The sequence below is a fragment of the Urocitellus parryii genome, chromosome 1 (assembly GCF_045843805.1).
Source record: "Urocitellus parryii isolate mUroPar1 chromosome 1, mUroPar1.hap1, whole genome shotgun sequence".
Classification (NCBI taxonomy): Eukaryota; Metazoa; Chordata; class Mammalia; order Rodentia; family Sciuridae; genus Urocitellus; species Urocitellus parryii.
This window is the reverse complement of record NC_135531.1, coordinates 59,610,110-59,754,288: the sequence shown is the minus strand read 5'-3', so window position 1 is coordinate 59,754,288 and position 144,179 is coordinate 59,610,110. Positions and strand designations below refer to the sequence as shown.

Here is a 144,179-nt window from a genome sequence, read left to right as displayed (position 1 = left end):
CACTCAGCTCATGACTATAGTTAATGTCTTCATCTGAGTTCCTTTAAAAAAAAAAAAGACTCTGAGGCAAGACTTTATTGACAAGTGCAATCCCAGGGCAACAAGAATAAAGGCAAAGGTAGCTTTGAAGCAGAGGAGGCTAGGAAGTAAATGTAAGATAATGCATCAACCATGCTGGTTTTACTCCACAACAAGCTTTGACTTGATTGGTGCTCCCACCTGACCATGCAGAATGTGCCTGGACAGGCTATACTGAAAAAAAAAAAAAAAAAAAAACGACTTAGAACAATTGGAGGGAGATATAGAAAAGGAGTGTATCTCCTAGCTCCATCTGGAATCCCATTTATCACTGATCAAATTTTGCTCTATGAGTTTTTTCCCCTGAAAGCCCAGGCTGGGTCCCCTTCAGCAACCACTAGGAAATCAATATCCCTTAGGGCATTGCACTGCATACACATCTGGAAATGGAAAGAGGGGCCTGAGACTGAGCATTAGCCCCAGGTAAGAGAAGTGCATGGGCCCACAGAGTCCTTTACTGCAGCAGCCTTGGCAAGGTCATAAACCCCACGGCTTCCCAAGTCAAGTGAGGCTAGAAGAATGCATTCCATAGAGCCACTTTTGGCAGATACCTGCAGAAAGAAACTTCGGACAGTCTGAATAGCAAACATGAAAATAACAAGTACCAGTATAGCTTCAAAGTCCTGTCTCACCCAACTTCATACAATCTCACTCATTCAGCCAGCTTTCCCACACACACACACCAGCGAGGTAGTGTTGTCTCAGAAAAGGGCTGAGAGACAAAGGGTTTTGGTTGTCGGTGCTCTTTCAAGACTGGATGTTTAAGAAACAATGGCCAGATTTGGGTCAAATTGCTATTCTCACACCTTTCCAATGATTCAGGCAGGCCTCAGAATCCCCCAAACACAGTCCTTCTCCTGAATAGCTGCCTAAGTCTGTTCATTTGCTTCTATTTCATGCAAATTTTGAGTGCAAGAATTTGTAACATGAGTAAGGGCATATTTTTGTGTATAAAATTTTAAATAATTCTGATTCCCTTGCAGAGCATGGTGGTGCAGACCTATAATCTCAAAAGCTCAGGAGGCAGGAGAATCAAAAATTCAAAGCCAGCCTCAGAGAATTTAGCAAGACTCTAAGTGACTTAGCAAGGCCCTGTCTCAAAATTAAAAATAAAAAGGGCTGGGGGGTGGAGTATCTCAGTGGTTAAGCACTCTGAGCTCAATCCCTGGTATCAAAAAATAAATTCTAGTTTTTATAGGAATTGTCAATAGTTGCACAAATTTGTTGAGCAATTGTTGAGCAATGCTTATATTATCACTGCTTACTGGGATGCTTCATGTTGAGAGCTATGGCCCAGTCAGAATGACGCCTGGCATTTGCCAGAGTGCATGGTTGAAAGATGATGTCAACGAACCATTGAGATGATGATTTGAGTTAAGCTATATATATAATTGCTGTGATGCTGGATTGATTGAATTGTATATTTGACCTTTACTGTCACTGTCAGGCAATAGGGCGGCTCTTGCTGCCTCAGCCCCCACTACTTTGGAGTTCCCTTGGAGGGGGGGGATCGGAGAAATTGGAAGGAGCCCAGTGGAGGAAGTGTGGCCCCGTGTGGTGTGTGCAGTGCCGGTGAGAGTTGGGGAATAAAGAGTTGCTGTTTGAATATACAAGGCTTTGTGGCGGCTCTGTTATTTGTGCCCAGCCAGACTGCGGCAGCTTCAGATGGCAAAGAAGCAAGCCCAACACTGCATTGCAGAATCAGACAGGAGTTATGTGAGATCTTTGAAAACACATATGTAGTATCTACCCAGCATTTTGCTAATGTTATTATCATTTTGCAGATGGTAAGACTGAATGATGGTGAGGTTGAGTTTGGGGCTCAAAGCTCATTCTTGAGTCCTCTCACCCCAGGACATTTCTACTACATGGCTCTATTCTCCCCAACTCTGTGGTATCATCAAATGTCATCAGCAAACTGTGTCTTCATGCACAGCCCTTTGACCTTGGCTGAGCCCATGCTGTTCTACCCAATGTGTTCCTTTACATTAATGTCAAACTAGTAATGGATATTCTTTTTGAAAGAGTTCCCCATGCAAAGACACTTCGCCGGGAGAATTCCAATTTTATTGCAAAAAGCTGTGTGCTTATATAGAACTAAAGGGGAGATGGTAGGGCTTAGATAAATGGCAGGCCACCCGTTTATTGGCAAGTTCTTCCAGATATCAGCTCCGGAGCCCAGGAATTAGTTCTCATTGGGTCTAAGGTTCCCAGCCAGCGAGATTTGAAATTGGCGCAGGAACTTTTCGCGCCACTGCAGGAAAGAAGAAGGTAGGAAGAAGACGTCCTTAGGCACCATGTTAGGGTTTTTTCTCTGGGGTACGGCTGCTGTTTATACTTTTCCCAACACTTTTTTATTATTATTAATAATATATTTTAGTTGTTGATGGACCTGTATTTTATTTATTTATATGTGGTGGTGAGAATCGAACCCAGTGGCTCACACATGCTAGGCAAGTGCTCTACCATTAAGCCACGACCCCAGCTCTGGATATTCTTTTAATAATATGGTTCTACTACCCTTCCTCTTATCTACCTTAAATGGCAGCAAGTCACCACTGATTTTTGAAAAAGTAATAATTACAGTCACAGCATAATAATCTAATATTTTCATTTTCAAATATATTCTTAGTTGTAGATGGATACAACACCTTTTATTTATTTATTTATTTAAATAAGGTGTCAATCAGAAGCTGATTTATTATTTAATAAATAATAAAATTTATTTTAATAGGGCAAGGTGCTGAAAATCAAACCCAGTGCTTCACACAAGCTAGGCAAGCACTCTACCATTGAGCCACAGCCTCAGCCCCTTATATTTTTCATTTATTGAGCATGAGGTACTGTCTTGGAGTCTTAACATACATCACTTCATTTGTATTCTCACAAGAACGTATTGTTATTCTCAATTTACAGGTAAGAAAACTGAGGCTCAGCAACATTAAATCTGGATCCAGATTTTTACATATTGACCAAAACTACCCATATTTGCAAAGGACCTTAGAATTAAAAACAAATACATGTTGAAAAACCAGCCTCTATCTCAGAGCAAAGCCTATCCAAGGAAGGGACATGGCCTTTGTCCTTGGAAAAACCCACAGAGCACTCCTAGGCACATTCCCACCCTGCTAAGTTGTTTATCTACAAATAACAGGAGAGATCTGCTGCGCCAGGTGTCCCTGACTCAGTCAGGCTAGATGGGGATCCAAGCAGCCCCCTAGCAACCACCAATCAGCATGAGACAGGGAAATACCTGGGATGCCAGATGACCCTCCCAGTATTTTATGGTGGTTGATAACAAGTTGGGAAAACATGTAGTTCAGCACCTACACCCCTCTTGGCTCAAATCAATCAATTCAAATGAATACCCCTTTTGTACTGACCAATCACCCCTACCCAACTTGTTCCCTCCAGTGAATGTGCTAATCATGTTTTAGAGTTGTTATTTGATTTTCCCGTGGTGTGTGATGATTTGCTATGATGTATGTGAAGTCCCTGCCCTCTCCAAAGAATGTATAAAAATGCTGCAAACCCTGGGCTTGGGGCCTCTCAGCGTCACCTGTTGCTGTGTGTGCGCGCAGAGGACTGAGCTAGCTCGCAATAAACACCTCTTTGCTGCTTACATCGATCTTGGGTCTCTGGTGGTCTTTTGGGGGTCCCGAATTCGAGCATAACAATGTTTGCCTGGTTCTTTCAACTTGTGCATTTGTTTGTTCATCTTACTCACAACTTATTTTACAAAAAAAGGAAAGTGAGAATCGAGGATCTCTGATACCATTTCTAAGTCTTATAACTTCACGTGTCTGAGTCGAGAGTGAGATCTCCAGACTCCTTGGCTGAAGTTCTTTGTATTCACTTCTTCTCATCAGAAACTATCAAATGCTTAGGTGAAGTCAGGACTGCCTGGTTCTGCTGTTTGCTAATCTATTATCACAGACACATGTAAAGCAGAAAGGGCATGAGATCAGGAACCACAGAAAGAATGAGGCACCCAAAGAAGGTTTACTGGGGGGCACTCCAGGTTTATTGGTTTATCGGTCCTCAAAAGGATGAGGGTCAGGGAAGTCACAGGCAGGAAAGGCAAGAACAATGCTAATAAGAGAAGCTGGAGGTAGGAGGGCCTAGGCCAGCATCACACATCAGGTTGACGGAGCTGAGTTTAGGGGCATCCTGTCTGTCGCGGGTTGGTCAGGGCTGATGTGAGATGACAGGGTGATTGCTTCAGCCAGCGGGAACCCGTGGTGGTTGGGGTCTTTGCCATGTCAGCTTCTGATTGGCCATTTTGGGACTCTTTCGCCAGGTGGAAAGTCCCCAGCCACCAGAGCCACCATGAAAGGGGAGGGGGAAGGGAAGGCTGTTGACCAAAGGATACACTCTCTAGGAGGGGAGAGGGGGGTCCTGAACTGAAATCGATTTCTAAGTATGATGAGTCCGTAAGGATGAACCCGACTACTCTGTTTAACCAGAAAGCTCTAATAAAAGGAAAAAAAAAAAGATGATTGTGACAACCCCAAAAAGAAAAGAAACACTATCTAAAAATGAATCCCTACAAATCATATGAAATTTTTTTAAAAATCACTTAGCCCAGTTGTGTCCACAAATTTCTGCCCACTGTATTAATGAGAAACATCTGTGTCTGCTGATGTCACAGTGATTTTTATGCTGGGCTCTCCTGGACTTCAGAAATGAGACAGAGAACTGAGAAACATATAAGATCCTTACAGAGGTACTGAAAAGAGGAATATAGCAATAAGCCTTATGAAAATAGCTAAGAGCTTCAAGGGAAGCTGAAGGATTATTGAAGGAGAAAAGCTAGAGAAGGAAGCTAAACGTGAACAGTTATAAAGCACCATACAATGATATTACCTTCATACGCTGATAGAAATATAAAGTTTTCTTGAAGAGTTTCTGTTCTTTTTTTTAGAATAATGATTTATTTATGAGGATTGGATTTTGCTGCATATAATAATAAAACCCAATATAACCGTGGAAATAAGATCAAAGTTTATACTTACTTTACAGAACAAGAGGCCAGATATTGCTAATGTGAAGGCTCCATAATATTAGAGATTCAGGATCTTTCTACATTGATGTTTTGCCATCCATGGCTGCCTTCCCCAAAGTGGCCTCATGGCCCAAAATGGCTGTGAGAGTTCCAGCAATTATATATACATTTCAGGCAACAGGAAGGACAGAAGAAGGGTCTAGTCCCTGTCTTAAGAGGACTTTCCAGAAATAACTCACAACACTTCCATGTTTGAGCAGAATTGTAACATAGAATCATATCTATACCAAGATATGGGTGTACTTAGTTGGGTGTACTGTCTGCACATAAATGTAAGACTCTGTTCTTAGGGAGGAAAGAGAATGGTTATGGAATGTGTAGCTGGCTGGCTCTGCCTCTAGTGGGTAAAGGGTAAATATAACAACTATAATAATATAACAATAATTTACTTGATTTATCTCCTCAAAGACATCCAGAGCAGGATATCTCAACACCATAAATGAGTACATTTTATATTTACAAAAATTTTTATGTGAAATCAATTTAGATACTTTTGTAACAAGCATAATGGAAATAGATTGGCTAAGAAGCAATAAACGAGAAAACTGATTTTGTATTATACTAAAATCACAATACTCCTCTAATCTGGGGATTGCATTTTGTCCTCAGGCTGTGGTGGCTGGATGTATTTGATAAGAAACCCTTTTACATTTAGTGGCATCTGTATTCTCATATTGTTACAATGCCGCTTGCTTCAATTGAACTTTTAGCAGCCTAATTTTTACTTACTATATTCATATTTCAAGCAAGTGCAGCTCAAATTGCAAGGGAAAACTTCATCGAAAATGATATTTAACTACTACACAATCAAAATATTACACGGAAATGAAATGCTTACCTCTTTCTAAAATCATATGAAAATACATATAAAGGAATCTGGGGGGAGGGGATAAGGTATTTTATGCATGCCTGTGCAAGAATAAATGTTCTTCTAAATAAATATACTTCCATCTTCAATGATGATAATAATGGCTAACATTTATTGAGTGGTTATTATGTACCAAGAGCAGAGTTGATTATTTTATATTATTCATTAAAAAATATTCTTTGGTGTGTTGTGCAACGTTTTTCCTTTCAGTTCTTATCTTTCATTCATCTTTCCGTACATATTTGCCAAAGGCTGTGTGCCTAAGGATGTACAAAATCATGACAATACAAGGACAGAAGATGGAGACTCCTAAGGAGGATCCTAGGGTGAACGATAAGATGAGGTCATTCTAATTCCTGCACACTTGGCTCTGGGCCAGACACCTGGATTCAAATCCTGGTTCTATGATTGCTTTGTTGTAGGACTTGAGGAAAACCACATGATTTCTGTTGAAAAACCAGCCTCTACCTCAGAGCAAAGCCTGTCCAAGGAAGGGGGCGTGACCCTTGACCTTAGAAAGACCCACAGAGCACTCCTAGGCACATACCCACCTTGCTGAGTTGTTTATCTACAAATAACAGGAGAGATCTGGTGTCCCTGACACAGTCAGGCTAGGTGAGATCCCATAGCAACCCCCTAGCAACCACCAATCAGCATGAGACAGGGAAAATATCCGGGATGCCAGATGACCCCCCAGTAGGTTATGATGGTTGATAACATGTTGGGAAACCATGTAGTTCAGCACATACTCCCCTCGTGACTTAAACCAATCGTTCAAAGGAATCCCCCTCTTGTACTAACCAATCACCCTTACCCAACTTGTTCCCTCCAGTGAATGTGCTAATCATGTTTTAGAGTTGTTTTATGATTTTCCCACGGTGTGTGATGATTTGCTAAGAGATGCTATGATGTATGTGAAGTCCCTGCCTTCCCCAAAGAGTGTATAAAACTGCTGCAAACCCTGGGCTCGGGGCCTCTCAGCATCTCCAGTTGCTGTGTGCGCGTGGAGGACCGAGCTAGCTCGCAATAAACACTTCTTTGCAGCTTACATCAATCTTCGTCTCTGGTGGTCTTCTGGGGGTCCCGAATTCGCGCATAATACTGTAAGTGTCAGTGTCCTCAATCAGATGATTATCTCAATCCGTGTAAAGCACTTAATTCACTGTTTGGCACAAAATAAGTGCTCAATGAATGTTAGTTGTTGTTATTATTTAATTATATGAACAATAGCACCCAGGGGGGCTCAAGGAGCACTAAGAAAGACAAATGAACTCAGACGTGAGGCTGAGAAGGTATTAAGAAGAAATTATTTCTAAACTGGGTATTGAAGGGTTCAAACCTGGCTATTCCCCCAAGTCTCCAACTTCCAAAGGGCAAGTTCCTCTCTCTTTTCTTTTAACTTTCCACATTTTCATTGATGAATTATAGTTGTACGTTATGAGAGGATTTGTTATTTTATGCTCATACATGTACCCAATATAACTATCATTTAGCCAATATCAGTCCCCAGTATTTGCACATTTCTCTTTAATGACAAGAACCTGATCCACATCCCTGTAAAAGCAGAAAGTTATCCTCTCATATACAACGGTGGAAATTTGAGTGTATTAGTCAACTTTCCATCACTGTTGACAAAATTCCTGAGATATCAACTTATAAAGAAGAAAGGTTTATTTTGGCTCATAGTTTCAGATCATGGTTGGTTGGTTACACTGCCTTTGGGTCCATGATGAGGCAGTACATCTTAGTAGGCAGCTTGCGGTGAAGAAAAGCTGCTCACTTGTGGCAGCTCTTTGTACCATTAGCCAGGATACAAGAAACGGAGGAAAGGATCTTGCCGTCACAGGATCCCCTTCAAGGGCAGGCTCTCCCGGTGACCCAGGTTCCTCCCACTCAGCCCCACCTCTCAAAGTGCCACCCCCCCCAACAGTGCCATGGGCTGGACACCACACCTTGCCCACACATGGCTTTGGGGCACATTTAAGATCCAAACTGCAGCTCTGAAGGATGATAACAGAGTCCCTGGGTCAGAAGGCTCTTTCTGGATTACTGCTCTGCTCCATTCGTAGCATCTCTGCTCACACAAACTACCTATCCCAGACTCTTTCTGCTTTCCCCATTTCACCTTGGCCTTCAACATGGACAGATGCTCCACACCATCAACACCACCACCACTGCCCCCGCCGCATTAATGCCTCAAGGTCCATCTAAGAAAATATAGTCCCTCTAAATAGACTTTGCTAAAGAAAATAGAGCCCACCCAGAAGGCCGCCCATACAAGGACTAGCAGTGATGACTCACAGTCCAAACACAAGGTGACTTCCCTGCTCCCCGCAGGTCTTTTCCTGATAAGAGTGACTCCAAAGGAGGAAGGAAGACCTTCTATTGCTAGCCTAAGGCCCATCTCTTTCCTTCCTCTGGAAGGAAGATGCATGACAACCATTTCCTTCAAGATGAGGCTACTCTCATCCCAAAGATGCCTGGAACACCCTCTCAAGTCCTTAAACGTTTCCACAAGCCAGGGTTGTTCCTCTTAAGTCTCTCAACTCCTGTGGAGTGACCCAACGGTCCCGCCCACCAGTGCCGCTCCAAGCTGACCTGTCTCCTTATGACAAATATCCACTTGCCTTGATGGAAGTTAGGCCTGCCTCACCTTCCTGCCCTGGTTCCCAATCTTCAATGGATGCTGCTTGGACTAAAAGACACATAGCCCTACTAAGGCAATCATTTTTAGGCAAAAGATAACCAGTTTTTTCATTAACTTGCTAATTTAAAGAGACATCGAGTATTTTACTCTGAAGCCTTCCCATATGAGTTACTACCCTACTTCTGGGTTTCCCTGAGAAAAAAATGCACCTATTCTCTGATTCAAATAGGCAAGTTTAGATTTTTTCATCAATATGACAAGTTTCTCCTTGCCTCTATGCAATGGGGAATTTTAGGAAAAATGTTTTTAATTCATGTCTAATGTTATTAAATACCAATAGAATTTTTAAAAGATTTTTTTAACCCTATAATCATTTCAATATATTGTTGAGAGAAAAAAAATCAGCTGAGGTAATGGAGTATGCCTAGAACACCTTTCTGGAAGCTACAGAGCACATATAAATTATTACCATTATAGCTTTGTTGGGGTGGGAAGAGAGGAGATAAGCTTTAATGATACAAAGAGCCTTTAACGCCTGGTGTAGGAGGGGTGGGAGGAGAGGAACCAACTTGCATTGAGCCCAACTTGCAATCACTTAGTCTTACTTGATCCTCACAAGCAATCTATGAATTTGACAGTATTTCCATTTTACTCTAAAGGAAACTGAGGCTAACAGAGAATAAGTGACTTTTGCTAGACCACACAACTAACAAGAGCTTGAATAGAATCTCAACTCCCAAGGGAGGGCTCAGAATGCATACACAGAAAAATAGAGGGAAAGGGTTGTCTGGCATGAATCGTGGCCTTCTGAGTGAGGACTGTGAGGCCTTCCCTCCCTAGCCCTGCAGGTTAGCTCAGTCCAAGACCACCTGGACAGGTTGGGCCCAGCAACTCAACAGTGAGCAAGGCCCCAGCCTCTACCCCCAGGAGTGCTGTCTGTGCCAATGCAGGTCCCAGGTCTGGTAGACCTACCCTCAACTGTTAAACTCCCACAAACCCACAGAGCTCTATCCCCCTCCTGCCTCCACCATCCTGTCCCTGTTGTAAAACTGAGGTTTGGCGGGACTTTCCTGCCTTCAATTTCCTTGATGGAGTTTGAGGCCTGACCAGAGCCTCAGCTCACTAACTTCCCTTGGGTGGTTGGACCAGTTCCTTGGATTCCAAAACAAGATGCACCCTCTTGAAACCATAGATGGCCTCTTATCACCCTTTCAGTATTGTCACCAGTTGGACACACCTGCTGTGCTGTCTCATCCCTCAGGGGTCCCTTTGGGCAAGGATTCCTAACTGTCACTTCTGAATGATTTGCATTGGCCTTTTGGATGTCGCATGTCCATTAAGTGCTAACTCCTCTGGATCTAGGGCCACCCTGCCCTTCTTCTTTTACCCTCTCCCAAGCCAGCAAACTCTGGATGTCCCTCAGAGCCAACCCCATCTGAGTTAGGGCATAATAAGGATTTGCCTTACCACAGAGACCCTGTAAGGGTTTGCCCTTGCTGAAACATGTGGCTGCAAAGTAGGTGACTATGAAGACTCTAGAATATCATAATTCGTGGCCACATGATTGTTTATAGCAGTTCAATTTACAATAGCCAATTTACATAGCCAGGCTGTGGAACCAACCTAGGTGCCCTTCAACAGATGAATGGATCAAGAAAATGTGGTCTATATACACAATGAAATATTACTCAGCCACAAAGAAAAATGAAATTATGGCATTTGCTGGTAAATGGGTGGAATTGGAGACTATCATACTAAGCCAAATAAGCCAATCGCAAAAAAACAAAGGCCGAATGTTCTCTCTGATACATGGATGCTAACACACAATAAGGTGAGGGATGAATAGAAATTCATTGGCTGAGACAAAGGGAAATGAGAGAAGGGGGGATAGGAATAGGAAAGACAGTAGAATGTATCACTTTCCTATGTTCATGTATGAATACACCACCAGAGTGTATTCATAATAGTAATCCACATTATATACATAATAATCCACATTATATACAACCATAAGAATGGACAGTTATATTCCATGTATATATGGTATGTCAAAATATACTCTACTGTTATGCATAACTAAAAAGAACAAATTTAAAAATAAAAAAAAACAGTATCACAATTTATCAAGACAAAACTTGACTGGATAGTCACAGAAAAGAACAGGAGTTCATAGGGCAGGAACCCATGTCTTTCAAGGACAGATCATAAACAGTATAACATATTCTACCTTGGTCCCTTTGAACACTCATTCTAGGGGAATCAATCACCCTGCATGAAGATACTAAAGTGGTCTAAGGAGTTACCTCACTAGTGTAATAGGTAGCATGTCTGTGTCACAAAAAGAAAACAAAACTCATCAGTCACTCTTGTAGGAGAAACAATTCATTATTTTGAAAACTGGTAAATAAAGAGAAAGCATCAATAAGTTTTTTTTAATTATTTTTATGTGTGCTATTGTAAGGGTCCCGCGAAAAGTCAGAGGAAGAGACTGACTCATGCAATTGCAGAAGGGGATTTATTGAGGATCCAATTCAGCACGCTGAGGCTTTAGGCTCACTCAAGAAGCAAGAGCAGCCCAGAGCCCAGAGCAGAGGCTAAGCGGTGCTTAAGTACACTTTTTGGGGAGGGCGGGGGCTTTGCATACATCAGAACAAATCAGCATGAGGCACGGGAAAATTGAACAACTCTCATACATGATTAGCACATTCATTGGCGGGAACAGGTCGGGCGGGGGTGATTGGTTACTCTTAAGCGGGGTACATATTCAAACTGATTGGTTCGGGGCCCTGTATGCTTACGTGACAAACTGCACAGGGCCCTAGGCTAAATGGCCAATAGGGCGTTGTCTTAACTATCTCAGGAATTTCAGGTTCTGGGTGTAGCAGAGGAACTTAACAATACCTGGTCTTTCACTTTTTAATTCAGGCTTTGCAGCTTAGAAACTTTACAATGCCCGGGTCTTTTACATTTTAATTCAGGCTTTGCAGCTTAGAAACTTTACCCTTTCACTATACCTCAGACCACAACAAACCATCTTTTATACAGAGAAACTTCTCTTTATACAAGTAGTCCAACTAATTATGATACGACTTAAATATAATAATTTTGTAAACATTTGAAATGATGAATTGTAGAAAATGTTTAATGGTTGCTAATATTAAGAAAGGAACATTAGGGGTTGGTGTTGTAGCTCAGTGGTAGAGCACTTGCCTAGCATGTGTGAGGCACTGGGCTCGATTCTCAGCACCACATATATAAATAAACAAAATAAAGGTCCATTGACAACTAAAAATATTTTTTTTAAAAGAAAGGGACGTTATTATGGTAGAATAATACATAGAAGTATACAAGACCACATTTGAAGTAACCACATGCCAAATAATCAAATATAAATCTCTCAAGCCTACAGAAATACAAGGAACAGCAGTACTTATTAAATAATACCTAAGTGGTACTTAGTCCATTTGCACTGCTATAACAAAATGCAATAACCTGAACAGCTTCTGATCAAAAGAAATGTATTTCTCCAAGTTCTGGAGGCTGGAAGATCTGAGATCAAGGCATTGGCAAATGTGATGTCAGCTGAGGGCCTGTTACTGATTCATGTACAACATTTTGTCTTTGTCCTTACATGTGAGAAGGGACAAGGGGTCTCTGTTGAGCCTCTTATAAGGGCATTAATTCCATTTGTAACAGTTCTGCTGTTATGCTCAAATTCGGGACCCCCAAAGACCACCAGAGACCCAAGATCGATGCAAGCAGCAAAGAGGTGTTTATTGCGAGCTAGCTCGGTCCTCCACGTGCACATACAGCAACTGGTGACGCTGAGAGGCCCCAAGCCCAGGGTTTGCAGCATTTTTATACATTTTTTGGAGAGGGCAGGGACTTCACTTACATCATAGCCTCTTTTAGCAAATCATCACACACCCCGGGAAAATCAAATAACAACTCTAAAACATGATTAGCACATTCACTGGAGGGAACAAGTTGGGTAGGGGTGATTGGTCAGTACAAAAGGGGTATTCATTTGAATTGATTGGTTTAAGCCAAGAGGGGTGTATGTGCTGAACTACATGGTTTCCCAACTTGTTATCAACCACCATAAACTGCTGGGAGGGTTATCTGGCATCCCAGGTATTTCCCTGTCTCATGCTGATTGGTGGCTGCTAGGGGGCTGCTATGGATCCCCACCTAGCCTGACTGAGTCAGGGACACCTGGGCAGCAGATCTCTCCTGTAGATAAACAACTTAGCAGGGTGGGAATGTGCCTAGGAGTGCTCTGTGGGTTTTTCCAAGGACAAAGGCATGTCCCTTCCTTGGACAGGCTTTGCTCTGAGATAGAGGCTGGTTTTTCACTGCCTCTATGATCTATTTACATTTCAAAGGCCTCACTTCCTAACTCCTTTGCTTATGGGGTTAGAAGTTGTGCATTTGAAGGGGTACAAACATCCAAACATTCATATTTCAGGATGCAAGAAACATTCTGATCACGCAAATGACCCTCTTTCTTCAAAAAATAAATTGTAAAGGAAAACAAAGGAAGATGGGTCAATTATATATTAAAAAAGTCTTGAGAGGCAAAGCAGTATGTGGGCCTTATTTATATTGTGATTCAAACAAACTAGAAAAAAAGACAGAAGTCTAAATGATAACTATTATGTTAAGAATTATTGTTCAATTTTTAGGTGAAATAATGCTACCTACTCTTTTGAAGACACATATTGAAACATTTGCAACTAAAATGAAAGGATGTTTGGGAATTACTCCAAAATAATCTATGATTGAAGGAAGTAGATGGGATTTCTAAGAAAAGCCATGAAATGATTGAAGCTGAGTTAATGGATACCTGAGAGGGTTCATTATACTATTCTCTCTACTTTTGAATATGTTTGAAATTTTCCGTAACAAAAAGGGTTTAAAATATACCACCGCAAAGAAATAGTACAGTGTACTTCACACCAACAGTAAATGAATCATGTAGAATCTTCAAAAAGTAAAGATAGCATGCATGCATATAAGTAAATTCTTCAAATTTCCGCAAGGTGCTCAGATATTTGGAGATAAAGACAGCATGGCCTGGAAGAAAAAAAATACATATTTAGGTCAGCGCATAATTACTCATCTTTATATTCTATACAAAAATTCATCTTTGGATAGTTTGCTCCAAGCACACTAATCTTCATGTAACACCACTTCTGGAAGATTTGCAGTTGCTTATAATACCAATTACAACTTTGAATATCTTGGAACCAATCTGCTTATTCCCAGGGGTATCCCTGGCAATGATAAGGGTTTTTTTTCCAGGCATCTGTAGCTCTGTCTGGGCCCCTGATTTTTTACTTACCAATACTAGAAAGTCTCAGTTACCAAGGCCCCTCACATCTGAGACTGTAAAGATTTCTTACATGATTTTACAAAGAAGATAAACACCCTGGCTTCTCTTCTGCATTTATGCTCATCCTTCAAGGTCTTAGGTACACAAAAAAGATTATATTTATCTGACCAAGGCTGCTGGGCTTGGACCTGGGCCCAGATAGGAAACAGTGATGGTAAAAAAAATAAAAAATAAAAAAATAAACCAGTGGTGACAGCAGCAGTGGCCACAGCCACAAGAAAAAGGAGATGCTCTGTATGTAGGCATCTCTGGATTCATGGTGGAAGCTGGCTTGTCCATCAGTCCCTGGAACCTAATACTGTGGGGTTGGCACAAATATTAACTCTGACCTGAGTCCAGAACTGGAACTGCTGGAACACAGGCAACAAGCTTTGTTGATAAACTATGACAAAACAAAAGTCCAAACATAGTCATTGCAAGAAAGCATATCAGAGAGTCATCAAAGAACTCACAAGGTGGGGGGGGTGGTGGCGGCTGGGGTTGTGGCTCAGTGGTAGAACACTTGCCTAGCACGTATGAGGCACTGGGTTTGATCCTCAGTGCCACATAAAAATAAATAAGATAAAATTCTATCCACAACTAAATAATTTTTTTTTAAAAAAGAGTTTATGATCATAGGTTCTAAAAACTGCTTCAACATTGCCAAGCACATATCTACAGATTTAAAATAGAAAGTAAATGTAAAAAATCATGACATTTGATGGAAAAGTACACTATTTCCATATGAAACTTGAGGTGAACAAATTATTAATAAGGAAGATAATTTTAAAATTAATTTTTTCTTATAATTAAAGATGCATTGGTAGAATGCATAAACCAGCATTTTGAATTTTATACAACGATGAAGTCACATTTAGTTTCTTTTTAAAAAAATTTTTTTTCATAGTTGTAGGTAGATAGAATGCCTTTATTTATTTTTATGTGGTGCTAAGGATCGAACCCAGTGCCTCACACATGCTAGGCAAGCACTCTACCACTGAGCCCCAGCCCACATTTAGTTTCTTGTACAATCTCCACAAGTTACAGAAAATGTCAAAAGAAATTTCATTGTATAAATTGGCATTTAAAATTAAATTTAAATTTATACAAACTTATTGATATGAAAAGTAAATATTTTTAGAAAAACTATTCCACAAGAATCATCAGCTTTACATGCACTAAATTTTTTATTTCAAAATAAATTATCAGAAATGTATCCCAAATGTCATCACAGGTTATAAAATACTTAAAACAGTTCCAATAACAATTCTATCAGTAGAAAGATCCTTGCCAAAATTTGAATTCTCAAAAATTATTTGCAATCTGTCATTTTCCAAGAGCAACTATGTCACTTTCAATTGTATCATTTGAAAATAAAATTGCTAAAAATTAAAATTTTATGACATATAAAATAAGTTTGTGGAAAAGCAAGACTGAAAAATCTTATGATTAACCAAGATATCACATTAATAATGTATATTATATATTTATTGCATTACATAAAATTATGACCCCCCAACTTTTTTTTACTTTGTAAGTTATGTTGTTACTCATATATCACTATTACCTCTATTGTTTTTATAAGTAATTAAACATTTTTAAAGAAAAACTTAATGACAATTTTTTCCTATTTTTTGAAAAAGGATCCTGCACTTCCCCCCGCCAAGGGGTTCTCAACTACTGAGCTACATCCCCAACTCTTTTTTATTCTGACACAGGGTCTCCCTAAGTTGTTAAGGTTAGCTTCATACTTATGATCCTCCTGCCTTAGCTTCCTGAGTAGCTGGGATTGCAGGCATGTATTACTAGGCCTGGCTGCACTTTTATCTTTTAAAGCAATTTTAAACTATGTGAGAGAAGGGGAAACTTATAACCCTTATAAATGTGAACCATTTCTTACAAGGCTGGCTTTATAGAAAGTTCTGCTTAGGCAGGGTGGTGGGGGACCTTTAAAGACCAAAAATTCCACTCTATACACAGCAAGACTGAGGCATCAAACTGTGCTTGTTTCTAGGTCACAAGAGACTTAAGAGGCAGATTTAGAATGAAATCTCAAGTCTTTCGGTTCTACCTGTACACTTTCTACCATCCGTTCTTGCTGATTATTATCAGTGATCCAGGAAGTTGGAAAGCACTCTGTTTTGAAAAGAAGGAATCTAATACAACTATAAAAGCTGAGATTCCAAATAGGTTTTTGAGACAGCCTCAGTAGCTACAGCACCACATCTCTACCACCAAGACAAAAGCATGTCCAGAGGGCTGGAGTGATAGACAGAAGCACAGCTATTGTCCAGGCCATCTCCGGAAGCAAAAAGGAGATACCCTGCCTTCTCCCTTCCTCTCTCCCTGCTTCCATCTTTCACCACAGATTCTCATCAGCAGAACTGAGCCAAAACCAAATGATAGAAGAGCCTGGAAAACACGTGGAAGAGTCAGCCCTTTGTGACATAGAGCAGAGCAAGGAGGAACAAGGAGTGGATCTGAAGACAAACAAGCAAATGACTAGGGTGCGTGAACCACGGCTGATAACTTGGGGTTTGAGCATTACCTGAAAATCTAAGAAGTTCTAGTAGCCAAATATTATTGGACATCCTCAATTATTGAAATAATGCATTTAAAGCCCTTACCCTAGACCATGGCATATAGTGGAGGTTTTGAAATCATCACCACCATCATCATCATAACTATTACTATTAGTACTAATAATAAGAAGGAAATTTTAAAATAATAAGAGAATCGAGGGAGTTTGCCTAAGGATAACGAAACCACCACTCAGTATTTGAAATAAAAAAAGACAAAGCTGATTTTTTTTGCTTACTATAAGGGAGGGCTATGATGGTCAGTCTCTCCAAGCACAGCCAACCAATGATCTCATATAGGGGTTTTGTTTGGGGAAGGCATGACAAGCCAGGAATAGTCAAACTTTCAAGGTGTAAGTGGACTGACATGTGGAGAAGCACGGTTACTTGGATAAGGCTACAGTTGATTAGTTGGCACTCTGAGATGTGTTGATTGTTTTGAGACTGTCCCTGATGGGCTGATTCTCATGAGCGAGGGGCTTGCTGAGGCAAGTTGTTCTTTATTGATTGAATGGGTTTAAAACTGGATCTTGTGGCTACTTGTTTCCACTGGTACAGAAAAAGAAATCAGTTGTTTCCTATATTTATGGGAACTTCCTTATTTTCTTTTCATCCTCTTGTTCTTCAGTCAATCAAAGCTGCATGAGAGAATTTTGAGTGTTGTGAAAATCTTTACTGTTGTTGATTTCTTTGAAGGTGAGGTTTTGTTGGTGAAGATGCAATGTTCAGTTTTCATATCTGTCCGTGTGATTTTACTCTGGTTTCTGTCTTTGAATCAGTTGCTGAATCATCTGTCACAACAGTGGCTGCACAAAAAAAGCATGTGAGACTCTACACAATAGACATTGAACAACAGTGAGGCAAGTAGGTATAACTGCAAGGGCCTGGAACACATTCAGAACCCTGGCCCCAAGTCCCCAGGTCTGATGATGAAAACAAACAAATCCCCAAGATTTTCCAAGACATTTTAGACAACCAAATTTACTTTTCTTATAGCTTACATATAGACTTCTCCAATTCACCTATAGTGATTAGACATGACACACAATATTAGCAATGCTGAAGACTCTTCCCTCGTTGACCAAAAGAAAATGCGTGGCCATTCTGTTACCTATAACTACACACTTGGTTGAAGCTAGTTTGTCTTCCTTCAGGGGTTGAAGTTGTATTATGCACTACGCCAGTCAAAATATAGAACGAATTTTTGATGAGTACCTCTAGTAATTTCTTTTCTATAGATATGATCATTACTCTCAGAATTCTCTTTCCATAAAAAATTATATATTTTTTACTGTTTCTGAGAGATATAATCCTTTGGGGATATTGGGGAATGGTATTAGTTATGTATTGCTCTATAACAAACCATTCTAAATTTGAAAATAAGAATATTAACACAGTTTCCAAGGGTCATGAATCTGGGAGGAGCTCAGCTGGGTGGTTCTGAATCAGTATCTCTTATGAAGTCGCACCAGGGTATCAGGGAAGGTGAAGCTCTCTGAAGGCTTGAATGCTGGTGTGGGGTCTACTTCTGAGAGGGTTCGCTCAGCTGGCTGTTGACTGGAGACCTCAGTCCCTTACTGATTATTGACAGATGTTTCAGTTCCTTGCCTCATGGATCACTCTGTGGGGCAGTTAACTTCCCCTACAATGAATGGTATGAGAAAGAGCAGGGCAGAAAATACAATGTTTTTAATAATTGAATCCTGGAATTGACATACCATCACTATTGCCATTTCTATTAGTCATAAAGGTCAATCCTGACACAATGAGAGAGGGGTACAGAGTTCACTGACCTGGATACCAAAAAGTGAGAATCCTTAGAAGACAAACCATAAAGCATACCCTAGGAATGACCTAACTAATAATTCAATTGAAAAATTAACTTTGGTTCTACATGGTGATGTAGTCTGATTTCTTTATAAGAAAAGGAGTGAAAAACTGTATGAGATAACTCAACTTTGGTGGAGCTATAATATATTATACTTCAGTATTGTGTGACAAACACTTATTGCTTGCATTTTGTCATTTCCCTGGTACAAGGACATTTTACTTCATCTATGCATTATATGCCAAAAGTATCATTAATAAAGTTAGAGCAACATAGCATATATCATTTATCAAAATGCCAAAATAAAAGTAGCTTGAAAGACCTGAATTATAGAAATTCATATGATAATTGTCCAAACAAAGGGTTGAAGAACCTTTTCTGTAAAAATTTAGATATTAAATTTTTGGCTTCATGGATCATATATTCTTTCTCAGTTCTGTTGTCATAGCATAAAAGCAGCTGTGGATAATATGCTTTTGAAAAACTGGCTGTGGATGTGTTCCAATAGAATTTTATTTACAAAAACAGGCGGCAGGCCACACTTATTATGCAGGCCATGGTTCGACAACCACTGGCCTTAGGCAAGTCATTAATCCTTATATGGGGAATATGATAGGCTAAGTCAAAAGTAGACCCCCTTCAAGCTTTAATAAAGGAGAAAAGTGTTGCCAAGAAGATAACAAATGAAAATGTGCAGTGGAGTGTATGATATTTAGAAGAATCTTCTTCAGTAGTCTTGGGCCCAAACTATCTTCTCCCTCTACTCATCACCTTCCTCTGAGGATCTTGGGTAAAACAACTTCTCTAACCATCAACTTCTTGAGGCCCTCTAAAGAACCTCAATCTATAATATCTAACTGGTGTAACTTTTCAGTTGGGTCCTTAATGAGAGGACCCTTTTTTTTCCCCCTAAGATTGAGAAGGGGGAAAAGGACATTAAAGTTTATGAGTGATGGGAAAAGCCTTACATAACTTAAATTTTTGAATAGGCATTCTATTTGAATGTGTCTCTGTTTCATTGGATAGATAATTGGAATATTCTAAGCAACACAAAATCCAATTGTGGGGTTTTTTTTATTTCCACCACTGTGAATGCTGTGGATTTTTGATAAGGAAATAATTTATTCCATCCAGAAAATAAATGTACTAATATTAGCACAAATTCATCAACCACAAAGGAATATATGGTGTAAAATTCATTTGCAGATGTTCAAAGGATCACTTAGAATGTGGTTCTAGTCCATTCCCAACATCCACAATATTTTAGCTTAATTTAGTTATAGACAAGATGTAAATTGGCCATGTCTTCTGTTAATACCAGAAAAAAATCCAATTAGTGTTACATATTGTGGCAAATTTGTCCCCACTGTGGTGGGATGTTTCATGGAGAATCTGGGCAGGTGTCAACTTAAGGTTTCATTTGGTGCTATAAAATCTGTTTTGCCAGATCTACCTCCATAGATCTCAAAACTAGATGATTCCCAGTGTTTCTTTTAAAAAACTGTGCTTCCAGATTCTGTATATCTGCTATGGAATTTTGTAAACTTCCCCACAGATTTATAATCATCTTAAAAGAAAGAGAAGATCTTCCAGAAAGAGGATATAAGATGTAAGCATGAGCAAACCTGTAACATAAGAATGAGTAATTGGGATCCCTAATCAAATAGGGATTATGAAGAAGCCATACAGTCGGAAATGTGACAATTCTTAATTAGAGCATGGACAAAAAAAAAATGAGCTTCTTTCAGAAATTAACAAATAAAAAGAAGACTCCATGAAGGTTTTATGGTTGACTCCTAGACCAATCATTTTTACACCAAAAGATTGCAAGTGTAGTGGACTTCCAGCTATTAGTCCTCAAAAATGACTTCACCAGGTTGGAAACTGACCAAGTCTACGCTTCCACATGTTCTATATGGAATACTCCCTATACACTCCATGGAAACAAGAAATTAGGGACAAAACAAAAACACATGAAACAAGACTGTGTTTATATAGACAAACAGCAGCAAAAGCAAGGCAATAAATAGGAGAATAAATAGGTTAACGGTTAAAAAGTTATCAAATGGCTTACCTCCAAAACAAAAGGTCTTGTTATCTTGAATTAACACCTAGATCCAATTATTTACTCTATGGTGCATCTTTAAACCAAAAGGTCTAATTGTTTTATACGAAGGCCTAAACAAAGACCTATTTGGCCTCAAATCCTAGAATAACAAAATAAATTCGGCAAGAAGAACTCAGTGAAAATTGTCAGAGATCAGATTATTATTGAAGCCTAATTTACTTGAGAGAATATTTGAAGAATAAATGGAATTTTGATACAAGATGCCCTGTGAGTACACCTATTGGTCTAATGGCCCCCTGGAATGCTGCCAAACTGAGACTTCAAAACACTTCAGTGGAACCTTGATAAATGTCAAGAAACAAAGAGATCATTATTCAATAGCTAAAATAAAAAGATAAAGCTAACCTTGCTTGTTATAATAAGAGGTGCAGGTCAGGCCCAGTCTTTTCAAACAGAACAAATGGCTGCTCCTATCTAGTGTATGGAAGCATGGAGTTCAGAACTGGTTGACTCTGAGAAAAGTAAGTAGGTTGACATCATCTGTACAAGTCTGGTTACTCATTGTGAGACTCTTATTGATTGGGCAGCACTCATACACATGCTTATTGGCGTGAGTCTGTCCCTGATTGGCTGATGTTCAGAAGTGAGAGACTGACACTGAGTTGTTGCCTTGTAAAATTGTGTTAACTGAGGCAAGTTGTTGTTTGATTGAACAGGTTTAAAACCAGTTATGGTGGTTACTTGTTACCATGGTTTCAGAATAATCACTCTTTTCCTATGTTTGTAAGACATTTTTAAAAATGTATTTGTTTATTCTAATTTGTTATTCACAACAGCAGAATGCATTTCAATTTATATTACACATATAGAGCACAATTTTTCACATCTCTGTACACAAAGTAGAGTCACACCATTTGTGTCTTCATATATGTATTTAGAGAAACGATATCCATCTCATTCCACTGTCTTTCTTACCCCCATGTCCCTTCCCTTCTCCTTCCCCACTGCCCAATCTAAATTTCCTCCATTCCTCCCATGCTCCCCCTCAAATCCCCATTATGAATCATCATCCATATACCAGAGAAAACATTTGGCATTTGGATTTTGGGGATTGGCTTAGTTCACTTAGCATTATGTTTTCCAACTCCATTCATTTACCTGCAAATGCCATGATTTTATTCTCTTTTATTGCTGAGTAGTATTTTATTGTGTATACATACCACAGTTTCTTTATCCATTCATCTACTGAAGGGCATCTAGGTTCGTTCCACATTTAGCTATTGTGAATTGTGCTGCTATAAACATTGATGTGGCTGTGTCACTATAGTATGCTTTTTAAAAATCCTTTGGGTTTAAACAAAGAAGTAGGATAGCTAGGTCAAAGTGGTTCCATTCTAAGTTATCCAAGGATTCTCCATACTGCTTTCCATATTCGTTGCACCAATTTGCAGTCCCACCAGCAATGTATGAGTGTGACTTTTTCCCCACATACTCATCAACACTTATTGTTTATATTCTTAATAGCTTGCCATTCTGGCTGGAGTGAGATGAAATCTTAGAGTAGTTTTGATTTTGTTTCTCTAATTGCTAGAGATGCTGAACATTTTTTCATACATTTGTTGATTCATTGTATATCATCTTCTGAAAAGTGTCTGTTCAGTTCCTTGGCCAATTGGGTTTTTCTGTTTTGTTTTTTGTTTTTGTTTTTGTTTTGTTTTGTTTGGTGTTAAGATTTGTGAATTCTTTATATATCCTAGAGATTAGTGTTTTATCTGATGTGCATGTGATAAAAATTTTCTCCCATTCTATAGGCTCTCTGTTCACCTCACTGTTTATTTCTTTTGCTGAGAAGAAGCTTTTTAGTTTGAATCCATTCCATTTATTGATTCTTGATTTTCATTTCTTATTCTATAGGAGTCTTATTAAGGAAGTCAGGGCCTTGATTAAGATTTGGGCCTACTTTTTTTTTCTATTAGGCACAGGTTCTCTGGTTTAATTTCTAGGTCCTTGATCCACTTTGAGTTGAGTTTTGTACGTGGTGAGAGATAGGGGCTTACTTTCATTTTATTGCATATGGATTTTCAGTTTTCCAAGCACCATTTGTTGAAGAGGCTATCTTTTCTTCAATATATGTTTTTGGTGCCTTTGTCTAATATGAGATAACTGTATTTATGTGGGTTTGTCTCTGTGTCCTCTATTCTCTACCATTGGTCTCCAAGTCTATTTTAGGTCTGGAATAGTGATGCCACCTGCTTCATTCTTCTTGCTAAGGACTGCTTTAGCTATTCTGTGTCTCTTATTTTTCCAGATGAATTTCATGACTGCTTTTTCTATTTGTATGAGGAATGTCATTGGGATTTTGATTGGAATTGCAATAAATCTGTATAGTGCTCTTGATAGTATGGTCATTTTGACAATAATAATTTTGCCTATCCAAGAACAAAGAAGATATTTCCATTGACTAAGGTCTTTTATAATTTATTTCTTTAGCATTCTATAGTTTTTATTGCAGAGATCTTTCACCACTTTCATTAGGTTGATTCCCAAGTATTTTTTTTTGAGGCTATTATAAATGGGGTAGTATTCCTAGTTTCTCTTTCAAAGGATTAGTCACTGAAGTACATAAATGCCTCTGATTTGTGGGTATTGGTTTTATATCCTGCTACTTTGCTGAATTCATTTATTAGTTCTGGAAGTTTTCTGGTGAAATTTTTCGGGTCTTCCAGGTATAGAATTATATCATCTGCAAATAGTGATAGTTTGAGTTCTTCTTTTCCTATTCGTATCCCTTTAATTTCTTTCATCTGTCTAATTTGATCTGGCTAGAGTTTCAAGAACTATGTTAAGGGATTGGGATTGTAGCTCAGTGGTTAAAGTGCTTGCCTAACATGTTTGAAGCACTGGGTTTGATCTTCAGCACCACATAAAAATAAATAAATAAAATAAAGGTATTGTGTTCATCTACAACCAAAAATAAAAAAAGAACTATGTTAAATAGAAGTGGTGAAAGAGAGCATCCCTGTCTTGTTCCAGTTTTTATTGGGAATGCTTTCAGTTTTTCTCCATTTAGAATGATGTTGGCCTGGGGCTTAGCATAGATAGCTTTTACAATGCTAAAATATGTTCCTGTTATCCTTAGTCTTTCTAGTGTTTTGAACATGAAGGGGTGTTGTATTTTGTTGAATGCTTTTTCTGCATCTATTGAGATGATCATATGACTCTTATCTTTGAGTCTATTGATGTGATGAATTACATTTATTGATTTCCAAGTGTTGAACCAACCTTGCATTCTTAGGATGAACCCCGTTTGATCATGGTGCACTATCTTTTTGATATGTTTTTGTATTCCTTTCTCCAGAATTTTATTGAGAATTTTTGCATCTATGTTCATTAAAGATATTGGTCTGAAGTTTTCTTTCTTTGATGTGTCTTTGGTTTTTGAATCAGGGTGATATTGACCACATAGAATGAGTTTGGAAGTGTTCCCTTTTTTTCTAATTCATAAAATAATTTGAGGCGTATTGGTATTAGTTCTTCTTTGAAGGTCTTGTTGAACTCAGCTGTGAATCCATTTGGTTCTGGGCATTTTTGGTTAGTAGGCTTCGGATGGCATCTTCTATTTCATTACTTGAAATTGATCTATTTAACTTGTGTATACCATCCTGATTCAGTTTGGGCAAATCATATGACTCTAGAAATTTGTTGATGTTTTCGATATTTTCTATTTTATTGGAGTACAAATTTTCTAATTATCTAATTATGTATTTCTGTAGTGTCCATTGTGATATTTCCTTTTTCATCACAGTTATTAGTAATTTGAGTTTTCTCCTTCTCTTTGTTAGCATGGTAAAGGGTTATAAATTTTATTTATTTTTTCAAATAACCAACTTTTTGTTTTGTCAGTTTTTTAATTGTTTCTTTTGTTTCAATTTCATTGATTTTAGCTCTGATTTTAATTATTTTCTGTCTTCTACTGCTTTTGGTGTTGATTTGTTCTTTGTCTAGGGCTTTGAGATATAATGTTAGGTCATTTATTTGTTGACATTTTCTTCTTTTAATGAATGAACTCAATGCAATGAACTTTCCTCTTAGTGGTCTCTTTATAGTGTCCCAGAGATTTCAATATATTGTATCAGTGTTCTCATTTACCTCTAAGAATTTTTTAATTTCCTGTCTGATGTCTTTTGCAACACATTGTTCATCCAATAGCATACTATTTAATCTCCAAGTGTTGGAGTAGCTTCTATTTTTTATTTTATCATTGATTTCTAATTTCATTCCATTATGATTTCATAGAATGCAGGGTAGTATCTCTACTTTTTTGTATTTGCCCAGAGTTGCTTTGTGGCATAATATATGGCCTATTTTAGAGAAAGATCCACATGCTGCTGAAAAGAAAGTGTATTCACTGGTTGAAGGATGAAATATTCTATATATGTCTGTTAAGTCTAAGTTATTGATTATATTATTGTGTTCTATAGTTTTTTTGTTTAGCTTTTGTTTGGAAGATCTATCCAGTGGTGAAAGAGGTGTGTTAAAGTCACCCAGAATTATTGTGTTTTGGTCTATTTGACTCTTGAACTTGAGAAGAGTTTGTTTGATGAACGTAGATGCTCCATTGTTTGGGACATATGTATTTATAATTGTTATATCTTGTTGATGTATGGTTCCCTTTAAGCAGTATGAAATGTCCTTCTTTATCCCTTTTGATCAACTTTGGCTTGAAGTCTACTTTATTTGATATGAGGATGGAAACCCCTGCTTGTTTCCACAGTCCATGTGAGTGGTATGTTTTTTACCAACCTTTCACCTTCAGTCTTTGTCTTTTCCTATGAAATGAGTCTCTTGAAGGCAGCATATTGTTGGGTCTTTTTTTTTTAATCCAGTCTGCCAATCTATGTCTTTTGATTGGTGAGTTTAGGCCATTAACATTCAGGGTTATTATTAAGACATGATTTGTTCTCCTGGTCATTTTTGTTTATTTTTGGTATTTAACTTGACTTCGTTTCCTCCTTTGATTGATTGGTTTTTCCTTTAGTGTAATACCTCCCTTTGCTGATTTTCATTTTCTCCTCATGGAGTATTTTGCCAAGGATGTTCGGTAGTGCAGGCTTTCTAGTTGTAAATTCTTTTAACTTTTGTTTATCATGGAAGGTCTTTATTTCATAATCAAATCTAAAAGTTAATTTTATTGGATGTAAGATTCTTGTTGGCATCCATTTTCTTTCAGAGCCTGGTATATGTTGTTCCAGGATCTTCTGGCTTTAAGGTTCTGGGTTGAAAAAGCTGCAGATATCCTAATAGAGACCTGTAATCTGATTTCTTTCTCTTGTGGCTTTTTAAAATTCCCTCCTTATTCTGTATGCTAGACATTTTCATTATAATGTGTCTTGGTGTGGATCTCTTGTGAGTTTGTACGTTTTGTGTCCTATAAGCCTCTTGTATTTGATTTTCCAATTCATTCTTCATGTTTGGAAATTCTTCTGATATTATTTCATTGTTCATTCCTTTGGTTTGGAACTCTGTCTTCCTCTATCCCAATAATTTTTTAAGTTTTGTCTTTTTATGTTATACCATAATTCTTGAATATTCTGCTCATGGTTTTTTACCATCTTCATTATATGATTAATATTCTTTTCAAGATTATATATTTTGTCTTCATTGTCTGAGGTCCTGTCTTTCAAGTGATCTAAACTGTTAGTGGTGTTTCCTATTGAGTTTTTAATTTGATTTAGTGTTTCTTTCATTTCGAGGATTTCTGGGGTTTTTTTCCCCAGAACCTCTATCCCCTTATTAAAGTAAACTTTTGCTTTCTGTATTTGCTTATGTAGCTCTTTACCAAAATGATCTTTTGCTGCCTGTATTTGCTCTCTTATATCATCCTTTAATTCATAGAACATTTTAATTATGTACTGCCTGAACTCCTTGTCTGTAGTTTCTTCTGTTGTGTTGCCCATGGATTCTAATAATGTAGTATCTTGGTTTGTTTGGGGCACTTTCTTCCCTTGTTTTTTTTTTTCATGTTATTCATTTGTTTTCCCTTCTAGCCCTTGATATTGCTTCTAAGCCCCAGCCAGTGTTCCAAGCTGGGGATTACCTCAACTAAAGATGGCAACAAGGTAGCCCAAGATAGAGGCTGCTGCTTTCAGTGATGGGGTGTCAGATCTGGTGGGGCCAAGCGGTGGCAGTGGGCAGTGTTCAGAGATGCAGCTCTGTTGTGCGCAGTATTGTGGCTGGCGGCTGTCTCCAGACCTTGTGCAGTGTCCCCAGGTGCCGGCTACTGAATGTAGGGGGCTGTGGCAGTGGTTGCAGTGTTCCAAAATGGAGGCAACCAGGGGAGCCCCACATTGGTAGATGAGGATCCACACTCTAGAGTGGCAGCCAGAGTTCCTGTGCATGGGCAGCAGCCAGAATTCCTGTGTGGGGAAGTGGCCAAGAGTCCTGTGCTGATGCTGGGGCCTAGAGACCTGCCCAGCTTCAGGGGGCAGCCGTGATTCCTGCATGGGAACAGCTGTTGGGTGTCTTCTAATCAATCACAGAGAAACAGTATTCCCTCTATTTGAATCCTAGGTCACAGAGCAACATAGAATGCAGCCTCCCTCTAGCCTGCCATTATTGATCACCCTGTAAGACATTTTTTATTCTCAAGTTCAAGAAGAAGATAAAGAAGGCTAGAGCGGAGTATGAGAAAGATTGGAAGTTACTCATGGCAAAGCATGAAAAAGCTCTATCAATTCACCACTGTGAAATCAGTGCCAGCCCTTGGTGAATTTTTCAGTGTGAGTCAGATTTCTTTGTGTAAAGCTGTATTTTGTAAGATTGGGTCAGTGGAAAAAGGGGAAAGGGGGATTCTTCTGGAAGAGCTACTGTTGAACTTGGTACATATTCAGGTAATTTCAAATTTTATTCCCTACAGGCATTAATATTTATTGTACACTCTATTAATTTTTAGGAAATGTATTTGTAAAACATATAAATTTGTTGAAAGGGTATTCTGTATTCTGTTTCTATATTCCTTTTTTCCCTTTTTTTAATTTGATTGTCATGGCAGATTTATCTTCAAAGAACTCTATATTCAATACTGTAAGCCATGTCCAGTTTTAATTTATTATATTCTCCTCTTCATTTCCAAGGCAACTGGTCATATTATTATAAAGTTAGAGCTTCATAATAGAACTAAACATTAGAAAAAGTAACTCTAAATTTATTTTTGAGAAAGAAGAAGGAAAAGTATGATTAACAGCTTGATCTCTAGATTCAGAAAAGATCTGGGTTTAAGTCCTGGCTCTTCCATGTAAAAATTGCATGATTTGAGACAAAATGTTCAACTTCTCCAAGCTTGTGTGTTCTCAGATGTAAAATAATAATAATTAAGAATACTTAGTTTATATGGCTATATAGAGGACTAAAAGCAATAAATTATGTTGAGAAGTTAAGATAGTTCCTGGCATATGGTAGACATCTTATAAATGGGATGTATATTTTATCATTTATAGGAAAAAAGTATGAGGGGCTTCATGATAAAATTCATAATGTATGTATCTTTCCTTCCTTGTTTTAATTTGTTTCTGTAGAAATAAAAATTATTTTTAATTTTCTGAAACTCTTTTCGAACATTTATAATGCAAAAATCTACTTGGTCTTCACAGCCCTCTGTAAAGGAATGTATTGATAACTATGTTAATATATTGATGGCATTAAAATTCTTTACTTGTATAAGGTAAAAGGATGGAAATATGAGGTCAAAGAAATGTTATATGTTCATTATATGTGGGCAAAGTATCTAGGAAAGATGGTAATTTATCCTTAAAGAACTTTTACTCTAGCAACACCCAGTCCTTTTAATAGGATAATAATATATGAAGTCACAGACCACTGCAGCAAAACACCATGAAGTATCCATTTGGGACAAGGTCTCTTGATGCTTATGAATGGCTCAATATGTAGAGACATAGGGAGGACTGTAAAAGGCTAAGCAACACTTGGTAAGTGTATGGCCCATCCCATTGCACCCTGGAAATAAAAGTTGTGATTAACTCGTTGAATAATCATCTACTGAGTGAATAAGCCATGATTTATTTAACCATTATCCTACTGTGGGAACATGAAGTTTTCCCTCATATTTTTCTTTTTACATTATAAATGGCAGTGACATCAGCATTTTTGTACAGAGCAATTTTTTTCTTCCATTGAAACCATGTAGTGAAATGATAATGAATCTAGACCCTGGAGCCAAGCAATCTAGCTTCAAATTCCAGCTGTGTCACTGACCAACCATGTGGTTTTAAGCAACTTATTTAATCTTTGTGTCCCTCAGTTTATGCATGTATAAAATGGCATTGATAAAAGTTCCGACTTTATCTGCCATCCGTGAAGATTAAATCATCTCATATATGTAAAGCACTTCATAAAGTATCTGGCTCAAAGTAGACATTGTAGGTGGTAACTACCAAACTATTAACACTGAAATTTCAACTTAGGATAAGTCCTCACTTGAAAAGGGCTCTTAATATTCAAAGCTAAGTCACTTTTTTAAACTACTAGATTGGATCACTTTATACTGAGAGAAACAGTGCCTGAGTGTTTATCTTTTCACAATTTTATTCACAGTTTATGATTTTCTTATACTTTCAGATTTATTGAGTATGAGACATTACCTTATTGTTTCTTGTTTAGTTTTGTTTTAGGGGGTACCAGGGATTGAACTCAGGGACACTCAACCACTGAGCCACATCCCCAGCCATTTTTTATATTTTATTTAGAGACGGGGTCTCACAGAGTTGCTTAGGGCCTTGTTTTTGCTGAGGCTGGCTTTGAACTCATGATCCTCCTGCCTCAGCCTCCTGAGCTGCTGGGATTACATACATGCACCACCGCACACACCTGGTCTTATTGTTGTTTTGATGTGAATTTTTTAAAATTGCTACTGAAGGTACTCTTATAAAGTCAATGCATATTGATTTATTTAAATGTTATTAGTGTTTCGACTGATCACAGCTCATTCAGCTATAGAACAGGTAATTTCAGGCTGCCATTCACCTGCGTCTCGAAGACAAATTACTCAGGCTCAGTCTAAAGAACCCGCGGAAACTGCTTCTTAGAGCCTGCTCCTATCAGAAAATACACGGAGCCCGGAGCGGCCAAATTCTGGCTCCCAGAACTGCTCTGGCCCAGGGCTAAAGAACCCGCGGAAACTGCTTCTCGGTCTGGGTCCTGCTGAATACTGTGGAGGTAAATACCAACCGAGCCTTCATAGGCAGTGGCAACAGGATTGAGACGGGGCTTGTGAGGGCCGGTCAGGACTCACCCGTTGCTTTGGTCACCCGGCAAAGGGAACGAAATGCTGCCATTTGCATGGGATACCACCATGGCAGAGATCTGATGTCATCAGAAAGCGGCGGAGGAGATAACTTCATCGATACCAGTGGCGACAGAAACAGTTGGTCTCCTGGTAAAAAAAGTGAGTCACATACACCCGTGTCTCTCTCACTTTGTCATCAGGCCAGAGGGGCAGAGCAGAGCTGCCACCCGTGCCCGGAAAAGGCCCAGCAACCCGCTGGCGTGGTATCACATCACCCCAATTGGAGTACGGGCAGAGCAGAGCCTTCACCTGCGCCCGGAACAGGCCCAGCGGCCCACCGGCGTGGTAGTCACGTCACCCCAATTGGAGTAGGAGCAGAGCAGAGCCGCTGCCCTCGCCCGGAACAGGCCCAGTGACCCGCAGGCGTGGTAGGCATGTCACCCCAATTGGAGTAGGGGCAGAGCAGAGCCACCACCCGTGCCTGCAAGGTAGGTAGACCTGCGACCGACTGGCAGAACAGGCCCAGGGGTCTGCGGGCGTGGTAGACACAACACACCAATTGGAGGAGGGGCAGAGCAGAGCCGCCGCCCGCTCCTGCAAGGTAGGCAGACCTGTGACCGACCGGCAGAACAGACCCAGCGCCCACCAGCATGGTAGACAGATCACCCCAATTGGAGTAGGAGCACAGCCACCACCAGCCCCTGCAAGGGAGACTTTTCAACTATACAAGAGCAATATAAATATATAGGGGGAAAATTTCAAAAACACAACAGTTTCACCAAGCAGAAAGAAACGCGAGCAGTATGAAAAGACAAGGAAAGAAAGGACCACAAGCAATGCAGGTCAACTCAACTTTAGAAGAGGTAATAGCTGCAGTAGATGGAATGTCAGATAAAGAATTCAGGATACACATGCTTCAGATGATCTGGAGTCTCAAGGAAGACATTAGACAGCAAAATCAGACAATAAAAGACAACTTCGACAATGAATTACATAAACAAATCCAAGAAGCAAAAGATCAACTATATGGAGAGATAGAGGTAATAAAAAACAAATAAACAGAAATCATAGAAATGCAGGAAGGAATAAACCAACTTAAAAACTCAATTGAGAATACTACCAGCAGAGTAGAACACTTAGAAGATAGAACATCAGACAATGAAGACAAAGTATTTCAACTTGAAAAGAACATAGACAGCTCAGCAAGACTGTTAAGAAACCATGAGCACAACATCCAAGAAATATGGGATAACATAAAGAGACCAAACTTAAGAGTCATTGGGATACAGGAAGGTACAGAGGTCCAAACCAAAGGAATGAGTAATCTATTCAATGAAATAATATGAGAAAACTTCCCAGACTTGAAGAATGAGACAGAATCCCAAATCCTAGAAGCCTACAGGACGCCGAATGTGCACAATCAAAAGAGATCCACACCTAGACAAATTGTAATGAAGATGCCCAACATACAGAATAAGGAGAGAATTTTAAAAGCTACAAGAGAAAGGAAGCAGATTACATTTAGGGGTAAACCAATCAGGATAACAGCTGATCTTTCAACACAGACTCTGAAAGCTAGAATATCCTGGAATAACATATTGCAAACACTGAAAGAAAATGGGTTCCAACCAAGAATCGTGTATCCAGCAAAATTAAGCTTCAGGATAGAAGATGAAATTAAAACCTTCCACGATAAACAAAAGTTAAAAGAATTTGCAGCTAGAAAACCATCTCTTCAAAACATCCTCAGCAAAACATTACAGGAAGAGGAAATGGAAAATAACAATGAAAACCAACAGTGGGAGGTAGGACAGTAAAGGGGGGAAAATAATCAAAGAATGAAAACACACCATGTTTAGTAACATAAATAAACAAATATGGCTGGAAGAACAACCCATATCTCAATAATAACCCTAAATGTTAATGGCTTAAACTCACCAATTAAGAGACACAGGCTAGTAGAATGGATCACAAAACAAGACCCAACAATATGCTGCCTACAGGAGACGCATTTGATAGGAAAAGATATACATAGACTGAAGGTGAAAGGTTGGGAAAAATCATATCACTCATATGGACTTCGGAAACAAGCAGGAGTGTCCATAATCATATCAAATAAAATAGATTTCAAGCCAAAGTTAATCAAAAGGGATAAAGAGGGACACTACATACTGCTCAAGGGAACCATACACCAACAAGACATAACAATCATAAATATATATGCCCCAAACAATGGTGCAGCTATGTTCATCAAGCAAACTCTTTTCAAGTTCAAGAGTCTAATAGACCACCATACAATAATCATGGGAGACTTCAACACACCTCTCTCACCACTGGACAGATCTTCCAAACAAAAGTTGAATAAGGAAACTATAGAACTCAGTAACACAATTAATAACCTAGACTTAATTGACATATATAGAATATACCACCCAACATCAAGCAGTTACACTTTTTTCTCAGCAGCGTATGGATCCTTCTCAAAAATAGATCATATATTATGTCACAGGGCAACTCTTAGACAATATAAAGGAGTAGAGATAATACCATGCATCTTATCTGATCATAATGAAATGAAACTGAAAATCAACGATAAACGAAGGAAGGAAAAATCATGCATCACTTGGAGAATGAACAATAGGTTACTGAATGATCAATGGGTTATAGGAGACATCAAGGAGGAAATTAAAAAATTCTTAGAGATAAATGAAAACACACACACAACATATCAGAATCTATGGGACACACTGAAAGCAGTTCTAAGAGGAAAATTCATTGCTTGGAGTTCATTCCTTAAAAAAAGAAAAAAAACAACAAATAAATGATCTCATACTTCATCTCAAAATCCTAGAAAAAGAAGAGCAAAACAACAGCAAAAGAAGTAGAAGGCAAGAAATAATTAAAATCAGAGCTGAAATTAATGAAATCAAAACAAAAGAAACAACTGAAAAAATTGACAAAACTAAAAGTTGGTTCTTTGAAAAAATAAATAAAATCAACAGACCCTTAGCCATGCTAACGAAGAGAAGAAGAGAGAGAACTCAAATTACTAGCATACGGGATGAAAAAGGCAATATCACAACAGACACTTCAGAAATACAGAAGATAATCAGAAATTATTTTGAATCCTTATACTCCAATAAAATAGAAGATAGTGAAGGCATCGATAAATTTCTTAAGTCATATGATCTGCCCAGATTGAGTCAGGAGGATATAGACAACCTAAACAGACCAATATCAACTGAGGAAATAGAAGAAACCATCAAAAGACTACCAACTAAGAAAAGCCCAGGACCGGATGGGTATACAGCAGAGTTTTTACAAAACCTTTAAAGAGGAACTAATACCAATACTTTTCAAGCTATTTCAGGAAATAGAAAAAGAGGGAGAACTTCCAAATTCATTCTATGAGGCCAACATCACCCTGATTCCTAAACCAGACAAAGACACTTCAAAGAAAGAAAACTACAGACCAATATCTCTAATGAACCTAGATGCAAAAATCCTCAATAAAATTCTGGAGAATCGGATTCAAAAACATATCAAAAAAATTGTGCACCATGATCAAGTAGGATTCATCCCTGGGATGCAAGGCTGGTTCAATATACGGAAATCAATAAATGTTATTCACCACATCAATAGACTTAAAAATAAGAACCATATGATCATCTCGATAGATGCAGAAAAAGCATTTGACAAAGTACAGCATCCCTTTATGTTCAAAACTCTAGAAAAACTAGGGATAACAAGAACATACCTCAACATTGTAAAAGCAATCTATGCTAAGCCTCAGGCTAGCATCATTCTGAATGGAGAAAAATTGAAGGCATTCCCTCTAAAATCTAGAACAAGACAGGGATGCCCTCTCTCACCACTTCTGTTCAACATAGTTCTCGAAACAGTGGCCAGAGCAATTAGACAGACGAAAGAAATTAAAGGCATAAAAATAGGAAAAGAAGAACTTAAATTATCACTATTTGCAGATGGCATGATTCTATACCTAGCAGACCCAAAAGGGTCTACAAAGAAACTATTAGAGCTAATAAATGAATTCAGCAAAGTGGCAGGATATAAAATCAACTCGCATCAAAGGCATTCCTGTATATTAGCGACAAATCCTCTGAAATGGAAATGAGGACAACCACTCCATTCACAATATCCTCAAAAAAAAAAAAAAAACTTGGGAATCAACCTAACAAAAGAGGTGAAAGACTTATACAATGAAAACTACAGAACCCTAAAGAGAGAAATAGAAGAAGATCTTAGAAGATGGAAAAATATACCCTGTTCATGGATAGGCAGAACTAACATCATCAAAATGGCGATATTACCAAAAGCTCTCTATAGGTTTAATGCAATGCCAATCAAAATCCCAATGGCATTTCTTGTAGAAATAGAGAAAGCAATCATGAAATTCATATGGAAAAATAAAAGACCCAGAATAGCAAAAACAATGCTAAGCAGGAAGTGTGAATCAGGCAGTATAGCAATACCAGACTTCAAACTATACTACAGAGCAATAGTAACAAAAACAGCATGGTACTGGTACCAAAACAGGCGGGTGGACCAATGGTACAGAATAGAGGACACAGAAACCAATCCACAAAACTACAACTATCTTATATTTGATAAAGGGGCTAAAAGCATGCAATGGAGGAAGGATAGCATCTTCAACAAATGGTGCTAGGAAAACTGGAAATCCATATGCAACAAAATGAAACTGAATCCCTTTCTCTCACCATACACAAAAGTTAACTCAAAATGGATCAAGGAGCTTGATATAAAATCAGAGTCACGGCGTCTGATAGAAGAAAAAGTTGGCTACGATCTACATACTGTGGGGTCGGGCTCCAAATTCCTCAATAGGACACCCATAGCGCAAGAGTTAATAACTAGAATCAACAAATGGGACTTACTCAAACTAAAAAGTTTTTTCTCAGCAAAAGAAACAATAAGAGAGGTAAATAGGGAGCCTACATCCTGGGAACAAATCTTTACTCCTCACACTTCAGATAGAGCCCTAATATCCAGGGTATACAAAGAACTCAAAAAATTAGACAATAAGATAACAAATAACCCAATCAACAAATGGGCCAAGGACCTGAACAGACACTTCTCAGAGGAGGACATACAATCAATCAACAAGTACATGAAAAAATGCTCACCATCGCTAGTAGTCAGAGAAATGCAAATCAGAACCACCCATCTCACTCCAGTAAGATTGGCAGCCATTCTGAAGTCAAACAACAACAAGTCCTGGCGAGGATGTGGGGAAAAGGGTACACTTGTTCATTGTTGGTGGGACTGCAAATTGGTGCAGCCAATTTGGAAAGCAGTATGGAGATTTCTTGGAAAGCTGGGAATGGAACCACCATTTGACTCAGCTATTCCCCTTCTCGGTCTATTCCCTAAAGACCTAAAAAGAGCATGCTACAGGGACACTGCTATATCGATGTTCATAGCAGCACAATTCACAATAGCAAGACTGTGGAACCAACCTAGATGCCCTTCAATAGACGAATGGATAAAAAAAAATGTGGCATTTATACACAATGGAGTATTACTCTGCATTAAAAAATGACAAAATCATAGAATTTGGAGGGAAATGGATGGCATTAGAGCAGATTATGCTAAGTGAAGCTAGCCAATCCCTAAAAAACAAATGCCAAATGTCTTCTTTGATATAAGGAGAGTAACTAAGAACAGAGTAGGGACGAAGAGCATGAGAAGAAGATTAACATTAAACAGGGATGAGAGGTGGGAGGGAAAGGGAGAGAGAAGGGAAATTGCATGGAAATGGAAGGAGACCCTCAGGGTTATACAAAATTACATACAAGAGGAAGTGAGGGGAAAGGGAAAAATAATACAAGGGGGAGAAATGAATTACAGTAGAGGGGGTAGAGAGAGAAGAGGGGAGGGGAGGGAGGGGGGATAGTAGAGGATAGGAAAGGCAGCAGAATACAACAGACACTAGTATGACAATATGTAAATCAATGGAAGTGTAACTGATGTGATTCTGCAATCTGTATACGGGGTAAAAATGGGAGTTCATAACCCACTTGAATCAAAATGTGAAATACGATATATCAAGAACTATGTAATGTTTTGAACAACCAACAATAAAAAAAATAAATAAATAAAGTAAAATAAAATAAATAAATGTTATTAGTGTCCTTTTGTTCTCTGGGGTTTTGTGTTAAGCTTTTGTTTCAACTAAAGACTAACGTACTCAAAATTTCACTACTTCATCTGCCAGATTTACTACAGTAATTTCCTCTGTCTCCTATTCTTTTTTTCTTTGTTTTTAATTTTATAGACATTCAAAATGTTTATGTAGCCATGTGTGTCTCTTCTATTTTTTCCATTTCTCTATTTGCTCTCTTCTCTTTCTTTTTATTTCTTATAGTTTGATTTGTTAATATTTAACTTCCTGTAGTTTTATCTTAAAGGGCAAAGACTCTGTTAGTCATCACTGTATTTACCTGCCTTGCCCAGTCCCAACATGGAATGAGTGGCCAATAGTATCTGTGAAATGACTGAAGTAGTGAAGGAACAAGTAAATTGGCTCCAGTAGTTCACAGACCACACAACTCTGTGATTACATAATAAGGTCACATTTCCTTTAATGGCCACATTACAAGAACTGTGAACCTACATTCCAAGTAAGCTATAAGAAATTCATTCTTCCATGGAATTTCCCTGCCATGGGCCTATTACATGTTCCACTAAATCAATCCTCATGATTATTATCACTACTGTTTCTACATCTGATAACTATTTCTCAAGAATGCCACGTACCTCATCAGTTCTTCTTTAAGCATGGACTAGGCTTCTCCTTTTAATTCTCCAAAGCAGAGCTAAGACAAGACGAAAATAATTAACAAATATATACCGCGGATTTGAGTATGAAAGCAGTACAATAGATTCCAACCACTATTAGATGGAGTTAATTTTTGGAAGACCCAAAGTGGCAGTGGCCAGCTCACTTCTACCAATAGAAAATCTCCAGAAAGCTGCACATTCTGAAGCACCAGTGGCCCTAAGAACACCTGTGGTAGTAGGGAGACTGAGAGGAAAGGAAGTAGAAAAAGATAGAAACACAGAGAGCCTCTCTAAATCCATGCCATCTCATCTGCCTGTTGTGAAGATTAAATGAGTTAAGCATATTAAAGAACTGGCAAGGGGAATACCCACCCAAGGCTCACACAAGACAATGGTAAACATCAGTACTGCATTTTTCAGGTCTGAATTCTTCTTAAACAACACCATGAGAAAGGCACCAATAGTCAAATGCATACAGTGTTGTGCCACTCCTAGTCCTGGTGATTCCCTTTTATACTTTATGTCCAGCATAAAAAGGTCAGATTTACACAACTCCTTTGTCCTGGTCTAGTGTGACAATTTCCTGTAAACAATTATTTTAAACTCTTCTGTCTCTCTCTCTCTCTCCCCCCCCCGCCCCCCCATCTTCCTTCCCTCTCTCTACAATCCCCCTCCCCCAACAAATATACAAACAGAACTTTGCAAGAATGGTTTAGCCTAGATCCTATTCCAAAGATATACATTTTCCCCTCTTGATTCCAAAATAACATAAACCACCCGATAAAAACAATTTACACTTCCAAATCAAACTTGTCATCTTACTGGAAACTTAAATTTCTTCCAAAATCAACAAGTGAATACTTGCTCTACATTTATGTAATTAAAAATATCTATTTTAGTGCTTTTTTCCCAAAACAAAAAATTATTCTCCAAAGATGAATCAATAACTTCACCTTTATAAAAAAGAAAACAGCTGACAACTTCTAAATGATTTAATTCCAGCTTTCAAAAAAAGAAAAAAAAAGTAAAATCCTGATGGGCACCTCTTGCAGAATGAATAGAAGTGTAGTGTGAAGTAAAACTCTAAGCTAATTTTTCTCCATAGAAATAGCTGATTTTCTAGGGGCTGGAGTTGTGGCTTAGCAGTAGAGTGCTTGCCTAGCACGTGCGAGGCCCTGGGTTCGATCTTTAAAAATAAATAAATAAAATAAAGGTATTGTGTCCAACTAAAAAAACATTTTTTTAAAAAAAGAAATATCTGCTTTTCTTACTAATTCTTAAGTGATAATTCCTTTTCCCATCATTTGGCTAAGCTGAGTTCATATCTTAAATTTATATGTAAACTAGCTTATATATCCATTTAGTTACCTTTTATTTCATTTTTTACTGGTTCTTTATTATTTCCATTCATTTCCTTTAAAATTCTAGTATCTAGAAAGAATATTTCTTCCTTATTTTCCCCTCTTATAGTACTGTTTGATTATTCTTCCCAGTTATTTTGCAAAATCAATTTTATAATAATTTTATCAAGTTCTATAATGTATTTTTTGACTTTTAATGGGGATATGCTAAATATATACATTAATCTGAAAATTATCATCTTCACAAACCACAATTGTACTCTGTCTATACTCATTTGGTTTTTAAAAAGTCATTTTATTAAAGTTTATGAGTAAGATCACTTTTTTAGTTATCATTTCTAGTTATTACTAATGTTTAGGAAAGATAAGGGTATTTGCATATTTATATTTTAATTGCCTATCCACAGAATGCTTTAAATATCCCTAGTAGTTTTATAGTAGTTTAGTTTGTGTTTTATGTTTCTTCAAATGCTTTTTTGTTTCCTTTTCCCGTCAGTCTTTAGTTCTCATTTTTAAAAACTCTTATTGTGGGACTGGGGTTGTGGTTCAGTGGTAGAGCGCTTGCCTGGCATGTTCAAGACCCTGGGTTCGTGCCTAAGCACCACATAAAAATAAACAAAATAAAAGTATTGTGTACAACTATTTAAAAAAAAATTTTAAAACCCTATTATTGTGATTTTAAAAATTGGGGGTGTAAAAATTTAAAAATCATGGTGACAAAAAGCACCTCTTTTTTTTAAAGGAAAATGTTGCTGAATTTGTGCTCCCATTAATAAAGTCAGCTCTTAAAATTTTTAAAATTCTTAATATTTATTTTTTTAATATCAAGAAAGAGCAGCCCTAAAGCCCAATTTTAAGATGTTTTAAGACTAGATGTTGCATTTAATCAAATGTTATTTTTTACTTTTATTGACAGAATTTTAATTATTAAAGTTGTTATGTGGTTTTTGATCTTGACAATTTCCATTTCATTGAGTCATCTGTTCGTTCAGAGAGAATTCTTCTGATTCCCAGAGAGGAATTCTCTCTGAATTCTTGAGTAGCCTTCCATGACTCTTTTTTTTTCCCCTCCCCTGCAAATCAAACCCAGGGCCTCCTGGCTACTAGGCAAGTGCTCTACCACTGAGTCACACCCACAGCCACCTCAAATCACTCTTTTTCATATCCCTCATCATATTTTCTTCATGGCAGTTATCACTGTTATCTTTAGCCTATTTGTTTACATGTGTTTTGTTGTCTGCTATGCAGGGGGTACTCACTGGGATTGATTGCTTTAACATATTGATCAAATCAGATCACTGATGTATTAAATTGTGATAGACTCTGATCTGTCATTGCAATTACTATCTTGGAGCTGGTGGAGTCCAAATCTGTTCTTATATCCTGAGTTTTCCTGCAGTTCTCTTTGAAAGCCATCTCTGTGTGGAATGGCCTTTCACTCAGGAAGGAATACTGTATAGAATTGATGTGCTTCAATTTCTTTTTTTTTTAAATATTTTTTACTTGTCAATGGACCTTTATTTTATTTATATCTGGTGCTGAGAATCGAACCCAGTGCCTCTCACATGCTAGGCAAGCGCTCTACCACTGAGCTACAACCCCAGTCGCCCACCCCCCCACCGCCATGTGCCTCAGTTTCTGAGCTAATATTCTGACCTGCTCTAAGTCTTGCTGCTCCTGGACACAATGAGATCTGGGATTTATGTACACTTTGATTCAAAGATTGTACAAATAATAACTCAGTATCCTTAATTTTTTTAAGCAAAAGATAAAGTATTTCCAAACAATAATGAGATCAAAATAACTACACTAGATAAGAAACAAGACTTGGATTCCAGCCCGGATGTTTTCATTATTTACTGTGACCTGGGTCAAGTTACTTATCCTCTTAGAGTCCTTCTATGTAAAATGAAAAATCTGCATTACACTTACTGATGCCTTCTAGCTGTAATTCAAAATGAATAATTTACGAGAGGAAAATTATAAAATTAATATTAATAAATTACTATCTAAATTGTAAAATAAACCCTAGTAAATTTGCTATCTTATTATATGATGATAGGATAGCAAGATTTTTACATCAAATCATTTATTCCAATTAAATTTAATGATTTGATGAAGTACTTCTGCAGTAGAAAACTCTGGGATAGTCTCCCTATCCCCCTTCCTATTCTAGAAACGCTCCTCTCTCTCTTTTTCTTCCTCCTATTATAATGCAGCTGAAAAGTGACCCTTATGGCCACATCTAATCATCTGTGGTCCAAGTATGGGTCAGGACCAGTGAGTCCCATTCCCAGGAATTTGGGTTTCAGATAGGAAAAAAGATGGAAAGCAATTTGGTCCCTAATGCTTGAAGCCATGAGATGTAGACCTTATATGTACAAGGCATACCATGTTCCCATGTAAAGATGATCTGCAGAAACAAGAGGCAAGCACAGTATCTGACATTGCTGGTTCCTAGGCTAGCTAGATCTCTGTCTGTAAAGTAGGTTATTCAGTTTGTGCTTGAGAATATGCCAGTGAACGTTTTTATATATTCCTCTTTTTGTCTAAGCTGGTCTGAGTTGGATTTTGTTGTCTTCTCTCTTCCCCACTTCAAATATATCAAAAGTAATACAGCTTCTATCTGAATAAAATGAAATGGTTCATCTTCAGATAATCTCCCCAACTAGCCTTGTTGTTCTGTGTGACTTCTGTATGACTTCCTTGAATTTCCTATTCACGTTACTCCTTTCTTTCAGTTTGAAGTTTCCCATTAGCTTAACGCGTGTAAGATAGACTTTGTCCAGCTAAAGTTGACCTGAATGGCTTAGAGGTATGTTCAACTGGATTGACTCACTTCTGAACCCTTCTCCCCTTCATATCCTGTTGCAAAGAGTACTCTGTTTTCCCAAAGGAAAACTCAACAGACACAGATCTATTAACTATGTATAGATTTTTGTTGCACTTGTAAAATAGGCTTTAATTGCATCTACTCGGATCTCAGAGTGAGAGAAAAAATAAATAAGTAAATGTGTGATAATTTGTAGGAAATTGTCTTTTGAACCAAAAGAAGATATACAACTAGAATCATGAAAAATCCTCAACACTTAGCATAATCTGCTCTAATGCCATCCATTTCCCTGCAAATGCCATGATTTTGTCATTTTTTTAGTGCTGAGTAATACTCCATTGTGTATAAATGCCACATTTTTTTTATCCATTCATCTATTGAAGGGCATCTAGGTTGGTTCCACATTCTATCTATTGTGAATTGTGCTGCTACGAACATCGATGTAGCAGTATCCCAGATATCTTGATGTTTTTAATCTGTAAATTTTGCCATAACAATCTGCATTTTAAAATGAAAACTTTTCTGGATATAATATCTCCATTTTATGAAAGCTGCTGCTTCATTTATAAATTAATTTTGTGCAGAATTTTCATGAAAAACTATTAGGTGCTTTCTCAGATAAATTACATGTAATTCCACATGTATTATGATAACATCAAACTACTCCTAAGTTATCAATGAAACTAAATATAAATTTAATTTTAAAATATTTAATTCTACACATTAAGCTAACTCAAAATTGTATGCATTGTAATACTTTTTTCTTACCTAAAATTAAAAATGAAACCATGTTTAAAATATCATTTAATGGCTTTAATAAGTACTGTGGACAATTCTGGTTTAGCCAGGCATGTTTGTAATCCCAGTGATTCAGAAGACTGTGGCAGGGGGTCTCAAGTTCAAAGCCAGCCTCTGCAACTTAAGTAAGATTCTGTCTCAAAAAAAAAAAAAAAAAAAAAAAGCTGGAGATGTGGCTCAGTGGTAGAGTGCCCCTGGGTTCAATCCCCATTAATAAAGTAAAACAAATTTGAAAGAAGGAAGGAAGGAAGGAAATAAATTCTGGTTTAACTTGTTGGATGTATTTTTCTCTCTTCTTTCTTCCAAAATTATTTGAAAAGGAAAAAAAATTAAAGGTATAAGTCTACAATCATAAAGAGAACTAGAGAGAGACTACCATAGGCAAGGAATGCTAAGTTGGTGGAAATAGAAAGCATATTCTGGCTTAGAAGAGCAGAGAAACCTGAAATCAAAGAGCCTAATAATAAACTAAATTAAGCTGATTCTTTCCATAGATCCAGGAAGGGCTCAGGAATTGAAAGTACTGAATAAGGCAGAGAAATGCAGAGTGGATCTGACAACAGAGAAACCAGTGGAAAAGAACATTGGAGCCCTATCCTATGAAGCCATCTAACCACTTATCTCACCCTTAAGGAGAGCAGAAGTTTATCCTCTATGGTAATTGACCAGACAGGCCCCAGATTTGAGGACTTTAGACACACAGAGTACAGGAATGAGGCACCAGCCTGAATACAAGGAACTAATAAGTTAGGCATAATGAACCTCCCACCTCCAGCCCAATCCTATTCCAGGTCCCAGAACATCAGGAGTCAAATATATTCCTCTCAATCAAGACATCAGAGAAGCCTCCTTTGAAGACCCATAGGATTCCCCAATACAAAGCTGTACCATTGCTCTACAAAGATGTTCACAAATATCTCCATCACAACACTTTTTAATAGCTTGTCAGGCCTTAATCTTTAAGATATCTGAATATTGAACCAAGCCTCAGCAGAAACTTAAGGAAAGTCTCCAAAATGAATAGCAAAATCAAAAACAGAGAAGAAAAATGAATTTTGTGAGGGGAAGGGATGCAGTCAATAGAAGACAACTCTGTTTTTTAAATATCTGAGCAATAGACTAAGAGATAAGAGACATTAAGCCAGTCCTTTCCTCCCATGCCTTCCACAAAGATCTAGACTGGAGATCCCTTTAGATATTCTAAGGTTTTCCATTATTTTCCATTATTTCTGCTTTGTTGGGATTAAACAATATGCCAAATTCATCTTTTATTTTTAGTAGCATGCAATGCAATATACTTACAACACTTACTAAGACCAAGACATCACTAAAGGAAAAAAAAGTTTGCATTCCTCCATTTTGGTTATGCTGTTAAAAGTAATGGTACAATTGGCATCATTTTAAACTCACCTAGGACAAGCTGTTATTTATTCCAAATAATAATAATAATAATAATAATAATAACAGGTATTTGTTTATAACAAGCGCTTTACAAGCATACTTTCCTCTAATCCTAGGTGAATACCACCATTGTTCTCATCATTCAAGTGAGGAGACGAAGGCTTCTAAAGGTCAATTGACATCTCCAAGATAGCAAAGCTAGGATTTGAACCCAAATATGCTAGTCTTAAAGCTTTGCCTTTAACCTCCATGTTCACTACTTTTTTAAGATAAAGAAAAAGAAAATTACAGTTGTATTGTGATGATATGGAAGGAAGGGGATTAAATGGTAAATTAGAAAGGTTTGCCACTTGACAGATATGTTCCTCAAAATCTTTATAGGTTGAAATTAAGAATAAATGTGGAAATGTTCCAGAGCGAGACCAGAATTATTCTTCTAGATTGGGGTTACCATGGTCCAATGTTGGGGTTCCTTGCTGCTATTTCAAAAAAAAAAAGCACCCAGCAAGGTCAGGGGCTGCCTGGCAAGATTACATGTAAACTCCCATTAATTAAATATGGAAAGAAACATGCATAAAAAATAGAATGTCAGGCTGGGGTGGTGGCTCAGTGGTAGAGAGCTTGCCTAGCATATGTGATGCACTGGGTTTGAGTCTCAGCACCGCATATAAATAAATAAAATAAAGGTCCAGTGATAACTGAAAAAAAAATTTTAAAAAATAGAATATCAGTAGTCAATGACCAAATATAACTGGAAAAAATTTTCCCCAGTAATCAAATTTATTATGGAAGCTAAATTTTAATCAGAAGATTGCTTAGTGAACATGAACTTAAAACCCAGAGAGTGCTGGACATGGTGGTATGTGCCTGTTACCCCAGTGACTCAGGATGCTGAGGCAGAAAGATTGCAAGTTTGAGGCCAGCCTGGGAAACTTAGCAAGACCCTGTCTCAAAATTTTAAAAAATGAAAAAGACTGATGATGGTAAAGCATACCTGGGTTCAATCTCCAGTGCAAAACAATGACAACAAAACAAAAACCAAAGTCCAAAGACAAGCAAGTTATTCTTAATGGCTAGTTTCACTGAGCTAATCATCCATCCATCTATCCATACATTCATTCATCCACTCAATAATTATGTATGCTTCACATTTTTCTTACCACCAGAAATACAATTCTAAGAGACAAAGATGTAAGAATGTTCTCAAATTAATGGAGTCAACATTTTAATTTAAAAAATCAAACAATGATTTTAGACACTGACAAATGTAATAAATAAAATTAAGGAAAGTAAGAAGAGGGTTTGGTAGGGTGGTCAAAGAATTTAGCAGGGTATTTGAGATCTGAAGAAGTAAGATACTCAAATATTTGAGATCTGAAAAGATAAGAAAGCCAAATGGGTTAAATCCTAGAGGAGAACAATCTAGCAAAGAAAACAGCAAGTGTAGAGAGCCTAAGGTGGAAATGAGCTAAGTGTGTTTGAGGAATAGTGCAGATGGAGCCCAGTCAGCAAGTAGAGAACAATACGAGTTGAGGTCAGAAAGCAGGCAAGGGCCAGATCATGTAGTTTCATAACTCTGATAAGGGTTTTATTCTAAGAGTTATTGGAAGCTGTTCAGGAAGTTTTGAACAGAAGCATAATGTAACCCAGTTTCTAGAAGGCAGGTCTTGTATTTTTTCTCTGGGAGTAGAGTTAGGCCAAGAAGCTAAGCTAGGGAAGGACATGTGACAATGTCCTAGCTAATGACAAATGAAAGTGCTATATGCAAGTTTCTTAAAAGAGGGGGCATACATCTCTTTTTCTCCTTTCTAATGGCAGCAATGTAGTTATAAATAGCTAAGCTGAAACTTGGGAATCCATACTGAACCATGAGAATGAAGTTTCATATTAAGCATCGAAAAGCAGCAAGATGGAAGAGCCTAGATCTCTGATAATTATGAAACTTCCAGGCCAGTTGTGAACCACATATGCTTACCTGAGAGATACATTCATATCTCGTTACAGGTTTTCTGTCACTTGCAGCTGAATCTAATCCTAACTAGCACACTTATTTCTTAGCTTATTTGAGATTGCAAATGAATAGACATTTTTTATTAGAGAAATATCATTATACATAGTATTTGGGTTCATTTGACAAAATCATACGTGCAAGGAATTCCAATCCCCATTCCTACCCACCTTTTTCTTCCCTCCTCCATGCCCCTATTCTCCCTCTTCTACTCTTCTAAACTTCTTTTCTTTTATGTATATATAAAAGTGAAATTCCTTTTGATAACTTTATATGAATATAATAAGATTTTGTTAAATTCATTTTTCTTCCCCTTTCTCTTCCTTCCTTACTCTTGTTCTCCTACTACTACTCTTATCTGTTCCTTTATGATATACCATCCCCTCCTCAACTGCTTTCTTTCCTTATTTTGCTCTGACTTCCACATATGAAAGAAAATATTTGACCCTTAATTTTCTGAATCTGGCTTATTTCATTTAGCATGGTTTTTTCCATTTCTATTCATTATTTCATCCTTCTTTATGGCTGAGAAAACTCCATTGTATATATATATATACATTTTCTTCATCCATTCATTTATTGATGGGCATCTGGGTTGATTCTATAATTTGGCTTTGTGAATTGTGCTGCCATAAACATTGAAGGGGCTGTATCACAATAGTATGCTGATTTTAGATCTTTTGGATAAATACCAAGGAGTGGGACAGTTGGGTCATATGGTAAGTTCCATTCCTAGTTTTTTTGAAGAATATCCACACTGCTTTCCAGAGTGGTTGTACCAATTTGCAGTCCCACCAACAATGTAAGAGTGTGCCTTTTCCCCCAACATCCTCACCTGCATTTACTGTTATTCATGTTCTTGATCATTGCCATTCTGACTGGAGTAAGATAAAATCTTAAGTTGATTTACATTTCCCTAATTGCTGAATATGCTAAACACTTTTTTATATATTTGTTGGCCATTTGTATTTCTTCTTATAAGAAGTTTCTGTTTAGTTCTTTGACCCATTTATTGTTTGAGCTATATGTATTTTTGGCATTGAGTTTTTTGAGTTCTTTATATATTCTGGATATTAATCCCCTATCAGAGGAGTAGATGGCAAAGATTTCCTCCCATTTTATAGGCTCTCTCTTTGCTTTCTTTTTTCTTTTATGGCTTTTTTATTTTTAAATTTATTCTAACTTGTTATATATGACAGCAGAATGCATTGCAATTCAAATTACATACACAGAGCACAATTTTTCATGTCTCTGGTTGTACACAAAGTAGAGTGATACCATTCGTGTCGTCATATGTGTACTTAGGGTAATGATGTCCATCTCATTTCACCGTCTTTCCTACCCTCATACTCCCTCCCTTCCCCTCCCACCCCTTTGCCCTATCTAGAATTTGTCTAATCCTCCCATACCCCCCATAACCCCATTATGAATCAGCATCCTTATAGCAGAGAAAACATTCAGTATTTGGTTTTTTGGGATTGGCTTACTTCACTTAGCATTATATTCTCCAACTCCATCCATTTACCTGCAGATGCCATGATTTCATTCTCTTTTATTTCATTGTGTATATATACCACAGTTTCTTTATTCATTCATCTACTGAAGAACATCTAGGTTGGTTCCACAATTTAGCTATTGTGAATTGTGCTGCTGTAAACAGTGATGTGGCCGTGTCCCTGTAGTATGCTATTTTTAAGTCCTTTAGGTATAGATCAAGGAATGGGACAGCTGGGTCAAATGATGATTCCTTTCCAAGTTTTCCAAGGACTCTTCATACTGCTTTCCATATTGGCTGCACCAATTTGCAGTCGCACCACCAATGTATGAGTGTGCATTTTTCCCTCTCTTCAATTTCTTAATCATTTCCTTTGCTGTGCTGAAGCTCTTTAAGTTGATGGCATCCCACTTATTGATTCTTGGTTTTATTTCTTGAGTTTTAGTGCCTGTACCTATATGATGGAGTGTTGATCCAATGTTTTCTTCTAGCAGTTGCAAGATTTCTGGTCTAACTCTTTGATCCTTTTGATATGACTTTTGTGCAGAGTGAAAGATACAGATCTAAATTCATTCTTTTATATGAACATCAATATTCCCATCACCATTTACTAAAAAGGCTCCCTTCTCTAACATAAATTTTTGGTACCTGTGACAAGTATCATATGGCTGTAAAAATTTGAGTTGGTCTCTGTGTTTTCTATTTCATTAGTCTTTGTGCCTCTTTTGATGCCAAAATAATGCTGGTTTTGCTATTATAGCTCTGTAGTATAGTTTGAAATCAGGTATTGTGAGGCCTCTTGCATCACTTCTCTTGTTCAAAATTGCTTTGGCTACTCTGAGTCTTTTATTCTTCCCAAAGAGCTTCAGGACTGTTTTTTTTTTTTTTCTCTAGTTCCATGAAGAATGTACTTTGATAGGGATTGTATTGAATGTGTATATTGCTCTTGGTAGTATGGTCCTTTTGTCAATGTTAATTCTGCTTATCCAAGAGCATGGGATATCTGAGTTCAGCTTATATCAGGTAGCATGATTTTTCCCATTTCTATTCACTTACTCCATTATTTCATTGTTCTTTATGGCTGAGAAAAACTCCATTGTGTATATATACACACACATTTTCTTAATCCATTCATCTGGGTTGATTCTATAATTTAGCTTTGTGAATTTTGCTGCCATAAACATTGAAGTAGCTCCTAAAGTTTTCTTAAATTCCTTTCTGCAGTGTTCTATAGTTTTCCTAATAGAGACCTTTCACCTCCTTGGTTAAATTAATTCCACAGTTGGTTGGCTGGTTTGGTTTTGTTGTGGTTGTTGTTGGTGGTGGTATTGTTTTAGATTATTGTAAAGAGGAGAGTTTTCCTGACTTCTTTCTTAGCTGAATGACGTTGGAGTATATAAAAGTAATTGATATATGAGTGTTGATTTTGTATCCTGCTAATTTGCTCAACTTATTTATCCGTTCTGGAAATCTTCTGGTGGAATTTTTTGTCTTCTAAGATACAGTTAGGATCATGAATGACTAGAAATTTTATTGATTCTTTCCAGTAATACTAATGAAACATACTGGACCTATTCATAGTTAGTAACAGATAATTCATAACTTCACAAGTTGCTCATTATGATTCCAAATTCCATTTAGTAAGAAGCCCTGATCTATCCACTGAAGTCTGCTTTTTTTTTTCTCCAGTGGATCACTCAGTATTATTTTTATTTGTCCCTTTAAGATATGGGGATGAAATTCTGCCTCCTACCCTAAAAGTCTTTTGAAGTTGATGGAATTCTCCATTTGTTCTTATCTTAGGACCACACAACAATTACCAATATTAAAATTATGTTGAATTTTGTTTCTGGAAAAGTTTTGGCTTTGTCTGACTTTTCTGTTGCAACTTCCAAGGTCATTCTACAGAAGATGCAAAAGTGGTGGGAAAAAGTTGAAGACACTAGAGACAGAAGGCGAAGGGGAAAATCAAAAGAAAGGAATGGCCTTTATTAACTAAGGATCCAAGGATCAGGGTTTTTCCCAGTCATAATTCTCTGAAGATTAATCCAAGTGATTGTTCATATCAACAGTTTGTTCCTTTTTATTGCTGAATAGTCTTCCTTGGTGGATTGCCACACTTTTAACTATTTACTCATTGAAAATGTCTGAATTATTTCCAATTATTATAAAAAAGCTGCTTTAAAAATTCATGTACAGGCTGGGGATGTAGCTCATTGGTAGAGCACTTGCCTCGCACATGTGAAGCACTGGGTTTGATCCTCAGCACCACATAAAATACATAAAGAAAGATACTGCGTTCATCTACAACTAAATACACACACACACATAATTCACATACAGATTTTATGTGAAAATAAGTTTTCATTTCTCTGGGAAAAGTTCTCAAGGGTACAACTGCTGGTATCAAAGGAGAGTTATAGTTTTTGTTTTTCCCCCAACAGCAATGTATGAATGATTTGATTTCTCCATGTCCTTACCAAATTTTATTGTTGACAATTATGAATTTAATTTCAGCCATTCAGATAGGTGTGTAGTGATATGTCATTGTGGTTTAGTTTGCATTCATTTAATGGCTAACAATGTCAACTAAGTTTTGAATATTGAGTCAGCCTTGAAACTTAATTATTCTTTTATATTGCCGAGTCCTGTAAATTTTTAAATCCATTTTCATGAGAAATATTGGCCTGAAGTTCTTTTTTTGTACTGTTTTTGTCTGGTTTTGGTATCAGGGTTGGGGTAACTACATAAATTGGGAATAGTTCCCTCCTATTTTTCTGAAAAACATTGTCACAGGCATTAATTCTTTAAATGCTTGATAGAATTCTCCAGTGAAAGCACCTGGAGATTTCTTTTAAGGAAGTTTTAAAATTGTGAATTTAATTTCCTTAGTAGCTATATGGCTATTCAAATAATTTCTTTTATGTTGGATGAGTTATGATCATTTGTATTGTACTATTGAATTTACCCTTTTTTGTTGTTTAATCTCTTTTTTTCTTGGTTCCCAAGTTTCCTATATTCCTTCTTTTGTAATTTTCTTTCTGTTTTAGAGAACTTCCTGTAGCTATTCTTTTTAGAAAAAGTCTGCTAGTGATAAAATATGTTTCCCTTCATTTGAGAATGTTATTTCTCCTTCATTCATAAAGGATATTTTGCTGATTTGGGTTGAGAGTTTTTTCTTCTGAGCACTTTAAAAATGTTGTATCACTTCTTTGTTGTTGCCAAGGTTTCTCATGTGAAATACACTGTTGTTTAGATTGTTTTCCCCCTTATAGTGAAGGTGTGGTTTCTTCTTCTCTGCTTTCAAGATTTTTTTCTTTGTTTTCAAAGGTTGAACTATAGTGTGTCTTGGCAAGAATGTCTTTGACTCTTTCCTATTTAGGTTTCACTTCTCTCTTTTTTAGAACAACAGCTTTATTGAGATATAATTTATATACCATAAAATTCACCCTCTTAAAGTTTGGAGTTCGGTGACTTCTAGTATTCAGAGTGTTGTGCAACCTTCACCATCTAATTTTACAACACTTTCATCACCTCAAAAAGAAACCCTATACCTTTTAGTAACCATTCTTTATTTCTCTTTTCCCAGTTCCTGGAACCACTAATATACTTTCTGCTTCTATATATTTGGCTATTCTTGACATTTCATATAATTATACGATGCGTGGGTTATGTAACTGGCTTCTTTCACTTAGCATAGTGTTTTCAAGTTTCATTCATACTGCAATACATATTGGCACTTCACTCCTTTTTAGTGTCAATTAATATTCCATTGTATAGCTATATTATATGTTTAATCATGAATCGATCGATGGACATTTCAGTTGTTCTAGATTTGGGGCATTCAAATAATTACAAATAATGCCACTATGAATATTGTGCACAAGTTTTGTGTAGGTATGTTTTCATATCCATTAGGAGTAGAATTTCTGGGAGATACAGAAACTCTATATTTAATAGCTTGAGGAACTGCCACATTGTTTTCCAAAGCAGCTGTAGTATTTCATATCCCTACCAGCAATGTATGAGGGCTCCAATTTCCACAAACTTCCCAATACTTGTTCACTGCTCTTATTATTGCTTTCCTAATGGGTGTAAAGTGGTATCTCCTTGTTTTGATTTGCATATTCCTAACAGCTAATGATACTGAGCTTCTTTTCATATCTTTATTAGTCATTCATATAGACATTTGGATAATTATCTATATAGATCCTTTATCCATTTTTTATTAGGTTGTCTTTTTGTTATTGAGATAAACATTCTGTATTCTAGATGGAAGTCTTTTATCCATTATGTGACTTGTAAATATTTTCATTTTCATTTTCTTTTTTTTTTTTTTTTGAGGGGGCGGGTATCAGGGATTGAACTCAGGGGCACTCAACCACTGAGCTACATCCCCAGCCCTATAGTTTCACATGACAGTAGAATGATCTATGATACATCATACATAAATGGAATATAATTTCTCATTCTTCTGGTTATACATGATGTAGAATCCCACCAGAGGTGTAGTCATATATGTACATAAGGAAATAATGTCTGATTGATTATACTACCCTTCCTACCCCATTTCAAATGTCTTTTGTAGTTGCTCAGTGAAGTATTTTTTAAAAATATCTATTTTAAAATCTTTGTCAGATAATTCTAACATTTCTATATTTGGGGTTTGTCATTTTTTAAAATGCAATTTGAGATCTTCCTGGTTCTTGATGCATACTTTTCAATTGAAACCTGCACACTTGGGGTGTTATAAGATTTGGGATCTTTTAAAAAAATATTCCCTTTTAACTTTTTTTTTCTTACCAGTGCTATCAGGGTAAGAGGGATGAGGAAAAGCAGGCACCACCTTATTATTGCCAGTTTGTCAGAGAAGTCCAACTTTCCCTCTGATACCCATTGATACCCAAGATGGGAGGTTCCTCATTACTGCCCCATGATGATGAAATCCTGGATCTCTATTTGATACTCACTGATATCATCTAGGCAAAGAGGGGTTGGGTCACCTTGTTAGAGACTGGGCTCTCCATTAAGCCTTTGCTGAGATGAATTGGGTAGGGTTATGATTATTTTCTGTGATTTTTGGCTGGTGGAAGCAGTTATTATCTAAAAGTTTTCTCTCTGCTGTGCTGTTCCCTTTCTGATCCTTCAGCTACAGAGAACATCGTTTTGATGGGGCTTTTTTTGTCCGTGCCATTGGTATTTCCAGGTTGGTAAGTTCTTCAGCTTCGAGTCTGGGATATATGAGAAAAAAAGCAAACTCAGAGAATTATCATTATGACATTCCTTGGATCCTGACGTTCCTAGTTAGTCTGTTTTCTCTCCACTGTTTGGAGTCTTCTTGTGTTTTCCCTATATATAATGTTCAGGACTTTAAGCTGTACTCAGTGGGAGGAATAGAGAAAAGCATCCTACTCTATTTTTCCAGAAGTGTAAGTCTAAGTAGATCTTTTTATAAATCAAATCATATTTTAAACACTAGGAGGCATTAATAGTTAAAGGAACTTTGGAATTAATCCTTTCCCAGTTAATAATACCTCCCTAATTTTTCATTCTATAAATTAAAAATTTATATGTGGGTTTGCTTTAAATGAGAAATACCAATAGATTATTTACATATTTATGAATATTAACCATAAAAAATCCTCTTTCAACATTTGAGTTAAATTCTTCTGAATAATTACTTTACAAAGTATTATTCCTTAAAGCCATCCTGAAGACATTGCAGCAGAAAGACAATTCTTTAGACTGTCTAGTGCTAAATAATATAATGAGAATCTCATCTTTCCATAAGCATAGGTGGAAACAATATTTCTCAGAAGTATTCTATTTTAGAAATTTGCCTGTATCTAAAAGAATATTTCACTATATTCTAGAGTTTCTACATACTCACTAACAATTGCCTATTAAATATATTTATTTAAAAATTTTTGGACCATCTGTTGGATATATTAGACTATTAGGTTTTTTAAAATAATCATTCCTTTTCAAACTTCCATTCATATACAGTAAGTAATATTTTCATTTATTGCCCTCTATCTGCTTGGTATTCTGCTAATGAGCCCTTTAAATATTGTTTCTTATTTAATCCTGTTTAACACAAAAGAAAGTGAAGCTCAAAGGGATTAGACAGAAATCGTTCACAAGTAGTACAGCCAACATCTGCTTATAGGTCCTCTGCCTCCCACTTGTTTTGACAATGGTACATCTGACAAGTTAAGCATCTTTTTCTTCCTAGATGAAAGATTATAGGTAGGCTTCCTCCCTTGAAAGCTATTTTGCAACTGCTAACATTCCTTGATTTTTTATCTTGGTAAATTTTTTCACCTAAGGAGGAGACTAACATAGAAATTAAAATGTAAAATAACTATTAAAAAGTTTTAACAGTTCAAAACAAAGTTTACTATTTTTAATTTTAGTGTATGTCATTTAAAAATATCAACAATTCTTCAAAGTTTTTATTACATGAGCATTGCAATACTGTATTTGGGTATGAAGAGATAACACTACTAGATAGCTGCCATTATATGTGCAAATGGTGCAAAGAGAAAACAAAAAAAAAGTAGGAAAAGAAAAACAAAATAATACACCTTTATCAATGGTAAGAATTATTGTTAAAAGCATGTATTTTTAATTGTAGAAGATAGAAACAAAAATACTATATGTGTAAACATTTCTATTCAAAACAAAACTATTTTATCGTTTTCAATTAAGCTTTATAAAAGAATATCTAGTTTGCCTAGTCTCGATTTTATATCTGATAATCAAAATTTTTTCTCTCAAAAGATTTTAACCAATAAATCTTGCACATGCCAAATAATACTTCACTCCCCTCCAACTCATTTCAGTTATTTCCAAAGTATTAATCAGGTGAATTCCTTACTAATTGTTAGTAGTTCTTTACATGTCATTATTTGCTATTCCTTCTGATTTTTAAAAATACTACGTTTTTTTTTTTTAGTCTTTAGCAAAATAAAAAGCAGACACTTTATGTTCCCTGATTTATACAGATCCCTACTCCACAGTGCAAATTTTACAGTGTGCAAAAAAGGACTGTTATTTGGATAAATATACTTATCTGGGTAAATGTCCCTGCTGACATGCTAAACTACCATATTAAAATGGTCACATTAAATTGCTTTTCTTAATAACCTATTTGGAGGGGGGTCTCTTCCCGTGCACACTACTGAATCCAATTGCTATTAAATTAACATTAGAAAATGTTGAAGTCATAAGTGTTTTAGTTATTTATAATATTTTGTCTTGCTATGTTCAACTTCTCAATGTTAAAAATGGTTCTTCAGTCTCAAAATTTAAGTTAAATAAACTAGTTGTTCCAGTAAAATGGTGGCCAATCCAGATGAAAATTATTAGCAGGCTTGTTAACAAATCAGCTATTTTTCTAGTACTACCTACTGCAGTTTTATCGGGACTGTACCTGGAAGGTAACAATTGCTAAACATCCTCAGAACATACACAGCACTTTCAAGTAAGATAGTTAAAACTGCTGGCATTTTTACACACGTTGATCATGAGGAATATTGTCACCGGCATCATCATCTCCTTAGGAAATAAAGACCACCTCCTATGTACATTTTAAAATATTCATATACAGTAAATTTATATGTAAGAATGATCTGGGGGAAGGGAACCGACATATGTCTATTCATTACCATGATACAATTGGGTATAAAAATGTCTACCTCTCCCATTTTGAATTATTTTCTGTTCAGAAAAAAAAAAAGACATTTTAATTTATGATGGCTGGTTAAGGGGAGAAAGGCTTGTAATTTCTATGAACGAGATACTAGTCTTATGTGAGATACACACCTGGAGAAGTAAAACAATTTTATAAATTATTTAGCTGGAACTATATAGTAATTTTGTGCTAGCTACAGCATATCTCAAAAGCCTATCTTGTGTTAAGCAGGCACCCACACCTTATCTCCCAATGCAATTTCTGCTTTTTACCAGCGAAGTTGGAATTGTATTATTGTGGGATACGCGGCATGTTCGGTGTTGAACAGGCTCCGAGGGCACGGCTGTCACTTGGGGGTTATGCTGGGGCACAGAAGTTCGTTGGGGTAGGGTCATCCTCCTAGGAAGGCACCGCAAAGGCCCCAGGCAACACGCTTGCAAGCCATTTTTCCCTTGGCGCACGGTGCGGGGCAGCGTCTCGGTGGCTGTATTCAAGAGCCAAGGCTCCGGCCTGCGCGTCGGCCGCAGGGGGCGCGAGCATCTGTGAGCCCAGCACAGGGCCCAGATCCCAGGCTGCAGAACCCGCTTAGAAACCGCTGTCGCGCGCCGCTGGACGCTGGACGCAGGCACGCAGGCCCACAGGTCCGCAGGCCCAGGCCGCAGTTTTCCCAGCCCCGCCGCGGTTGCCAAGGCGACCGCCGCCGAATGTTCCCGCGGCGGGCCCCGCCCCCCGGCCAATCGGACCGGCGCTCGCCCGAGCCCAGATTCTCTTTGTTCCGCAGCCATTTCGGGCCCCGGACGGGAGGCAGCGCCGCTTCGGCAGAAGGCCCGAGCGCCGGAGGCCTCTGGGATGGTGTGGGACCGGGTAGGTGGCGTGAGGGTGCGCGGCCCGGGCAGGAGCGGAGACAGGGTATTCCAAAGCTGCCTCATGCGCGGTGGGGAAAAGTGCCAGGTTCGCCCGCCCTCCCGAAGCCTGTCTGGCCGTTTGGAGCCCGGCAGCGGCGGCGGCGCGATTCTAAGCCCAACAGCTGCCGGCCGGGGCGCCCTGGGGTCGGGGTAAGGGTGGGAGGCGACGCTCCTCAGGTGTCCCAGGGCCCGTTATAGGCTGCGGGAGGCGAGGGTCCGCTGCCCGGCGGAGCTTTTGCCCCTGCCTGTTAAGCCGCGGCGTTTGCGAGCCCTTGGGCGCGGTAGTGTGCTGCCCTGGGACGGCTGCTTCTCGCCACTGCCGGGCGCTGCTCGACGTGGGCCGGTCTTTGTCCCGCCTGGCTCCTTGGGCCCCGGAGTCCCAGGTCCGCGCACACCTTGGTTTCAGAGGGCAGATCCCTTCCTCCCCGCTCTTTTTTTCCCCTCGGGGCCTCTTGGCTTCACCGCATGTAAACATGATTTTGCTGTTTGTAACTACGCGTTTTGCGTGGTTTTGTGGGTTTTGCACTTATTCCACTCCTACGTGTACACGCAACCGGGAACAGCTGCGGAGGAGCAGACTGGCCGCCGCAGACTGGTTTTGGAGTGGCTGTTTTGTTTTTTTTTTTTTTTTTTCCTTTAAAAATGATCTCGTGCTGTTTACCTATTTTAAAAATCAACTGAATTTTGCAATATTGCTTATAATTTAAATCTGTTATCCTAATCACTGATCGATTTGGTTCAGCAACGGATATAAATGTAGAAACTTGAAGTTGGAAGCTCTCTGCTAATTAACTCTGTTAGTTGTATTAAGAAGCTAACCCCCACTCCCCCAAGAAAAGATAAAAGTGCAAGATGTTTGGTGTAGCAGATATTTGGATTTTTTACGATTGTAAAATGGCTGTCTAATTGTGCTCGTTTTTAAGACAATAAAAGTACTTGCTGGAGCTCAAGTTTCCGTATTATATCCATATTTTCATATTGCAGTAATAAGGAAGTGTATTCGGTGAAACACGGAATTCAGTTTTTTGAGAAAGGATTCTGTTTTCCACTTTTCCCCTACCCTATATCCCAATTGTTCTAGAATGACTGCACCAAGCTGAAACTTGCAACTGCAAAAAAGAAATTAGTTTGAAGGTGCAGATTTGTTTCTTGGCAAATGCATTGAGTTTGACAGTAGAGTTTTTACTTCGTGTAATTTAACTAAAACCTATTCAACTATTAATCCTCCATTTTCTTTTTCCTAAAATGATCCTCCAGCTTGGATTAGCCTTGATGTGGTTCTTATCTCTATTCTTTCCGGAAATTATTAAATTTCCCCACCAAAATACATAGGAAAAAAATTTTTATACTCCTACCTCCAGTCCCCAAAGCCATTTGCCATTATATAAGGTGAGCAGAATAAGATTTTGGTAAAAATATTCTGATTATAAAATTTTCCAGTATCATCACTTGTTATTATATTCATTGTCTTATGACTGTAGTTTTTCCTAATTATATAATGTTAAAGCTATAACATGAATTCAGTTTTTCTAAAAGCCAAATGAACTGAAATGTATGCCTCTTCTATTTAGAAAAATTTCTTGTGTTTGTTAATCATGTTGGATTCTACAAACTTTTTTTAAGAAGGACACTATTTATTTATTAATTATGTGATGCTGAGAATCAAACCCAGTGCCTCACATGTGCGAGGCAAGCTCTCGCTTGAGCTATAACTCCATAACTCCAGCCCCCAAACCTTTTTTTTTTTTTTAAAGAAAAGATATCAGGTTATAAACCAAGCCATGTGACATAAGTAATGAAATAAATTTATCAGATATGAACTGAAGAGAGGAGAGAGCAGTAAGGGGAAGTTATTTTTATTGGCCAGGGTATAAAAATTATGAATATTCCTGCAATTAATTTTTAAATACCTATTAGTTGAGGAAAGATCCATTTTCCACCCTTAAATAGTTTGGTTTACCATCAAAAGAGTGATAAATCGAGAGAGACTCGCTTTATTAATTACCTGATGATATTTCAAAAACAATGGGGAACAATGTCATGTTCAAAAAGGAAGAGTGGAATTCCCCAGGTGTTGAGGCGCTTTCTTGGTCCTATTTAGCCAGTGCTATGGTAGATTTCTGGGAGGGTATTGGTAGATGAGGGGTTTACTGGGTTGCAGAGAGAATGAATACAATGGAAGACAGATGTTTGCAAAAGCAGTAACTATGATTTATAGTTAAATAGGTGGGGGTTCTTCTAAGAGAAGTTCTAAAGCCAACTTTGAGTTACTCCAAGACTTGTATACTAGGTAGGATTCTTTGAAGTACTGTCAGTTGGTGTAATAAGTAATAATGTTAGTATTCAGAAGTCTGAATTGTCAAGTAAGATATTGAAATAGGAAATAAGGGCTGCAGATTTGTCTTGGAATTATCTGGAATAGATAAACCCATACAGGAATGGTGGCCACATCTTATTCTGAAGAGGCATTCAATAGCAGAGCAAATATTTGAACTCAGTACTAAAAGAAAACTGGCAACTGAAGATAATAGGTTTGGATTGTTATATGCCTTTTGTTTTAGCAGTACTGGGGATTAAACCCAAACTCACTCAACCTCTGAGGTAAATCCCAGCCCTTTCTGTTTTTTTGAGACAAGGGTCTCTCTAAGTTGCTGAGGCTGGCCTTGAACTTGCCGTCCTCCTGCCTTGGCCTCCAGAGTTGCTGGGATTATAGGTGCTTACCACTGTCATACCTATCTTGATATGTTATCCTTTTTAATGGTTAAATCTTTGAAACAAAGCAAAACTTCTTATTATAGTGTAGAGGTTAGAAAAGAAATTTTAGAGCCATACTACTTAGATGCAGATTTTGGTCCCCTCTGTAATTATCTGTGTGACCTTGGGCAAGTTACTTCATCTTGCAATTTTTCATCTCCTAATGATTATGAGGATTAAATGAGTTAATACAATAAGCTCTTAGAACTGCACCTGGCATTGTGATTGTTCCATAAATAATAGCTGCTGTTCTCATCAATGTCATTATCATTGTTAATTACTGTAGAAAACTGTAGGGAATAATCATAAAATAAGAATTTCAGAAAACTATTGAAAATAATCATAATAAAACTTGCCAATAACAGGAACAGGACTTTGCAATAATTGCTATTAATCCCTTTGGTTGCATTTTCCTCCAATATATTTTCTGAATTTATTTGATTTTTTTTAATACAGTTAAGATTTTGCTATTATGAATAATTTTGTATTTTTTTAACCTGGCATCATAAGCATTTTATTATGCTATTGACTTATTTTGTCAGCTTTTCTTATGGGCAAGTAATGTTTGTGTGACTCTCTCATAATTAAAGAGCTTTTTTTTTTTCAATTATAAAAGAGTACAGTGAGCATGTTTGTTCATAAAACAATTTATGTGTTTTGTATTGTTTCTCTAAAGTGAAAATATTAGGGCAAAGTATGTGATCATCCAAAGTTTATGGTCTATATTGCCAAATTGCTTTTATTTAAAGAAATATAAAAATGGTCTTAAAGTAAATTGGAGCAACGCAGATTTATTGACCCTATTGAACTGGGGTAAAAAGAAAGAGTGAATTAGCATTTTTTTTCTTGCAATGTCTTAGGCATTTTAGCATACATTGTTACTTTTACAACCATTATTTTTATACTCCTCTGGTATAAATGGAAGTTACTTCCATTTTACTTATTGGAGAAGGAAGATTAGATAAGTACTTTGCCCTCTCAGTGTTCTAGCCTGAATCTGAATCTAGATCTGCCTGATTGAAAGTGCATGCTTACTTTGTATTGCCTATATACTATACATATTCAGAATCTTATATAAGTAACCATAAATTATAGACCACATTATTGAGATAGTTAATTGAGCTGGAAATAATGAAGAGTCACAAAGTTAAACCAGATAGAACTTTACTTTCTATGTTCATTTTAGGAAAGAATAAAAAGAAATCCTTACCTGAATGAGATAAAATTATTAATGAATATATAAAACAGGATTCTAAAATCAATGCAGTAAGTATTTTAGGATGCAACATTCTTTGTAATGATATCAGAACAAATATGAAAAAAGAAATTATCAAAATTTGTTTAAATTTGGTGACTCAGAGAAGTTAAAGACCCATTAAATAATTAATTGAAAAATACACTTGGTAAAATCCCTGGTAAAGTTGATGAAATTCTTAGTGGAGAAATAAGCAAAAAAAATTAATGGAGATGTTCCAGGTAAGGAGAATAAAGGGAACTAATTTTATACTGAAAAATTAAGCAAAGATAGAAATATATACAGATTTGTTGGTTTTTTGTTTGTTTGTTTGTTTGTTTTGTTTTTTTTTTGTTTTTGATACCAGGGATTGAACTCTGGGGTGCTTAACCACTGATCCACATCCCCAGCCCTTTTTTGTATTTTATTTAGAGACAGGGTCTCACTGAGTTGCTTAAAACCTTGCTAAATTGCTGAGGCTGGCTTTGAACTCTTGATCCTCCTGTTTCAGCCTCCAGAGCTTCTGGGATTACAGGCGGGCACCACCACGCCCGACTAAAACATACAGATTTGAGTGCATTTTATAATGAACTCTGAAGACTTTAGTAAAATAATTATCTTTATCCTAGATGCATAAATCCTACCATAGATGAAATTGTTCATCTCGGAAAGTCAACGTCCCGTTGCTTTTGTCTTTACTGAGGAAGGCATTAGAGAAGAGAGGTATTTTAGTAAATCATGAATATATACTAAATAAATGATTATGAATAGATGGTATCCACCAGATATTAAAGAAATGAACATAAAATTTTGGAACCATTGATCATTTGTGTTTTTGAAAAATACTCGATAAACTGAAAATGTAAGTTGTTTATTTTAGCTGGAACATAGGAAAAGAGGGAAAGATGACAAACTACAAAAGACTTTTCCGTTTATTAGTGCCAGGATTATCTTTTGTCCTCCATAGATTTTTGTACCAGTGGGGAGAGAGATGTAAACAGTTGAGTGCAGGCACAGGTTTTGTGATATAAATCTGTACAGGCCCCAAGGAGGGCTACAGTAGACTCCTTGAAGAGAGTGGAGGAGTGGCAGGCCAACTAGGCATTTCAGGGACCTGAAAAGTATAGAGCAGGATCCACAAACTTTCTCTGTAAAGGGCTAGATAATAAATATTTTCTACTTCATGGGCCGTAACAACTCTGCCATTGTAGTACAACACAGGCAGAAGGTGAGAAAACTAATGGATGTCGCCAGATTTGACTGGAGGGCCTTAGACAACTTCTAAAATACAGTGCAGAGTTTGAGGCAGCCTGGGCAACATAGTGAGATATCCTGTCTACAATACTATTACTACTACTACTAATAATAAAAATTTAATTTTTCTTTCTTTAAAACACAGCACAGAGGGATTTGTGGAGGAGACAACCTCCTGAGCCTTGTGTTGCCCTAACATGAAACATTTGAAAGATTTGAAATCAGGAAATTTCATTATTTGTATGAACCATTGAGAAAAGAATAAAATAGTTTTAAAGCATTACATATCAATAAGAAAAAAACAATTCAGTTTTTTAAATGAGCAAGTTCACAGAAAAGAAAGTAGAGCTAGTCAGTAAACATGAAATAATGCTCTACCAGTAGGAAAATACAAAATAAAGCAGTATTTTTCCTCCTATCATACTAAAATGTTTTGCTAGTATGTTGACACTTTGTAGGGAAACTCTAAATTGGATAATTTGGATAAATCATTACAACTATTTTAATTGTAAAGTAAAATCATGTTTGACTTAGCAGTTTCCATTTCTTAGAGAAACACATGGTATATCAAAAGCTGTTGTGTATTAGGATGTCTTTGTCAGTAACCACAGAGCCTCTGTACTTTCAGATCACTTTTCATTTCCTGCACTCCATTCATCAGAGCCTATTCTTATTGGGTGTGATGGCACACGAGTACAATCCCAGCAACTTGAGAGGTTGAGGCAGGAGGATCACAAGTTCAAGACCAGCCAGGACAATTTAGTGAGATTCTTGTCTGGAAATAAAAATTTTAAAAGAAGGCTGGGGATTTAGCTCAGTGGTAGAGCACTTGCCTAGCATACCTGAGGACCTGGGTTCACCCCCAGTACCCAGTCCCACATTCTTTTCCCCTAAGTCTGTCTTCTCTGTCTCTGTCTTTTAAAACAAAACAAAAAACTTCTCCAACTCTTCAATCCCTTTGGAATTTACTGTCCATCATCTGCAAAATCCAGTCTCAACCTATTCTTAAATATTCCCTTCATTTTCTTTTTCTGATTCAAATCTTACTCTTCTACTGTGTAGTTGTGCCTGGTTTTGTTTGTTTATGTGTTTGTTTGTTTACATAGCTTTCCTTACCACTGTTCCTGGAGAGGGGAAAGGTGTCTACCACTAATCTCCTTGCTGCTTTCAGACTGTTTTCTCTCCTTTCTCCCTAAAAATCCTAGACTTTGGGTTATATCATAAAGGCCCAAGTGCCACCCAGAATTTTATATTGATCTAGAATGTGTGTGTGTGTGTGTGTTCGTGTGTAATGAATAAAATGGAGATATATATAAATAATAGATCTTTCCAATACCTGGCCTCTTTCCCTAGACATCTCTTTCAGTGCTCTTCCCATCTACCCTATCTCATCTAGTCATTTCCACAAAGATATCCTCTTTGTATTGTCAACAACTGTCATGCTTCCAAAGTTACCATTTCATGTTGTTCTACTCTGTGACCAGTGCTTCCTAGTTTTGCCTCAACCCTAACCATCTTCTGCTCTGAATGGAATCTCCAGTCCATTGATCCTGTTACTATTGCTCTCACTTACCTTCTTGATATTTCTACTTCCTTTCATGGGGAATTTACTCAGCTTAAATTCCATGGTTAATTGCTTTGGATCCCATTCCTTACTCTTTGCTTGTTTGGCAAGACCAGGGTTATAGTTAAAACCAAGCTTTTTTTTAATGTTTAATTTTTAGTTTTAGGTGGACACAGTATCTTTGTTTTATTTTTATTTGGTGCTGAGGATTGAACCCAATGCCTCATACATGCTAGGTGAGCACTCTATGACTGAACCACAACCCCAGCCCCAGAAAAACCAAGCTTTTTGAGTGTGCTTGCTTGTGTAGCTGAGTGTGGCCAGAAAAAAGTACACAATCATACATGACCACAAACCTCAAGTGGGTCCTTCATGCTGCCTGGTAGTCCTGTATTTTCCTAGTCTGTTCACTCTCCCACGTTTCTAGTGACTATTTTTATGTTTTCTTTTCCTCAGATGTCCTATAACTCTCTTCCCATCCTCACTTTAAGCTAATGACCTTGGTTTCTACTTTGTAAAAAAATTAATTAGAATTTCACAGACTCAGGGCTGGGGTTGTGGCTCAGCAGTAGAGCACTCGCCTAGCACATGTGAGGCGCTGGGTTCGATCCTCAGAACCACGTAACAATAAATAAAATAAAGACATTGTGTCCAACTACAACTAAAAAAATATTTTTTCAAAAAAGAATTTCATAGATTCACCACCCCACAAACCTGCTAGTATATGTGGTAATATGTGCTGTCTTCCTGCCTGTTACCTTAGATTAACACCTCCTGTTGTCATCTGCAATGTTTTGAGGACATTGCTTTAGCCTCCCTTACATCACCCATTTTCTTCTCTTATTGAATCATTTCTACTAGCAACAGACATGTTATTACACTCATTCCTCAGTATGTGTGGGAGATTGGTTCCAGGACACCTGCCTCACAGGGTAGCAAATCCATATTTGGCAAGTCCCTTACATAAAATGGCATAATATTTGCATAGAACCTATCAGATTTTTTGTAATCATCTCCAGATTACTTATAATACCTAATGCTATGTAAATGGTTGTTATAGTCTTTATGGAGTAAAGATAAGGGAAAAGTCTGTATTATGTTTCATATAAACACTGTTTTTTTTTTCCTAATATTTCCAATCTGCTTTTAGTTGAATCAATGGATGTGGAACCCACAGGTTCACTACTCATTTCCCCAATTTATTGGTTTCTTCTCCAGCACTTTACTAATCCTTCTCCAGTCAGGCCTTTGCCTGCACCACTCTTGCAGAGCTGTCTCATTAGGTTTTTCAGTAGCCTCCATATTGCTAAGTGCCAAATATCTGATTCACTTCATTGTGCTTAACCTCTAAGCCACATTTGACACAGCTCTTTGCTCCCTTTAGTCTTAAAACACTTTCTGCATTTTTTCCAGGATGCCACACAACTCTTGGTTATCTCCTACTTCAAAGTTGGCTCCTTGTAATTCTCCCTTGCTTTGCTCTTCACCGACCTCTTAATGTTAGAGATGTCTAAGTTTCAGTCCTTTTTTGTTTTGTTTGTTTGTTCCTATTTGCACTTCTTCCATTAGTAATCTCATTCAGTCCCATGGTTTTAAATACCTTCTAAATGTCAGTGATGCCCAAAATTTAGATCTTTTGTCTCTCTCCCTAATTTCAGTCTCATATGTACAATAGCCTATTCAACATCTCTACCTAAATGTTAAAATGATAGACAACAAACTCAGCATATCCAAAATTAAACTCATAAATTTATTCTCCAAAACTTAACCACAGACTTCCTTTTTGCTGTAAATGGCAATTCTGTCCTCTAATTAATTCAAGCCAAAAAGGTGTTACTCTTGATTTTACTTTTTCTTTCACTCTTAAAATCCATTTCAGGAAAAACTGTTTTCTGTGTTATCAAAATATATTCAAGATCCTACCATGCTTCTCCACAGCTACCATCATCCTAGTCCAAATCATTATCATTATCACCTGTTGGATTATGGTAATATGTTATTACCTGATTTGTCCATTTTATTCTAGCCCCTCCGGGCAGTATTTTCTCAATTCAGTAGCAGAGTTAAGCCTTTTGCGAACTAAGACAGTTGTTCCCTTTTACTTTTCTATTCAAAGCCAAGTAGTAGCTCCTACTCTGGTCTTAAAGTATTCATCCTTCTGTACTTATAAGTTGAAGTCCTAACATCCAAGGTGATAGCTAATATTCAGAAAAAGGGCCTTTGGGGGTGATTAGTTCACAGCAGTGGAATCCTCATGAATAGGGATAGTGCCCTTTATAAAAATTGCCTGAGATCCCTTGCCTCTTGTCCCTTGAAGGACACAGCAAGGAGCCTTCTGTGTGCCAGAAAGCAGACCAGATTCTAAATATGATTGTGGATTTCCCAGACTCCAGAACGGTGGAATAATGATTTTTTATTATAGCAGCTTGAGTGGATATTCTCTCCTTCACTCAGAAAGTCTAATCCTTAAAGTGACCAGTAAAGCTCTATATGATCTGCCCAACCTGCTACCCTTTCTCCTTATCTCTTTACCTCATTTCCTACTACTCCTTTCCCTCCTTGCTCATTGGCCTCATTTCTATATCTTTACTATCTGGAATGTACTTAACCATATCTACTTGGCTTGGTAACCTCACCTCTGAATCTTTACTCAGATCTTACCTTTTTTTAAACCCTCTGTTTAATACTACTGTTTCCTCCCGGACCTGCCCTAATCCATCCTGGATACATTGTTATTTTTTACACAGCACCTACCGAATTCTAATGTCCTATATTAGGGACCAACAAGCTGGACCCCCTGGCCTATTTTTGTACAGCCTCCGAGCAAAGAATGGTTTTTACATTTTTAAGGTCTGTAAACAAGGCAAAGAATATACAAAACATATGTAGCCTGCAAAGCTTGAATATTTATTATCGGCTCTTTTCAGAAAAAGTTTTTATTTTATTATTCTTGTTGTCTTTCTCCTCCTCAAGAATGCGAACTCTAATAAGGCAAATTCCTTTTTTGACTAATTGCTGTATCCACAGCAACTATAGCAGTGTCTATAATATAGTAAGCTTTCAGTAAATATTTTTTAAAAGGAACTTTTGTGGTACAAAATTTTAAATAGGTTGAGTATTCATCATTAAATTACTGTAATTAGTAATGAAATAGACCATATATAATAGCTTGGAAAACCAAGCCATATTTTGAAAAACAGTTTGTTAGAGAACAGAAAGAGCTCTCCAAGTATATATATCAAATGAATACCAGAATACCTTGGGCTGGGTCAGAGGGGACAGGATTACAAGAGGTAGTTAAAAGGAGCTTGATTATCATCCATATTGTTTACTTTTCTTATTTCTTTAATAATGAAAAGTAGTCACATTAATTTTTCATTTATAGATTTTTTTAAATGAAGCAAGAGGAAAAGCAAACAGATATTTAAGAAAATAAAGCAGTGAAAGAAAATGGAGGGTAATGGGGTGAAGAGGGAGGAGCACATTGCCTTTCTAAAATGCCATACCTAACCAGCAATCTGAAAGAGGAGGAGGAGTGAGCAATATATGTATTTGGGAAAAGAGCATGCAAAAATAAAGGCTCTTAGTTCAGAACAAGCTTAGCATGATCAGGAAACTGCAAGAAAACTGGTTTGACTGGAGAATGATAAACAAGGGGAATCCAGAGACTATAGAGTATGAATCTAGATAGGCATTGACCCAGATTAGACATAGCTTTGTAGGCTATCAAAGGATATATAATGTTTTATTTTAAGTGTGATGGGAAGCCATAGGAAGATTTTGATGGGAAGCCATAGGAAGATTTTGATGGGAAGACATGATAAATTATAGGTTTAACTAGATCATTTTGCTATAAAGGAATAATAGAAGGCAGGAAATCTATTGTAGCAGATTATGTTCTCAGCATGGCCTCTGGAACTCCCAGGTGGAGGAGGTGAATGGTCAGGTTCCAGGTGTATTTTAAAAGCATATTTTGATACTACTGGTAGACTGTTTGGATGAGGGGTATAAGGGAATTCAGGGATGACCACTTAGTAAGGCTTGAACAACTGGATGAAAGCTGGTAGCATTTAGTGATAATAGGCCACTGGAGGAGGAACAGATTTGGGTGGGATGGAGAAAGGAAAACAAGAGTTCAGTTTCAGCTTTGTATGGTGATTCATGCCTGTAATCCCATCAGCTTTGGAGACTGAGGCAGGAGGATTGCAAGTTCAAGGTAGCCTCAACAATTTAGTGGGACCCTGTCTTAAAATAATTAAAAAGGATTGGAAATGGAGCTCAGTGGTAAAATGCCTCTGGGATTAAAAAAAAAAAAAAAAAAGTTCTATTTCAGCCAACAAAGTATGAGATGCCCATATGCCCATTAAACCAACAAATGGATATGTCTTGTAAGATACTAGATACTTCAGTGTGAAATTCGGGATGCTGTTTAATGGCACAGGCTGGATGAGATGATATAGGTAGAGAAAAGAAAGGGGGCCCAGGGTACTTAGAGATAAGGGGAGCCAGTAAAGAAGACTGTAACAAAGACCAGCTAGTGAAATAAAGGGAAATAAGGAAAACATGGTGTCATCAGCTAAGACGTGAAAGAGTGGTTGCCTGTGTTCAGCACTGTGAAGAACATAAAACGAGGCCAAGAAGAAATCACTGGGTTTGGCAACAAGGAAATCCACCTCTCAGGAGTGAAGTAGAGAAGGGGAGACAAGGTGGGTATGGTAAACTACTCAGAAGACTTAGACAGGAGGATCACATATTCTACAACTGGCCTGGGCAACTTAGTGAGACCCTGTCTCAAAATAAAAAAATAATTGGGCTGGGGGTATAGTTCAGTGGTAAAGCACCCCTGGGTTTAACCCCAAATACCACAAAAAGGAGAAAAAAAATAAAGAAAGGTATCACAGTGACTATGCACAATTTTAAAATGTTTCTCTGAGTAGAGGAGAGTAGAGAAATAGAGTAGGTGTGAGAGTGAACAAGGTTAAAGTAGGGTTTTAAAGATATTGTTATAAAATGATTTAAATTTTAAAGAGAAGCTGTGGAAATAATTCAGAGAATTCCTATGCACAATTCACCTGGATTCACCAATTTTTAACATTTTGTTACATTTGTTTACTGTCCACTCCTGCCATGCTGTTAATTTTTTTGAATGATGACCAAAGTAAGCTGCTTACATCTTTGCCTTTTAGCCCTGAACACTTTAATGTATGTATTATAAGAGCAACATATTCTCTTAGGAAACCATACAATATCAATTTTTTTATGGCCCATATTGCAATTTTGCTTGTTGCCCCAGTAACATCCTTTATACCATTTTGTTTTCTGCTAGTACACAATCCAGTGCAGGGTTTTACATTTAGTTGTCATGTCTTTTTAGACACAAAGAGGTATTTTCTTTTTATTTTTTAAGCTAGAACTTTGCCATTTGAGAAAAATCCCACGAGATATAAGTACTATTAATTATCTCATTTCATAGATCACAGTTTAATTATTTTTCCATGACTAATAAGTGACATAGCCAGAACTCAAAGCTAAGCAGAGGGACTCCAGTATTGCATTCTTAACTGCACTATCGTATCTGCCATGTAGTGCCTGGAAAAATCTAAAATTCCTTATTTGAAGTGGACAGATAAGGCAAAAATGTAGACCACAGGCAATGATCCTTATATCAAAAGGAAAATTTTTAAATTTCTTGTAGTGCAGTACTTCATAATGGTAGATCTGTTTAATATGTTATCCTGATAAGAACAGAAGGAAGAACAAGAAAAGTAATAATATTTCAAGTTTTATATAACTTTTTCAGACTTTGGTATAAATGATGTTTTCAGAGTTATTGGTACTTATTGCTTAGAAATGTAAAATTAAATATTTAGATTAATTCTTTGATAAGATTGAGTTAACAGTATATGGACTTGTTCGAAAGGGTTCTGATCTGTTTTAGAGTTTGTTTCCACTTATAAAATGCTGATTGTCAAGCTTTTATTAGAAAATATTAAGATAATTTAGGAAAAGAGCATTGAAGAGTGAACCATTAAAACTATAGGTGCTCCAGAACAGGAATTAGAATGCTCAATTGGATTTTTTGTTTTATATAATTTTCTATCACCCAGTTTTGAGGACATAATGAAAAAGGACTTTCATTGCATAGAAATCCAAGTTATCATCAATTTTTTTCTATAACATTTGCAACCAAAGGTTATTGTTACTATTGAATGTGACTTCTATAAGAAATTATTTAAGGCAGGCCCAGTACTGTGCCCTTGCATAGGAGCACATGTATTTGCCAGAGAATCAAGTGACATGTAACTCTTACTCAGGTAACTTAGTCGTCCCAGAACTACACTTGAACAATTGAACTGAGTACAAGTCTCCCTGCAGGATAGGAGGTACGTAGAGAATTTCAGTGGCAAGTATAAAAGAAAAGAAATAGGGCTGGCTTTTTTGTATGGAGTAGAGCATATTTATTATTTACAGTCAATTGAATGTATTATTTCTGGATGCTGAAAGGAACATGGTCTTTAGTTGTTTTATAGGTGAGGAAATAAACCAAATGAGTACAAGTGATTTGTATGAGATTGCCCAGCTAAGCTTTTCTTAGTACAAAGAATGGAGAGTTGAGTCCCAGAGCTGTAATGAGTATTTTGATTCCTCCTGAAATTACACTGGGCTCGCTCTTAGCTTCAAATAGGCTGTGGTTGTGAGTTCAAGTGTCTTCATTGCCTCCCCACATACCATCTTTCTGTTTGTCCAACCCCTTACTCAAATAAATAAAGGTTGAAACAGTTGAGGCACTGTAAAGGTGAGGAATTTTCTGCAATCGTATTTTAGTATAGAGAGTAAGCTCTGAATCAGAGAAGTGGTATGGTACTTTAATGTTTAGGGTAAGAATTTGAGGGAGAAGAAGAAGAACCAGTAGTGAAATAAACTGATGAGGCATTAAAAAGTAAAAGGCTCTAATAAAAATTCAAGCTTTGTTTTAACTTTACCTTCTAGGGCTTTTGTTTTGGTATTTATACTTGCTGTTCTAGATACACAGCCGGCAATTTTTATTTATAAAACAATATACATATTCAAACTGCATTCTAGTTAAGGTTACGATCCTCAGCAGCCAGGGGAAAATTATTATTTCAGACAAAATCATTTTTTGATTCTAGGTAATAAAAACTTCTGAACATCTCAATTTTTTTGTTGTTGTTGTTGATAGAACTTTATTTTTATTCATACGTGGTGCTGAGAATCAAACCTAGTGCCTCATATATTCTAGGCAAGTGCTCTACCACTGAGTTACAACCCCAACCTCCAGATGTTTTTTATTTGAATTCATCAAGTGCATAGCCACATTGAATTATTGGATTTAATAATAATTTAAATCCTAGGAATTTCTTAGTCATCACTCTCATTCCAAACTTTTTACAAATTACATTTGTAATTTCCAGCTATAAAATACTACATATACAAGCACTTAATAAATGTTTAGTTTCTATTTAATATCAAGATTCCATAATCAAAACTGGATGCAGTTGAGTGTGTATGTTTATGTCCTAGCTACTTGAAAGGCTGAGGCAGGAAGGTTGCTTGAGCTCAGGATTTTGGGGCCAGCTTTGAGCCACATATTGAAATAGTGAGACCCCCTGTCTTTTAAAAGAGAGGTTGGGGGGATGAGAATCAAGAGTTGGCTGGCATTAAGTATTTGTTAATTGTAAATAATATAGATTAGTTGCTATGTGAAATTACTTTGTAAATTGAGATACCATTAGTAAAGACTTACTGTGTTTGTCCTTAACCGTACTGCAGGAAGATTTAGGAGAAGCTAATTTTGTAAGAAATTAATTCATGTTTCTAAGAATCAGTGTAAATAGTTTGTGCTTTTAAGATAGTTCATTAGACTCCTTATGTCTAGCACTTAGAAGTGTATAGTCATGAGTGTGATATATACCTAAAAAGACTTAAATAGGCACACAAAACTACACCATTCATTTTAAGTATAAATGTACATTTTCTTTCCATCTCTTTCCATTTGTTGTATTTGCTTCCTTAGGCAGAAAAATACGTTAAGAATAACCCATTGATGATTCTAACAATATTTTAATCTTAAATGAACAGTTTTATTTGCTGTTTTCTTAAGGTCTTAATTTTAAATTATTTATGAAATATGTTCCTAAAATAGGATTAAAATGGTGTATTACACAGTGGTTGATTATTAAGAAAAAGAGTACTAGAATGTTAACTTTTTTCAGTTCAGTGTATGCTAAGTGATAAGTTTATTTGTAGGCATGCCTATTTACTTATAATTTATTTCTGCAATAGAGATTTTATTATAATGCTTATAGAATATAGTTTTTTCTTAAAATATTTATGGTTATAACTATTGAGAAAATCTGTTGAACTTATTACTGCAGAAGTCTCAAAAACCATTTTAGAAGATTTATAGGCTTTCTTTTCTAAGCTTAAATTCATTTTTATTTGCTTTTCACTTTTATATCTTTGGGTTTTCTTTTCTTAATTCTTCTTGGTCCAACATGTTGTTTGGGCTATTTTTTTTCCTACATGTTATTTCCAGAGTTATGCATCAGTATTTTGAAAATTAGGAAATTGATGAAAGATGCTTGTTATTTCTTTTGAAATTCAAATTCAGTGAAATTTTGTCATTTGTTCTTGTTTTAATTTTGTAGTAGTATTACTGTTTCTGTATATATTTGTTAACTATTTACTTTTATTTTTTTTTAACCAGGGATTGAATCCAGGGGCACTTAACAACTGAGCCACATCTCCATCCCTTTTATATTTTTATTTAGAGACAGGGTTTCCCTGAATTGCTTAGGGTCCTGCTAAATTGCTAAATTGCTGAAGCTGACCTTGAACTCATGATCCTCCTCCCTCAGTCTCCCAAGCCACACTATTTATATTTAAATTAGTCAACATTAATTTATTTTTATAACATTATTAAAAATTATTTCCATACAATATTAAAACAGTAATGACAAATAATCGCCTATAAGTGATTACCTATCTAAGTAAAAATAAAGCTCTGTTCTCTAGTATTCATAACACTGAGAGTAGGACTCTTAAATTATAATATAGCTTTTCTGTTATAATTCTGTGGTTTGCAAAAGTAGATTTTAAAAATAATTAAAGAATAAAAAAATAATTTTGTTTACTCATTCCAGGGACATAATTTGGAAAAAAGTTGCTCCAAGTACATGAATTTTCTAGATACCTCACCCTAACCATAACCTTTAAGCATTTTCACAAAAAGACTTTCTAAACTATATGTCATACCTTCCTGCCTTCTTAAAGTGTCTTTTTTTCCCTGGAGGTGTAATTTAAGCTTCTTGATGACTCAGTCATCATTTTGAATAGAAAGCATTGTACCATGAAATAGTGACATTCCATGGGTCTTTTGCCCTGTTCTCTATATAACATCTGATAATAGTACTGTTAGAAGACTATATTGTCATTACCCACCTATAATGCCAGTACCTTAAAATACTGCTAACTTTTTATTTCCTTCCAGTCTTTTCCACTTAATAATATGGTCTTTTTCTTATACAAATTTTACTTATTTATAATTATACTCTGTATGCATTTTTTTTACCTTTTATCACTTATTGAGCATATGTACTTTTCATGTTATTGTAGAAATTAATCATCTTTTTATGATTAATGATAGCCCATAAGTTAAATATTGTGTTTTTTATTGATGAATTTATTGCTGTTAGAAATAATCCTGGGATAAAAATATTTGAAATTAATTCTTACTTTTCAGTATTTGGGATTCTTAGACTACAGTCTTGCAAGTGTAATCATGGGGGGAAAGTGTCTAAAGATGTATATGGCTCCACATAGATTGCCAAGTTAATTTCCAAAGGGTTGTATTAGTTTTACACTGCCATTGGTAATTTGTTACTGATTCATCATATCTTCAGCAGCAGAGGATATTATCATTGTAATATTGTCTTTGCTAATTTGACTGAAAACATTACTTCATTATCACATATATTGATTACTTGTAGGGTTCAGCATTTTCCCTTTCTCTTGTGAATTTTTCTTCATTGTGCTATCTATCGGTTCTAAATTAGTTTTCCAGGTTGAGTTATTCATGTATTGCTACCTTAATAGAGCATCTAACTTTGTATTGCTGTAATATGCTTGGATCTCCCTTTTGTACTTGTCCAAATAAAGCATATTTATCACATTTGTAAACAATGCTGCCTCCTGGAAATGCACGAGAGATGTTATAGGTCTTTTGAGATGTGGTGTGTCTTAAGAAGCAAGTATTACCTGAAAGCTAACATTGTAGTTAGGGTAAACTGCTCCTGTCCTATACTTCCCGCTGGCATATAGGTTTCACAAAATAAATATTAAGGCAATTTTCCGTAGTGATATTAGTGGCAGTGATTGCCATTCATCCAAAACCTTGGAAAAGGATAGAGAAGGGATAGAAAGTTGGTGAGAAAGGAATTCTGTTGTCTGTAAAGAAGGTGCACACCTGAATTGGCTGCTAACTTTATTCATGGTTTTCTCTATCCCCTCAGTTTACTTCTCCAAGGAAGAGAAACTCATTCAGGTTGGCCTAAAAGAAAGGGAGAGATTTATCTTAAGTCATTCGTAGATTAGAAAATGAAAATCATCAGGAAGCAGTACTCACTGTGGTGGATCATACAGTCTTGCTCAGCCCTTCCTTCCTTCTCTCGGTGCTGGATTTCTCCTGCTTGCTTACAATTTCTGCACCTGCATTATTTTGTCTTGCTTATAGAACATGGTAATTACCTACCTGCCACATTATGACATTTTAGCTTTTGTTTTCAAAACTGGTAAATGGTAAATTATCTTAGTACTTTCTGTTCATGTTTCCAGGAAAGGAACTTCAGTTGATTTACCTCATCTTTTTTGTGTGTGTGTGTGTGCCAGGATTCATCATATGAAGGGTTGAGTGCTTAATCTGGTTTAATCGATTATTTAGGAATTGTGGTCACAAAGTATAAACTTTGCCATTAGACTCTTCCCTGAAACATGGGCTCTACAAGCCATCTAATTCCCTTCAGAAAATTAATGTACTATTAAAAATTCGAAGGGGTGGGGAGAAACTTCATAATATAGAACTAGATATTTGGTTTTTAAAATTAGAAATCATTCTTCCTTCTAATTGTAATATTGTTGATTTGTGGGTCTTAATTTTCCCTTTTTTTAAAAATAAAAGGATTAGATGTTTCCCAATGTTCTTTTCTTTCATTCTGATGATTAGATGCTATTATTGCCATTCTCTAATTAACAGTTAAAGTTTATATTGATAAATTACAATTTTGTGGATTGAGGGGAATGAATGGTGATAAGAACATGATATTCACCTGGCTATTAACTTAGTATCTCTACTTGTATGTATGGTAGATTAGCATTATCCTTGTGTCCCGCATAAGCTGAGATTCTCTTATCACATTCATTTTAATTTTTATATTTACTAATTTTTAATGTCTCATTAATCTTGGTTGAGTCTTATTGTTTCTTTGTCCCAAGGAAAAGAAAAAAATGATTAAACACTTATAGAATGTATGTTCTTGTATTTTGAACTAAACTTAATGTTATGTGGTACCATCTGTCATGACATTATTTTCTGCAAATATTTTTTCCATTTTTGTATTTTCTTTAAAGAATTTTCTTGTGATTTTTTTTTTTTTTTACTTCTTTTGCATGCTATGAGCACCACCATTGATCAGCTACTTAGTTTTTCCTTTTATGTATTTCTTTCAGATTGATTAAATTCATATCTGGTTTAATATTCGCCACTTGATTTCAATTTTTCTTTGTTTCTCTTTATTTTTCCAAAATTTCTCTTTTGATTTCTCTATTTATTTAGAATATCACCTCTCTTAGTCCATTTCTGTTGCTATAACAAAATACTTTAGACTGGATAATTTATAAATAACTTTTTTCTCACAATTCTGGAGTCTGGGAAACCCAAGAACAAGGCACCAGCAGGTTGTATGTCTTCTGGTAAAGACTCTGCTTCATAAATAGTGTCACTTGGCAGAAGGTGAGTGAAAGGGCCAAACAGGCCCTCTGAAACCTTTTTATAAGGGAACTAATTAATCCCATCAATGAGGACTTTGCCTTCATGATTTAATCACCTGGTAAAGGCCCTACCCAGAGATTAAGTTTTAACATAAATTTTAGGAAGATACAAATTGTTCAGATCATAGTATCATCTCATTTAAACAAGTTAAATAGCCCATTTTTGTTGCGTATTCTTTGATCGTCAAAAGTAGAATAAGTAAGCCAGGCATGGAAGCACATACCTGTAATTCCAGCAACTCGGGAGGCTGGGACAGGAGGATCACTAACTCAAACCCAACCTCAGCAACTCAGCGAAACCCTGTCACTCATAAAATATGAAAAAGGGGTGGGTATGTGGCTCAGTGGTTAAGCAACCCTGGGTTCAATCCCTGGTACCAAAAAAAAAATTTTTTTTAAATAATGTAAGTAATCTTCATTTTATGTTATCTGATGGTACAAACTGCCTTCGGTAAATCTGAGTTTTAGCACAGTTCTAGTCGGGAGCGTAGTGTGAAGGCAGTATATTCTCATTTAATCTTCTTATTTTCATTTAGACCCATTTCACAGATGACTAAATTGTGGCTCACAAAGGTTTACTAAAAAAGACAAATTGGGAGAACGGGGATTGAACCCTGTATATATGACTCTAGATTCCATGCTTCCTCTACTCTTATCTTCCTATTTGCCAGCAACAAGTAGTGTAGAATAGTATTCAGCTTAGGAAATAAAATTATAAAAATTGATTTCCTTTCATTAGTTTTTTCTGCTGTGTCTGACTTCCCATAATTGGAACCTGACTAATATATGCTCTTGTTATGTGTGAGTGAGATTTCAGTGAAGAAATGAAAAAATTAGATAAACATTAATGCTAATCAGACTACTAACATTTTACCATTTTTTAAACCTTTCTGTTTTACTGCTTAAACTGCTCTCTTTTCTCTTTCAGCCCTTGCCAGTGAACATAGTGCTGTGTTCTTTTTTTTCTGTTTTCACTTGAATCGTGAAATGTTGAATCAACACATTATACTTAATCAAGGATAGTTTTGGATATGAATGAGAAATCCCAGAACCCTCTCATTCAGAATGTTAGGAGCAATCTAACTAACTGCAGTGAAACAACATACTTGTTACTAAAATGATCTGTAATAGTTACCCCCATGTGCTAATTTTTTATACCTTTATTTTATTTATTTATTTTATGTGGTGCTGAGGATCGAACATGTGTGAGGGAAGCGCTTACCACTGAGCCATAATCCTGGGCCCCATGTGCTAATTTTTTCTCTCTCTCTTTTTTTTAAAAATTCTAATTTGTTATATATGAGAGCAGAATGCAGTTCAATTCATATTACACAAATAGAGCACAATTTTTCATGCCTCTGGTTGTACACAAAGTAGAGTCACACCATTTGTGTTTTCATGTTCTTAGGGTAATGATGTCCGTCATTCCACCATCTTTCCTACTCATGCTTCCTGCTAATTTTTTTAAAAAATTATCAGGTTGGTGTTCTATCAACTATACAGGTATCCTCTCACTTCATAAATAAGGACAGTAGATTCTAAAATATTGAATCAAATCTTTTATTGACTTAATTTGTAATTTCTGATGTGTTTCACAGAAAAATATTTGGCCACTTGCATCACAGCAACTTTTACCAGTTCCTTAAATTCAGTTAAGTGCAGTTATAATCAGTGACTTGCCTGTTGCTCTTAGATTTTTAATCATTCAAAGCCAGTACTTTATTGAGAGAGATCATAGTCTTCCAAGAGTACTTCAGATTTGTCTCCATCTTTTATACTTGCCCACATATAAAGCAGCAAGTAATAAACAGTGGAGAGCAATGTTACTTTAAGACAAGTCACTCTTTTAATTGATCATATGTACATATTTAATGGACTATGAATTAAAGAAGCAGTTTGGAGTAGAAGAAACATTGAACCCCAAATAGGAAGATATTCATTCCAGCTCAATTCTTAACATTTACTTGCTGAGTGACTTTTAGCAAGTTTTATCACTGATACTATTTCTTCATCTCACAGGGAATTTTGAAAATTAACTAAGATAAAACATGAGGTACTTTGAAAATAATTAAGTACTTGAAACCATTTGACAGTGATCAGACAATATTCTGAAATGGAATTTACAATCAATACTTAGAGAAGACTCCCCCCCCCCCCCCCCCCCCCCCCGTTTAAATCTGTCACAGAGGGCTGGGGTTGTGGCTCAGTAGTAGAGTGCTCACGTAGCACGTGCAAGGTCCTGGGTTCAATCCTCAGCACCACATAAAAATAAATAAATAAAATAAAGGTATTGTGTCCAACTACAATAAAATATAAATTGTTAGGAGCCACAGCAAAAATATTGATACAGGCACCTTTGGATTTTATTGACTGCCAGCCAGCAATTCACATTCATATGGTAATTGGACTCATGCTGTCTAGCTGGGCCCATTTTCAGGACTCAGGTTACTCATGTCACTCTTGTAATGGGAGAGTTCCCATTGGTTGGGAAAGGATGGTAGGAGGGTGTTCCAGGGGAAGGGGAAACCGCTCGGCTCAGGTAGAACACACACGTGGCGGACCCACCTGTTAGGGGACACACACGGCCTCTCTCTAAATAAAACTTTGTCTCAGTTTGACTGGCTTGTGTTCTTGTGCCCAACCGGGTTGCAAGATTGCAAGCCCGCGTGCACTGACAGCTCAGCAGGGAATCGCTCAGCAGGGGTGCCGCAGGCAGTGTTCGGCAGCAGGAGCGGGACTCAGCCGGCCCGGGACCGGGCAGTTTGCGGCAATAAATATTAAAAAAATCTGTGTCATAGAAATAACTATTTGAGTAGAGTTGAGACAGACAATGGCAATAGTCCATGGAACTATTTAAATAAATAATTTGCCAGTTGAATGTAGCAGTGGACAGTTACTAGTAAAGTCCATTGATGAATACTACGATGCTAAAACAATCAGGAATCTAATTTACTTATTTTGTGATATTGGTTTTAACACATGGACTTCTTATTTTAGGAGAGTTTGCCTTTAGTTTTATGAATGACTTAATATCCATTTGAAGGAAGATGTGGTTATCATTCTCAGCATAAGTTGACTTGCTTTACAAATTTAAATCATATTTTGCCAAAGACCACAGTTTTCTAGCTTGTTTTACTTTTAATTTATTGGAAATAAATGCTTATGTTCTTCCCCCCAACTTGACTTTGCCTAAGTTTCCTTTTTTTATCAAAGAACGTAAGTGCAATTCCTCACCCAAACTGTCATTGTTAAATTGCAGAGTCAATGAATATTGTACTTACTAACTTCTTTACTAAGTAGTACAAATTATTAAGTAACTTTAAACAATATGTTCTTATGTTTTGGTTTTCATCAAAGACTTTTTTTTTTTTTTAGTGGTCAGTTATGTTTCCATATTAATCAGAGGAGTCTGCATTCTGTTCCTCTTGTCCTGTTTTCTAGTACAACTAGCACACTGCTACTCATTAGAGGAAGAAATAATGAAACTTGTCAGGGGCAGGTATATTGAGTTAATAAGTAGTCCTCATCTAGCTGTAAGTTCTCAGTGATAATAATGTGCAGTCAATGTTGAGAACCATGGAGAGTGTGACCAACTGTGAAGGTTAAATTAGTTGTTGAACCAGGGAGTTAGTGTTTACCGATCAAGAAAGTTGTTCATTTCTTGATGATGCATGGAATGGAAAGGTAAAGAGAAGAGTGCCCAACAACATTCATGGTTGACATACTGTTGAGTTCTTTTAAGCGGTAGTCACATGTTCATGGGGGTGACAGACTGAAAATAATACGGCAGTGTGGTTCAGTGCATCAGTTTCTGAAGTCAGATGCATTTGGGGTTGAGTACTGGCTTTGCTTATTACTGTCTGTGTGACCTTGGACACATTGCTTAAGTTCACTTAAGCCTGTTCCTCTTCTGCAAAAATAGAAATAATAATAGTACATACTCAAAATTAAATGAGATCATGCAATTAAAGAACTTAACATGATAAGTAACACACAAAAGCAACTCATTAATGATAGCCCGGTTGCTGATATTGCCAGGCACAATCTAGACTTTGGAATTACAAATCTGGTATTGAATGTACTCTGCCACATACAAGCTGAATAGGCTGCTTAACTTCTTAGAAACCTCAGATATATAAAATGGATTTGATACCAACCTCATAGTACTGTTGTGAATATTAAATGAGCTGAAGTGTAAGAAGTGCCTGCTTACAGATTGGGTTGAATTTTGACATTTTATCACCCACATCTTTTGTTACCAAACTTTTTTTTTAATGTTTGTTAGTAAGTTTTTTAGTATTTGTGTATCCTTCTAGTTATCTTAAAGGTCTCCCTGTACTCTAAGAATACATTTATTTAATTTTTCAAGAACCTATTTTCCATTTTCTTTTTTTTTTATATTAATTGTCCAGTTCTTAGATGGCAATAAGTTTATAATGCCAGAAAATCAAACTTTTTTAACTTCTTGGCATAATTCTTCCAAGTGATGAATTAGACCATCCCTAATCAATAAATCAAGGATGATTTAAAACCCATGTGTTGCAGGGCATATGGCCCATATCTGTGATCCCAGCTACTGAGGAAGATGGGGCAGAAGGATCAAGTTCAAGGCCAGTCTCAGTAATTTAGTGAGAATCGAAGCAACTTAGATCCTGTCTCAATAAACAAAAAAATAGGGCTCAGAATGTAGCTCAGTGGTAAAGCACCCCTGGGTTCAGTCAGTCCCCCAGTACCAAAAAACAAACAACAACAACAAAATGTCCAACACCACGGAGCACATGTTGTCTTCCTTGCCCTTCTAACTGATTGAGTTCATTTCCTCAACTAGCTTGAGCTCAGTAGTTTTGATTCTTCCCCCACTTCTCTCTTGATCTAAAACCTCTGACTACTGTATAAAATCCCTTAAAGGACTTTCTGGTTCCACTGATTATAATATAGTTTGTTCAACAGTCTATTTGATTCTTTGTTGTTTAAAAAATTTCAGTTTTTAAAAGTTATTAACCAACTGCTTATAGATTTTCCCTTTGTATCTGAATTTTGGTGCAAGTTTTATTAAATAATTATTTTCTTTAAATACCATGCTCTTTTTAGACCACTGGATAGCTCTGGTATTTTGTTTTGTTTTATTTTTCCTTCCTTGCTCATGATAGCATCTTTTTGTAAAAAACAAGTATAGGAGACATTTACTGTGGAAGTCTGCATGGTCAGCAAGTGATTCAACAAATTTCTTAATTTATCTGCTTTTTAAATGAAAATAATACTTGACACCTACTTAAGGGATATTGGGAAGTTTAGATTTAGACTCTTTTAACTCATTTACTCAATGCTACTGAAATATCTCATTTTTATATTTTCATACTATACCCACACTGTTTTCTAAGATCTGTTAAGATTTTTATAATACTGAAATATGATTTTTACTTTTTTCTTATCTCTTCACTTAAGTATCAAGTATATATTCTTTTTTTAAAAAAATTATTTTTTAGGTGTAGATGGACACAACACAATGCCTTTATTTTTATGTAGCGCTGAGGATCGAACCTGGGTTCCACCCATGCTAGGCGAGCACTCTACTGCTGAGCCACAATCCCAGCCCCAAGTATATACTCTTTATTATGTAGTTTTTTAAATGATTATTTCCCCAGTTTATAGAGATGGATATTTCTGTTGGAAATCCACTGTAGCAGGGACCTAGAGAGTGGACTCTGGAGCCAGATTAGTTGTGTTTGAATCATGGTCTCTGTGCCTCAGTGTATCTATCATATCCACCTGTATTAGTCATCTTTGTCACTGTGATCAAAATACCTGACAGGAACAATTTAGAGGAGGAAAGGGTTATTTGGACTCATTTGTTTCGGTTTCAGAGGCTTTAGTCCATGTTTGGCTGGTCCATTGCTTTGAGCCTGAGATAAGACAGAACTTCATGGTGGAGTGGCAGAGGAAAGCAGCTCAGTTTATGGCAGCTAGAAAGCAGGTGGGGGGGGGAGTTGGGGGGTGGCGGGGGGGGGGGTCTTAAGACAAGTATAATTCCCAGGGACACACCACCAGTGACCTATTTCCTCTAACCATGCCCTATCCACCTATAGCTTCTACTACCTCCCAGTAGTCCATCAGGTTATTAATCAATCAAATGGATTAATCCACTGATAAAATTAGATTCTTCATGATCCAGTCATCATTACCCCAAAGCCCTGCCTCTGGACATTCTGATTTGGGGACCAAGCCTTCAATACATGAACTTTTGGGAGGACAATTCAGATCCATAGCCTGTGATTAGTATTAATATGTCATAGAGTTGGGCTGAGGTGGTGGCTCAGTGGTAGAGCGCTCAACTAGCGTATGCGAAGCTCTGGGTTCGATCCTCCATACCATATAAAAATAAATAAAATAAAGATATTGTGTCCAACTACAACTAAAAAATAAATATTTAAAAAAATATGTCATAGAGTTGAGATTAACTTAGTTAACATGTGTAACTGCTTAGAGTACTGGCTGATAATCAAAAAGCAATAGCTGTCACCATTATTGACCAAAAAAATAGAATTTTAGTCTTTAATAGTTAAGGACCAGAATTTTGGCTCTCTGATACATGACTATCATTCCCCTAACAAACTAGAGGTCCTTTTTTCCCCCTAGTACTGGATATTGAACCCCTCAGGGGTGCTTTATCACTGAACTACATCCCTACCCTTTTATTTTGAGAATAGGGTCTTATTAAATTGCCCATGTTGGCCTCAAACTTGACATCCACTTGTCTTAGCCCCTGAAATAGCTGGGATTACAGGTCTGCACCAGGATGCTAGACTTGGAGCTGCATTTGAGATGCAGGTTGGGCAATTAGGTCTTCTGAGGTTCTTCCTGCCCATATGCAGCCTGATACAGTTTCAAAATCATTTTTGTTTAAATTTTTTATTTCTTCTTTTTACTTACACATGAATGTAGAATGTATTTTGACATATATACATGGAATATAACTTCCCATTCTATTGTTGTACATGATGTGGAGTTACGCTGGTCGTGTATTCATATATGAACATAAGAGAGTTATGTCTGATTCATTCTACTGTCTTTCCATTCCCATCCCCTCTTTCCCTTCTTTCCCTTTAGTCTAATCCATTGAATTTCTGTTCTTCGCTCCTTTCTCCCTTATTGTGTTATCATCTGCATATCAGAGAGAACATATTCAGTCTTTTGTTTTTTGGTATTGGCTTATTTCACTTAGCATGATAGTCTTCAGTTCCATCCATTTACCAGCAAATGCTATAATTTTATACTTCTTTATGGCTGAGTAATATTTTAGTTTGAATATGTACCACATTTCTTTATCCATTCATCTGTTGAAGGGCACCTAGGTGGGTTCCATAGTTTGGCTATTGTGAATTGAGTTGCTTACAAACATTGATGTGTCTATGTCACTATAGTATGCTGAGTTTAAGTCCTTTTCAAAATCATTTTTATTACAAAACTTAGCTATAGAGCAGAAGATGAACCTCTCTTTCCTCATTTTTAATCGAGTCTTTTAAAATATTTTTGTAGTTATACAGCATGCCTTAATTTTATGTGTTTATTTTTATGTGGTGCTGAGGATCGAACCCGGAGCCTCACATGTACAAGGCAAGTGCTCTGCCACTAAGCTACAGCCCCAGCCCTTTAATCATGTCTTCTATCAATTTATACCCCCTTCACAAACTTCCTATTAGCTGTAGTATCTTTACTAACAAGATCTATGAAGTCTTCTTAGCATCTGCCTTCTTTTTGTATTTACTTTTTGGAATTCTTGTAAGGAAGTTCTTTCCTGACTTCCTAACTGGGTTAGCATAATGTCCTTGAAGCCCCACCTGCCATAGCCATTCTTCACTGATGCAAAGTTGTTCTCTGGGAATGTCCTTATGACTGAGATGCTCTTGTCATTTACTGAGTAGGACTGAGGGGGTCGGGATTGTGACTCAGCAGTAGAGGTCTCACCCAGCACATTTGAGGCACTGGGTTGGATCCTCAGCACCACATAAAAATAAATAAATAAAATAAAGACATTGTATCCAATTGTAACTAATAATTATATATATAATATATATTATATGTGAATTATTTATATATATATATTTATATTTATATATAATATAGATGAATTATCCTGAGTCCTGTATGACATGTGAGTAGCCCACTAGATGGTCATGAAAGTAGAAAACAGTATTTTTAAGAGTTTTCAGAACCAAGCCCCTAACTCAGTTTTTACTTATATACTTTTGGCAGGGTTATAATACATATCAAATTTTACCAGGATAAAAAATACTGTATTATTGAACGATGATTGTACTTTGTTTTGTTTGAAACTCTACCATGAATTGTTCATAATTTTGGGAAGTTGTGTCACTGGTGGCAACATTTATCACATTTATAGTGATTTAACATATAGGCAGAAACATCTGACTGCTTGGCAAATATTTGTTTGCATTTAGTTGAAATGAGAAGGAAAGAAAAGCTGTGAACCCAGTGGGGGAAAAGCACTTCCCTTTCCTGGAAGAATACATTTGCTTTTCACTTTTCCTATTGCACTCTGTCATAATTCATTCATAGATGGTACATGTATCTCTCTCACTAAAAGAGAATTTGGTGGGGACAGGAACTGTATTTTACTTGCCTTTGAATCGCCAGTGCTCACCAAGCACAAGGTAGTTGCTCAACTTAATATTTATTCAGCTGAATTAATAGCAAAACAATAGTATTCAACAAATTTTTATTTAATCATACTGTGTTATGCAAAGAGGACAAAAAGACACTGACCTGCTCTAAGGAACACAGACAGACCTGGAAATAATTATAATACAGTTGGACAGTTTCTAGAATGGAAATGGCTGTAAACTATAATTCTGTAATAAAAATACCTTTAAGATCCTAGAAACATGTCACTGGAGAGAAACAGTATTCAGTATCAATCATAATGCCAAAGCAGACTCTCAAGAACTATTTGGAAATACAGTGGATGGAAGTAGCTTTATAGAGTAGAAAGGAGTTTGCAAAATGGTTGAATTTGAAGAGGGTATTCCAGAAATGAAATCCCTATTCAAAAACTGAGCAGAATGAGAGGTGCAGGAAGAATTGTTAGAGCATAAATTTGGGGACTTGAGTTGGAAACTAAGAAATAAACACTGCCCCTAAAGGTGATGGACCATTTCCCCAAGAGCCTTCTTCCATGAATTAGATTTTATCTTGAAGATAATAGAAAACCATTGGCTTAGTTATTAAAACTACCTTCTTCAACTCATACTCTGTTCTAGGTGCTTATAACCCTAATACAGAGTAAACATAGTCCCATTTTATAGTTGAGAAACTGAGGCTTAGAGAGATTAACTTGCACAGGTGAATTGAGAAACTAGGATTCAAACTTGGGTCAGTTGAGCCCATACCTCCTGTCTTGCTATTTAAACTATATATTACATCCCCTCCAGAGGGAAGAAGCTAGGTATTTTTACTGTCTTCAACTAGTCTTCATTTTTTTTAAGTTGTTGATGGACCTTTATTTTATTCATTTATTTATATGTGGTGCTGAGAATTGAACCCAGTGTCTCACACATGCTAGGCAAGTGCTCTATCACTGAGCCACAACCCCAGCAGTAGTCTTCATTCTTTATCACATCATTTTCAATTGCAGCAAATTTAAAATTTTAATGTAAATTGTAAATTAGCAGTATGGGACCTAGTATATGATTTGGTCTTCAGAAGATCCACAGTGGTATCCAGTCACTTATATCTTAAAAGCTGCTTTTTATTCTGATACTATCTTCTATCCACTTATTCTTCAAAGAACTGTCTTTTTGCTTAATGCCTTTTTTACTCATCATTGAGTGTCCCAGCCAATCAGCATGATTTGTATATTCTAAAGAAGAAAAATTTGAAGGACTACTTCCTTGTTATTTATTTATGTTCCTATTTTGGGGGACATTCAGTATGCAAAATAAATACCTTGTGTAGTAATGATTTAAAATTGATTAAAAATCAGATTTAAATCTTGATATTTAATATATTGTTTATTATATAAATAAATGATTTCTACCTCATATAATAATACTGGTGTGTTGGTTAATTTGAAGTACTTCAGATGTTATCTAATTAACCTTACAATAGCTCTGGCTACAGAAATAAGGTTCTTACTAATTTTAGTGGATATTAAAATGTAAGTTCAGGAGATGGCTAGTGGTGATGGTTGTACAACAATGGGAATATACTTAATGCCACTAAACTGTACATGGAAAACAGTGAATTTTGTGTATGTATATTTTATCACAGGTTGTGTTTTCTTTTGTTGTACTGGGGATTGAACTCAGGGGCACTCAACCACTGAGTCACATCCCCAGCCCTATTTTACATCACATCTAGTTGTTTAGCACTTCGCTATTACTGAGGCCGGCTTTGAACTCAAGATCCTCCTGTCTCGGCCTCCTGAGCTGCTGGGATTTCAGGTGTGCTCCACCAAACCCGGCCTTATCACATTTTTTTTAATAAGATTAGATACAGAAGTTCAAAGTGTCCTGAGGTCTCTCTTCAAGTCAAATATTATCAGTCAAGTATTTTTGAGAGCCTTTGTTACAGATAGTTTGAATCAGATATAGGAAAACACCATCCTATCAACATAGTCTGATCAAATTAGATATTCTTAATGCTAAACTTTTCGAAAAAGAAAAATAATCCTATTTATTTTAGTGCAGGGATAAAGAGGGAAGCATGGTATGACCTGATATTATGGTGCAGCAATCATTAGGATGGATATGATTAAGATGCTTTTCAAACTTGACCTCTGTTGGTCCCTGGGTTTCTGTTCAAAAGTACAGTAGAACGTGAAAGTGGACTTTCAAATGTCACCTCAACAGGTAGGTTTTGTGCATGGTAGCAGTTCAAACTCAAAACTAAGACTAAGGCCCAGACTCTTAGGTTCCCCACCACTACTAGTAACAAGAAATTAAATTGTTATTCAAAAAATTCAAAGAACAACCTAGGTGATATGAAATACTCATATTGTTGGTAAGTATGAATTGCATAACTTTTTGGAAAGTAATCTGGTAATAACTGTTAGGTTGACTTAATAATGCCACAGGGTTGCCACTACTGTGTAGGAACAATGATACAAGAATTTTTTTGCTGTGTTTTTCATAGTGGCAAAAAAAGTAGAGGCACTCTGGAAGTCCGTCAGGAAGTAGTTGGACAAATTATGCTCTATTCATTATAAAGACCAAAGTGCATCTATTAAAAAGTGAGTGAAATCCATGTGTGTTGAGGTGGAATAATGACCACACTATATTATATGTGAAAATATTGTTGGGTTAGTGTGGTATGAACTATAAAAAAAATTAAGAATAAAAGTATACTGTTTGAGAATAGAGAAAGGTGTAGAAGGATTCATATCAAACTGTTAAAGATGTCTTACAGAGAAGTAAGCTTTGCCAGTAGTATTGAATTAACTTTCCTTGTTTGATCATGTTGTTTGGTTTATAATAATGTGGCTTTTGTTACTTTTTTAAAGTTTTTTAAGTTAAAAGATGGAAGGGGAGAAATGTGTAGTGACTGAATGGGCACGAGAGAGATTGGCACTAGTTAATGATCTCCATATTAAGCGAAAGGTGTTGGTCACACAGGTGTATTCACTTTGTAACAATCCATCTAGATGTTTGTACAAACTTGTGTCTATATTATCAATTAAACATTTATAAAAATTATAACAGCAATACAATGGAATAGCTATGTTTTATTAAAATATTTTATTAACTATGTAATAAAGTCAAGCTAGAAACAGCCCCATTTTTATAAAATAGAGTGTACATATAAACAGAATGGAGGCTGAGATAAAAGTACAGCAATATCAATAAATATGTCTAGATGATGATCGTAGTTTTTTGGGTTTTAATTTTTGTTTTTAACAACAATTTAGGACTGAGGACGTAGCTCAGTGGTAAAGCACCCCTGGATTCAATCCCGCTATCCCCTCAAAGAAGAGTTTTCTAGGTTATTTAGGAAGTCAGTAGAAGGTGGTAAGCAAAGTCAGATTACAGGATATTAAGCAGAAGATAAAGGTGAAGAAGAGAGGAAAGAACATGAAAGAAAGAAAGAAAAGCTAACTAGAGAGCTATAGCAAGAAATTTTTCTTTTAACCTTTGCTAGGACTTTTACTAATTTCACCTGTCAAACTATCACGTAAAAGTCATATTAAAAATATCTCCTTTATCAAGTTCAATTTGGCTTTGTAAAATAATTCATGCTTGATACTTAAGTTTGTCGTTTTTGTTTAATCATTTCACTTTAATAAAAGTGTGTCATTGATATAATAGTTTCAGTTGACTAGCACTTGCAACTTGTAGTAGCTTAAGACACAGGACTTTACTCGCAGTCTTTACTGAATAACAATAGTAATTTATGTGAAGATACTGTAATAGAATTAAACACCATCCAATTGTAAAATTACACTTGCTTTTTTTCTTCAGCCCTAATTCCTTAGTTGGAGAATGTAGTTAGTTCCTGATGAAATTTCACCTACTGAGTTCAAAAGTTGAAGTTTATGAAAGAATGAAATTTTATTTTAGCCAAATTCTACAAAGGTTGCATATAATGTTCTCGAAGTGTGGGTTGTGGTTATTAATGTGGCATCATTAGTTTAAATATTTAATATCAGAAAGAGTAACATTTTTATTCTCACTAGTTATGGTTGACCTATCAGGGGAATTAACTGCCCCCCCACCCATTTCAATCATTCGTCTTTTTTCCACCATGTTTACTTAACATAATGATCCAAGACGGATTTCTTCAGGTGTTTTGAAGACGTTTTAATAAGGACTTGACTTTTGATTACCTTTAAATCAGTAGTACTCTGAACAGAATGAGTTGAGTTGGAGAAATCTGCGTGGCACTAGGACCCAGGGGGCTCCCGTGAGCGGATCTTGGGGCCAGATTGCAAATTCGCGGTGACTCAGTCTGGTCGGCTCCTTGCGCTCGGCGGCCGCGGCGGCAGCAGCGGCAGCAGCAGACGTTGGCGGCCGAGCTGCTAAGAGCAGTTCCGCCGGGCTTCACTGTCCGAGACTTCCTTTGGGGCATCCCAGGCAGGTCCAAGGCGTCTAGGGCGATATGGGGTGGTCGTGGTGGGGAAAGGAGGTTGCTCTGCGCGGGCAGCCCTCCGGCCTGTGCACGGGGAGTAACATTTGCTCCGTCTCTTCCTGTGTCTGGCTTTATTTGCAGCAAACCAAGATGGAGTATGAGTGGAAACCTGACGAGCAAGGGCTTCAGCAAATCCTGCAGCTGCTGAAGGAGTCCCAGTCCCCAGACACCACCATCCAGAGGACCGTGCAACAAGTATCCTTCCCAAGGCCTGCCCGCCGCCCGCGCGGCTTGCCCGGCTCCTCGCGCCCGGGGGTTCGCCGCCCCTCCCCCCGGCCCGCTCCCCGCCCGCCTGCGCGGGGAGGCCGGCCGCCGCGGCCCCTGCCCTGCGCCTCGCGCACGCGGCCCTCGCGCCCTACCGGGGCGCCGCCGCGTGGGGCTCGCCTCCGAGCGGCCGGCTTCCGGGCCGCCGCCCGAGATCGCGACATGTGCGCTGCCGGGCAGCCACGTCCCCGCCCGCCGCAGACCTGCCGAGGGGGTGGGGAGCGGCGCGGCGGGAGCGGCCCGGGCCCACACAATGCGCCCCGCGGGGTGGGGGCGGCAGCGGCAGCGCCAGCGCGCGAGGCCCGGTGGAGGGAGCTTTCGAGAGCGGAGCTGCACGACCGCTGGCCGGCTAGGGATGGGTGGAGCTGGCGCGGGGTTTGAACTGCTACGGGGTTGGGCTTGGGGTTTTCTCCAGGGCCCTTTCCCTGAAGGGTATGAAGAGCTGCAGGTGGGAGAAAGGGGTCTCTGCTGGGGTCTCATTCCGGGCCGCTTGTGTTAACACCTGTTGCGAGCTCCCTAACTCTCAAATGAGATTTTATTTTTAAAGCTTTGGCCCAACCTGTCGGTGCAATTACCTAATTGGTTATGGAGTGTGCTGTTGTAGCGGTCCTGTTGCTACAGTTTTAGAAAAGGTGGAAAAGAAGCGGCAAAACAACCGCTGTGTATGATAACTTCTGAGGTGCCCTAAACTGCGCAGAAGCCCTTACTGGGTCCAGTAAAAGAAACAAATTCACTTAACCAGATCATGAATAACCTTTTTACCCGTGGCCTGTTAAGCCCAAAGAAGCTAATTCTTTAAAAATCTTAAGTCTGTTATTTTTATTGTCATTAAGCAGCAAATTACTTAATCTGGAATTTGGTAAGCTCTTTCATATTTGAGTTTGTTTAAATTTAAGACACTAAAGTTAAGGTTTTATTTATCAGAGTTTCAAAGTAGCACTGCATTGCTGTAACCTAAAGCCTCCAATAAATGAATTAAGTATACTCAGCTTCTTGATTAATGTAACACTGTCCTTTTAAAAATGGAGGGGATAATAATTTAGATCTGCTTGAATTTTTTTTTTTTTTTTTTTTTTTTTTTTACACTTTTCTGTTTTGATACTGCTGGTACTAAAGAAAGAACAGTAGTTCGGGATATATTGGAACTTTTATCAGAACTCTGTTATGACTCGGTCTTATGTTGTCAAAGCTCTGTGACTGATAGAAGTTGACATTTAATTAATTGTAGGTATTGTTTGCCACAATTATTAAGATTCTTAAGTTAGTCAGAATTGCATTGTAATTTCTTGTTTTACTATGTTCATTAAGTACCTTTTATACATCCCAGTACTGTGCTTGGTCAGTTCTAGTAGTCATTTTACAGTTTATTGTGTACATGAAAAAAAAAAAAAAAAACCTATATATCCTCTGAGTAAGAGCAAAGTAAATTGTTGTTCTTGAGAAAGGAAAACAGTATTTTAATTAAAAATAATATGCTCTGCTTTATATTTTCACAGTGCTAATAATGAACTCTGTTCTTTTGTGTCTTCTAAGGATATAATGTATTTAATTATTGTTTTGTATAGGCTTGAGCACTTTTTGAAAGACTGTTACAGTAGCATAAATAAGTATAGCTTCAAGTTGTAAGAAAGTAAGCCTTATCGGGAAATATAGAAAATTTATTATATCAGTACACTGTTAATCTTGACCATTCACCAAAACAAGTAATCGTTGTCTGGGTTTTTCTTGGAGAAAGTAATTATACCTCAGAATTTTACTAGAGACTGTGTTTGATTAGAATTTATATTCAGTCTTTTATCCATTTTGAGAGTAAACACAAATGTGATATACCTCACATTTGTATCAGGGATTTAATCAGATTTAAGTCCATTCAGTAAAAAATATTTTCATCTTTCTGTGTAGTAAAATATTTGGCGAATGTATTAAGGGTTGAGAGTCAGGGCTTGAAGAAAAAAATGTAGAGCATTATGCCACATATCTGCCAGCCTTGGTAAAATACCTGCAAATTTGTGTCACCAGACATGTTAGATCTTTGGGGAAAGGGGTTATAGAACTATTCTATATTGCTGACTTTTTATAGGGTTTAGGTTTGGTGTATAGGTTTAGGCATAAATGGCATTTTTTTCTTAAATATCCCCCCTTCCATTAAAAGCCTGTTTTATTAAGTTAATTTCCCTAAATGCTCTTCACCTTTAAAAAAACTTGTTCTCGTTTTTATGAAATGTTTTTCTTTTTTTTTTTTTTTGTATTTTATACTGAAATAACTTCTTCGGTGCCCCCCCCCCCCCACTTCATTCTCTGATGTTGGGGATTGAACCCAGGGCTTCATGCATGCTAGGCAAACACTCAAGTCAACTGAGCTATAACCACATCCTTTGGCCTTAATGTTTTAAAATTGTTAAATCTTAAGAATTTTATTTTGAAAAATAGTTTTGCCATATTGAGCATGCTGAAGCTGGAACGTATGTTGTGTTGAATATAATTGATCTAATTTTAGGTGTAAAAGCACCTAAGGATTTTAACAAATAGTGTGCTTTTGAACTACACTATCAATAATTAGATTTAACAAGATACCTTAATCTCAGTAAAAAGTGGAAAACAAAAAATATCACAGAAAATACTCTTGATTATTAGATTTTAAAATGCTTAATTTCTTCCTTGGATTACACAAAGAAGTTTCCTTAACTACTATTTGTTCTAGAAACTGGAACAACTCAATCAATATCCAGATTTTAACAACTACCTGATTTTTGTTCTTACAAAATTAAAATCTGAAGGTAAGTAGGGTTTGTGTTGATAACTATTTGAAAGTGTCTCTAAGACACTGTGAAGACATTCTGGGAATTGTTTATTTTCAAATAATTTCATTTTCTATTAACCACATGCTTAATATACATGTTATATGTAGAGTCTTAGGTTTACTACCCTTTAAGCTTTAAAATGTTTAATAAACATTCAGTTGTTCGTGGGTATTTATATAATATATTCATTCTTTGCAAATGAAGAATATGTTACAAGTCTACCTTGGGTGTTTTGCTTCATTCCATATACAGAAATATAATAAAGATTGATTTGTTTCAGTATACAAATTGAAGTCGAGATTTAATTAACTGAATTTGTGTTCATTATAAGAAAAAATTAAAGTTATGTAGCCAAAGTAAATTATTTATCAGATAATTATTGATGATCTCTTTAGTTGTGTATGTCTACACTCTTTTTTAAATAACTATATTTTATTTTTTAAGTTATCTAATCAAAAAACAAACAACCAGGTGCAATGGTGCACGCCTATAATCCCAGCTACCTAAGAGGCTAAAGCAAGAGAATCTCAAATTCAAAGCCAGCCTGAGCAACTTATTGAGACCCTGTCTTAAAAATAAAATTTTGAAAAGGGTTGGGGATGCAGCTCAATGGTAAAACACTGGACTAGCATGCATGAGGTCCTGACTTAATCCTCAGTCCCATAGGGAAACATTTTATAAAAAATGATATCATTCTCTTTATAAATAAATTTGTAACTTTTAAAAAACTTTTTAATAGTATACATGAAACTTTTTCATTAATTTACAATTTTAAATTCTTAACAGTTTAAAGGCCAACAACTTTGATTTTTTTTTTTTTAATGTGACAGTCATTTGCTTATTTCTAATACAGGTAGTATAGTCCTGTGAACTTTATTTCATAAATATTTATTGAGCACCTCTGTCAGGCAGTTTGAGTACTGAGTATTCCCTTCCTGGAATATTGTTAGACTGGCCTTTAATGAAAGTACTGTCCCCTATTGAATGATTAGTGTTTTAGAAGCCATAGTAAAAACACTGCACTTGGAGTTGTGAAATAATGAGTTTTATTTAGACTCTGACACCATTTAACCTCCACTTGCTTCTTTCAGCTATAAAATGCCTGTTAGACGAGATTTCAGCTCCAAACTCTAGCAGGTTGTATTTAGATTTTGATAATTCATATTCAGTACAGTGATTTCTTTTGAATCATTTTCAGATGATTTGCTGGTTAATTTTGTGGGTTTTGTGATTGAAAAACATAGTAGGGAATTTAAAACTCTAAATCTAGCTTTTGAAAAACTAGGAATTCTCTCAACATATCTTAATCAGCAATAAATGTTCTAGTTTGATGGTATGTTTATGATACATTGTTTATTTATTTTGGCTGTATCAGGGGTCGAACCTGGGACCTCATACATACCAGGCAAGTACTCTACTGCTGAACAACATTCAACACCCTTTTTTCTCAATATAAAGATTGTTCCCCGCAGTAGTGTAACACTTGGTATTTCTACTTGTATGGGCCTGTCAATTTTTTCCCCCCAGAAGATTAGAACATAGGTTCTATCTAATTTTCCTTTAAAAAGAATTAGTAATAATGTTCGCATTGTGTCCATTCACATTACAGAAGGAATATGTAAGTAATATCTTTAAATGAAAATGCTTATTTAGTAAATTTATTGCTAAATCATGGAGAAGGAATTCTAGATCTGGAGATCTGAGATGAACTCACTTTACAGATGAGCAAATTGAGGGACTGTGAAGTACAATCTTAATTTTAAAAGAAGTTGGCTTTTTTAAACATTTGGACAGAAGCTATATACTTTTAATGTTAAATTGTTTCACTTTGTGTTATTTATTAACTCTTCAACTTGTGACTTATAAAAGTGTGTACCTCTTGTAAACAAATATGCATGCCATTTAATTACATGGCTAAATTATTTTGCTAATAAAGTAATAACAAGCTTATCGCTTGAGGAAGTTAAATATCTGTTCTATTTATTTCACAGCTGTTTTAAACTTAAGAATTTAGAAGTGTTTTCCTTTTAAGATATTTGCTGAAATGAGTTGTGAATGGAAAGAAATTTTCAGATGAAATAGAGCTCTTGGATTATATTGCTGTGATGACCCAAATAGGGTTTATATGCTGAGAAACTTTACTCTTTTTGCCTCTATATGTGCTTTACACTTGAAGATTTCAATGGCAGTCAGTTGGGGAACATAATACTAACTAGAACAAGATCAAGGTATTTACTTAACATATGAAGATGGCTGAAGCAGTAGTATTAATAGCAATCTGTTCAACATGCTGGCTTTCACACCTGCTCTTTCAGCCCTTTCAGAGGAAGGTAATACTGTAGAGTGATTCAGAGTGTATGCTCTGGAGCCAAACTACTGAGGTTGATAATTTGGTTTCCTCACATGTTGAGGAAGTTGGCCTTGTGTAACTTTGGCCAGGCCTAAGTTTTTTTCCTTATACAGAGGGGTTAATAATATCTGTCTCAAGGTTTTAAGAATTAAATGCAGAATACTTGAAAAGCATTTAGCAGTGTTTAGTACATAATACGCATTTAGAAAATGTTAACTATTAAATATTGGTGGTGGTGGTGCCAATTTGTGGACCATAGTTTATATTTATTTATTTAACTTATTTAATTGTAAAATGTTTTTGTTTATTTTGCCTTTTTTTTAAGGCTCACAGGCAAGTGAAAAACATAAATTATGGCAATTATTATGTGAAAGTAACCCCATGTATTATATTTTATGTCTGTTTAATTTTTAATTGGATATTTTTAGTGACTTAATACTTTGAGATCTATGATGATGTTTATATCAGATAACAAAGCTTTAGTACAGTGGCCATATATAAACTAACTCTTAAACCATATTAGTGGTTCTCAAAAAGGAGCAATTTGGCCTCCCTAGGAGACATCTGACATTACCTAGAAATACTTTTGTAAGGCCAGTGATGCATCTAATTGTCTTAACAATGTACAGAGTAGTGCCCCACTACAAAGAATTATCCTTTAAATGTCAGTAGTGCCAGGGTCAAGAAATCTTAAACTATATTATAGAGCTATTTTTTTTATAATTGATTTTTTTTAAAAAAACTGGTTATAGCAAAGTAAATTGGAATGTTGCAATCAACCATTAAATAAGAAATGATTTTGAAGTTGTTCCTGGCATGTTTTGAGATGAAAACTACTTTAAAACTCAATGCTATTTTTTATTACAGATGAACCCACAAGATCATTGAGTGGCCTCATTTTGAAGAATAACGTGAAAGCACATTTTCAGAACTTCCCAAATGGTGTGACAGACTTTATTAAAAGTGAATGTTTAAATAATATTGGTGACGCCTCTCCTCTGATCAGAGCCACTGTAGGTAAGCTACATTACAAAAAGTTGACTAATCCCAATTAGATAGTTTTCAGAGGTAACAAATCATTTTCATCAGAATTTTCTTTGTTCATTTCATGTTAAATTATGATGGAGATGTTTTTATTACCATTTAAGTGCTTTTGAAATAGTGTTAACTGTTACATTAAAAGCTCTTTTACCACTGAGACCAAAGTCATTGGTAGTTGCTTAATCAATGTTAGTTCAAGTGGAGCATCAACAAGTGATATTTAGGCCTTTTCTTTGACTCTGCAAGTTGGAGTTTCTTATTTTCTATGTTGTGTAATGCTTTTTCATGCCAAGAAAACCCTCCTATAAAAACAATCTAAGTATAGAATTCTACATATTTACTATTTTTTTCCACTTGTTTCTAATATTTGTCATGCCTGTACGTAATTCATTGGCAACTTTTAGTCTTTTCTGAGTGTATTTTTTTTTTTTTTTAAGAGAGAGAGAGAGAATTTTTTTAATATTTATTTTTTAGTTCTCGGCAGACACAACATCTTTGTTGGTATGTGGTGCTGAGGATCGAACCCGGGTCGCATGCATGCCAGGCGAGCGCACTACCGCTTGAGCCACATCCCCAGCCCCCTGAGTGTATTCTTAAAGCATACCTTCTAGCGGTTCATGTATTAAATGTTTAATTACAATAACTGCTGTAAACCAGTTTGGGAACACAAAACTGGCTATTAGCAAGAACACATATCAATGGGTAGCAGTAGAAATAGGAAGTACTCCAGAGCAGCCTACTAATAGGCAGTGTTCAGTGTGCCGTGGGTTTAAGCAGCTGTATTTTACAAGGACTTAGTAAATTGCCGTTAATCTAGCATGTTGGTCAAATAGAAGTCAATTAAACTCACTGAGTTTATCTGGTTTTGTGTATTATGGTCTTTCAGGTTTGAAATGTATTGTTTGTCTCTTAAAAAGCAGAGATTCATTTGGGAGAATGATTGCTTTGCATGCATAAGGCCATGGGTTCAATCCCCAGCACCACCAAAAAAATTAAATAAAAGGCGAATAAAGAATTTTTAAGTATCTAGCTAAATCTAAATAAAAAGCAGAGATTCTTTGATTTCCCCTCCGAACAGTCTCATTAAAAAGAGTGCCATTGTTAACATTGGCTTCAAATTTGATCGGTAGAAGATAATTGTAGTTTGAGGAAAAGGACTTCCTAGGTAACTTTAACATATCCCCATATATCTTCTCAAGGCTTTACTTCTTGATAGAGAAGTAAAGAATGGTAAGAGTCTGCTAGCCTTTTCTATATAAAATCAGGGAGAGAAATCTTCATAGATGTGGTCAAATGCGATTTTAAAAGAAGTAGATTTCCTTAGAAGGCAATTCTGCTGAGAGGAAAGGAGAGGGAGGGCAAGATATAGAAATTAAATACGAAATAGTTTTTCCTAAACTGTATTTCATTATAAACTTATCATTTTGTCAAAACTACAGTGCTTTGTGCCTTAAATTTGAAAGGTTGGAAGTAATAGTATTGGGGAGAGGAAAATTGGTATTCCAGGGAATGCTGGAATTTTTTTTTTTTTTTTAACCTTCCATAAGAGTTTTTGAGTATGTTTGCAACTGGGTTTATATTAGAAATGGTTTTTTCTTATACTGGGAATCAAGGCTACAGTATTGTGCATATTAAACACACACACTACCACTGAACTACATCCGTAGCCCAGAATTAAATACTTCAAAGTGTCTTCTGACATCTTATTTTGAAACAAATGAAATTGACATACATAGATGTAATTTTTATTTCTTGGTATTTTTAGAATATGGAAGATCTTTGGTGTTTTGGTTCTGATTTATGTTATGTATATAAATATCCTAATTGTGAGAGACCACACCTCAGTTTTCAATATAGAAACCAATGAGGTAGAGTTTTAGTTTAGTAATTTGTTTTACTCTGCTTCACTAAAAATGAGTGAATAAACTTCAGACATAACTGCAATATATTCCAAAAGAGACTTAATGGAATTTGATAAGAAACAGTTTGGATTGTGAAGGTGGAAGATGTGGATAGAGGTGTAGATGAAACAGTGATTGAGTGTATATTAATGACTATTGTTGAAGATGGGTAGTGGATACATTTAATTATTTTGTTTTTCAATATTGTGTACAGGTTGAACATCCCTTATCCAAAATGCTTAGAATTAGAAGTGTTTTCAGATTTCAAACATTTTTGGATTTTGGAATATTTGCATATACTTTATTAGTTGAACATCCGTTATCTAAAATTTGAACTGCTACAAAATCTGAATCATTTTTTGTTTTATTTTTGTTTTGGTACTGAAGATTGAACCCAGGGTGCTTTACAACTAAGCTACTTTTTTCTGTCTATCTATCTAGCTATTTATTTATTTATATTTTTAAGACATGGTCTAACTAAGTTGCAGAGACTGGCCTCAAACTTATAATCCTCTTGCCTCAACCTCCTGAGTCACTGGGATTACAGTCATACACCACTGCAGCCAGCTCAAAATCTGAATCTTTGTCAGCATTCAAAAAGTTTTAAGTATGAATTTTCAGATTAAGGAAGCTCAACTTGTATATTGAGGTTTTCTATTTTCAAAAATGTCTATAATATTAATTGGATAAAACAAAGCTTATCACTTGAAATAAATGGCTTAGCCAATTAAATTATCTGTTTTATGTTGTTAAATTAAAAATAAATGACTTTTGTTCTTTCCCGTGGCCCATTTTAATGCAGGTTAGAAAAGGTGGTGGTGAAATTGATATACAGAATTTCCTAGAGGAGTAATTATTAGAGGAGGAGTGCACAGCATTAAGATTCTAACGTTGTTCTCTTTGGTTTTTGGTTTTTGTCTCATCCAAAGCATCACCTTGGAATCATCAAGAGTTCTTTTTTATTTTTAATAAAGTAAAGCCAGGTTGTTTTTTTTTGTTTTTCTTTTCTCCTTTAGGAAAATAGATGAGCTTGTTATTATTATAAATTATTGGTGCTTTCCCACCAATAAATCTGGAAATTTTATCTTTTAAATTAGTTAATCTTAATTCTCATAAGAAAATAAGTAAAAATATTTTTTGTAGGTTTTTGAAAGGTATCTCTAAGAAAATTGAGAACTTCACTTATCAATCTTAATAGAAAATTCTTGAGATGGGTATAATAACATAAGCATGATGCATTATTGATTTAAGTAGAATTCTGTTTGTCTAGACCAGGGTTTTACAATCTTGGCACATTTTCGACTAGATAATTCTTTGTGGTGGGCTATTCTGTGCATTATAGGATGATAATTAGCGTCTCTCATTTGTACCCATTGGATACCAATGACAGCCACACCCTCTGTTGCGCCAACCAAAAGTGCCCACAGATAGTGCCAAATGTACAAATGTGACTGAACTCCATAAGGATAAGGACCATGTAGGGTTTTGAGTTATCTGTTTTCCTTAACACCTAATAAAATGATTGTACCATATTAAGAATTTAGTAAATATTTTAAGTAAAAGATTTCTGATTATAAAGCAATTAATTTGCCTCCTTGGCTTTTAATTTTTTTTCTTTGAGACAAGATTTTGCTATCTTGTCCAGGCTGGCCTTCAACTCCATGGCTTAGCCAAGCCTTCTGAGTAATTAGGATTACAGGTGTGCACCACCATGCCTGACTTTAAAATTTTTTTTTAATCTTTATAATACATATCAAGAATCTTATTAAGGAAATATATTTGGAAGGGATCACAGTTTACTAACTGCAGTAATCCATTGCATGAATATAAAGTTATCTAAAAAATACATGATTTATAATTTTTATTATTTCAAGGAATTTCCTTTTATGTATGCTTATACTCTTTTGGGAAGTTTCTACAGGATTAATTTGTAAAGTGGCATTTTGGGGTCAAAGTGTTATTTAAACATTTAAGATCTTAATAAGTATGGCCGATTTTTCTCCCTTATTCTAAAGACAGACTTTTCATTAGATTTTTCAAGAGTGGATGTGGTTAAGGGGCAGATTTTGGAATTTTTCAGTCAACATCCTTTAGTGCTTTACTAGCAGGAGTAATAAATGTCAGTCCATTAGTACCAAATTGTAGATTATGTCTGATTTCTATTAATTATTACTTATTTGCAGTCTTTTAGACATGTTTCTATTAAGGCAGATCCAGATCCTTTTCTCAGTTCTTTTATGTTGTAACTTCAGGAAAGAAAGTTTGCAAGAAGGATTGGGTCTTGTTAGTTTTGAATCTTAGTGGAGAGCTCATTTGAGCTTTATGTCTTAAAACTCTAATCAGGGGCCAGGATTGTGGCTCAGTGGTAGAGCGCTTGCCTAGCATGTGTGAAGCACTGGGTTCTAGAACCACATAAAAATAAACAAAGGTATTATGTCCATCTACAACTAAAAAAATTTTTTTAATGTAATTAATACATTAATCCTTACTATTTAAATTTTTTCTTTGAACAGTGAACATTTGCCAACAGCTTTATTTAAGTTTTATTTTTTAGTTGTTACGTGTTGAAACAACCATCTGAAAGCTAAAGGTGGAAAATTAAAGTTTATCCACACAGTGAGATTTGCTATTCGATAATAATTATTTACTAGAAGCCAGGCATTTTCTATGTATTTCATTGAATTTTTAAGATAAGTCTGGGAAAAGAGTACTTTTTCTTTTTTTCATTTTAACAAACTAGTTTTTGCAGCTTAAAGTACTTACAATTTGCCTACTGTCAGAGTTTATACTTTTAGTGGTACTAAAAGACCCATAATCACTGAGCATATTACATATTACTAATGATATATTTACTAAGGCAAATAAAAATGTTAACACAAAACTTTTGTGTTACATTTTTGTGTGTTTGCATAATCCACTATCACAATGCAGCTGCACAACACAGTTGAAATACTCCAGTCAGTCAAAACGACATGATCAGTCAGCATGTGCCACCCAACCTCCAAGATCGAAGATCGCCTTTCTGGCGATTCATCTTTGATCCAGTAAGTGGGAACTGTTGCAGGAGTATATAACCTATCTACATGAGGGGGAATGTTGCATATTGCATTAACATGCAGAATTATTCTCAATCGATGATCCAATACTTTCCTTTTCCCTACCATGGTCCTTAACTTGGATTCCATATTGTCAGGGAGCTATTCTTAGCTTCTTCAGATATTTTTTATTTGAACTTTATGAACTTATCACCTAGTAATAAGTGCTAGTAATAATATTTTGGTCTATTTTCTTTCTATTCTTTTATATATAATTTTTGTGAAATTGGAGTTCATTAATTAGTGGTGCTATCTTGGCATTATTGAAGAGAAGCAAGTTTTAGTCTTTCATAGAGATACTTAGTAAATATTTTTAAAAGCAACAACTTAGAGGGTGAATTGCTGGGAAACAAGATTAGAAATATCTGATTTATGCTGTGGTTTTTTTTTCTATAGGTAGCTTTTGGTGATATGGGGATTGATGAATGCTATTTACATGGTTTGGAAATCTTGGGCTGATATGGGACATTTAAAAGTGTGTTACTGACATGGTGCTATTTAACACAGTGCACTCAGCTTTCTTAAAAATATGTATTTTCTTTCAAGGTATATTGATTACAACCATCGCTTCCAAGGGAGAATTGCAGAACTGGCCTGACCTCTTACCAAAACTCTGTAGCCTATTGGATTCTGAAGATTACAACACTTGTGAGGTAAGAATATTTGCTTCTTATAATTTACTGTGTTTCCTATAAGAAAATATCTTGTTTTTCTATTGTAAAATTATTCTTGGGAGTTACATATATGTAATAAAGTTATTACCAGACTTAATCAGTTGAAGTGCTATGCATATCTGAAGATAGACCGAAACTTACCAAATTCTGAGACCATAAGTACTTTCTTAGTTTCTCAGAACCATTTTTATGTTTAATAAATGATGAATTTGCGGTGTGTCCCATTTGATCTAGTTTAATCATACTGTAATTCTGATCTTGGGCTTTTGCGGGGCGGGGGGGGGGGGCATTGATTAAGTCAATGGCAACCTTTTCATTTGGTAAGATAAAGAGGAATTCTAAAGTATGTGTTTCAATAGCAGGCTTCCAGTTTGAGCAGAAGTCTATTTTAAGTGAAACCATTTTAAGTGTTTACAATTTCTAATGCAGCAACTCCTTCCTTTTCAAACAGTAGCAAGGTTTAAAAGCAGAGAAGCATAAGAATAACCTAACAATAAGGAATCAGATAATTTTATGAGATGTAGTATGTTGCCTAACCTGTCTTAGGGAAGAGGAAATAGGAAAGAAAAGGTAGGGGGAAGGGAGTGTTGGCAAAGTATTGGGATGTCTCCGTATCCTCCCCTCCCCCCAATTTTTTTTTAATTCATAGATACGTGCACGCGCATACACAAATTCCTTAAAAATACACTTAGAAAATTACAGAAAAAGTAAATAATATTTAGTCACCATATACCAGTTGATTCTATTTAAATATTACTTTGGTAAACAGATGAAAATTTTAAGCATTTTCCAAGAATAAAAAATTTGTCCTGATTGTGAATTGTGTAGCAGCTACACAAAAATTGTATTTTAGGTAAATATTTTTGTCATCTGTCTGAACTAAAGATGTGGACTTTTTAGTTGTAGGTATGAAATGATTGCTAAATTGTTTCTTAGTTGAAACTTGGTTTTTTTGTTTTTGTTTTTGCCTTAGTAAGTAACAAGGTTATATTTAATGTGTTAAATCTAAGGCTGAAATTTTATATTTTTTAATTAAATTGTAAACTTATATTCCCAAGTTTCTTTTTGATGCATTATAAACTCTAAAAGGATGTTTGGTAATTGCCTTAAAGACTAAAAAAGGCAATTTTTAGTTAACTGTACTATGGAGAATAAACACAAAGTTGCTATGGTAAAATTAAGAATTTTGGATTATCCACTTTGGAATAAAATGATTATAGGGAAATAGTTGCCGATGTGAATTGTCTGTTCCTTAAATGATGGTGTCACCATTTAACCAAAAAATGGTTTATCTATAAGTAAATTTTAAGTGGTATTGACTTTTTTATGTTCTTCCAAAAGGGAAGTTACAGTGGTTACATATATACTTCTATGAAAAGGTAGATTTCAATGGTATAATTTATTTAAAAATTGAATAATATAGAGATTTTAGAAGGCAGCATTTTATGTGGGCTGAGAACATTGATGCATAAAATTAAGCAATATTCCTCAGTTCGCTTTTAAATGCCTTTGTTTTGAATGAATTCCAATAATTTAAAGTATGTATCTTTTACAGGGAGCATTTGGTGCCCTTCAGAAGATATGTGAAGATTCTGCTGAGATTTTAGATAGTGATGTTTTAGATCGCCCTCTCAACATCATGATTCCCAAATTTTTACAGTTCTTCAAACACAGTAGCCCCAAAATAAGGTATTTATATGACCAATATTAATTTATAAACTCTGATATAAGCCTTACTTCTGCCCTACTTTGTATTTTTGTGATTAGCAAAAGATAATGGGCCAGATATAATGGTGCACATCTGTAATCCCAGAGACTTAGGGACTGAGGCAGAAGGATCACGTAATCAAAACCAGCTTCAGCTACTTGGCAATACCCTGTCTCAAAATCAAAAGGGGCTGGGGTTGTTGCTCAGTGATAGATCACCCCTGGATTCAGTCCCCAGAACTGAGGGGAGAAAAAAAACAGACAATATTGGATATATTTCACAAAGGTAGACTTCAATAAGTTGAAATTTACTGTTTTAATAATAGATCCCATAAAATGTTGACTCTTAATGATGAAATTTTCATTAAATATAGTTAATTACATTCACATAGTTAATTACATTCCCAGTATTTACCAGCCATCGTCTTACAAGTTCTTATAAGACAGATTTAGTTGAGGGGCTTTGGGATTTTTTTTAAAAGTTATCAATCTTGCCAAGTTCAAATGCCTTCATTTGTGCATATGTAATAGAAATTCCTTCAGCAAAACAGCTTTTCTTCATCCTCTGATAACTAAACTGATGTAATTTTAATGAAAATACATACTTTTAGTTTAAGAGTTTTACATCTAAATTATGGGGGGTAGTGAGCATTTTAAGTTCAAAGGTAGCAGAATATTTTATTACACCCTGAAATCATATAGTAGGTTTTCTTGGCTAATCCTGAAATTAACCTGGTCTGCCTTGATCATCTCTGTATCCCTAATTTCTACAACAGTGCCTCACATACAGTTGCCAAACTTATATTAGAATATGTAAACTAACCTATTAAGTTTGTTCATCAGTTCCTAACAAGCTATAAATATGATGTCTTTTAATTGTTGGAAGTGCATGAGGCTCCATAACTTCTTCAAGTGTTCCCGCAGCTGCTGTACCAGTTGGCTTCTTTTGTGTGTGTGTGTGTGTGTGTGAGTGAGAGATCCAGTTGTGATTTTTTTTTTCCCCCTAACTTTTTTCTATGAAAAACATTGCTCCTTCTTTAACTATTGGTTACTTTGGTTTTTGCTGTATTTGTTGGTGCTTCATGGTTTTATATAAAATAATCAAATGTCACATTATTATTTAAATAAAAATCATTGCCTAGAGGCACTTATTAGGAGTCCAAGAGCATGACCGTATTCCATAGATTGTAACTGTTAGTTGGGCTTCAAAATTCCAAACTGTATTCAGAGGATTGTGGTATCAGCAATGTTACCAAGGGGTTATAAGAGTATGTATCTTAAATTCTGTTTATTTCTCAATCTTTCATACTTTATCTTAGTAATTTCAATTACTCTTCTTCATAAGTAGTACTTGTGTCATGCTCAGATTGGATATTAGTTAGTAAATGTATAATTGTGATGGCATCAAAATACATATTGAAAAGAGTATATTTTCAAACTGTTATTTTTGTGGCATAATTAACTAAATAGAAGTTTGTGTCCCCCAGAAATTCTCCTCCATTGACATTTTAAGCAGTGAGTGATTTATATATTTCACTTCTAGGAATATTAACTTTTCTGTGAGTAATTCTCAGCAATTAAGAAAAATCCAATAAAATAATCCTGGTAATTGATACACTATTGCTAGATATTAAATATTAATAATTATTATTTCAGTGTTTTATTTTGTAGATGGTCATTTGATCAGCAGTACAAAATACTTCTATTTAGTGAATACTCATGATTACATACTTGAGATTCTGTTTTATCTAGTTAAAATTTTTCTTTTTGATGTATATTTGGGTGGATATGGATATCTGCTCTGTAATTTCTCTGCACTAATATTCATCTTTATATAAATGTTTCCAATAATTCATATTATTTAACAACTTAAAAAGTTTAACTTGTGTTTACTGTGTACTTTTAAAAATGTTGTCCCCTCATATTATTGTTGGGAACTTGGAAACAAAATGAGGAAATGGAGTATAGTTTTACATTTAAATCTTAACTCTCCTTCCCTTGTATTTCTTTCTAAATAATTTTATCACATTTATACACAAATGGAGTATCAGTTTGTTCCTGGGATCATAAAAATGACATTGTACTAATTGTAATCTCTGTTGACTTTATTTAGTATTATGTTGCTAAGATGCATTCATATAATGTCACTATAGCCCATTTGTTTTGAATACTGTGTAATTTTGCCTTGCGTGACAATTAAACAATTTGGTGTACACTTTTCCCCTGGCTGCCTTTGGGTGACATCTGGGTTTTTGCTACTATTAATAGTGCTGCCAATATCAAACTTCAGAACAAGTTGTACCAATTCATACTCTGTTAATAAGATTCTATGGCTACACATGTTCCGCATTTGGTATTGTCATGCTTTAAATATTGCAAATCAAATATATATAAAATATCTCATTGTATTGCTAGTGTACTTTCCTGTCAATAAGGAATGATGGATATCTTAATGTATTCGCTCTATGCATTCCCTTTTTGTCTGTTGTTCCGTTTGACACAGGAATTTTCAAGTGAGGCTTTTTGATGTTTAATAGATAAATATATCTGGTGTCTGTAGGCATGTTATGGGGATACTTTTTTTGAGACAGGTTCTTTCAGTATTGCTCAGGCTGGGCTCAAGTGATCCTCCTGCCTCCTATGTAGTTGGAAGTATATAGGTTTGTGCCACCTGGCTCACGAGATAGGAATGTGTTCTGTCTTTTCTATTTAAATAACAATATTTTGTAAGTATATTCATAAAAATAATTTTTTTCTTATTGATTTAAAAATCTCATTTATCATGCAAAATTCCATGTGTATATGGTCAATTTATGGCTTCTAGATTGTATTCTGTTGCTATTTTATGTACATAGCCTCAAACAATTCTGGCCTATTTTAGGGCAATGAGCTTTTGAGGCTTTTAGCAATTGCAGTTATTTAAAAAAGAGATATTGGAATGTTTTGGTATTCAGAAGTAAACAGATTAAACAAGGGGACTTCAAACTACATCAAGATAAGTTTTCAATTTTTTAAGTCATGCTCTGGAATATCTTAGTTTGGACTAACTGTTCAATAGTACTATACTACTATTTATAATAAGGTAAATTTAAATTCTCTCCTGGAATTGAATGAAAATAATAAAGCCTACAGGTTTTTTTGTTTTGTTTTTCAGGGGGTACCAGGGATTGAACTCTGGGGTACTTAACCACTGAGCCACATCCCCAGCCCCTTTTTTTTTTTTATTAATTTAGAGAGAGTCTTACTGAGTTGCTCAATTCACAGTCCTCCTGCTTCAGCCTCTCCAGCCGCTAGGATTATAAGCGTGCACCACCGTGCTGACTAAGTTTACAGATTTAAAACATGCTTTGGGCAGTGGAAATAATCATAAGCAACTTATTTGAAGAGTTATGTCTAACAAAAATTGATGTTGGAAGATAGGCCAAACAGTATTTGATCTAAAATATGCAGAAACTGCAAGATGAAAATAACTGAAACATTCTCCACTTTGCAGAATTTACTCTGAGCTTATTAAATGCTTCAGCTGCTTCTAAGAGATTTTTTTCCAATATAAAAATACTATGGTCTATAGGAAAAGGATTATATTGGGAAAATTTTTATTCTTTAGGAAATAATGCCATTTACATGTTATCAGACAGATCTCATTAAGACATTGACTAATATATGAATACATACCAGGAACATTTTTTTTCTTTTTATTGTTCCATAATCATCAGATTATCAATATGAAGAAGTTTTTGTTTTAAGAGTTTACAACCAGGATAGTAAGGATCCTTTTCCATGTAAACCCTAGAACTAACAGATTTTACAAAAACTTGAAATATATATTGGAATTGTGTTGCATTTATAGATCAATTTGGGGAAAATAGGCGTCTACAATAAAAGTTTTTATACTTTTAGCAGTCTTTCACATTAAATGTATTCCTAGGCTCTTGATTTTCTTCAATAGTATTATAAGTGGTAATTTTCCTAAGTTAAATTTTCTAATTTTTTCCTTTATTGGCAATGTTCACAACTAACATGTGTATTAAGCAAGCTATTTCAACAAAAGATCATGAGGCAAAAGGAGTTTATTTGTCTGACTGTGAACTTACAAATGTAAATCCTGGGCTGGGATTATAGCTCAATGGTAGAATGCTTGCCTCGCATGTGTGAGGCCCTGGGTTCGATCCCCAGCACCACATAAAAAAGATATTGTGTCCATCTACAACTTAAAAAATACTTTTAAAAAATGTACATCCTGCTATTGATTTTCTAAAAACTATTTTGGAAACAGTAGTAATAGTTGCCTTTGAAGAATAGAGTAATTTTGCCAGTATGTGCACGCACACAAACACTTTTAAGTTCAGTTTAAAAACCCTTTAAAAAGTCACTTTTCTTATTATTTTTTCCCATTTACTTACTGTGCCAATGACTTAACATACATTTGCTTGTTGAATTTAGTCCCCACAATAAATGGATAAATATGATATTTTATAGATGAGACTTTAAATCATAACTGCTTACCTTGTGCCACACACTTAATATGACTCAGATCTCCTTATAACCCAATACCTTAAATGTTTGATGTTCTTGCCATTACTGCTGAGTCAAAATCCAATGATTTTTGGCACAGCAATTAAGACAAAGAAAGGTCCTTGTAGGCTTTATATTTTAAAAAGTAGGCAAACAGGACAGACAATAAGTAATATAATTTCAGGTAGTGATGTATATAATGGAAAAAAATGAGAGTAGAGGTAAACAGCGATTCACAGAAATATTTTATCTAGGAGGTTCCCTGTAATGGTAACATTTGTGCAGAGACTGAACAAAATAAAGATTCTTTGGAAGATCAAAGGGAAGAACATTTTAGAGACAGCAAGTGAAAGGGCCCTGGAATTAGGATTAAGCCTTTTAGAATAGTAAAAGAAAAAACTTCACTGTAGTACCATAGAAACCAAAGATAGAGGCTGGGGAGAAGGAGCCTTATTGTAAAGGTTAACTAGCTAGTTCTTACCCATGGAGTGAAATTTCAGCCCATAGCCTATACGCCAAGAATGGTTTTAAAAGACTATATTTGAGGACAAAATGAAGGCATAGTAAAAAGTATATGTGGTCATGAAGCTTAAAATATTACATTAGCCTTTTGTAGGAAAAATAGATTAGGTTTTATTGTAGCAATCTGAAGAAGTTTTTTTTTTGTTTTTTTTTTTTTTTTTTTTTTTTTAATGTGTGTCAGGCAGGTTATAATAGGGCTCGACACATTAGGATTTAGGAAACCAACTAGGACCTATGTAATAACCCTGAGGAGAGATCAAGGTGCGCACTAGGTAAGAAGTAAAGGCAGGGAAAGTGATTGGATTAAGGGTATTTTTGATGATGCTGCTGAAGGATTGAATTGGGTATGCCTTATTCGGTTCTACATTTTTGTTTCAAAAGGAATGCATACATTATTTAATAATCTTTAGCATATAAAATGTTCCCTTCACCTAATGCTCTACTTTTTAATGCTATCCACTATTAAAAATTTGCATGTCCTTGCAGACTTTTTTCATTTGTTTAGAAACGCTAATATTGCTTTGTAACTTTTATTTTCTTCCACTTAATATTGTTCACAATCTTTATTGATACACAGAGATTTGACTCTTTCATTTTAGTGGTTGTCTGTATGGTATGCGTGTACCAAAATATTTTTATGAAAGAATGTTTAATATCTTGCCAGTCTTGTAGACAGAAAAACCACACTGAGCATATGTTAAACTTCAAACTTTGTTTCTAGGTCTCATGCTGTTGCATGTGTCAATCAGTTTATCATTAGTAGGACTCAAGCTCTGATGTTGCACATTGATTCTTTTATTGAGGTAAGATTTGTCACCGCCCCATTTGTTTTCAAGAATGTTAAATAATGCTAGCAGCACGTATTTTTTTTAAATAACTTATAATTGTGAATAGTATTTGACTTATTATTTCTGGTAGTATTAAAATTGGATACAGTATAGACTTTGTAATTTTTATTAGCTGAAAATAAAAATTTTTCTGCTTGTAATACAAACATTTATTATAAGGTGTAAATGTCTGTTTATCTTGATACTTTAAAAGTTTTCCTATCAATATATTGTTCAGATTGTATATGGAAGTTATTCCAGTATTTGAAACATGAAAAACTGTAAGGTTGGATAAAATTGCCCAATAAAGAATCTGGAGGTATGGACTAAAAGGACATAGTAATTACCTTCCATTGAACAGTGGGCAGCATATGATGTGGTCCTAAAACCTCAGTATGTAGTAGGCTATACTATTTAGGTTTGTATGAATGGACTGTGATGCATGCAATGATGGAGTTGCCCAAAGATGCATTTCTCAGGTTGTGCTCCCATAGGTAAGCAGGGATTTCTGATGTTTTTTGTAAAATTAGAGGTGTCAAGGGAAAAAAATGAACTGTTATATCTCAGCAAACAGCTCTAAAGACATTTTTTGATAAAAGCATAGTTTTTTTGGCCATGAACCAGAAACAGTACATTTACTTTTCAAAACGTCTGCTGCTTGAGAACAGTTGAAGATATTAAGGTTCCTTAGGCATCTTCTCTTCTATTTTCATTAAATGAAATTTAATAAAATGGTCCATTTCTTTTTACCTGTTCTTAAAAATCCTTTAGAGATCATGCTGCTGATAATCATGATCATGCTGTTGAAATCCTAGGAGGAAGGGAATCATGGGGGTATTTTTTTCTTTGCTTAATTTTTAAATGGATTGGCTCCTCTGAGGATTTTTTTGTAGTTATTTTTGATACAGGGAATTGAACCCAGGGTGCTTTACCACTAAGCTGCATCCCCAGTTCCTTTTATTCTTTGAGATAGGATCTTGCTAAATTGCTGAGGCTGGCCTCAAATTTGATCCTCCTGCTTTAGCTTCCAGAGTCAGTGGGATTACAGGTGTGTGCTACCACATCTGACTTGATTTTGGGGTTTGTTGTTGTTTTGGTTTGGTTTGAGGTTTTTGATATTGTGTCTCACTGTGTTGCCCTCAAATCCTTGGGCTCAATTAATCTTTCTGCCTTTGTCTCCCAAGTAGTTGGGATTACAGGTATATACCATCATCCCTGGCTCTTTCTGAGCCCCCTGCCCCTAGTATGCCTGCAAGGTGTTTTTAGTATACTTTTGAGTGGAGATAATACAATGTACTGGGTAGTGTTAGAAAATCTTAGATAAGGGGCTGCAGTTGTATCTCAGTGGTAGAGCGCTTGCCTAGCATGTGTGAGACACTGCGTTTGATCCTCAGCATCAGATAAAAATAAATAAAATAAACTGGGCGTAGTGTTGTGCACCTGTAATCCCAGCAGCTGGGGAGGCTGAGGCAGGAGGATGAGAGTTCAAAGCCAGCCTCAGCAAAAGCAAGGCGCTACAACTCAGTGAGACTTGTCTCTAAATCAAATACAAAATAGGGCTGGGGATGTGGCTCAGTGGTTGAGTGCCCCTGAGTTCAATCCCTGGTACCCCCAAAATAACATTTTTTTTTTAATTTTTTAAAGTCTTGGACAAGACTGCCTATCCTCAGCTTTGTAGTTATGTGACCTTGGGTATTTTATTTAATTTATTTAATGTTTTTCTATTTTATCATCTATAAAGGGACTGACATTGACTTCCCTTATTGTGTTTATTATAAAGCTAGTTGCTATAAATAAAATATAACAGGGCTCACCACAAAACAAGCTTCTTGTGTTAGCTGTTATATTTAGAGGTAATAGAGGTTTCTCTTGTAATCATAGTAGCATTCTTTCACAGCTTAATAAAAGAAACAGTTATAGATATACCAGTATCTTATAAGGAAATATAATTTAGAATAAAAGAAACTCTCTTCTGGAGATAAAAATCCTCAGTGAGTGGGTCAAGAACATCTCCTTGGGCTTGGGTTGTGGCTCAGTGGTAGAGTGCTCGCCTAGCATGCACGAGTACTGGGTTTGATCCTCAGCACCACATAAATGTAAAATAAAGATACTGTGTCCACCTAAAACTTAAAAATAAATAAATATTTTTTTAAAAATCTCCTGGCATTTTATAATGTTTTACATTACTGATAAGTACCATAGTAAAGCATCTTTGCTAATCCTACATGATAATAGACCTATAAGGAAATAACTGGCACATAGTGGACCTTCAGTAATAATTTGCTAAATGGATTAATAGACTAATCATTTTCTTTAATTGTGAATGTTTTCTTCAGGGGCTGATGTTATGTCTGCTAAGTTTCACAGAATGTTAATGAGAAGTCTATTTGTTACCAGTACATATACCTTGGCAAACCTGGGTATTCATTCAGTGATAGTAGTAATGAAGATAATGGGTACATGGTGATTAATTGAACACATGACACTGTCACCCTCTAGCCCAGTTATTATTCTCTAAGAGGTAAAAAATGAATTAAATGGTTTTAGTAAAATTTAACGAAGGGTACATGTGTAATATATAAGTAACACCTTCTGGGAAGAGCTTTCTTCTTTGGCCCTATAAAATATCTGTGATTAAAAGAAACCTACTGAATTGGATGTCAGAAATAGGAGCAGGACTTGGAAAAATTGAAGTTTAAAAATTGCTACTTTAACAGTACTTCACCTAGTGTCACATTTAATCATTGCACTTCTCTTTGGTCTTTTTTGTAATGAAGTTTCAGGTTCCAGGGAGAGAGTAGGAAAAGGAAAGGGGAAATAATAGGAGGTAATACTGGCCAAATTACACTGTTAAATTGTGTGCATATATAAATATATATAGCAACAAATCCCAACATTGTGTACATCTATAATGCACCAATAAAACCTGGAAAAAACAATTCATTTTTTTAGAGAGACTGATTTTCTGAAGAAAAAAAAAAAAAACATTGGGACATATTGGATTTTGTGTATTTTTTTTTAATGATTTTTTTTTTTTACTACTTTCAGTGTGTGTAGATTCTTGAGTGACTTAAGGAAAGCTTCATTGTTTTTTTTCACATCCTCATTTGCAACCTCTGCAAGAAAGAACTTCTTTCAATGAAAGTTTGTTAATAGTGAAGTTAGAGTGAACTTAAGAATCCAAACAAACCAAATTCAGATTCCTCACTGGCTAGGCCTACCATTACTGAGGAATTACTGGATGTCTGCATTTCCTCCAGAGGTTTGTGACTTCTGTAGAGAAGAAAACTGACTGTAGGATTTTCAGGTAGCAAAGTTTTGACCATGTGGTATTTAACTGTAATGTGAACTATTTTAAATTGTCAGGAAATATTTTTGTCCCCACTGAGTGTAATCCTGAAGAACTTTTATCTCCAGATAAAAGATAAATACAGAAAGCATTTAATTTCTTCTAAATTATATTTCCTTACAGATGCTTGCATGTCTATCATTGTTCTCCTCCCTATCCTTTGTTGATTTCTAGTTCCTTATCTGTAAAATTCAATGTTGATAACATGTTGGGAAACCATATAGTTTAGCACGTACACCCCTCATGGCCTAAACCAATCAGTTCAAATGAATCCCCCTATTTTACTAACCAGTCACCCCTACCCAACTTGTTCCCGCCATTGAATGTGCTAATCAATGTTAAAGAGTTATTGTTTGATTTTTCCTGCAGTATGGAATGATTTGCTGTGTGATGTTGTGATGCATATAGTATAGTATCCCCCCCAAAACCTATAAAACCTCACTGAACAAAGTCCCAGGACTCACTCCCTGGGACCGCTGCGTCGGGAACAGTTGTGAGTCCAGGCTCAAGCTTGCAATAAAGATTCTTGTGTGATTGCAAAAAAAAAAAAAAAAAAAAAAAAGATTAAATGAAATAATCTATTTTCCATTCATACATTCTTTTTTAGCTCATAGAGGAACTTGTGAAGAATAGCTTTAAGATTGATTGCTGTAATTGCTATTATAATTCTTTTCCTATAGTTGACTTTGTGAGCAGCAGCAATGTAGGGTTAGGTTGTTAACCTCTGTTTCCGGGTGCCCTGTCTTCTAATGAAACCGTTTTGTTCTTATAAACAAAAATTAACTCAAAACACAACTGATTATACTGTAAGAGAATGGCTTTTCATCTGTTTTCAAAAATCTTTGGCAGTTGTTATACATTTAATTGTCCTTTTTTTTTTAAGCCATTTAATTAAATCTTTTTTTTTTTGGTATTATATCTTAAGTTTTCTTTAAAGATCACTAGCTTACAGATTTCTTTTTATTATACATAAACATTTCTAATATGTTGGAGTTTTTTAACTAGAAAAAAATATTGTGTTTCTCATGCAATAGAATCTCTTTGCTTTGGCTGGTGATGAGGAACCAGAGGTACGAAAAAATGTGTGCCGGGCTCTTGTCATGTTGCTTGAAGTTCGAATGGATCGCCTGCTTCCTCACATGCATAATATAGTTGAGGTAACACCGATAGTTTAAAGACTTTCTTCATTGTTCCCTCAAGAAAAATATTGGACACAAAATACATAATGTGAAACTGGTTTTCTAATTTATATAACACATGGGGGATTATAAAATGAATTATGATTATCTTAAAATTAGTTATCTTTATGGTGATTCTTATTTCATAAGACTTAAGATACTATGGGAGGAAGTTATTTAAAGAATTAGAGAGCTTTTAATTGTAATAACCAGGAAATATTTACATTGAGTTTATAAAATGAGGGTCAGACTAAATAAGCAATAAAACTTTGGGAGATAAGTACCATATTATTGGGTTGTTGAAGTTGAAAATTTAAAAAGTTCCTTCCTATACATTACTGGTAAAATTTATCTGATTGACTGTAAGTCATGAAAATGATATTGACCATTTTAGTTTCTACAGATCATTTAGATTTTTTTTTTTTTTTTTATCTTGAGAAGGAAGTTTTATCCCTCAAGAAAAATATCACTGGTAATCAGAAAAATTAAAATAGCAATGAAATCTTTTTCACACATAAGTTAATACAAGGTAAAAATAAATAATAAATACCATAGCTGTTGATGATATGGATATCTTGTGGAGTATAAATTGCTGTAGTCTTTTACATTATCATTTGGCATCTATCTTATGTGCATATATTTTCACTCAATAATTCCACTTCTACAGAGTTCTGACATGTTCCAAATATACATGCCCAAAAATATTATTGCTTTCTTTTGTAATTAAAGAAAGTTTACCAATAAAAATATGAGAATTAATTATTTTGATATGATATGACTGCAGTGCAGTGATTTTAAATCATAAAACCATTTCTAAATACCAATTTGGATAGAGGTTCCAGCTATACTATTACCTGATAAATAAAAATATATATATAGTAAATTTATATCTGAAAAGTAAGTATCTACATATAGTTAATCAGATCATTTAGATTTTTAAAGGCACTCTCAGTCTCCATGTAATTGAAAGAAAATTGTTAGGAAATTTTAAGTATATCAATCACAGTTTAACCATCATGAAAGGAAGGGATTTTTCAATAACAAAATAGACAACAAATTATTGTTTAGGCAGTACTCAGTACTGCTGAATGTATTTTGTACAAGGAATATGTATGTAGAGCCTCCCTTTCACTTTAAAAGTTCCTTATTATGTGGAGAGGGAGGATCCTTAAGAAACATTAGAAGAAGGCTTATCATCCATGGTGTACAGCAACTTCCGTTCTCAAACATTAGGAAAATTAGTTCTAGAAATGATATGTTTCAGCATAATTAGGATAAATGATGTTTTCTCTGATGAAACTCTCTTGTGAAGAGCCAGGTGGGGCTGGTTAAAAGATTAGTGAGAGTTTGGCATTAATCAGAAAGTTAAGAAATTTTATCACTTGCTTAGGTAACAGCTGGGGAGCCAAATTTATAATGTTACAGTTCTTTATTTAGCAATGCTCAGCATAGGAGTAGGACATGATATGGCATAATGTGACAACTGTTGTTGCCTTGTTTTGTCATGTGAGGCATTTGAGTCCAGAAGAAGATCATGTATGTAGTAGGAATTCATCAGTTGACTCCCCAATTCCGTCCGTCTCCAGGTGCATTGGGAAATCATGAATGAATTTCGTTTGATATGTTTGAATTTAGTTTGGTATGGTACAAGCCTGAGTTTACGTTAATTATTAATTGCATTATTTAAACTGATTAATATTAAGGATTCTTTCTACAGTACATGCTACAGAGGACTCAAGACCAAGATGAAAATGTGGCTTTAGAAGCCTGTGAATTTTGGTTAACTTTGGCTGAGCAGCCAATATGCAAAGATGTACTCGTAAGGCATCTTCCTAAGTAAGTGTTCCTACTTGTAAATCATGCTTTGTTCTTAAATTTAATTTCTTAACAGTGATTCTTCCATGTTTATATTTTTATAAAATTCATTTTTTTGCCATCAGGGATTGAGGTTCTAAAGAAGTCAGGCTTGATTTTACTGTTGTTGAAAGTATAAAGAGTTTCAAGAATTGATTACCTTTTTAAAATTCCATGATTAATAAATTAGAATATTTTAATTCATAATTAATCTTGGACCATTTATGACATAATTCTCTCTCTTTTTTTTGTCCTGGGGATTGATCTCTGGCACTAAACACTGAGTCACATCCCCAGCCCTATTTTGTATTTGATTTAAGACAGGGTCTCATTGAGTTGCTTAGCACCTCACTTTTGCTGAGGCTGGCTTTGAACTTGCGGTCCTTCTTCCCCAGCCTGCCAAGTGCTGAGATTACAGGCATACGACACTGTGCCTGGCATAGTTCTCTCTTAAATAATATTTCTACTTTGACCATGGATCCCAAGATGGAATTTTTTCCTAAAGATGATTTCCACCAGTTGAGATGCTGCAAAATTTTATTGTTATCTATTTTTAACCCAAAATAGTGACTTTTAAAAGTAATGTTTACTTTTTTGAAAACAAAGTATTACAGGCTCATGGAAGAAAATTGAATTGCAGAAGTCATCACTATATTTTTGATATGTTGGTTTTTAATGTTATTTTTCTGTACAATCATCTTATACCAAATACCATATATTTAGAGCATTTGGGGAAGAATTAGATGTGATAATGTATAATGTGCTTAAAATTGCTTCTCACATATAATTAGTGCTTTAGAATATGATCAGTTTTAAGGTTTGCTCTTCAGTTTTTGTGTGTTGTGCAATTTCCTCTATAACATTAGTTTTAAACACTTAAATGACTGTACTGTTTTATATCATAGTGTGCACTGTTATATCTGTGCATACTATGTGCACATTTTTCTCATTGAGTATTTATTAGCTTTTTTTTCCAGTCATAAATAATCCTGGAAGAATAATCTTTCTTTGTCATAAGTGATTATTTCTTTACATTGGAATTCCTGGGAGTGATTTTTAACCAATATGAATGAGCATTTTAAAGTTACTTATAAATATTACAAATTATTCTCTAGGCAATTTATACCTGGTTTAGTGTTTGTGGAGTTTTCAGGTGATTATAGTACCTGGATGCTCAAAGATAATATTACCAGTGATTGTCTCATTGCTTTTATTAGTGTACATAAGGTTAACACTTCTTGTTTATTCTATTAAATTGTTTTGTTTCATGAATTAATTTCTTATAGATTGATTCCTGTATTAGTGAATGGCATGAAGTACTCAGATCTAGATATTATCCTGCTTAAGGTAAGGAAACTTCTGATGAATAGGGAAGATGACTTTTATATTGACCTGGTAGATTTTTAATTTGACCAATAAAACATTAATTTAGAATAAGCCCTATGTAAATAGGCTGCCCGTTGCATATAATAGGCTACAAAAGTCCAAAGACAGAACAATGAATTTAAATGGTTATAAATTCTAGCTTAATTGATATTAGTTACAGTAGGATTATCATTAGTTTGTCTTTGATTTAGACTACTTAGAGTTTATATTTAAATTATTCTTACATATGCTGCTCTGAATTTTATTCTGTTAGATTATACCACCTCATGGAAGGCAATATATAGTGCAGCTAAAGGGCTTGATAGCCTAATAGGTATTGTATGTTGGCCTTTGCTCCCTTTCACAAGGAACTATTTTCTGGATAGGGAAGTAGTTGTTGACAAGGAGGTATGCTTCAAAATCCTGTGCATTCTAGGCACTGTGACACACTGCTTATGATTAGCCATTCAAGGTTCACAAGTTCAAGGCTAACCTAAACAACTTAGTGAGACCCAGTCTCAAAAATTTGGGAGTACAGATGTGACTCAGTAGTAAAGTACTTGCTGAACATGTGTGAGACTCTGGGGTTTGGTCCCCTGTACCACAGAAAACAGTCCTTCATATGACCCCATCCCTGGATATTCTGATTTTTTTTTTTTTTTACTTGTGTACATATTACTAGCTTAATGAATATCATGAAAAATTTCACTTTGAAAAAGGGTGATGTGGAAGAAGATGAAACAATTCCTGATAGTGAGCAGGATATAAGACCACGTTTTCATCGATCAAGGACCGTGGCTCAGCAGCATGATGAAGATGGAATTGAAGAGGAAGATGATGATGATGATGAAATTGATGATGATGATACAATTTCTGACTGGAATCTAAGTAAGTTGGAGAAGGAAAAATACAGTTGCCCACTTGGATAACAATTTTAATGAGCTTTAATTCCCCCATTGAAGTCATAATTTAGTGGATTTTAGTATATTCACACAATTATCAGCCATCACCATCATCAGTTTTAGGACACTTTACATCATCCAAGGAAGAGACCTCATCCTCATTATTGGTCATTCGCCATTTTCCCCTAACCCTAGGCAATTACCAGTTTATGTTCTTTCTCTATGAAATCTGTCTCTTAGGGCATTTCGTGTAAATGGAATGGTCCTTTCTATTTTCATTTTCTTCCACTTAGCATAATGGTTTCAAGGTTTATCTATGTCATAGCATATATCAATACTTAATTCCTTTATACCACTTTATTTTTCTATTCTTCATCTGATAGACATTTGTATTTCCCTTTTGGCTATTGTGAATATTGATTCCATGAACATTCATGTACAAGTTTTTATGCTAACATACATTTTCATTTCTCTTAAATATATGCCCAGGAGTGAGCTTGATGATGGATCATGTGGTTTCTGTTTGTTTAACCTTTTAAGGAACTATCAGGATGTTTTCCAAAAGAGGCAGCACCATTTTATTTTCTCATCACCAATGTCTGTGGGTTTCCGTTTCTCTTATTATTATATCTGTTTTTTTTTTTAAATGTGAAGGGGTATCATCGTGCTTTTGGTCTGCATTTTACTTAGTCTCTGCTCTTGTATTTAATTATCAGACTTCTTACTAAAACTGTTTCTCAAAAGACTAAATATTTTGAAATAATAAAATAGGAATGTTGCCATAGCTTTTCATAAGTTTTTTTTAATGCGTGATAATTTGCATGCTATCATATTCCTTTGAAATATTCAAAACTTGGGAATCTGTTGATTTTCAACCTTACCTTCAAGTTCACATAGCCTGTGCAGCTGGCATTCTGACCCACATTAATTGGGATGGGGCCAATACACCTTTGTTTTATTTTTGGTTACTTGCTGATTTTTTTAAACTACTGCTCTATTTCAGCATTTCTCAACCTCAGCACTATTGGCATTTGGGGCCACATAATTAATTCTTGTGGGGGCTGGAGATGTGGCTCAGCGGTAGCGCGCTCGCCCGGCGTGCGTGCGGCCCGGGTTCGATCCTCAGCACCACATACCAACAGAGATGTTGTGTCCGCCGAGAACTAAAAAATAAATATTAAAAATTCTCTCTCTCTCTCTCTCTCTCTCTCTCTCTCTCTCTCTCTTAAAAAAAAAAAATTAATTCTTGTGGAGGCTATTCTGTACATTATAGAATGTTTAGCAGCATCCCTAACTTCTGTCCAAAGATGCCAGCAGTGTACACACCATTGTGACAACCAACAATGCCTCCAAACATTGCCAGAAGTCACCTGGGAGATAAAATCACCCCCAGAAAGAACCCACCCCCTTTTGTTAGTGTTGGAATTTCAAAAAATTTTGAGAAAATGGTTAGGGGTTTGTATTATCAGCTCAGAGTATGTGATTTGATTAGATGATGGTAATTCTTGCCCTGTTACCTAGTTTCCTGTAACATTAGAGTGCCTAATGTACAGGCACTAGGCCAAGAACTTTGCAGTTAAAGGTAGATAAGGAAACTGCAGAAAGACAAAACTGTTGCAAGATTAACGTAGGTACTACTGATAGCACATCCAGTATTAGAACCCAAGTCTCAGCACTTAACAAGATAATCCAAGGTCTTCACTACTGTCACAAATTAACTGTTTGCATATCCCTGCTTTCAAGTTGAAGGGGCAGAAAAGATCAAGAGAATATACTTATATCTACTAAAGTAGTACTGTGTGTGAAGCAGGGGAGGAGAGACACTTCCTCTTCACATCCTTTTACTCATCTTTATATCCTTCCAGAAGCTGCTTTTTTTTTTTTTTTTTTACATATGGTAAAACATATTAAAGTTGAAGTCAAATTTTCAAAAACAAAATTAGATTATATGCAATTTGCTGCTCTGCCTTTCTATGAAGCCTATACCTCATTTTATATCAGTCGTCTGTTGCATGTCACTGTACTGTTCAATTCTATGGATCCAGCGTGCATATAGTGTAACTAAGATTCTTTTTGATGGTTAAGGTGTTACTTGACTGACATAACAGCGTTTTTTTGCTTTTTGAGCGTATATTTATTTAGCCATGCTACAAGTATTAGGTGACACACATGTTTTCATCATTTAAGCCAAACTCCAATGAAATGTGGGGGAAAGAAAATCCCACAGTAACCCAAGACAGTCACAATCGCTCAGGACTTGTGAGAAGCAATTCTCACCATAACTGTGAATTTCAAGATGCATCCTCTGTGATTCCATTTCTTTCTTTCCTACTCTAGAAAAGATGCCAGAAAAGAATTTTTTTGTTTTATTTTGTTTTTTAAGGGATAATCTATTACAATTATATTGAAAGCAAATAATTCTCAGACTTCAGTGCTTCCATATAGAATGGCAACCAAGCATTTCCTTATATTTCCCCTTCCACCCATAACTTTGTCTGATGGGATGGCATTAGAATCAGGATTTTTTTTTTTTTAAGAATTGTATCATTTCTAATAGTTTGTAATTAGTTATTTGCTATTATTCTTATTTCACATTGGAAAAATTATTGTGCTTTATATTGTCATTGGTTCTTACCTAAGTTGTTGGGTTAATAAAATTCAAGTTATTTTATAGTTAATCCTTTGTAAAGAATATTTTCTAACATTTTATGCTTCATTTGGTGGTGACTTTTGTTCCAATTTATGGGCCTAACTTCCAGCCAAATGATTATATACTTGATTCTAAATGGTCTACCACTAGAAATGTTAAATGGAATTAATAAATTAGTATATTATTTTTCCTCAGGATTTTAACAGTAGGTATCCTATTTTGGAAGTATTGAATGGAGTGGAACAGTATTCATTTTAATTTTTCTATGTAGTCAGTAGAATTCTAGTCTGACCTCCATGTACAGAATTAAATGTCTGCATAATTATTTTGCTAATTCTTTGTCATAAAAGCATATTCTCTTTAATAGATTCTTTTCATGTGACTACCCTCTATTTAATTGAATTCTTAACTCTAAAGGTATGACTAAAACATTATACATATAGTATTTATGTTTAAATACGTAATTAAGTGATAATAGAGATTAATATAATTATTTTTTAATTAAATATTTTCTTAGGAAAATGTTCTGCTGCTGCCTTAGATGTTCTTGCAAATGTATATCGTGATGAGCTATTGCCACATATTTTGCCCCTTTTGAAAGAATTGCTTTTTCATCATGAATGGGTTATTAAAGAATCAGGCATCTTGGTTTTAGGAGCAATTGCTGAAGGTAAGTCCATTTTCGATTGTAAAGTCCTCAATACGTGGTATAAGGCTGGGCTACTTTAAGGAATTGTTACTCTGTAAGCAAAGAGGGTTCACTCTGGATTTACATACTGGATTATTCTCTGGTAAAGCCAGTATGGCATAGACAAAACTGTGATCCATATTAAACTAAAAGAAATCATTGAATCCAAAAGCCATCTTGGGATAAGTTTCTATTCTATTTTGAACCATTTTTAAATGATCAAACAGTCTTGGATTTACTTCTTATCCTAGACAGGTCACTTTGCAGATATTTTTGTTATTGTAGAGGGAACAAAAAGGGCTCTGATGTCTGAAGCATTTTTGCTAGAAAAATAGCTTTGTTTTCTAAGAAGTTTGGGAAACCTGAGAAAAACAGGAGTATCATCATTCTGTATAAAGATCTTGTTTTGGTTGTAAACATTCATCTACAAGAAATAAAACATAGGCATTTCTGCAAGCTGTAATTTTTTAGCAGAGGTAAAATGAAGTCCTAATCCTACTAAAAAGAACTTCAGCGGAGCATTTAAGTCTGTTTTCCATTATTTTAAAGTAATGTTGGTATAGATTATTATAATATATTTACAGCAGTGAGAATACACTGAATACTTTTCATGGGTACATGTGTCACTTTTGTATTCAACTAAAAAATTTTAAACCACATTTGGCACCTTTTGAAAGTTTTTTGTTATTTTGTTTTTTCTAGGTTGCATGCAGGGCATGATTCCATACCTGCCTGAGCTTATTCCTCACCTTATTCAGTGCCTCTCTGATAAAAAGGCTCTTGTGCGCTCCATAACATGCTGGACACTTAGCCGCTATGCACACTGGGTAGTTAGCCAGCCACCAGACACGTACCTGAAGCCATTAATGACAGAATTGCTAAAGCGTATCCTGGATAGCAACAAGAGAGTACAAGAAGCTGCCTGCAGGTGGGACAAATTTATAACATAGTCTTCATTATGGAATTGGTAATTAAGTGAGAGACACATTTTCAAACTTGTGATGGAATGTTGACATTAAACCATTAATATTAATGTAATATTTCATAACAGAAAACTCCAGCAATAGAAGTTGTTTCCCTTTTTTTTTTTTTTTTTGATGTTGGGGATTGAACACACACAGGTACTTAACCACTAAGCCATATCACCATCCTTTTTTATATTTTATTTAGAGACAGGGTCTCACTAAGTTTCTGAGGCTGGCTCTGAACTCAAGATTCTCCTGCCTTAGCCTCCAGAGTCACTGGGATTATAGGTGTGTACCAGCAAACTTGGCTCCTCCCTGCTTTTTCTTAGTGAATTTTTTATAGGACTGATATGTATTGTTGGGAATTGCACATTTTGTTAGGCTGATAAATTTCTATTTACAACTGTTACCTGATGTTTTTATGCATCGAAATGTGATTCTATCTGAATTTCATTCAGTCTTTGCTTTTCTTCCTCAATTTGTTCTTTTTTCCATTCAGTGGCTATGATAACTGTAGAGTTATCTCACATCCTTATTCTCTCAGACAACTGAAGTGTTGCTGGCAGAACTTCTACTCTTAAAGGAATAGCAAAGTTTGAGTAGATTCGTATTCTTAGTCTACAGGTCAATTACCATAACTCCACAGAAAGTCCTACAAATTTATGGTTTGTCACTTATCATCTGTGACTTTTTAATTTTTTTTTTAATTTTAATTTGTTATACATGACAACAGAATGCATTATAACTCATATTACACATAATAGAGCATAATTTTTCATTCCTCTGGTTGTACACAAAGTAGAGTCACATCCTTTGTGTCTTCATATATGTATTTAGAGTAATGATGACCATCACATTCCACTGTCTTTCCTATACCGATATACCTCTTCCTTTCCTTTCCCCCTTTGCCCTATCTAAAGTTCATTTAATCCTCCATTCCCCCCACCCAGCATATTATGAATCAGTATCCTTAAATCGGAGAAATCATTTGGCATTTCGTATTTTATGATTGGCTAATTTCACTTAGCATTATATTATCCAGCTCCATCCATTTACCTGCAAAGGCCATGATTTTATTCTCTTTTAATGCTCAATAATATTCCATTGTGTATATATACCACATTTTCTTCAGCCATTCATCTACTGAAGGGTATCTAGGTTGTTTCCACAATTTAACTATTGTGAATTGCACTGCTGTAAACATTGATGTGGCTGCGTGAGCACTAATATCTAGAATATGTAAAGAACTCAAAAATCTTCACACCAAAAAAAAACCAAATAACCCAATCAATAAATGGGCCAAGGAACTGAACAGACACTTCTCAGAAGATGATATACAGTGAATCAACAAATATTTGAAAAAATATTCATCTAGCAATTAGAGAAAAGCAAATCAAAACTACTACTATAAGATTTCATCTCACTCCAGTCAGAATGGCAGCAATTAAGAATACAAACAATAAGTGTTGGCGAGGATGTGAGGGAAAAGGCACACTCATACATATTACTGGTGGGACTGCAAAATGGTGCAACCAATATGGAAAGCAGTATGGAGATTCCTTAGAAAACTTGGAATAGAACCACCATTTGATCCAGCTATCCCACTCCTCAGTCTGTATACCCAAAAGGACTTAAAAATAGCATACTACAGGGAAACAGCCTTATCTGTGACTTGTGATGCTTAGTGGATCTGTGCCCCTAGCTATCTGTCAGTTAGATTTGAGTCTCTCTTTTATAAATCAAACCTCCTGCTTTCATTAACACAGGTATTTGGTTCCTAGAACAAACCTTTGTGTTCTAAAAAGGCTGCCACTTATCACTCTTTTTCAAGTAGAATTGCTTCTATTATTGATTCTTTTTTCTTTTTCTTTTTTTTAACTGGGAATTAAACCCAGGCACTTAACCACTGAGTTATGTTTTCAGTCCTTATTTTTTATTTTGAGGCAGGGTCTTGTTAAGTTGCCCAGGCTGGGCTTGAATTTTTAATCCTCCTGCCTCTGCATCACAAGTTGCTGTTTCATAGGCATGCACACCCTACCTGGCTTACCATTGACTTTTTCCCCCTTCTTATTCATAATAGCTTTACTCTTTTTGCCTTTTTTTTTTTTTTAAGTTGTTGATGGGCCTTTATTTATTTATTTGTACATGGTGCCGAGAATCGAACCCAGTGCCTCACGCATGCTAGGTCAGCGCCCTATCACTGAGCCATAACCCCAGCTCCCATTGACTTTTTTAACAGAAAAAGAATAACTGTTGCAAAGAGGAAAGTAAATTTGAGTTGAACCTTACTAGGTCTGAAGCAGTAATACCTAGAAGAGTTCTAATTCTTAATGAGATCGGGAAAAGCTGAACAAGGGGGCTATGGTGATTGATAGCACTAAATCTTTTTTTAAAAGTTGGAGAAGAATATAGATTGGTTTCCTGTGATTTATTCATTCAGTACATTTTGATTTTTTTGTTGTTGGTTTTTAGCTACTAGTTGTTACACATATTAGATGCTAGGATTATAGTTTCTGCCATCTTGAAACTTACAGTATAGTAGGAAATGCCTAATAACTGTGTATTTGTAATTTATGGCAGATGCTAGAAAGGTAATGGATAAATAGTTCTGAATGCTAATGAGTAGGACTTTCATTGGCATGACTAAGGTTTTCATTTTTACAATATCAAGACATTTAGATATCAAGTTGAAGTAATTGCACCGAGACTCAAGTTTTTCCTGTGTTACTATAATAATCCTTGATGTGCTTGTGCATATGAAGGATGAGGTGTAAAGTAGAATTTAACTGTTTTAATTCCAGTTTCACTAATCCAGAGCAATCCAAGCTCCCTGAGAAGAGAGGCTTGTTTTCTCCTGACCATATTCCCATTACTCAGTGATTACATAAATAGTTCAGCACTAAATAAACTTGTTGAATTAGTAAATACACGGATGAACAACATTTACAGTTTTTACCACTGTAGTTAAGCAGATACCCATGGAAACGGCCTCTTTGAAACGAAAAAGTGATTTTAAACAATGGAAAAGAAATAGTAAAAATAAGCAACTGGGTGTGTGTGATGAGGCAAGGAATATAAAATGTAAATAGGTACTCTGTAAATAAGATTGTTTCCTATCTATTGTAAGTTATTTCTTTTACACAACAATAAATATTCTTTTTTAAAAATTTTAGTGCCTTTGCTACCCTAGAAGAGGAGGCTTGTACAGAACTTGTTCCTTACCTTGCTTATATACTTGATACCCTGGTCTTCGCATTTAGTAAATACCAACATAAGAACCTGCTTATTCTTTATGACGCCATAGGAACATTAGCAGATTCAGTAGGACATCATTTAAACAAGCCAGTAAGTATCTAAGCTATTTTCAATAAGTTAGCTTGAATTTGGAAATAAAAAGACTTGGAAATATGAAGTTAATTTTTGCTTCTTTAAGAATATAGATCTTAGAAAGGCAGCAAGTATATCCTTTCAAATAGTGTGGAAATTACAATAGCATCTCTTAGGAATGCACCAATGCGTGACTAGAGGAAAAGAAAAAAATTTATATTCTAGATTCCTACTTTTCTTTAATTCCAAGTGTTTTTGTATCTACCACTTTATAAACACTAACTTTTAATTACCACATCTAGTTTTTTCTTCAGAATGTGCAAGTATATTGGGTGTACTATATGAAACAATTAGAAATTGAGGCAATAGGTTAAAAATGCTATGTGGTACAAAAGGATCTTGTCTGTAGTAATAGTGTAGAAGAGGAGAGTAGATTTGTTTGACTAGGATTTATATGACGATAGAATTTTAGTGTAGCTTAATTTCCCTGGTGAAGAGTTGAAAAATGTTTTGATACATGTGATTGCTAAATCAAAAGTCTTAAGATGTTTAAGATGGTTGGTTTGTAGGATTCCTTTGGTGTTAGTTTGATTGGAGGATAGGTTGTGTTTTCTGGGTGTCTTCAGAATCTGTACCGCTTATTTATATGATTATTATGATTATTGGCTTTTTTATTGGTTATTCTTCAGTTTAAATACATTCTCTTTGCTAATTGTGAATCTTTTTCCTCATGTAAGTTTATCTGTTCATTTATAATGTGCTATATAAAAGCAAAGCTTTTTTTTTGTAACATTCCATTTTACATGTAACATTCTGTTACAGAAGAGTAGAACTTAAATGTTCTTTTGTAATTTAACAAACACTACATTTTGATGTAGTGATGTATTTATTGATGTACATTTTGTTTCGAAAAGAATATAAGATGACATGGTCATCTAAATGAAAAAGTAGGCAAAAAATTTTAAAGTAACTATTTAGTGTAAAGAATGAGTCTTAAAATGCCTTCTGTAATGATTTTACACAATTGCTCTAAATGGATTTTAATTTTCAGTAGACTCAATGGACTTATTTACATATGATAGTGGAGCTTTACATGTTTTTCATCATTGTAAATAGGAATATATTCAGATGCTAATGCCTCCACTGATCCAGAAATGGAACATGTTAAAGGATGAAGATAAAGATCTCTTTCCTTTACTTGAGGTATGCTGGGCTGGTAATATTTAGCTAATTTAACATGGTGTATCATCAAAAATACATGTTTTAATCCAAAATGGGTTTTATGATAATAGTGTTAATAAGTTGATATATTCAGCACCATTTCTGTTTTAATATTGAATAAATACAAAACTTCTTGTTACTTAAGTTACAATACATTCATATGAAGAATTACTGTTAAATAGAAAAAGTGTAATGAACATTATATTTTTTAAAAGTAGACAAAGGGTTTTATTGTACAGTACTCTAACTACTCTATGGATAATAAATGTATTTATAATATGTTTTCTGTTGTTTTGTGTTATCTGTTCACATTACATGTGAAGTGGCTTTAGGACTTTTGCTGATGTGGAGAGACTTCACTTTGTATTTTTTTAATTTGAAATTTTTTCCATGTATGTTTATTATTTTTTTCTTTAAAGATATTTTATATGGTGTTCAGTATGAAACATGACAGACCTACTTGAATTGACTTTATTAGAGCCAGTTTGAGTCATTTTCATTTTTATTCCCCGTATAAAATTAAGGGTCACCAATTTCTGCCATGGATTATCCCTAGACAGGAATTGAAAATCTTCTGCAACTAAGAAAAACAGCTAATTTCTAACAGAACAAAAAGAATCATAGTTATTGCATACTATTGTTTAGGGAATAACAACACCCTTCCCCCAATTTGTGCATGTTTAATACAAATGCACCTTCTTTTTTATTTCTCTTAATATTTTTTACCACAAATTGAATCCATGGATAGAGGGTTTAAATATGTTTATGTATATTTACTTTTAAACAAGGACTCCATGTGTCCAGTAAAGTCTAGCCACATCTTTGGAATAGGGGCATAAATTATCACTTATATTTGAGGGAAATTTTGAACATATAGTCTGTCCTTGAAGGACAAATTCATTATAAAAACTTCTTTACATTCTCTTCTGAATTAACCTCTCCTGATAGGCTGGCAAGCTGACAACAATAGTGACATCCAAAGGAGGAGTTTGAAAAGATAAACTGGTTGCTCTAGACTAGTAGTAGAGCAGACTCATAAACAACTAGGATCCTTTTGAGTTGTTTTAAGCATTTATCACAATCTTAAGTTTGCCCAGAATATTTTAGCATGTGTACTTTATTCTTTCTAGTGCCTATCATCAGTTGCCACGGCCCTGCAGTCTGGCTTCCTTCCATACTGTGAACCTGTGTATCAGCGTTGTGTGAATCTAGTACAAAAGACTCTTGCACAAGCCATGGTATTTTCTTTTCATATCTAAAGTTAGACATAAAGTATACAAACTTTTTCAGTAATTGATTAAAAATAAAATGTGTTTAATTGTAGCTGAACAATGCTCAACCAGATCAATATGAGGCTCCAGATAAAGATTTTATGATAGTGGCTCTTGATTTACTCAGTGGGCTGGCTGAAGGTCTTGGAGGCAACATTGAACAGCTAGTAGCCAGAAGTAACATCCTAACACTAATGTATCAATGCATGCAGGTAAGATTTGTAAGATTAAAATGAATCGAAACCTGGTTCATCCTGTCACCTTGGGATTAATTTCTTCTTCTCTCTTACAGGATAAAATGCCAGAAGTTCGACAGAGTTCCTTTGCCCTATTAGGTGACCTGACTAAGGCTTGCTTTCAGCATGTTAAACCTTGTATAGGTATGAATATTTTCTGCTGTGGATGTGTTTTTTTTTTTAATTATTTTTACATTAGATTTGCTTTTTACTAAATTTTATTAAAAATTTTTGTGGAATCTCAACGTTTATAAGTATATAGTTTTACTACTGGCCAATGTAAAGGTGCTTTCATCGAAGCAGGTAGGATGTGGGAACTCCAGTTTCCTTGAGCTCACCGTCTATTCAGCAGCCCTTTAGGCAGTCCTGTGACTGGAAGAAATTGTGAGTAGTACCAATTTAGAATTAACAGACATGCCCACCAATGAAGCCTTCATACTGAGTGCTAGTCAGGCATCTTCATAAGTAGCCTCTTTTTTGGTAGTGGTACCCAGAAATAGTATCAGGTTTTTTTCTTTAATGCACCAGCATACCTTTTCAGATATCTAGGAAATTTTAAATAAATATCACTTTTAAAACAAACGATGGGTTGGGCACAGAGCTCAGCAATAGAGTTCTTGATTCCCAGTACTACAAAATAAATTATATATATTTGTTTTTAATAGCATAGCACTTATCCTAACCTTTTATGAAGATAATAAGGGATTCCTTAAATATTGTAATCTCAGTTTCTCAAACCTATGGGTCAAGTGATTTGGGTTTTTTTTTTTTTCCTTCCTTTCTGTGGTGATAATTATTTATAATGTTATTTAAACCTAATTTAAAACACCTACACGGCTTTTTACCTGCTACAATTGTGCTTTTGAATAATAATAATTTCTAGACTTTGAGTAATAACATTAGGATATGTTAAGAGCCATACTAAAGATTTAAACCCAACCACTATAAAAATATAATGAATGCTTATATTGTGGGGAGCTAGTCATACAAATATTTATTACCTATTATTTTTTAATTAAAGATAATTTTTAAACTTTTTATTAAAATTTTTTAAAACAATAAAGTATAATAAGCTTTCTATTACTGTGTCAGTATAACTGGTGTCAGTATATGTACAATTTTATCTCCTCTATGCCACTATCCATAGACAGAAGTATTGAAAATTCTTTTCATTTGTTTCTGCTGTTAAACCAAGGATTTTTGTTGTTGTTGTTTTGTTTGTTTTGTCCTAAATAGTTTGTCATACTCTGTATTTTACTAATTGCATCTCTCTGGTGCCATTGAAGATACTTCTAAGTTTTGTATTTACTGATACATTGGCACTCAGATCTAGAATCAGGTTCAGTGAGATTCCAGGGTAAGTGGTATTGTGTACTTTCTTGAAGAGGCATTTGATATCTAGATTTCATTTAATTTGTTTTCTTTTTTTGTAATGTTGTCAATCATAATGAGTATTGTCTAGATTAGTGGTTCTAGTGGGGCAATTTTGGTCTCGAAGGAATATTTTCCACTATGTTGAGGCATTTTTTTAACATTAGGGAGGTGTTTTACTGGTATTCATTGCATATAGGCAGAAGGTATTTGTAAATATCCTATAATAGATGGATTAAATATCCTGTAACACATCCTTTCCCCTAAAACAAAGAATGATCTGGCCCATTGAGAGAAATCCTATTTTATGGTTCTGGAGGCTCATATGTAATGAGAGCCTTCTTATTGTATCCCAACAGTAAAAGTTTTTTATTCACTAATACATTGGCACTTAGATCTAGATTCAGGTTTAATGAGATTCCGGGATTCTTGTCCTTTTATCAGAAATCCATACCAACAATAACATTATTAATCTATTCATGATTAAATGAATAGATCTAATCATTCATGAATAGCAAAGCCCTTAGGATCTAACCCCCATACACACACTTTTTTTTTTTTTTTTTTTTTTTGTACTAGGGATTGAACCCAAGACCTTGTACATGGGAGGCAAGTGCTCTATTGCTGAGCTACATTCCAGCCCTTTTTTATTTTATTTTTTTGAGATAGGGATTTTTTGCTGTCCTACCTCAACCTTGTGATCTCCACGCCTAAGCATCACAAGTAGTTGGTATAACAGCTATGCATCACCATGCACAGCCTGTTAAACTTCCCACCCCACTCTCCCCAACTCATTTCTTTTTTTTGGTGGTGTTGCTGGGGTTTGAACCCAGGGTCTTGTGTATACAAGGCAAGCACTCTACCAACTGAGCTATATACCCAGCTCATTTCTTTTCCTTTCTTTCTTTTTGGTACCAGGAATTGAACACAAGGGCACTTTTCTACTGAGCTACATCCCCATCCTTTTTTATTTTTTGTTTATTGCTGAGTTGCTTAAGTTTTCATTAAAGTTGGAAGTCTGGCTTTAAACCTTTGATCCTCTAGTCACTGGAATTATAGGCATGTACTGCCACACTCAGCAAGTTTCCATCTCTTAATACCATCATAGGGGCAATTAATTAAATGTTGGCCTGAGTTTTGGAGAAGGCATTCAAACCATTGCAACCCACTAATTTATCAAGAGTTAAAAATTTATTATGCTGGGCATCGTGGCCCACGCCTGTAGTTATAATAGACCAAATATGGTGACATTCCTGTAATCCCAACAGTTTTGGAGACTGAGGAAGAGGATTACAAATTCAAAGCCAACTCAGCAGCGTAGCTAGGCCTTAAGCAATTTAAGATCCTGTCTCAAAATAAGAACTAAGAAAGCTTGGGGATATGGCTTAGTGGTTAAGCACCCCTGGTTTTGATCTCTGGTTACTGCCCCCCATCATGATATTCTCATTCTTTATTTAACAGTGAGAATATATGTAAAAGAGGCATTTGCCATATTAATTGTTACCCTGAAGTACAAATCATGTAAGAGGTACAGGGTAATTACTTGATTGCTTCTCTTTATTTATCAATTTTCAAAATAACTATTTGATTCCCAGCATCCTCCAAGGGTATCTTTTGTGTTTTAGCTTGTGTGTGTGTGTGTGTGTGTGTGTGTGTGTGTGTGTGTTTTAACATCATTATGAAGTCATAATCAAATTGTCATGCTGCTAGCAGTGGAATTTGAATCAAGTTGGTCCCTGGGTTTTTTTCTGTTATAGCAAGACTGTCTAGACTTATTTTGCACATTTCCTTCCTTCTCCTATAATGAGATATTTCTTTGCAAGCCCTCCTTTCTTTTAGTGGAAAGTAATATTAAAAGACTTCAAATTGGGCACTAGAGTGAAAGTTGCTTTAAAACCAAAGTCATGGATTGTTTTGTTTATTTTTACTTATTTATTTTTTTTTTTAGGAAAATTCCATTTTTATCATGTTTTCTCTACTCCTCCCCGCCCCCAGGATTGAACCCAGGGGCATTTAACCACTGAGCCACATCCACCAGCTGTTTTTGTATTTTATTTAGAGACAAAGCCTCCCTAAATTGCTGAGGCTGGCTCTGAACTAGCATCCTCCTGCCTCAGCCTCCCAAGCCGCTGAGATCACAGGCATGTGCCATTGTGCCTGGCTGTGTTTTCCTCACTTTTAATTTGAATTTTCTTAGTCTCACAAAAAGATTACTTGATTTCTAAAGATAGCTAAAATGGGCCAAAACTCAGTTTCCTGGATTAATTCAAAATAAAAATTCAGTAGCCAGACAATTACCTCCTTCTGTTCCCTAAGATAAATTTTACCAGCCATTAAGAAGTGTTTTCCATCAATTGTTAAAATAAACAAAAAAAATGGTGAAACATTTTTTGCCTAGATTTATGTTTCTACTGAGTAGGTTCCCTTTGAAATTTAATAGACTACTATTTAGAAGTTTATTACTTAGTTTTCTCTTTTTTTTTTTTTTTTTCCAAGCCGATTTCATGCCAATATTGGGAACCAATCTAAATCCGGAGTTCATTTCAGTCTGCAACAATGCCACATGGGCAATTGGAGAAATCTCCATTCAAATGGGTAAGAGGTTTTCCACTCCCAGAAAAGTATAAATTTTTAGATTTAGACTTGTTAATGTTTTCATAATTGGTTTTTTGCTTTTTTTAAATTTAATTAAAAATATTTGTGTGCATACATATATACATATAAAGCTATGTCACATTTAATAAGGGAAGCATAATGTACACTAATGTTTTAACATTCATTTTTTTCTTTTTTTTTCTTCTTTTTTCTCTTTTTGTGGGATGATCTAGGTATAGAGATGCAGCCTTATATTCCTATGGTGTTGCACCAGCTTGTAGAAATCATTAACAGACCCAACACACCAAAGACGTTGTTAGAGAATACAGGTACCATATAACTGAACTGTTATGGTGAAGAGAAAATTAGTTGTCTTTTAATATTAAGATGCGTAGAGAAACCAAAGCAATAAACTAGCTTTAAAAACTCAGCTTTTTATTATATTTATTTTGAATTCTCACTAACAAAATGTATTCTTTTAACTACATTCCATAACCAGTTTTCGGAAACATTTGAAAAATACTTTTTTCTCCCCTATTTCCATGTTTTAATACTCCCTAAAATGGATTCCAGCTAACTATTGAACTGTATGAATTTTGCTTTTTTAATTAATCCAGAGTGTAACTGAGAGATGCAAAGTGCTGATTTTTTAATCTATGAAAATCTGGCCAAAAATAGATTGCAATTCAGTGACTAGCTGGTTAACTGTGGCGTTTGTATTTTGTATTTCATCATAAAATTTCCTTCAGTTGGGAACTCATGCAGTTCCTTATAGGAGTTTTATTTAGGAGGCTTGTTTCTCTTTTGCATTTACCAAGAGCATGTTTATATTAAAGAGTACCTTCCATACTATAGAACACACTTAGGGTGATTGAGTCCTATTCTTTCCACCATCCCTGATCGTTGCTAATAATGAAAGATTTAAGTTCTGTATTCATTCAGGCACATCCCTTTCTTTATATCCTAACATAATTCTAGTAATTTATTCATAGTCAATGAGGTTCTTACTAAATACTAAACAAAGAGTGAAATAAGGTTTTCCAAATAAGAAAGTTTGTTTTCAGAGACACTTTAATTTGGTATTTTTAAATTATAGAGTTGATTTTTGTCTTTACGTAATTAAAGCTGACATTGTTTATTGGTATGGAAGGAAATCTTTTAAATATGAAACGGTTATCTGGCTGTTTGGCTGTATGGGTACTGTTTACTTCACAAAGTTAATTAGATTTTCTTGTTGAAAAGTATGAAAGTCTATTAGGATGGTTATGAAACCTTGTCAGACTTTTATCTCCTTAGAATGCAGTACCTATACATGACATTCAGATTTGAAAAACTTGCCATTATAAAATTATTGTTGAACCTAAACAAAACTTCCTATTTATTTTAAATGTGAATGCATAACTGCAAATAAATGTTGAGTGTAATGTACATTAAAGTTTCTTGTGGGATATCAGCTGATGAATTTGTTATTTAGTTCCTTTAGCAAATTGGCTTTATATAGAAGATCTACATTATATATGATTATATCAAGTAAATAATAAGGTAATTGACAATACTCTACAAATTGATGGATTCAATCAAACTGAGAAACGAGCTTGATATTCATTAGATTACTTTTAACTGCAAATGACTACATAAAATTCTGTCTTCTTTATTCCTTATCCAAAAGAGAGTGGGTTTTTGATTATTAAATGAAAATCATTATCTATAATTTTAGCAATTTAATTACCATTATCTCACTATTTCATAAAGCCAATTCCTTAGTACGCCATTATTGCTTTTTTTTTCTAATTAGTATATCCTACACTGAACTTTTTCAATGGACCATCATCTGCTTTATCGCATGTTTCATTGGATTGTTCATACTTGCCTGTTTAATGAGAATGTTGCATAGTTTGTGTCTTTTGAACATAGGTTTTCTTTCTCTTGCTTCATATGAATCTGCTGAATTTTAGTATTATCTGTGTAGTTTGCTTCAAGTAATCCTTAAACATTTTTCTTTACTCCCCCCACCCCTTTTTTTATGAAAGGTTAACCTGTAAGTTTTTGAGAGAACACCATTAAAGCACTTCATGGTTTGTTTTCTGTTTGTATTTTTTCCCGTTGTGTATAAATGTATTTATATGTATGTACTTTTGAATTGCAGAATGCAGTTCTAAATTGCACTTGTTTTAGGTCTTTGTAAGTTTCAGAGCTCCTGAGTTTTGATGATAAATGTTTGTCCCCTTCAAAATTTTTTAAAAATTAAATATTAGCATGCTATCAGTATAATGTGTTAACTATTTTATGTTAAACCTTTTATAGTAGAGACAATATTTTTTCCCCTATGGTCCACATATCACGTGTCAGAACAGTGGACTATAGTAGAATTTTATTTTAAATATGGTTTGAAATTAGTGGACTATTAACCTGAGTTTTCAGAGGTCTATTGGAATGGAATTTGACATAGTATAGCAATTTTCCAATCTATTCATTCACTGGGTAACATACTATTTAAAATATGACAATTGATTTTGATATATCAGGCAACCGATACCTGCTGGCTTGTTTGGGAAATGTTAAATCAAACTATATACTAGAAAAATTTGAATTAATTTTCTTAGATAATTTTCAAAGAATGAAATAATTTATAAAAGGAGGTACAGGGAAATGACAAGTAAATTTGAACTGTTATAGCTACAGAGACATGTTTGAAAATTCTTTAATGTAATTATATTTACTAATTCTTGGGGGAAATGTAGATTTCATATTAAATTCTGAAATTGACTGGCTTTAAATGATTCTCTAAATCCATTCATTTTAATCTCTTTTTTTTTTTCTTAAACTATTTGAGCAAGAAAAGCAATTCATCATGGTTTTTGGTGTTCTCTCAATCTTTAGAGTTTTTTTAATTCCTTTTGTTTTTTCTTTTTCCAAAAGTATGCCATATATGTTGCTGCCCCTTATTTAGGGGGTGGTAATAAACAGCACTGGTGAAATCTTATGTTTATTATCATACACAAATTCTGTTGGTTTCTGTTTCTGAGTTATTTGTTGTTTTTTCTTTATTTTTTCTCCTTCCCCCTCATTTGCTCATGTCTTGGTTGGCGTTTGGTGGTGTATAACCGTGATTGCGTTACCTTAGCAATAACAATTGGTCGTCTTGGTTACGTTTGTCCTCAAGAGGTGGCCCCCATGCTACAGCAGTTTATAAGACCCTGGTGTGTATTATTCAATCTTTTTTTTTTATTCATTTTTCTTCACTATTTCTTTCTCTTTCTATCTCACTTTTAGATATATTTTCAGTTGGTTACAAAATTCACAATCCTTAATCATTGCCAACCATGTGACTAATCTTGTCCTATCAGGTTTGTGAGGTTTTTTAGTAGCATCGTCATGTATATTTATTTTATGTTGTGGCTAACGACTAATTGATGCATGGGATAAGATTGTCACATGCTTGCTGTGTTAAAAAGCTTGATTATACATAAAAAGCATTTAAATATCCACCAGAAAAATTAAGATGCATGCAATTTCTATAAATTTAGGTTTTTGCATTATGTTTCTTTTTTAGAATTAATTTGGAAACTTGGATTGCATTAAATACATGTTTAAATTTGTTATGTATAAAATCTTATTTGCTTGTTAATGTAAAAGTTAAACATCTACACCATGAGTTGTATAGTAATAGTTTATATTGTGGCAGTATATTCTATGTTCTGCTTCTTTCAATTGATAATCTTCAATTCAGATTGGTTTTAGTAGTGTTTAATGGAATACAAGTCAATACAATTTTCAAAATTTGATAATTTACTCTTTTTTTGGCTCTGGTTCATTAATACTTTAAATGAGCCAAATTAGTTGTCTGTCTGTGTAGTTGTAGTCTATTAAGAAAATATGAATTTCATTGTTTCCACTGCATTGAGATGAGATGTGCCCATCATACAGGAAGTATGAGAAACTGAAAGTTAAGCTTTCTAAAAAACACTCTTTTTAATATAACCATTATCTACACTGTGGTGCTTATTCCATTAAATACTGTCTATTAGTGTTATAATTGAATATGCTTTTTACTTAAATGCTAAAAACAATTCTGTAATTCGATAGGTGTACCTCTCTGAGAAACATAAGAGACAATGAGGAAAAGGATTCAGCATTCCGTGGGATTTGTACCATGATCAGTGTGAATCCTAGTGGCGTAATCCAAGTAAGATATTCACAATGATTTGTTTTTAACTTTAATGTTCTAAGTAATAAAATTATTTGAGGGGTGATTAGGAAAGATTATAATAGCAGATTCAGAGAGTAAGGTTACATTCTTACTTGGAATCGGGCTAGGTTGGGGTTTTTTTCCATCTTTATTCAGGCTTTACTTATTTACTTGCTTTGTACATGCCTCCTGTCATGAATGTCAATCAGATTGCTGAATTTGAGGATATCTACAACAGTGTCAAACTTTATGGAAATCAAATTTACAAACATTAAATAGAGTACTAAATCAGCCATTGAAATTGCTTTAATGTTGTGAACTTATCATTTATTCATCCCTATTTTGAGCTTAAATTCTTGTTACATTTAGGCATTTTAATTATTTGGTTATCAGTACTGATCCTGAGTCTAGTAAAGTTTATAGATCGAATTGCCAGTTTCCTGGACACAAAAAACAAAGGAGCATGTTGAACTCCACCATATGTGTGCAAAAAACAAAACTCTGGCTGCGGGAGACCTACATTAAATGCAAAAAAATAAAAATCTTTACATTTTCAAGAGAAAAGAGCTTTTCGGCCTTTTTAATTGAGATTTTGGTAATTTTTATTTTACATGTGGTGTTTGTTAACTTGGTTTTAGAAATGCAAATAATCACTTAAAATTCAAATCAATGTGATTGATAGGCATAGAAAATATACAGCTTAGAGCTAGAAAAAGATCTTTTGACTAATTTCACGTTCATGAAACATTAATCACTTAATAATCAAATAAGCCAATACTACCTTGAGATAAGGATCCTAGTTTCAAAATAACCTCCTAGTATTGTTTTTCAGTACTAAATGTTGTTTTCTCGTGTGTCTTACCTCTATCAAAAGAAACATCTTTTTACCAGGTATTGTTAGTTTTTAAAGGTAGTAGAAGTAGCACAGTGGTCATAAAATCACTACCAACCTAAGAGTTGGTAGAAATTTGTTTGTTAACTCCATTCATATTAATCACAATTTTTATATATTCTGTGTGGGTTTGTTTTTGTTTTTGTTTTGTTTTTGGCTCTGGGAATTGAACCCAGGGGTACTTATTACTGAAACACTCCTCTGCCCAAAAAAGACAGGGTCTCACTAAGTTGCTGGCTGGCTTTGAACTCAAAATCCTCCTGCCTCAGTCCCCCAAGCTGCTGGGATTACAGGTGTCCACCACCTTGTTTGGCCCTGTGTGTTTAAATTTTTAACATTATCTTTGGATATTTAGATAACATTAGAATCCTGATTTGAATAAACAATGAACTTAATGTAAATGACATTTGCTTAAATAATTGTTTTACACATGTTGGTAAATTTTTTTTGTTTTCTGAACTGAATGGTAAAATTTGAAGTAGTTGACATGTCAGACCATTAGCAATATGTTGAATGTTTTATGTTGAATTGTTAATAGTTCATTACGGTAATCAAAATTGAAGAAATATTTTTATGAAATATGTCATGGTTCTTTTTTAATTTTGAAGGAGGGTCTTACTAAGTTGCCCAGGCTGGACTTTGAACATGAAATCCTCCTGTCTCAGCCCCCTAATTAGCTAGGAGTACCAGAGTGAGCCACCATGCTTGATCTTGTAATCTGAATAACCTGAGAGGCTGAGACAGGAGGATTTCGAGTTCAGAGTCTGCCTCAGCAATGACAAAGTGATAAGCAATTCACTGAATCCCTGTCTCTAAATAAAATACAAAATCGGGCTGGGGCTGTAGCTCGGTGGTCAAGGGCCCCTGAGTTCAATCCCACGACCCCTAGTTCCTAATATGTCATATTAAGCTCAGTTGATATATATTTAGATGGATTTAAGTTGTTTCTATGCTGAGTCAGGATTGAATTTATATGATTAATTAATCTAATAATTAAAATATTTTATTGGTATTGATATGGTGCTCTCAGTGTGCTAAGCATTTACTGGGCAGGGATTTGCTTTTTTTGTTGTTGTTTTGTGATATAATAGGACATTTATTTACATCCTAAATAATCACTTCTAATTCCTTATCTTCGTTGATTTTAAATTTGTTTTTCCCCTTTTAGCTATGAGTGTATCATGACATAAATTTTGAGTCTTGCATATTTTGAATTTTGCTAAGTTTGATAAATGTATTATCAATCTAAGATGTGGTTTTTGCCTGTTACAGGATTTTATATTTTTTTGTGATGCTGTTGCATCGTGGATTAATCCAAAAGATGATCTCAGAGACATGTTCTGTAAGGTAACTAATAAGTTTTCGTGATGCATGGTAGGACTATTAAATTTCTAGTTGAAAGTTTGAAAATTTTTTTAAACATTTAGTTTAAATTTAGGCTCTCTACTCTGGGTAGATTATATGACCTTTGTTCTTAATGAAGAACTACGTTTGGTCTTAAAATATGGTGTGACTATCAATAGATCATGCACTTCCCAAAAAATACCACTGATTCATGTAGTACCATTACTTCGTGTACAGAAAATAGCATATTTACAGGGATGGGGTGTGGTTCAGTGGTAGAGCACTCATTTAGCCCCTGTGAGACCCTGGGTTTCATCCTCAGCATCATATAAAAATAAATAAATGAAAGTATTGTGTCCAACTACAACTAAAAAACATTTAAAAAAAAAAAAAAAGGAAATAGCATACTTTCCAAAAATGGATGCTGAAATTTGAAGTATCCCCTAAAACTATTGAACAGAAATGAAGTCAAGTAGTCTCCACAAGAATTGAGCCTACATAGTTCTTTGCTTTATTAGTGCCCCTTTTGATTAATTCCATTCATCACTCAGTTATAACAGAATATAAGAAATAAAATGCAGTTACACGTTTGCATCATCTGATACTGAAATTAGTGAGCTGTATTTTCGGCCATGAAATCAAAACTTATATAGTTCAAGTTTGAAAAGACTTAGCGTGATAAGTCTTATTCATTAGGTAAATTCTGTGCCTTTTTTATTTGTTTGTTTTTAATTATTGTGATGTCTGATTGCTTAGAATAAATTTGTTTACTAGAATACTTGTTGGATTTTATATTTAACTAAAGTATATTTTGTGAGATGCTTTTAGACAAGTTATAGTGGTATAGATTCTAACAAAGTCTGAGCTTACTGCTTTGAAATGAATAAAATATTTGAAAAAAATCAATATTGTTTGATTTCAAAAGCTATACAGATCAGTTTTTCTTATGTTAGTGATGAATTAATGGTTTTTCACTCTTTGCAGATCCTTCATGGATTTAAAAATCAAGTTGGGGATGAAAATTGGAGGCGTTTCTCTGACCAGTTTCCTCTTCCCTTAAAAGAGCGTCTTGCAGCTTTTTACGGTGTTTAATCTAGTACACTTAAGCTGCAGTCCCAAAATTAGGGGTAAGTTATAAGAAGTTTAGAAATTTTCAGGATGAAAAATTTAGAATTATAATCTAAAACTGTAAAAGATAATAAAAAGCTATGTGTTTTCTATAGGGTTGGAATAATATTAGACTTTAAAATTGCCTACATAAAGGCTAGAGGGGTTTTTTGTGTGTGTTTTTGGTTTGTTTTTAAGAATTTTGTTTTTTTGTTTTTAAGAATTTTGCCCCACAAGGGGACTTGAAAGATTCTGTTTTCTTTTGTGGGAGTGGAAGGCCAAATCCAGTGAGAACTCTTTTTTTTTTTTCCCCACATTTTCTGTGTGTGTGATTAACAATTCCTATCTTTTAGCTTTAGTTTCTTCATTAAATTATGTTGAGGATCAAATACTGAACGATATGCAATGGCATAACTTAGTATATTGTTTAGCACATTTAATTGGCTTAGTAAATGTTAGAAACATTAGCCAGTACAGTGAACCAGAGTTTTGACATTGTTCAGGTTTTGAAGATGAATTGAATCAAGACTGATTTGACTGGAAGCCAGAGGGTGTACTGAATGTGTTTACAGAAGGTGTACACCAAATTGAATTGTACTCAACTCTGGAGTTTTCCTTTGCTTGCTGCCTGTTTAATCTGATTTAGGTTTTGAATCTGGAAAAAATGTACTATCCAAGTTATGGACTTCTGCAACCTTAAGGAATGTCTCAGGCCCTTTGCATAGTTATCCCACTTAGGTGTCAAGTCCTCAGAGGTGTTTTGTGGCTTTAGCGTGCTTATTAGTTCACTGTTGAATCATGTGACTGCAGTAGATGAAATGGCTTTGTTTTAAAGGGTTCAACATTGAGTTAATAAGTTTTGATCATTTTCAAATTTATTATCTCTTTGGTCTCATCATAAATTAACTGTGGTGGTGATTGTTCTGAGACTGGTATTTTCAGTTTCCTAATTAGAGCTAAAAGTGGATCGGTACCTCTTATTCCTGCCTTTTTGTACTCCTCTCCCATTTTTTCAGAGGCAGGAGAAAAAGGGGGTTGCTGTACTTCTCCACAGATGCACTAATCACCCTCTGTGAATTCACATGAATATTCTTGCATATCCAAAGTTTGGCATGAGTGGGTGGTAGAGTTTTGTTTAAAAGGACCACTATCAGGTAATAGTTTATCCAATAATCTTATCTAATTTATTTATGTCCTTTTCACCACTAAAACTGTGTTAGGAAATTTCTCATCAGGAAAATCAGCTGGCCTGAAAAAATAACCAAATAAAGTTGAGTTGGAAGAGTGAAAATTAGAACATTAAGAAGATGGTGTTAAAACTTGCTTTTATATATTTACTGAATGTACTGTCTATAGTGTAATGCACATTTCTAGTCCTTGTGGTGAAACATCAAACAAAAATAACTAATGCTTTTCTGGTTCTTGAAGTAAATTTTTGTTTCCATAGTACTGGGTTTACTGGAAAAGTGAGTGATGTTTTAATTCTCTGTAAGTAAGAAAAGTGATTGTCCTAAAGAAAGTGGTATTTAATTTTGAAGACAGTAAGGTAACTTATTATATAAAAAATAACCAGTTCCCATTAGGGTTCATTTTGCCCCCCCCCAAAAAAACAAAACAAAACAAAAAACAGAATTAGATTGGTAACATTATACAAAGCAAATTTTATCTGTACAAAGTTTTGTGTGCCTCTCTGTTTCCTCAACTTGGCCTCACTTTTCATATCTAATGCAGGTAACAATTCAGAGCCATAGAAGAAGGAAGCAGTGTGGTTAAAATTAACTAACATAATCTTAGCCATTTTGTCCAATTATTTATTTTATAGGTAAAGATAGTATTGTTATTTGATGAATTTTATGTTTCCACTGACAGTTGTTTAAGATAAAATTGTTTCTGTTGTTTCTTATAGGTCCTTCGGTCTTGGAGACTATGAGGGAGCCTCTGCACCCAGGGAAAATGTTACCCTTTACAGGGGGGAAGGGTATACCAGTAGGGAATACAGTACAATCCCAACCCTACTGGGAGGGGCGGGAGGGAGGTGTGCCGTCACTGTATTAAGTCGATGTTGGGAAACGTTTTAACATCTGGAGCCTTTGTGGGTGGAAATCTGTCTTCAATTACAACTCCGCACTGGATGTGAAGAAGCAAAAATAATCTATTCAGTCTACTCACAAAACAGTACGTTCTGGAATATTATGGGGAATTGTACCAAAACAAGAACCATATAAATGATGCATAGGGATAAGAAAGGAAAAATTCTATAGCGCACAATAAAGGAAACCTAAGAATGGGGGTTACAAACAGTAAAGAAGATTTTTTTTTTTAATTTAAAGGTTTTTATATAAATGTTCCCACATTATGGGGCCTTGTTTTGCATGCTGATGAAGAACTACACAAACAAAACTAATAGAGTTAAAATCAGCTTGCCTTCCCATAGTAGAAGCAGGTTCTTGGAAATTACAATTTAAGGTACCCCCAAAAAATGTTGAAAATAAAACAAAACAAATTTAAACAATGAAGCACCCTGTGAAATGCCAAATGAGTCACTCCTTTTACCTTTGCGGGGTGGGAGGGAGGGTGGAATAAGTGGGGTTGGGCATATCAAAACTAAAGTTGACATCTTAATTTTACATTAAAACATTAATGTAGTGCATATAATTTGATGGTTGTACTTCATTAGATTTAATTTCTAGGCCAACACATTATTTTAAAGTGCAGTTTACGGTTCAGGCATGCATTCTGGCTCATAGTGATTGAAAGTAAATTAGTGGGGAAAGTAGCATGCTTGCATCACATAGAGTGAGATTGGTATTCATTGACCTATGTTGCGCCAGTTCGTGTTGCATTTTACCAATTCAATATAGCCCTGCATTTAAAATTCCTTTTTAAGATTTGTGGATTTTATTTTTATTAAGAATATAGATATATAAAAGTACTGTAGTTTACAGCTAGGCCTTGAAATATCTTTTTAGGATCTGTTAGGAATAAGATTGATATTGTATTGTGTGTAACCTGCACAATGTGGAAAGCTGATATACCTGTGCAAAATCTTTGCCTCTGTGCTGTCAGTGTGATGTGCTTTCTGCATGGTTATATACTACTAGTGATTTTTATCAAAACTTCTAAAACTTAAATGACATGGTAAAAGAGATCTGTAAAAGGCTGCATAAATGTTAGTTGGCACATAAAGACGATTGTAGAAGTTTAAAATGATTGCTCTATTTCAATGTTTATTCCCACTCAACATATTGCCTTCTAAGCTTTCCTTTTTTGTTCAAAGCATGATCTTAAAGATATGTTTAAGTTAATGGATGTAATGCAGGGTTCCTACACTGTATTGGCGCATGTTGGTGGCCCTCTGTGCCCTAGATATATGCACACAGGGTGCAAGTTAAAAGCTACAGAGTGAAAGTTGGTTTGGATCCTCTTCATTTCATTTGTTTAGCTTTTCTGTTGTTTTTCTCTACTTACATGTATTCCTGTGAATAAATCCTTGTTAAGTTAACCCTTTACTTTTCCTTCCATGTGTATTTTCTTATATACTGTGAATGTGAAAACCTAACTGGTACACTTGATCTTATGTCCATATGAAAGTGCAAGTCTTTATTAATTTGGATTGCCTGAACAGTGTATCCCATGATGAAGGAAAATGGAGAGATTTTTCTTTTTAACTCTGCTGGTCAGAGACGAAGCCACGCCTTTCCATTTTTCAATGCTGCATATTTAATCTGCAACAAAATGTTAAGCCATAACAGCCTTTTTATATTTTAGTTTGTCACCTTTGCATTGCAGAATAAATACTAAATAACCATTTTTATAAGCAGTTGCTCCTCTTTGCATGGTTCTGTTCTCTTAAGTGTTGAATGATACAGCCATTGCACTGAAGTTTGAGCTGTGTGCGTGTGACTTTATAAATACTGTTTCATAAAATTTCAAATGCATGGTAGCATGTAGAAAGGTTTTTTTGTTAATTGTGTGTGTGTGTGTGTATGTATGTGTGTTTAACATGTTCTGTCATTCACTTTCTTTCCTCAACTTTGGCTTTGCAAATTTCAGTCTGTAGAGCCTGAAATTTAAATCATTTTATAATGTGCCCATTCTTTTTTTTTTTTTAATCTAGATTCAAAGTGTATATAGCATTTTGCTTTTTAGTATGGTTAGTTCACTGGGAGCTTAAAATTTCTTGTTTGTCTTTAAAACTTGGATAGGGTAGCTATTTTGTCCCTACGTAATATCAGTGGCCTGTAATGCTTTAAATACTTTTTAGAACTTAATATGGGAGGTATTTTAATAATTTGGAATAGTGAGTAAACATTTTAAGTTTAAAAGAATGGCCAAATTCTTCTCTAAACTCAATAAAACAAATAACCTTTAGTAGTTATCTAAACCTGTGATTGACAATTCTGTATCAACTAAAAGCAAAATTGTTGCCTGACTAGAAGTTAGCTTCCAGTTAGATGTATAAATTACAAGAATGCCCATCTTTGTTAGTCACTTGAAATGTTTCTAAATTTAAAGAAAATTTAATCTTAAAGTAAAAATAGAAGTAAATTAATATGACTGGCAACCTGAGATTAGGTTGAATTTTTTTGTTCCCCATTGAGGTTATTGTTTCTTCCTAATTTATATTATATTTCAGATAACATAGTATATAGCACAGGAATTTGCAGAAGCCATTTTAGTTATCTTTTGAGGTAAGCTCTGATTTAGCATTTATTGTTCTGATAAAACCTAATACATCATGGGATATATATATAAAGCAACTTAATTCTTGTGGTGTAGTCTTAATAGTTTTGAGTGTTGACTGAATGTCTATGAGATTGTGAGTTTGTCTTTGTTACATTCCAGTGTTTCTGCCTCTTGGCATGCTTAAAGCACGGCTTACTTCATCTGCTCCTTACACACTAAAATGTTGTTAGTGTGCTCAACTACAGAAATAGCCGCTGCTAAGTGATGTAGATTTTCTACTTGAATATTTTTGTTGTAGGAACCTCAGGAGGTCAGTGTTTACTGTTTTATATATGCCTTCTTTTTCCTGTTTGAGCTTCTCTCTTTGAAGGATTCTAACAGAACAAAAGCTGCTGATCAACCTAAGTTGGAAACAGAAAGTGTGTTTAATATAATTTAAAATGCATGTTTGGCAGTTCCATGTTACCAGTCCATTAGCAAGTGAATTTAGTGCCACAGGTATTCATTTATTCAGGAAATAATTTTGCTTTTTGTGTTGTCTAATCTCTTTAATGACTTCATACTGTGTAAAAAAATCACTTTTATATTTTTGGTTGATTATTTCCAAAATAATCAACATGTAAATATCTTTAAGAGCCAGTTCTGATGCTTTACATTATTGCTACTTGATTTTGTTATGCAAATTAGATTGCAGAACAATAGATTTTTAAATACTTAACCAAGCCATTACATCTTAAAAACAAAGCAAGTAGCATACATTTTGTAATTAACATTGATAAACACTGTGATTTTTTTGGTTAAGACTTTTTCATTGATCTGACTTGTTAAATTGCATATATTGTAAAATAGGATCAGATGTATATTTTAAAATGATTTCAACTGACTTTCCTCTTGAAATGCTTTGTCTACTCAGTTATAGAATATACAGATACAAGTTTTATCTCAGGTGAATACCTTGTATCAATTTTGCTTTGGTGGCATATGCTTATAAAGGGTAGTTATACTTAATTTAAATGGTCTTCATTTTTTTAGTGTATTTCATTGAGAATCTTCCCAGTTTGTCTGATTTCTTTTTTTCCCCAGTTAGTTTGCAAACTGGAATGGTATAGAACCCTCCTCACAAGCCCTACGCATTCAGGGTTACTGAAAGTGAGTTAAATTTGTTCCTCCTCTTCAAATCCTCAAAATAGGAAAGTGGATTTTTTTTTTTTTCCTCTGTATAAAGTTGTGTTCTGCCTGGCTGAAATGCCAGGATTAAGCTAATTATGTCTTAAACCCTTCAGTCTAAATTTAAGACCTTTGCCATGAGGGAAAGTGTTTTTTGCTTCATATAGTTTGTCTATATTATTCATATTGAATGTATTAACAGATAATGGTGCAAAAACATTCTTTCCAAGAGAAGAGTGTGTCATGCAAAACTGCAATTTAAATCCTTCCTTTGGTAGTACTTCAAAATACAACTTTGCTTATCAAATTATTTTTGCAAATATTACCAGTGGGTAAAACACTTGCTCCTAGGATTGTTAATGAAGTGCAGTCATTGGAATCTGTAAGAAAACTCTGGTCTTTGAATAGTTAAGGACCTGGGATAATCTAGGTGAAAAATCAGATCATCAGTGAGCTTTGTTGCTAACAATATTATCTAGTATTAATACATTGCAATGGCATTATATACCAACCTAATGCATTTCGTACTGTATTAAATATGGCAATGCTTCTAATGCCCTTTAAAATTATATTTCACTTGAAAGTTAGTTTCATTCACCAGTACATTTTCTAGGTGACTTGCGACTAATATTTTCAGTCTTATATATAGATCTTTCCCCCATTGGCACTACATATATGTAGATAACTCCTTATGCCTAATTATTATACATATTTTTAAGGTATACATTTAAATTACAGCAACTATGTATTGTGGTTTGTATCCCAGAATGTATTGTGTTTAAATAAAAAGATGCATAACAGCTGAATGTATGCATGGTTTTGAGGGAAGTTAAAATGGTGAATTTTTTTCACCTCTTGTGCATTTTAAAACCAAGCCAAATCTATTTGCCAAGTATTGTATCACTAATTAGAAAACCAGTAGTTTTTCTTTCATTATAATTTTTGTTTACCATAGAATCCCTTCATGCTGTTGTGGCTTGGTATTA

General features: G+C 35.4%; 1 protein-coding gene across 5 annotated transcripts; it reads left to right on the top strand.

The window, feature by feature from the left end:
- The first annotated feature begins 55,006 nt into the window (after positions 1-55,006).
- Positions 55,007-139,892, top strand: Tnpo1 (transportin 1). Of its 5 annotated transcripts, none has more exons than XM_026393255.2 (25): positions 55,007-55,086; positions 87,221-87,334; positions 90,105-90,180; positions 93,422-93,571; positions 99,138-99,244; positions 100,821-100,954; positions 106,731-106,812; positions 111,220-111,342; positions 113,081-113,199; positions 114,504-114,564; positions 115,302-115,470; positions 118,652-118,804; positions 119,525-119,750; positions 122,961-123,132; positions 124,231-124,317; positions 125,466-125,573; positions 125,660-125,818; positions 125,899-125,986; positions 129,710-129,808; positions 130,042-130,137; positions 132,933-133,008; positions 133,895-133,994; positions 136,162-136,236; positions 137,218-137,360; positions 139,247-139,892. In XM_026393255.2, exons 1-24 carry the CDS (start codon positions 55,072-55,074, stop codon positions 137,323-137,325), a joined length of 2,697 nt encoding a protein of 898 aa, XP_026249040.1. In that variant the 5' UTR covers positions 55,007-55,071; the 3' UTR covers positions 137,326-137,360; positions 139,247-139,892. The 5 variants fall into 5 exon arrangements, with proteins under 5 accessions (XP_026249040.1, XP_077652119.1, XP_077652120.1 ...); XM_026393256.2 differs by lacking the exon at positions 55,007-55,086 and adding an exon at positions 86,501-87,084; XM_077795994.1 differs by lacking the exons at positions 87,221-87,334; positions 90,105-90,180 and having other exon boundaries at positions 55,038-55,086.
- Positions 139,893-144,179: the final 4,287 nt, after the last annotated feature.

What these genes read in the sequence shown, in the direction of transcription:
- Tnpo1 (XM_026393255.2), top strand. An exon ending in TCTGATCAGAGCCACTGTAG is followed by an intron (nt 93,572 to 99,137) that starts GTAAGCTACATT and finishes TTTTCTTTCAAG; the next exon opens with GTATATTGATTACAACCATC. An exon ending in AGACTCTTGCACAAGCCATG is followed by an intron (nt 125,574 to 125,659) that starts GTATTTTCTTTT and finishes GTTTAATTGTAG; the next exon opens with CTGAACAATGCTCAACCAGA.